Source organism: Cynocephalus volans, chromosome 12 (genome assembly GCF_027409185.1).
Source record: "Cynocephalus volans isolate mCynVol1 chromosome 12, mCynVol1.pri, whole genome shotgun sequence".
Taxonomy (NCBI): Eukaryota; Metazoa; Chordata; class Mammalia; order Dermoptera; family Cynocephalidae; genus Cynocephalus; species Cynocephalus volans.
The window spans coordinates 8,507,434-8,644,534 of NC_084471.1; the positions used below are offsets into that span (position 1 = coordinate 8,507,434).

General features: G+C 45.1%; 1 protein-coding gene across 1 annotated transcript; it reads left to right on the forward strand.

The window, feature by feature from the left end:
- The first annotated feature begins 20,963 nt into the window (after nt 1-20,963).
- Nucleotides 20,964-107,616, forward strand: TCF20 (transcription factor 20). Its single transcript, XM_063075674.1, has 6 exons — nt 20,964-21,265; nt 61,703-67,417; nt 92,012-92,105; nt 101,220-101,269; nt 102,328-102,454; nt 107,420-107,616. The coding sequence occupies exons 2-5, from the start codon at nt 61,739-61,741 to the stop codon at nt 102,409-102,411; spliced, it is 5,907 nt and encodes a 1,968-aa protein (XP_062931744.1). The 5' UTR covers nt 20,964-21,265; nt 61,703-61,738; the 3' UTR covers nt 102,412-102,454; nt 107,420-107,616.
- The last annotated feature ends 29,485 nt before the right edge of the window (nt 107,617-137,101 follow it).

The window sequence follows — 137,101 nt, forward strand, 5'->3', positions numbered from 1 at the left end:
AGGGGCACATCAGCTGTGTGTTGTGCCACCCATGGTCAGACCTGGGCATTTAGTAGGACTGTCCTGGGACTGAACCTGCACCGGGACAGGCCACAAGCATACATGCCCTGGAGGCACAGAAGGCTGGCCTGGAAAAAGGAGGCCTACGAGTGCACCCTTGGCCTCACCTCTCTCGTCACGGGGCCCTGTGTTTCACATGTGTGGATTTTTGCAGCTCAAACAGGCCTCCTTATCCTCCAGGTTCCTGCCAAAACACCCCCTCCTTTGGGAAGCCTTCTGGGATTTCCTCAGGCTGACTTACTGCTCACTCCTGTGGGGTCTCACAGCCCACCTTGGGTACAGTTGACACGCTGAATGTTACCTCCTTTAGGGCAGATTTGAGCTCTGGTTGGGTCCCTAGTCTCAGAGTATTTGCCAGGTCCCAACTGAGTCTCAGCTCTGCCTTGGATTTCTTGTCTGTAAAGTGAGTCCAAGCACAGAACCTATGCTTGGCAACAAGAGGTCAGGATGAGGGCTTAAATACTCCTTTTACTGTATTCTTGGCCCTTGTGTACATGTTGACCTGAGCACTGGAGTCCCCGGGGACCAGGACACTGAACACCCAGGCCCAGACCTGGAAGCTGTAAGGTGCTGCCTCCTGCTGTCTGTGGGACCTGGGTGAGCTCCCTCCTGGTGAAATGGGGACGTTGACCCCCACCCTGTAAGATTACGGGCAGAGAGCCAGCATGTAGGATAGGCCCATGAGTGTTCATTTGTCTATGCTTTGTTTCTAAGCCTCAGTTTTCTTATCTGAGAAATGTAAGGGACACCCCTTGGTTTTTTAATGCTCATGAGACTCATATGAGGAGTCGTGTAGGAGAGGCACCTGGTACTTGCCTGCGTCAGACAGCTCAGGCTCACAGGGGCAGGGGGACAACTAGTGTCCTCAGCCTGGATGGGTGCTTGCCACTGTCGGGGAGGACTGTGGAGCTGGGTGCCTGACTTATGTCCCTCATGTCTCTGGTTTAAACTTTGATTCTCTTAATCTGTGTTGGAAAAGAATTGGGTTGAGCCCCAAACCCTCATGCTGCAGCCTGCTTCCCCTTGCTTCTTTAGACTGGGCCCACCTCTGTGTGTGTTCTTACAGGCTCTACCTTCCTGGTTAGAGCTCTGGACTAGATTCAGGAGACCCCCTCTTCAGCACCCCATGGCCCCAGGGCCCCTGCCCCTCCTGGCCTGGGCCAACCCAGGCAGCTGGAGTTGGGCAGGCTCAGCAGACATGGATCCACACCAGCCTAGGGTCTCCCCTGTCATGCTAGCCCTGCCCTGCCCAGGCACCATCCCGCCCTCAGCCACACCCTTCCTGTTCTCATGTGATTCTCCACGTGGAGGCTGCCTTCACTGGGCGCACCACTCATGAACACTGCTCTTTTGGCAGGTGATATTCCCCAGGGGTGGCGCCAGCACAGGAACTCTGCTCCAGGGCTCAGGGTCCAGACCGTCTAGCTGCTTTGCTGAGGGGCAGCCTGGGGGCCTGGCCAGTAGGCTTGAGTGCAAGGCTTGGGACCCACAGTAGGCTTAGGACATTCATCTGTCCACTTTGTTTCAGATTCCAGTATGGAGGCCCCCCTTCTGGCTTCTCCTCAGTGACTGCGTCCTTCCAGAAGCCCTCCCTGACTCCCAGGGCTGTGGAGAGAGCTCCTCCCCGGGGGCTCGGGCTTGACTGTGGTCATTGGTTTACTGATTTTTCTTCCCACCAGACTGAGCTTCTTGAAGAATATTATGCATTTCTGGACCCCTGGGCCTGGCACACAGTAGGCCCTCGATAAATGTTTGTGCTTATTAGGATGTGGGAGTTGGGAGACCCTTAAAGGTCATTTCAGAGAAGAGGAGACAGAGTTCCAGAGAGGGGAGGGGTGGGGTGTCGCATGAGGCTGCCCAGTGGGGAGGAGAGGGCCCCAGGTTTACATTTTGGCATCGCGGGGACTGATCTGACTGGGCCCCCTACTTCACCACCCTGTGCCTCAGTTTCCTTATTTGTAAGTGGGCATGTTAAAGCTGCCTCCCATGGTTGTACTGACATTGAACCAAGGTAAGACAAAAGGGGGTGCTTTGCAAAGCCCCTTTAGATGTTCTAGGGGCCTTGACATGTCAGGTGGGCAGGAGGCCTGCCCCCAGGGACCCCATGTCCTCAGGGAGGCTGGCCTCTTCCTTAAATTGTCAGGCTTGCCAGGAGATCTCTCAAGACGGGCCAGCACCTCATCCCACCCTTGTCCCCAGGCCCATGGTGTTAGCCCAGCAAGCCAACAGCTGAAGGGGGCAGGCCCAGCAAGGTACACTTCAGCCAGAGCCAATGGGCTTGGCCCAGGTGTATGCTCCTCTCCTCAGGGACCCTCAGAAGCTAGATGCCTTCCCCTCCTGTCCTTCCCTGGGCTCCTGATATTACCAGCCACACTGTGGGGAGATGGTCCCCTCCTTGTGCAAAGCAAAGACTAGAAGCAGAAGCCTGCCCCACACACCCCCAGCCTGCCCCCTCCATGGCTGGTCACGACCCACAGTTGAGCCCAACCTTCCTTCACTGGGGTCCCCTCTGCCACCACATCTTTATATTTTGAGCAGATGAAAGATTTTTTATTCCTTTGTGTTTGTGTGTGTTTTGGCTGGGATTAGCTGGTCCCTGGCTGCCTGTTCCTCAAAGCACTGTTGCATTGAGAGGACATCAGAGGGTCTGTGCTGCGTGGCTTCTCAGGGGCCCTGAGCCTCCTGCAGGTCCTGGGGCAGGGGCCTCATAGTCAGGACTAGGAGGGGAGAGATGAGTGGTGGCAGACTACTGCAGGCACAAGCCCACCTCCTACCCCGCCTCTAAATGTTGGCCGGGTCTTGGGGCCACTGCTTCCTTCCTGGCTGGCCCAGCCCCCAAGGAGGGTTGGGGTCTGACCCTGCCTTCCGCAGAGGGTCCCTCCTGAGCAGCCCCCACTCCCCGAGCAGCAGCCAGCGGTGCAGGGGGCGCATGCGTACGGCGGGAGTGAGCCGGCTGTGGAGAATTAATATTCCTGGAACATCGCCCCGGCCGCCTGCACACGCCGAGGAGAATATTACGGCGATTAGCGGTGGGAGTTCGGCCTGCACGCAATATCTGGATGGAGAATTCAGTGTGATTAATCTGGCGCTAAGTAGCAGCCTCCGGGGTCCGCGGGGCTCTGGCATGTTTGGAATGGCAAAAAAGCTCGGGAGTGCCGCGATTCTTTGGGGGGGCTCTTTGGGGGTCTGCCAAGGTGGCAGCTGTGCCCGAGGCAGGCTGCAGGCTCCTGGAAGCCCTGGGTGGGCAGATCACCCTGTTCGCGGCCATCGGCAGCTGCCAGCGGATAGAAGTGTGTGCGGTTCAGAACCTCAGCCCACCTGACAACCACCCCCGGTCTTTCTCTGCCTTTAGCCTCCTACGTTCAGTGTCACAGACCCATGTTACAGTTGTAGCTTTGCTGCACACTTCAAACCACCTTTCTGGGTCTCAGTTTCCTCATCTGTAAAATGGGACCGACTATTCCTGCCCTGCCATCTCAGGGGAAAAGAATTATTATTTTTCCAGTTTTATGGAGAAGAAAAGAAGCTAGGAGCATTTTGCACAGCCAGGAGTGGCTCCATGTTATGCAGGTGTTGGGGATTATTGCTAATAATTCTACTAATAACCTGATTTCTGCAGCCACCAGTTTCTCTTGTTTTATTTCTGCTCTTTGGGCAACGGCAGATCTGGTGTTTGGGACCTCCCAAAGTGTGTTGGGGGGTGTGGTGTCAGGCAGAGAGCAGTGATTATCTTATAGGTTTGAATCTATGGTTCTGTCTGTAAAATGGGTATAAACATACTTCACCTCCCTGAAATGGGGGCCTAAGCCAGAAAGTTGATAGCTGTTTTAAGATCTGTCCTCCTGTGGCTGTTTTACAGTTTAACTGAGGGTACTGGTGGAGGTGAGATGAAGCTGGTGGAGGTGTGGTCAGGGGAACATCTGCCTGGCCTTCCTCCCCATCCTTGGCGCACAGTGTCTTCACTTTAAGGACCAGGAAATTGAGGACCAGAGAAGGAACAAGACCTGCCTAAGGCTGCACCAAAGTGACAGTGTTGAGGGAGGGTGGCGGTTTTTGGAACCACCCAGGCCTGGGCAAGTCTTCCTTTCTCTGAGCCTCAGTTTCCTCATCTGTGGAATGGGACAGTCATGCCTGCCTTTTGGGGTAGAAGACTGTAGTGGGCCTGGGACAGAGTAGGCGCTCTGCTCTGTTAGCAGGAGAAGGTCTGGATCTCCTGGAGCCCTAGAGGGCTTTCTGGTGACTGGTCTGCCTCCTCTTTGCCCAGGGGGCTGGACTTGCCAAAAGCTCTTATGGTGGCAGAACTCAACGATTACACTGTCTCATTCAATTGCTTCAAGCCCCATGGTCTGAACATTTCCAAGTCTGATTTGCACGGGGTGTTTTTTGTTGGGTTGTTTTTTTTGTTTTTTTTGTTTTTTTTTTTTTGCTAGTGAGGCCTCAGACCTCCATGCAACTCACCATTTTGTCCAGAAATGGATATTGGATCAATCATCGTCACTCCCCCTTTCCCATGCAAGCGATGTAATGGCCTTTGAAAGGGGGTTGTTTTGTGGTTTCCCAACAGTGGAGTGGTCTGTGGTCTTGAGCAGCTACATTTGAACCTGGCTTTTCAGGACTGATTTTAGTGAGCTCTGAAACAGCAGGGCACAGTGCAAGTCAGCAGGGATTGGGGGCTTGGGGCTCTATGGGGTTGACTGTGTTTTAACTGTGGATTCCTCAATGCCTGGCACTTGATGAAATAAGCACTGCTCGAATAAATGTGCAAATGCATGATGGGTTGGATGGGTAGTACATGCATGCATGATGGTGGCTGCATGGTATGATGAGAAGCAGTTTAGTGTGTTGGTTAAAAGTCCAGACTCTGGAGCTAGGCAGCCTGGAGTTGAGTCCGGCCCTGCTCTTTATTAGCTGTGTGACTTGGGGCAACTCAGCTCAGTTCTCTGGGCTTCAGTTTGCTTAGCTATAAAACGGTTAGATCAGATAATTCCAACATCCCTCCCGGGTTGGTTCTGCTCTCTGTTTTGTTTTGGCCTTTATCCTCAACAGTAATGTGCCCAGAACAGAGGCTTTGTGTACCCTGATCACTCCAGCTCAGCCACCATGCTCCCAAAACCTTATGCTTCCAAATGGAGGTGACTGGGCCCCTCCACCCAAGTGCCTTTGGGGGATAGGTGCCTCTATCCTGCTGTCCATTCTTGTACTCCTTCCTGTCTTCCCCTATACATCTTCGCCCTTGGCTTGTGATCCCACCTCACTATGTTGGTGAGAAATTACTGAATAATTGTGTATGTGTGGCCATAGTTCAAGAGGATGGAAGGGAACCCACATTAATTGGGTACCAACTAAGTGCCTGACCCTGTGCTAGTGGGCACATTTGTATTCCTTGTCTGAAATTACCCACTCAAAATCTCGATGGAGTATTTATTTCCCTGCTTCAAGAGGGGGAAACTGAGGCTCAGTAAGTTTATACTGGAGCCCAGTCTGTGTCCCTCTGAAACTTACTGCCTTCCCACAACCACGCCACATCTTTCTGAGACTTGCTCTGTCCTCTGGGACACCTCGCAGGCCCTGGTCAGAGAAAGTAATAATGATAGCAGCTAACTCAGACCTGGCTCCTGCTGAGAGTCCATGATGTTCTATGCATTTTTCATCTCTTATCTCATGTAATCTTACGACGACCTTATAAGGTAGGCTCTATTCTTATCCCCAATTTACAGGTGGAGGATATGTGGCTCAGAAAAGTTAAGCAACTTACCCAAGGTTACACAGGAAGGAAGTGGTAGAGCCAAGATTTAAAAGCAGGCAGCCTGATGTAGGTACCTGCAGAATTGAATTAAAATTCTCCAATCTGCCATTTCACCCTACCTTGTCTGGGTGCATATTTCTTGAGTATCCACTGTGTGCGGGTACCATGCCAAGGGTCAGAGAACAAGACAGACCCATATCCTTGGCCGATCTCAAAGCCCCATTGGGAGGGCAGGCAGATTAACGGGCAGGTACAGTTCTGTGGGGTCTGATGAGGGTCTGCACTGTGCTGAGATCATCCCAGGGGACACTTCTCAGAGGAAGTGATGTCTAAGTGGAGACCCCCATGTAATGAGGGAAGGGGTGGGAGTGGGGTGAGGAGACGGTGTTCCAGATAGAGGGAACAGCATACGCAAAAGGCCCAGAGGCAAGAGAGAGCACAGTCTTTTTACAGAATCGAATGAAGGTGTTTGTTCCAGGTTTCCTCGCTGGCATTTGCAGTTGCAAGTGCATTTTGTCTGAGTAGAGTCAATTTTTCTAGAAGGGTTTATCAAGTGCCTGGTGTAGATTCTGTACCACACTGGGTCTTAAGTACTTGCACAGTCCCAGACTTTGGTGGGGGAAGAAGGGCTGGTATAAAGTGTGGTGGTAGTCCCAAGGACCGAGGTGGGAACATTAACTCCAGGATTCGGGAAAAGCCAGATAGTGGCAGCAGCCTCATGTCCTCACCTGTACCCCTGACATCCTGGAGACGGGAAGCATGAAATGAGATAATTGGGGCCTGGCACTTAGTAGGCCCTCACCACATTTCAGGCACAGAAGCTCAGTTGCAGGTATGTGCTGCATTTGGGGCAGCCAGTGGTTAACAGTCCAGAAACCCCATGGCACCAGGGAAGAGGGGAAGGGTGCTGCCATGGAGTTGGCAGAGCAGGGCCTGGAGAGACCCTGGCCAGGGCTGGGGCCTCGGGCAGAGTGAGTTGTGTGGCCTCTCATCTGAGCACAGAGACTGGGGCACCTGGGATTTTCTAAGAGGAGGTGGGCATTGAGCAGCTGTGGAGTAGGAGGCTCAGGCCGAGGTCATTGCAGGGCCAAGGATCTGGCCATGGTCTAGAGTCCAGGCACTGGACCAGTGGGTCCCTGTTTTGTCCCAATACTTCCTGGGCCTTGGTTTCCCCATCTTGATGTGGGGCATTGGTGCTTACCTCTCAGGCACTGTCATGGGGTAAGAGGGGAGCATGAAGTGCCTGGTGCTGGGCCTGCAGAGTAGGCGCTCAGGCCTTTGGAACTAGTGCTGCTACTGTCCACCAAGGGGCAGAGCCAGGCCTCCTCTTGCTGCCACCTCCCTGAGATGGGACTTCGGGCAAGGGGTGGTTGGGACTGCTCTGCCCTGCCCTGTCCCTGCCAAAGCCCAGCTTTGTAGGGGGTGGCCTCAGCTGAGTTATCAGACCCAAGGCCTCACTCCAGTGGCCCGTGAAAGCTTTGAAAAACCCTGAGACTGCCTGGCTGGCCCTTCAGGCCCTGGTTCCCTTCCCTGGCTCTGACCAGCCCTTTCCCACCCCCTTTGTGACTCCTGGACTCAATCCAGCTCATCTTCCTGTTGTTCAGCCTCAGGAGGCGATTGCAACTTCTGAGCCTTGCCAGGTGTAAAGGAGCCCTCTCTGGTCTTCATGACCAACCCCTAAGGCACTGGTTGTGAGTCCCCAGCACACAGTAGGTGCTCTGTGAATGGTCACGCTTGCCTTTACCCCATGGTCTCCAAGAATAGCTGTGAGCTGTGATTCTCACCCATGGTGGGCATTTGCCCCTTTTAAGCCATTCACTCTGGGGCCAATTATAAATAGACACATAATCGCCCCATCTATAGAGATAAAACATATTCTTCAGAGATGAGCCGCCTGCCCCTCCCCTGCCCCCCCTCAAGGCTGGCACGCGCTCTCCACAGTTGAGGGCGACAGAGGGATCTGGTGCTCCCCTCCCTCCTCCATTCATCCATCCCTCCTCCCCGCTGCTCCTCCATCTTCACCCTGCAGAGGTGAGATCCAGCAGGGGCTGTGATGTCAGAGGCTCAGCTGATGTCACCGCCCCGGCCCTGTGACTTCACTTGCCGGCTCGGGCAGGAGGAGCCGCAACGAGGCTGAGAGACAAGAAACTGCCCCCCTTTCCTTTTTCTTCTCCTTTTTTCCCTTTCCCTTCCTCCCCAGCCTCAGCTCCAAGTTGTTTTCCTCCAGGCCAGTCTCCAGGCTGCCAGGGGGTCTGGGGCAAGTGCCAGGGAAGGATGCTGCTGCAAAGGTAACGGTGTGCGGGCGCCTCTCCCTCGGTCGTGAAAGTTTGCTGTGGCACGCGAGGTGTGCCCGCCGGGAGCTCCGCCGCACCGCGCTGCCCCGGCCGAGGCTCCCGGGGGGCGAGCAGGGGCCTCTCGGGCAGCCTTCACTGCCTTGTCCCCATCAAAGGCCGCAGCTGCTCGAGTGGCGGCTGCAGCTTTGAAACTGCCATAAAGAGCGATGGAGGGAGGGGAGCGCGGGGGACGTTCAGAGCAGTGCCCAGGAGGGTGGCCGGGGAGAGGAGGGGCGAGGGGGCTGCTTGGGGAGTGCGGCGGCAGCAGGGGCGTGAAGGGCAGGGCCCCGGGTCAGAGTCCCAGGGCAAGCGTCCATCCCTGTCCCTGTCCCCTCCGGTCCAGCTGCCATCCGTGGCAGGACCCCAGCATGGAGGGTGCAGAGGCGGCCAGGGCGGGGGCTCGCTCCCCCCGGCCCGTTATTTCCAGGCATATTTTTCCACCTCCAGCAGGCCATTTGTCAGCGGTGATGCGGGACAAAGGAGGGGGCAGTGGGTGGTCTGCTGTGAGTTGGGCGAGGGGCACGGAGCACGGGCCAAAGAGAAACGCCAACAATTAAGAGGCAGATCGAGGGCTTTGCTCATTCAGGCTGTCGAGGGAGCCGTCATTTTGTGTTAGTGTGTGTGTCTGAGGTGGGAGGAGGGAGAGAGGAGAGAATGACAGGAGAAGGATTATGACATTGTGTTGTCTCTGTTTGTGGTAAATGCAAATCTGGCATCAGCAATTTCCTGGGAAAAGCAGTAGCAAGTAACCCAGGCTAAGGCCTTGGCCCAAACCCGCTGAGGGAGCCTGTGCAGGGTGGTTTGGGGTTTTATTTGTTCCTCGCTTTCTTCTGTCTGGCGTGTGCTGCTTCCATTTATTTTACAGTGACGAGCAGGAGACAGACAGGCCGGCATGGCGGGAGGAGCTGGGCCCCCTCCTCCCTGGCATGCCAGCCCCTCCTCACCCTGCAGGAGGCCCAGGCAGCTTTCCTGCTCCCCAGCCACTGCCCCCCCCATCTGCCTCCCTCCCAGGTTCTCTGCCCCCAGCCAGAGTCACGGTTCCATCGTTCTCTTAGCCTGGGCAGCCTGAGGTCTCTGAAGGCTACTTCTGCCCACAGCTGCTTCCCAAGGGTGACCAGAGACGGAGAGCCTGGGACCAAGGCTGAGATGGGGTTTTGGGGACAGAAGGCCGGGGCTGGACACGCCCCCAGCTGCATTGCTGGCCTAGCCTGCCCGAGAGGTGGGCTAGGCCAACCTTGCCTTGCCCTGTGAGGGCAGGGAGCTTGAGCCTGCCCTGGGCAGGGAAGCAGCCACAGACCAAGGATCTGGGCTGCCACAGGGCTGAGGCCAGCTCAGTGACATGGACACAGGTGGTCAGTATGTCTGGAGCGGGCCTCCAGAGAACACACAGTGGGGACTGAGAGCTGAGCCAAGCCAGTGAAGGAACCCTGTACAGGTAGAGGGTTAGGGGAGGGCTGGGGCCCTCATTCTAGTCTCCCTGCCCCAGAAGCTGGTTCCTCACCTGGACCTCACACCTGCCCAAGTCCTCTGGATCCAGTTCTCCTCCTTCAGGAAGCCTGGGTGGGCTTGGGGCCTGTGCGTTTCTCAACCCCTCTCCCCTCCATGCCCCCTTACAGCCCTGACTACTCTGGTAGGTCTGTCTCCCTGTTGGGCCTTTGGGTGTAGAACCTTGTAGGACTTTCAAGGCATCCCCTCTGTATCCCTGGTCCCTGCCCAGAGCTGAGCCCAGAGGAGGTCAGTGCCTGGAGCTCAGGGGAGCAGACTCAAGCTTAGAGTTCCCCCAGGTAGTGAGAACACTAGGATCAAACAGCGCCCCCTTCCCATGCCCTAGATGGTGCCATGGGCTCAATTCCTTTGGGCAAACCCACTGAAGTTTCCCTATGGAACTTGGCATGTGGGGGGCAAGCTGCAGCCATTCCTGTGAGGGGAGACATCTGCTCTGAGCTGGGACACCAGGGGCTTTGTGTGAGGAACAGCTGCCCACTTTTATGGCCTTGGCCTTGGGGCTCTGGTGCCCCATGGAGCTCTGTATGCCATATGGAAAAGAGTAGATAGGCTCTCCCCAAGGCCAGGAGTTTGGGTCCATTCCAGGCCCCAGGCTTGAGACCCTCCTGGCCAGAAGTGCTGGGAGCAGCAGTCTGGGCAGCCACAGTGAGGGGCCAGCTGGTCCCTGTCAGCTCACTTCACCCAGCCCAGGTCCAGAGTGCCTGCTCACTTGAAGCTGGTGCCCTCCTGGCATAGAGATGGAGAAGCATGGCATGCCCCCTCCCTCCAGACACCCCCAATCTGATGGCCTCCAGGAGGTTTGGAGTCAGACAGTCCTGAGTTGTAGCTTCCCTGGCCACCCATGCTTTCCAGATGTGCTCTAGATGTGTGACCTTAGGCAAGTTACTTAGTCTGTCGGAGCTGCTGTTTTAAAAGTCAGGGACAAACCCCTTTCTGCAGGCTTGGTCTGGGGATTAAGGAGACTGCAGGTGCAACATGTGCACATATCAGGTGCTCAGTTCGTGGCAGCTGTGGCTATGAGACAGCTGGCTGTGCCAGCAACCTTGATGCAAGATGAATCAAATCCCCCTGGGTACCCCTGTGAATTCGAGAGAGGCTTCACAGAGGAAGTGGCATTTGAAGGCCCTGAAGAGTAGCTAGGAGTTTGCTGGGCTGAGGCAGAGGATGGTGTACTATCAGAGGGACGCGGGAGAGCAGAGCTTCCAGAGAGTAAGAGACAGGTCAACCCATGCAGCAGAAGCCCACGGAAGGGAAGAGGGGAGGCAGAGAGACAGCGGAACAGGGGGCCCTGTTTTCCTCGGCAGTGGGAGTCATTTCTGGAAGAAGGGAGAAGCTATCCTGATAACAAACTGGGCAGGTTCCACACAAACATCTCAGTCATCACAAACTCACCTCTGGATGTGTTTGTCTTAGCACTGAGACACATTCTCCAGGATTCTGCAAGCAGCCTTGTTCTAACTCCTCCGAAGCCAGGCCTCTCAGGCTGCCTTGTGGTGTTGGGATTCCCAGATGGCCCCATATTTGAATTTAAGGACCAGCCTGGGTTGTCATTTAATTTGGAGGCTCAGGACTCCTGGGGGGGACTAGCCCAGGCCACATTCTGAGCTTGAGCCAACATTGCTGGAGAAGTAGTTCGGATGCCTGATCAAGTCACTTGGGGAAGGTGCCTGGAGCAGCTTCTCCAGGCTGGGAACTAAAGTGACTGGAAGCTCCTGCAAAATGCTGGGGTGGCTAGTCCCCCAAACTCATCCCCAACCAAGCAGCACAAAGGGGGGTCAAGGGCTCAGGGCAACTGCCTGGGTTCAATCCTGGCTCTGCCATTTACCAGCTGTGTGGCCTCAGGCAAATCACCTGCCCACTCTGAGTCTTTGTGTCCTGGGGTAATAATAGTACTTATATCACAGGGCTGTGGTGAAAATTAAATGAGATAATCCTCACAAAGCAGTCAGTCCAGAGCCTGGCTCCTAGGGGACACTCTAATTGTTAGGTTTTAAAAAGCCCAGCAGAGTGAAGACTCTAGCACTTAGTATCTGTGGGCCAGTCACTCAATTCCTCTGTGCCTCAGTTTTCCTAGATGTAAAATGGGCATGATAGTTGTGCCTGGTAATAATAATAGCCAAGACTTATGAGTTAGGCAGGTTCTGTTCTAATTACCTAACTGTGTATTAGCTTATTTAATGCAGTCTCTCTCCACTCGGAGCTACATGGGGCAGGCTGGGGGATTTGGCATCCCAGAAATCAAAAGTGTGCAGGGAAGAGCCCCAGAGATTTTCTTCTAGACAAGGCTAAACCGGTGTCCCTTGTTAGTGTGGGCAACACGAGAGGGAACTGGATGGCTGGAGTATGAGGAATGAAGAGCTCACCCACCACTGCAAATGAGCCGCCGGGGAGGACCCCCTCACACATGGCACAGCCACGGACACACTGTGGGGCCTTGAGCAAGTCCTGGCCACCATCCTGACCTTGGTTTCCTTGTCTGTATGATGGGGACTTGGGTCTGCTCACCTCTCACATCTGCCGCTGCTCCAATGGGCTGTGATTCTGTTGCTTTGATTTCTTGGGTGGTTTCCACATAGGTTGTGATTTGGATGGTATCATCTGCCCATTGATTTTTCCAGAAAGGATGCCTTCTTCCCTCCCATTCTGCTGTTAGCCCACAGATGAGCAACCTCTGTGCCTAGCCTTTCTGTCCTCACCTGGGCTGGTGTTGGGGTCTGAGAGGGTCCAGCAAGGTAGCGGCTCCCAGGAGGCCCCGGAGGGCATGGGGCTGCCCAACACCATGCTATGTACACATGCGGGGGGTGCCTGGGGTCGGTGGATGGGGCTGGCTTCTTGAGGCTGACTGGCATGTCTCCCCCACCGCCCCACTGTCTGTGCTGGGTGACAGCGAGAACTTCCCTGAGCCTGTTTGCTTCAGGTGAATGACTCCAAGCCATGGGGCACCTGAGGCTGGAATAATGGAAATTGCATCCAGGCAAACGGTCACGGATTAAGCACCCATGTGGATGCAGCCCTCTGGCGAGCAATGTTGATGTCCCCTTATGCAGATGAAAAGACTGAAGCTGCAAGAGCTTGGGAGCTTGTTCAAGGTCACATCACCCTTCACCCTTCCCTCCTTTTTTATACCCCACCTACTACCAAAAAGCAGCTAAGGCAGATTATAATGCAGGGAACCCACAGGAGGCAGGACAGGCAAAGCGAGCCCGGAGACCACTGGGGGAGGAAGTTGGAAAGACACAAAACTTGTGATGAGGTAGTTGCCCTACAAGTTTGTCATTACTTGCCCACACACGGATATATTGATAATGGGAATAACAGTCATTACACACATCAGGTGTATGGGGACAGGGGGTGCCCCAACACAGTCAACCCTTGAGGCACATGCAGTCACTGCCTCCTCTGCTTAAGGTGTTTCTGCTCACCTTCACTCGGCCAGTGCATGGGGTTGCTTAAGGGCACTGCGTGGGTTCAAATTCTGGTTCTGCGGCTCACTAGCTGTGTGTGATCTCAGGCTCATTATTTATTGCTCTGAGCCTCAGTTTCCACACCCAAGTGGCAATAATTATTGTACTCGCCTCCTAGCATTGTTGCAAGGATGACGTGAGTTAATGTAGGTAATGCACTCAGCACCGTGCCCAGCACACATGACGGCTAAAGGAATGTACTCTATTGTTATTCTCTGGAATGAGCTCAGATTCCCCTCTTTCATAGCAGTTGCTGAGCACCTGCTGTATGCCAGCACCAAATCCAGGGAGCCTCCTCCTGTGCCCTGGGCTGAGCTGCCAGCCTAGGGCTTGTGGGCTGAGTGTGTGGATCTGATACATAGGGGGAACAGCCTCTGAGAATTGGTGTGTTGGCTCCCACTGCTGGCGTGACAGACATCCTGATGAAATATGTCACATTAAACCATTTTAAAAGAAATTTCTGGAAAGCTCTCTTAACCCTATGGGGCCATCCATAGCCCGAACTTTGGTCGGGTTCTAGTCTTGGTTTTGCCATGACTTGCCCGGGACCCTCCCTTCCCTGGGCCTCAGTTTCCTCATCTGTAAAATGGGGCAGTGACCTTACCCACCTCAGAGGTTTGACTCTATGAGATTTCTTGTGTGAATTATGCTTTGTAAACTCAAAAGCACCTTATAGCTGCTGAGATCTTTCAGTTCTGTTTCTGGTCATTGACATGACAGCCACTGTGCAGTGCCATGCTGTGTATGACTGTGGGTTCGGACATCATGAGGTGCCAACTGTGCTCTCTAGGGCTTCCTGAGTTGTGGCCTCACTAAAACCCTTGAGCTTTATAATTTCCAGAGAAGGTGGAAGGCCCCTCAGGCAGCCTTGCCTCTTCCGGGGGAAATGTTGGTAAGTGCCTTGACCTATTCATCGGTTCATTCCACAAATGTTTTTGGAGCAGCTCCATGTGCTGGGCATTGGGCTGATGGGGATGGGGCTGGAGGACCGAGGTCAGCCCTGCCCTTGAGAGCTCAGTCTGGGAGGAGGGATGTGAAAAGGCACACCAGATGACTGAGGTTCACAGGTGACTTGACGCAGAAGACTGAGATGACTGAGGTTCACAGGTGACTTGACGCCGGGCCTAAGCTTCTCAGAAGAGGCTCCACCACAGGGCACATGCGAGATTGCCTATAAAAGAATATTGGCTTGTGGCCTCTGCTCGGAATCTTTCAATGGCTTCTCCTTTTGCCACAGGATAAAGTCCCAAAGCCTTTTGTGGCCTGGACCATCTTGCTCTGGCTGCATCTCCAGCTTTCTCATTTTACTTAAAGTACACTGGCCTCCTTTCCCTTCCTGGAAATATACTTGCTCCCTCCTGCCTCCGGGCCTTTGCCCAGGCTGTGCCCTCTGCCTAGAGCTCTCTTCTAGCCTCATCACATGGGTACTTCCTATCTGTCCTTCAGGTCTCAGCTAAAATGTCCTGGATCCCCAAGACTCAGGGTCCCTATTATATACCCACTGTGTACCTGCAATGCTTTTCTTACTAATGTATATCATGGCTGTTTTCAAATTTTATTTTTGTGTGATGATTTGTTTTCTCTCTAATAGCCCATTGGGACCATAAGCTCCATGACAACAGGGACCACAGGGCTCAGTGCCTGGCATATGGTAAGGGCTCAGTCAGTGATTGTTGAATGAATGAATGCTAACTATTAAGGTTAAGGTTTGTTGAAGTAGTGGCATTTGAGTAAGACTTGAAAGAGGGTATAATTATCAGTCTGTAGGGAAGAGGGAAGGGTGGCAGACAGGCACAGGACAGGAACACAATTCATTCGGTTTGGCAAAGAGGTGGAATGAAACACGAGAGAAGGTTGGAAGAGTGCGCTGAGCCAGACGAGGGCTTTGCATTCCAGACGGATGGGAATCAACCTGAATTCTGAAGCCACTCAGAACCCATTGAAAACTTTTGAGCCAGAGGGAGTAAGGTCAAAACCGGCTTTGGATAACTGTAATGAGTCTGCTGCAGGGATGGGCGTGCCAGGAAAAGAGGCTGCAGTCAAGAAAACTGGTTGAGAGTTGGAGAATCCACAGGTTCCTGCTGCTTTCTGTCCGCCCTCTCCCCCTCCCTACCCCAGAGTCACACATGTGCTTTGGCAGTTATCCTGGAGAGCTCACAGGGAGGTGCCGGCAGTGATGAGGAACCTCACATGGCGTGGCTGCTTCCAGGAGACAATCGCCTTGGTGGCAGGGTAGCCATGCCTGACTCACGGCAGGGAGAGAGTGTGGGGAGCGTCAGTGTCCACATTTCTCAGCTTCACCATCCGGCTCCACATCCCTGCACCTGCATCCTGGTGCCTTCTCAGTGACCCAGGAATCTTGACACTGGGGGACCAGTCGAAGCAGAAAATGAGCAGAAATATTTCTGTTAAATGCCCTTCAAACAAGACCAACCTCTGTGCTTCACGGGGAGGCAGCAGATATGGTCGAGAGCCAGGATTCTCAAGAAAGACCCAAGGACAAATCCCAGATCCACCCCTTGGCAGCTGTGCACTTTCGGCATCCTCCTAGCAACTCTGGGCTTCAGTATCTTCAGCTGTGAGCTGGGGGCCACTCTGGTGTTGTGAAGGTTGAGGTTAAGTGACATACGGAGCCCCAAGCACAGGGAACACTGGAGGCTCAGGAAGCAGTGGTCTTTATGTTATCACGGCCACATTTTTCTCCACGGTTTGAATTCTTAGCAGGAAGCTTGGGTTTCAGGCTTAAAAATGAAGAGCGTGTCAACAAAACAGGATGGAACAAAGTCTTTTCCCAGCATGCCTCAGCATGTGGCACTGCCTTCCTGTGGAGCCCAGACAATGATGTGGCTAGAAGTCTTGAGCTTTCAAGCAGAAATAATCCCAATGGAAAGGAACCTCCCTATTGTTACCTCATGATAAAGTGATGCAGGGGCTCTGCAGCTCGACTTGTCCGAGTTCAAATTCCAGCTCTGCCCACTCCTAGCTACTCTGTGCCTCCGTTTTCTCAGCTGCAAAATGAAGTAAGAATAGTACCCACTTCATAGGGTCATCGTGGGGATTAAGCGAGTTAGTACAGGTAAAGTGCTTAGAACATGCCTTCGTCACTCCTGTTGTTGGATCATTTCATCTTCACCTTAACTCTGTACTGCTGAGTGACTGGGGGCTCTGGAGCCAGAGGCTGAGTTCAAATTCCAGCTCTGCTTCCTCTTCACTGTGTGGCTTGGGCAAGTCTCTTAACCTCTCTGTGCGCCCATTTCCTGCTCCATATGATGAAGATGATAATCTCTGCCTCACAATCTGAAGATGAAGTTGTGAGGAGTGAATGAAATCACCCAGGTAAGGGACCCGACTCTCTAGGGGCAGGCAGATCACTTGTGGCCCTCCCATCCCAATCTACAGATGAAGAAATTGAGACTCAGAGCTATTGGATGACTTGCTGAAGGACACACAGGCTGGCCCTCAACTCAATGACCTGTACTGGCACTGTCATGCCAGTGGCTGCCCATCAAGAGTCCAGCCATTAGGGGCAGTGAGTGTCAAGTGGGGTGGAAGGGTGATCTCTTGTGTGACCAGGCTGCAGGGGTTTCCAGTTTCTTGGCATCTCTTCAGGTGTTCTCTCCCTGCTCACCTGTGGGAAGATAAGTGAGCTATTGCACAGCAGCTGCTGCTTGTTAGGTGAGCCATGGTCTTCCAGGCATGGGGTCTGAGAGTCTGAGGTCCCCAGACTGCCCCATCTCCAGGGCGTTAACATATTACTACTGCTGCCCCTGCTGTCCTCCATCATCTCTTTCCCTACCTCCCTGCAGACTTTTGGAACCACCAACTGTCTGTGTCCACATCCATCTTTCCAGTGTTTACTGAGGGCTGGGAAGCCTGGTGGTTAGGAGCACAACCTCTGAAGACCTAGGCCTCTTCCAAGCTTGGAGACTTGGGATAAGTTACTTAAACTCTCTGCATCTCGGTGGCCGCATCTGTAAAATGGAGGTGAAACAGTACCAACCTCACCATGTTGTTGCAAACATTAAATGGGAGGATAAAGGGAAATCTGCACAGTGCCTGGTTCATAGTGAGCTTGGATTCCTCGGGGCTGTACTGTCATCATTAACGTCTTTTTTGTGGACATGGTGCCCTACTCTGCATAGGATGCCAGAGAGCCGCGTGACGCACAGGTGTCTCTGCCCTGCAAATGTTCATAGTCCAATGGGAGTGATGGATACATTCACAAACAGCCTGGTGTGACCAGTAGGAGCCCAGACGAGGGAGCAACAACTTCAGTTCTGGAGGGCAGAGTGGAGGGGCAAACCTGGTGAACAGAGGTCACTGAGAGACCCTGCAAAACAAATTCATGCCAAGTGTGTCACAGATACAAGGCCCTGCAGGATCTCACCCATGCCTACCTCTGCAGCCTCATCTCTTTCCCCTGCACTGGGCACAACCCTCCTGGGGTTCCCCATTAGGTGGCTTTTCCACACACACCTATGCCTTGGTATTCCCTGGCCCTCTGTTTGGATGCCCTTCCCCCCTTAGCCTTAGAGCCTCCCTGACCTTGCCCCCAAAAGACTTGTTCTGAGTCACCATGCTCCCTCCATCAGGGCTTATAGAGCCTTGCACACAGCAGGTGCTCTGTGTAGAATAAGGGCGTGCCCAGAAAGCATCACTACCCCTGCTGTTTGTGCACTGTCAGCATTCATGTGCTTTGCATGGGGAACGTGCCTTGCTTGGGACAGGCTCAGCAGGATGCTGTGGGGAGTTTCCCACTCCGTTAACCAGAAGATTTTGTAAGCTGTCTCCTGAAGCCCCAGCTTGTGAGCAGGAATTCCAGGCCTCCTCCTTGGTGGGCTAGAGTTAGCAGGTGGCTCCTCCTGAAAGGAAGGAGAGCTGGGGCCTGTTGAAGGATATCGGTGAGGGCTGTACATGTGCTCAAGAGATCCAGTGAGAGGAAGGCCATCCGCCTGCCACTGAAGGCACTGACACCCGGCTCACTTTGCACAAGTCACTGATCTGCCGAGCAGGGCCAGTCTCCTCAGTCAATCCATGCTGACAGATGGTAGCGGAATCAGTGACCTAGAGGCAGAAGGCTCCATTTGTAATCCCGGAGTGGCCCGGGTGCCTGGAGGAGGGCAGAGGAGTTTGTAATAAAAGGAGTGACACGGGGTTTTGAAAAGCCATCTATGAGCCAGAGGAGGGAAAGGATTAATTTTTCTTCTTGATACACACTGATTCAGTTCAATAAGTTTTTTTCAAGTGGACTGGGTTAGGGGAGAAGGTGAAAAAAAACTGGTCTACTGTCGTTTCCTTAAAGAGCCCAAAGTGTGGTAGGAAATACAGGATCCATACATTTGAGACAATGAGAGAATAGAAGACACTAATGTGATCAAAGAGGAAGGGGTTCCCAGTTATTGCATTATTGCCACTGTGGGATCTTAGGCAGTAACATAACCTCTCTGAGCCTCAATCATGCATGTGTCATATTAAGTACACATAATGAAACTGTAGCTAGTGTTAATATGTGCTTGGTACTGTACTGAATTCTTTATGCAGATCTCTTTGGATTCCCACAACAGCTTATGAATGAGGTAATGTCCCCGTTTTATAGCTAAAGAAACCAAGGTTTAGAGAGGTGAAGTGACTTGTCCAAGGCCACACGAGAGTAACCCAAATCTTTGTTGGCCATGATGTCCATGCATGTTCTTTCCCCGAATGTTACCAAAAGGGAAAGTGACAGGTGCTAGGGTTGAAGAGACCTGGCTGGCCTGGTCCTAGGACTAGCGAAATTTCCAGGTGGACGTCAGCTGGGCAATGTTCCAGCAGGGTCTGAAAGGGTGGGAAGGGGGCTGCAGTGTCTGTGTCGGATAGGAGGCAGGAGCAGACAAGAGCCTGGACTCATTATCTGTCTGCATTCTTTCCCTTTTGAACGAGGCTCTGCCACAGCTTGTCACCATCCTCCTCCACCCCCCGACCCCTCAATCTGAGATGCCAGTGAGCTAAGGAAGAGAAGGGAGGAACAATGGGGCAGGAGACTATAAGGAAAAGGGCTTCCCTTTTCTCCATGAATTCTCTCAAGACACTGAAGTTGCTCTCAACACCCAGTCTTCAGGAAGCACCCCTGCACTTTTGTCTAGAAAAAACAGGGGTCTGTACAGAGAGTCTCTCCCACCTTTCCCTCTGCAGCCCTGACCCAAGCAGAACTGGTCTTTTAAAAGTCTCGGTGCCTGAGAATTTGAAAATGAAACTCAGAGTTAGAAGAACAATGGGAACAGCCGGAGGGCAGGGCCTGGTGGCCTGTTCAGCTCTGCCCTGGAAGAGGCTGGCACCCTGCCTGGCATGCAGGAGGTGTTGGGGAATCAAGTCCCCAGTAATAGTCCTGACCCACATTGGAGCCAGGCCCCACTTTGGGAGACTGGACGAAGCCAGGAGAAATCATTGCTTTCTCCAACTACATCCTCCAGCCAGGGTGCCCAGACCACCTCAGGCCCTGCCTGGAATCCCTGGACCCTCTTTGGGTGGGCTGAGGCAAGGCAAAGCATTAATTCTCTGGCTAAGTGGGGTGGAAGGGTAAAGCCAGGCCTTGGGGAGCTGTGTACCTCAAATATACTGAAACCTGGGCCTCGTGCCACACCTGGTTCCTGTCAGCCTCCACCTGCTGCCCAAAGCACTTTTCTAATCTCAATTTACTTTCAAGTTGGGTTGCTTCAGGAGAAGCCACATATTCCCCTAACATCTGGGACAGACTGGGGCATTTTTAAGAATCAGCAATTTTAGCCAACATTAGGGACATCTCATCCAAACTCTTTCCCTTCCCATTGTACCAACGGGAAACTGAGGCCTAAAGCGGGAGAGAATTTGGTCAGGTCACTGGGTGAGTCAGAGGCAGGATCACAAACACAAACACATTCTACCGTCACTGGCCTTCTCTACTGATGGCAGCAGGTCGTACAGTGGCGGTTCTACAACTGAGATCGTAAGAAAAAAAAAGTCAAGTCCGTCCTTTGCTCTATAAACATATCAGGTTTGCAAAGGAAGGCTGGGAACGGGCTGAGGCCTTGACACCGCATATCTTACACCTTATTTCCAAATTAATTCTTGACCCCTGGTCCAGCCAGCCGGGCTTTGCAGCTTCCTAAATGCCACCGCAGGAGAAGGCAACCGGCATTTGTGAAGCGTCTATTTTACACGTGGGGTAAGTAGGCCTCCTTCCTCCTCCGTTTTACTGCGGAGAAAACTGAGGCTCAGAGAGCGCCTGAGTCGTCTGTCCGAGGACACCCGGCGGCAAGGGAACCAGGCCAGCGCGGCCTTGGCGGCCCCGGGACCAAAGGGCGCTTGGCGGGCAGGAGCCGTCCCCGTGCCCGGCGCGACTAAACAGGTTACCGGGCGGAGGCCGGGCCCTCGCCCGCGGGCTCCTTAGCCTGCCATAGGCGTGACTGTGGCGTTGGAGGCTCCAAGGAACTCCAGAAATCCCAGTGAGAGGTTCTGGGCCACCAACTCCCCACAAAGTTGGCTCGCGGCCACCTCCGAGACGGCCCGAGACGCGGGCCAAGATGGCACTGAGTGAGCGGCGTGCCGCGCTCCGCCGCCAAGGGGGAGGACAACCCGCGACCCTGGCGGCTAGACGAGGGGGTCTCCACGACCCCGGCCCGGCGAGCGCGGGACTCGACGCCGCCGCCGCCGCCGCCGCCGCCGCCGCACGCGGGTGGGCACGCGCGCGCCCGGCCCCGCCCCTCCGCCCCGCCCCCGGCGCGCGCTCCGCCCCCCCCCCCGCGCGCCGTCCCGCCCGCCCGCGCGCCGCGGCCGGGAGCCTCCCCATTGGCCGCGGGCCGTCACCTGACTCTCTGTTATTTCCTGTGTGTTGGGAGAATGGAGAGAAAAAACCCCGAGCCGAGCCGCTTTCGGCCCCTGCGAGGCGGCCGCGGCCTCCGCCGGGGGAGCCCGCCCTGAGGCGCGCCCGACCGGGGAGCGAGCGAGCGAGCGCGCGGGCCGGAGTGAGCCTCGAGGGGCCCGGCCCCGGCCCGCCCCGCCGCCGGCCCGGGCACCCGAGCTGGAGGCGGCGGAGGCACCCCCACCCCCACCCCGCGCAGCGCCGCCTGCCGCCGCCGCCGCCGCTCCCTCCTCTCCAGCCCCCGGCGGAGGCCGAGGGACGGGGCAGGGGGCTCCCGCAGGTAACCGCCGCCCGGCCTGGGGGGAAGGGGCCGAGCCGTGAGGGGCTGGGGCCGCGCCGGGGTGTCCAACCCGGGCAGCTGGGAGCAGAGGTCCCTGCCCGGTCCTACCTGGGAGTGCTGAACCTCCGGGATTCTGAGCCAGGGCTCGGGGTGCCCAGGGGAATGTCCCTGCTCGGCCCCACCCGGGGTGCGGGGGGGGGCTGGGCCTGGCCTAGGGGTGCTGAGGGCACGGGGCCCGGTCTGGCGTCACGGGGCTGAAGGGTCCGCGTCCGGCCTCGGGTCCGGCCGGACTTGGGCGCTGGTCTTAGTCTGAGGGTGCGGGGGAAAGGTACCTGCTCCTCACGGCCTCGGGTGCAAAGGCGGCGGGCGACGCCCGGAGGTCGCTGGGGTCAGCGCCGCCCGCCCCGCGGCTCCTGGCAGCCCGAGGGGACCGGCGGCACTCGCCTCTTCGCTGCAGGCTGGAGGCGAGGCCGGAGGAGCGGAGGGCCGGGCTTCGTCGGGCGGGGAGGAGCCGGGCGGGAGGGAGCCGCGCTGGGGCGCCCGGGCATCCGAGCGCGCCTCGGGCCGCGGGCGGGACGGGGGCCCGTTTACTGCCGTGTGAACACCTGAGGCCATGTGGACGCGGCTGTTGCTCGCCTGGGGGGGGTGGGGGAGGAGGGCAGGTACCCGCCGGCGGAGCGCGGGGAGCGGAGCGCAGGACACGCTTCCTGTGTGGGGCTTTCTCCCCTCCCCCGCCGCGGTGTGTGAGCAGCAGGGCGGGGTGTGTGGTCCGGGGGTCTCTGTGTGCGAGCGGGCGCTCCTTGGGGACCTGAGTCTCTAAGCGTCTCATCCCTTTTTTCGGGGGAGAGTGGTGGTTGAAGGAGAGTGGCCAGCACCAACCCTGGCTGCGGCGGCGGGTGAAATGTCCTGGGCGCGGGGATGGGAGTGGAATTGAGTTTGGGGAGGGGACGGTGCAGAGGAGCGGCCGCCCTCCTCGGCTTGTGGGTGGGGATTATTGTCTGTGTTTGTGGTTGTGGATGCTAGCTAGCACTGTGTGCCTGTCGGTACTCCACCCTTTAGTTTGCCCTTAGGGGACAGATGAAAATTAGGATTTCCCCCCCCTTTCCTTTTTGCTTTTTTCCCTTGAAGATGAGATGACTCTGGTAACTGCTGTGAAATGGATGGAATTTTCGAGTTATTATCTAACAGGCAGATCTTTGAATGATAATTGGACCCTTATGTTAACAGCCCCAGTAAAAGTGGAGAGTTTCATAAAACATCTTAATATGGGGTGGCAGCTTGGTGGATGGGGAAACTCTACTGAATTGTGACCTGCGAGACTAAGAATCTACTTCCAGCTTTGCCAGAAAATAAACTGTAGCCCTTGGCAAGTTACCCACCCTCTCAACACCCCGATTTCCTCATCTCTTAAATGAGGACTCCCTTCCAGATCAAACTACGGGGGCTTGGGGTTGTTTTATTTTTTGTCTCCCATCTTGTGCACTCGTTTTAGCCATAGGCAACTTTCCTGAGAAAGGCAGGCTGTACCTTACCTGGTTTTTATTTATTATGGGGGGGGGGGGGTGGCCAGCACGGGGATCCGAACCTGTTATAAGGCTGCTCTCTAACCAACTGAGCCAACCGGCCATTCTCTCCTTATCTGGCTTTTAAAAGCAGCCTTTTAGTTTCCAGCCTCTTCCTTTTCCAACAGAGCATAAAACTTGATCAGGGTACAGTCTTTTCTCAAATCCCAGGTGCTGTTGTGTGCTTTGGAAAAGAAGGTGAATTATATTATTCCAGCCTATCCTGAATGTGCCTTTTTTTTTTTTTTTTTTTTTGTCTTCATGGAAGAAGTTACCAGAAAAAAGATTTCAGAGAAACTTGGAAAATGTGTGATTGGGTCTGTGTATGTTGGTTGGCTGAAAGGTGTTCCAAGATCTTTCTATGCAGGGGATTCTGGAGGGATCTTCTTTAAAGTTGTTTCCAAAGGCATTTGACTAACCTGAAACCTCCAGCTTTAGTATTTTCAGAGTAGGGATGAAGTGGAATTTCATAATATCTCCTGTGAAATGGTATGCTAGTGGAATTAACTATCACCTCAGGGTGCAGTAATTATTTGCATCCCCGATTGATCCCTTAATGATAGCCAATGCTTCCTGTCAGATGCTGAAGAACCCCAATTAGTTTCACTGATTTTATGGTATATGAGGGCCTTAGACAATGCTTTTGACTGGTAAGTACTTCTACACCAACCTCTGAATTTGATCTTGTCTTAAATTTCTAGTACTATGATGCTTGACAGACGTGTACCTAATGTGGCATAATATGTCTTTCTTAGATCACTTTTTTCAGTCTGTACAAACGTTTTCAAAAAGGGTTTCAACATGGGTGGGGGGGTGTGTGCTTATAATGTTGACTTTGGTAGAAGTTTTAGAAGGTTTCTTGTGTGCTAACATCAGGCCTACCTATCATGTATATAGGTAGACACTTTTATATGGCTACATTGTTAATTATTTGGGGTTTCCCAAACTTAAGCTATTTATTCTAAGTTATGATTTGTATTATGACCATGTGTTCATTGTGGAATTTTAAAAACCTTACCCAAATTGTAAGCCTTTATCATACTCACGTGTATGTTACACTTGTCTTGTAACTTATGAGGAAAAAATTATAAAACTTTTATTCTACTGAGGTGTTTTGTGTGTATGCATGCAAGAGAAAGTTGCCAAGTTCGTAAGATGTCATGAGACATGTCTTTTAGCTTCTAATAGTATGCTTTTTTCTAGAAGTATACTTTTTTAACTCTATAAAATGAAATGGAATGTAGTTGAAATGATCACATCTATTTTGACCAAGAAATCTTCTTCTGGTGAGTTCAACCTTCTCTTCTTATGCATAGGAAAGGATGCTAACATCTGTATAAAAAACGAACAATCCTTTATGCTAGACTCCAAGGTATTTTAAATTATCTTAAAACATCCACCCAGCAGACCTGAGAGGTAGGTCATCTTTCCTTTTCCTGACAGGTGACAGAGCTAGTGAAAATCAGGGCTTGGATGTAACCTTCCTCCCCTTGGTTCAAAAGCCTGCATTAGGTTCCTTACGGTGCACTGCCTGCTCAAGGTACAAATCAGCTAGTGGTAGGTGTGGCCCTGGAATCTGTATCTTCCTGCTATGACCCTCTCTCTCTTTTTTTTAAAGCTGTGACAAACCCAAAGCCTGGACTCTGGCGAAATACTGAAAAGCGTGGTTTTCGTGACTGTGCTTGTGCTTTTGGGACCCCTGAGAGTTTTCTAAACTTTCACTTTACCTATACCTCGCCAGTTTTGCCAGTGGGCCTGAGATTTAATCTATAAAAGTTTCTCTTTGGTAGCCAATTCTGCCGTTCTATCTTGAACTGAAAACTTTCATATCAGCTCAAAGATTGATACAATACGTAGAGGGCTGTCCCTCTTTCTGTCTGTGTTACTAGTTTACAAATGCACAGGAATCATATTGTAGGTGGCTGCTCTCAGTTTGAGCAGGTGGGACTCAAAAGATATATTTAGGAAAGACTGTCCTTTCCCCAGTATTCCTTGAGCACTCTTCCTCATGGGGTCTTTGTATTCATAGCACCTTAGTGCTCATTAGATCTGTCTGGGGCTTCCAACTCTGCTGCCTTCATTTTCTTTCTGTGGAGATTAAAAAGTAACAAAATAAAACAATACAATCCTATGTATATTGGAGTGAAACAAAACATCAAAGTTATGCATTTGAAATATACTGAAATTAAGCCTTTCATAGTAGAGCATAACTTGGTCACATTGCTCTTAAACTGGATAGTTTTAGATTATTAGTTAGGTTGTTGAAATTTTTTTAATGCTCATGGTACCTGCAGTATAGTGAAAAGGTTCTCATGGCAACAAACACAATCAGTACTTTCTGCATTAGAGCTATGTTTGCTTTGTGGGTAATGCACACGACCCAGCAAGATAATGAACTATAACGTGAGTTGTTGGTAAATCTGTGGCTTGTTATCTGATGTCTCATTGTATGGAGTTAAGAAAGAGAAAACATTAGCTACTGGGGAAAATATCCTTATTGCAGTATGCACATGTAAGCTTTAATATAGGAAAGGGTAGAAGTTTGTTGGAACACTTGAATATCAGCCTAATTGGAAGATGGTTTGCACGTTTGAACATCACATCCCTGAATGTGGATAAGGTCCTTGTGTGTGTGTGTGCTAATTTTCATTAACAAGTATTTATAGGTGCTGTTCTAAGCAAGGGAGATGCACTGGTGGATGAGATAGAATAAAAGCCTGTTCTGGGGATGGACTGTAAACAGTAAATAAATAAGAATGTCAAGTAGTGTTAATACCTGTGAAGAGAATTAAGAAACAACACGATAGTGACTCAAGGAGTGCTACTTCAGAATGGTCACAAAGGTGTTCCCTGTTTTGAAGCCTTTTCTGCCATCAGGACGGTCAAACTTAATCTGTGGGATTAATGTTAGAAAATAACATTAAACAAAGTAAATAATTTGCTTCAGCCCTGAGCATCTTGCTAGTTTACAAGGATGGCAAGTGGGCTGGTTGAAGTCTTTCATCTGTTTATATCTTTATGCTTTGTGACTAGGAACCTGGCTCAAAAAAGCTTAAGGGAGATCATTAGTGGTACCTTGTAAAGGCTAAGATAAAGGAATGTTGTCTGCTTTTTAAAAAATTGTACTGATAAAAAATATAGATGTGTTATAATATTGGTGAGTGCTAGGCAGCGTAGGAAACATCATTTGGTTATGTTCATGTTTCTTCGTTGGGGAGTTGGATTAGAGTGTTAGCATACTTTGTTTAAGTTTCAAATGAAGCCAGCAAGTATTAGTGAATTCCGTATGTAGGGCATTTTGCTAGAGATTGCTTCAAATAGAGGATCCCAAGTGACTGAGTGGAACTTGGGTGTGTGTGGGGGGGGGAGGTGTTGAGGGAAGTAAAGATAGCTCTAAGTGGAGGGAAGAGTGCAGGTCAGACAGGCTTTTTTTTGGGGGGGGGGTGCTGGCCAGTACAGGGGATCCAAACTGGTGATCTGGGTGTTAGAAGGCTGCGCTCTAACCAACTGAGCTAATCGCCAGCCCCCAGACAGGCTTTGTTAACCATAGCCAAGGGGGTTCATCCTCTCAGTATTTCCCAGGCAGCTGGCATCCAGTGTGGATGGGTTCTCTAACCCTTTCCATACTCTCTGATCATAGAATTTTAGAGCTGGAAGAAACCTAAGAAATTGTCTAGTCTAACCCCTTGGCTTTACAACTCCAGAAAGATGCCGAGAGGATGGTGACTGCCCAAAGTTATGCAGCTTTATGCTGACAGAATCAAGGGTAGGACCTTGTTATTTACCAGCTATACCCCATGCTTTCACCAAAGGATTGACAGTTGACAGTGGCTTCTGAGTGGAGAAAGGAAGGAAGCTTCTGGGTGCCAAGGTACGTACTTAGGAAAATGCCCATATAGTTCCAGTCTTAAGAAATCAAGAGGGAGACAGCACATCAGTTTTGAAAGCAGAGTATGGACGAAGAAAATTGTACTACCGTTACTTTTCATGAAGATGTGTAGTGTTGGCTTCTTCTTAGGCTCACCCTACTGGCTTCTCTCATCCTGCTTATGTCTTGCTCCAGAATGGGTGACATAGACAAACTCTTCCTTTGCTGGTCAGCATTAGTTCTTCAGTTAGAGTCAGGACTTTTAGATGTAGGGGGAACTTCTGATATGTAATGAAAATTGGGTTCTAGAATTCAAAAGAGTTGAAGCCCCAGTAGTTCTAAGTTCGTTCACCTCCAGAACTCAGTTTCAGGGAAGCCCAGATTTCACTGCTATGTTTAGAAGTGCCCTAAGTATGAAGCATTACTTCAGGAGCCTGGAGAATGGTCACTGTGCTTGACAAGAGTACGGGATTCTTGAGAAGAGGAGCAAGGATACTTCCCTGGGTGTTTCCCTGACTTAGTGCTGTGGCAGGTCAGTTACCTGGGGACAGATACTGTATCCCTTTGGCAGCAATGTGAGAGGGTACTCTTGCTGTAGAAAGTCAATATGATGGACTTTATGGAGGCAACAGAGCACGTGAAGGATGTGTGACCTCATCCTGGCTCCATCACTTACTAGCAATGACTGTGGGCATTGTGCCTGAGCCATAGTTTCCTCATTTGTGAAATGAAGGTATACCTTCCTCTGGGCTGTTGGGAAAAGGAACTGAAATAGGAAAAGTATATGAGGGAGTGCACCACCTGTGGGGGGCACTCTGCAAATGGTAGCTGTCCATTAAACCAACATTCCATGTTGTGCTGTGAACCAAGACAATGGACTAGAGCAGGGCTGGTTCCTGCTGACCCTATTAATTGTATGTCCTCAGATGTCTGCTCAGTAGAGAAGGGCAGTTAAACAGGAGCATCAAAAGTGCTCTGATAGGGGGAGTACAAGGTGCTGTACCAGGTGTATAACCTGAACTGAAAATTTACTGCAAGTTTACTTCTCAAAGGAGGACCATGAGCTTCCTCATCAACCTGCTTGTCTTGGCTGTCTCTTCCCACCTCTGGCTCAGTCTTCCAATTGTGCTGGACCGTTGGCATTCCGGACCCTCTTTTCTAACTGTACTCTCTCCCTTGGTGATCTTGTGTATCTCTGGGCTTTCATGGTTGTCCATAAGCTGATGACCCCCACATTTATATCTTTAGCTAGATCTCTTCTTGTTCCTAGAACTCCTGCTTGACACAGCTGCTTGGATATCTCACTGATATCTTGAGCTTCATAAGTCCAAAACCGAACACTTGCTCCTCACAAACTCTTTCTCTTTCATTTGTCCCCTTCTCCATAAGTGGCTCTACCATCTACCCAGTTTCTCAAATCAAATTCTTCCTTTTCTCTCACTACTCTACATCTTATCCAAGTTACTGTCAGTGCTGTTTCCATAATATGACACTTCTTTCATCTCTGCTGCCACTACACTTCAAGCTGCCATCATCTCCTGCCTGGAATGGTATGATGGGCTCCCCATTTGTACTCTGGTCTGCTTCTATTCTACTTTGCCCAGAGCCACCAAAAGTCATCTGTCTCTCCCCTGCTTAAAATCTTTTAATGGTTTCCTTAGCACTTAGGAGAGAATCCAGACTCCTTCCCAGGGTTCACAAGGCCCTGAATAACCTGGCTCCTGCCTGCCTCTGACCGGTCTCTCCTGCTACTTTTGCTCACTGTCCTCCAGGCACATTCACTTCTTTCAGTTCCCCAAAGGTGGCAAGCTCTTTCCCACCTCAGGAACTTTTTTATATGCTACTTCCTCTATCTAGGATACTCTGGCCAGCCCCAGCCTTTTCTCATCCTTCAAAATTTTTATTGAATGACTAAGTAGCAGGAGATAAGCAGCAAAAAGGATGGGGTTGCAGAGGAAGGATATCCTTGGAGTAAATCTATAAAGGTCTGAAAAAAATGTAGAAAGAAATGTGTTTGAAGAGCTGAAAGAATGTGAGTTTGGTTGTGGTATAGGTGGAGTTATTCAAGCAAAACAGCTACGAGTCAGACAGCTGGAACTCTGATACACTGCTGATGGGAGTAGAAAATGATGCAACCACCTTGAAAGACTGGCAATTTCTTTAAAAGTTGAGCATGTATCTCCCCTATGACCCAGCAGTTTCATTTCTAGGTACTTATCCAAGAGAAGTGAAAATGTCCACAGATAAGCCTTCTATGTTCATAGCAGTTGTATTCCTAATTCCCCAAAACTAGAAACAGTCCAGATGTACATCAGCAGGAGAATGGATAAACAAACTGGTGTGTTCATGCAATGGAAGACCACTCAGCAGTAGAAAGGAACAAACTACTGATACATGTAATAGGGATTCGTCTCACAAATATTATGCTTAGTGAACAGCCACACACAAAAATAGTACATAATGGGTGATCCCATTTATAAGACATTCCAGAATAGGCAAAACTGACCTATATATGGTATTAGAAATCAGGTTAATGTTTTTTGGGTGGAAGGGGATTGACTGGGAGGGGACATGAGAGAACTTTTTTGAGTGATGGAAATGTTCTGAGTCTTAATAGGCATTCATCAAAACTGATTAAATCATATACTGTATGTAATTTTACTATATGTAAATCATACCTAAAAACAAGCTAGAAATTGTCCTAGATTCCTTTTTTCTTCTCATTCTCAACATTTAATCCCCTAGCAAGTTCTGTTCACCTTGTATCCAAAATATATCCTGAATTTGTTCCCTCCCATCTCAAGCACCATCCCCTCTTATTTGGACTACTGTATCATTAGCCTCCTGATTGGTTTTCCTACTCCTTCTTTTTGCCCTCTTCCCAAGCCATTTTTTCCACTTACCAGCTGAGGTGACCTTTTAGAAATTCAAATTGGATTATGTCGGTTGCCTTCCCAAAATGCTCTAGTAGTTTTCTGTTGCTTTCACTGTGGCCAACAAGGCTTCACCTGACCCATGCCTCCTCCTGAGCCCATTTGACCTGGTCTCTTCCTTATTTCCTAAGTTCCAGCCTCACTGGCCTTCCCTCTGTTTCTTGAACATCTCAAGCTCTTTTCTACTTTTATCTTTAGGACCTTTACAATTGGCGCCTCGCTTAGTCTGGAGCACTCCACCTCCCAAATCTTTGTGAGACTTGTTTCTGTTTGTCATTCAGGTTCAGTTGAAATGTAACCTTCTCTGAGAGGTCTTCTCTGACTTTTCCCATCTACTATGGATTGAATTGTGTCCCTCCAGAGTTTAATGTGTTGGAGGCTTGGTTCCCTCTGTGACAGTGTTAAGAGGGTGGGAAATCCTCCTGTGGAAGTTAGAGGGTGGGGCCTTGGAGAGGTGATTGGATTGTGAGGACTGCACCCTTGTGAATGGATTGGTCCATTCTTGGAATAATGGGAGTAGTTCTCGTGGCTTTAAAAAGAGTGAATGAGGAGGTTAGTCTCTCTCTGCTTTGCCATTTTGCTGTGTGAGACCCCTGCGTCACTTCACCAGCACCAGTGTCTTTACCAAACGTGTTCCCTGGACTTTGGACATCCCAGCCTCTGACACTATAAGCAATAAGTTTCATTTTCTTACATATTACTCAGTTTCGGGTATTTTGTTATAAGCAACAGAAACAGTAGTGTACCTTCACATCATAGCTTTTAGGACTTGTTTTGTTCATAGCTTTTATCACAGTATGAAATTATCTTGTCCTTTTATTTATTTGTTCACCTGTCTCCTCCCTCTAGGATTAAGCTTGTCTTAGTCACTGCTGTATACTTGATACCTGCAGCAGTATTTGACACACACTGGGCCAGATGTGTTACTAAGTGAAGTCATTGAGGATGAGCCTGTTGAAGGTAGACTTGGTGAGGGAGAAGGAGCCAAGGAGAGGCAAGACTTCTGGTCTGGGAAACCAGGTGATGGTGTCATTCACTGAAATAGAATACAATGGAGGAAGAGAAGATTGAGGTGGGATATAAAGTGATGGATTTAGTTTTGAACTAAAATTTGAGGTACTTGTAAGGCATCAAGTGTTTGAGCACAGATCTGACATTTAGGAGAGGGAACTGGACTGTAGATTAAGTCTTGGAGGTTAGCATATATGTAGTAATTGCAACCTAGGGATGCAATTGATGAAATTGCTCTCAGGGGTAAATAAGGAATGTGGGTATGTAGAGAAGGAGTTCCTTCCTTGTATCCTGCCTGAGTAATGGGCATCTCCTGCCAGTAAATAGGACTTATTGAAGCTCAGTCTCTAGAAGGTTTATCAGAACCCCCTAGGGAGTTATGTTATTCTAGCTAACAATGACAAGCGCTCAAGGGCCCAGGACAAAACTCTGAGGAATGTGAATATTTAGGGGAATAGGTAGAGTGGTGTCTAAAGAGCAGAAGAGATGCAACCAAACAGGTAGGAGGAAAAGTCAGAGAGCATGGCATGAGGAAAGTGAGCTTTTCACATCAGAGTCTGTAGTCAAGACTATTGAGAAATGTCGGCTAGGGAGTGGGGCAGCTTCTGGGGAGTAGTAGTAACAAAAGCCAGATTGTTGTATATTGATGAATGAGACGAAGAAGTGGAGACAGTAAGTTTGGAGTCAAACTTTCCTAAAATTCAGCTGTTAAAGGAAAATAAGAAATAGCCACAGGAAGAATCTGGGGTCAGGAAAAGACTTTTAAAAAAAAATACAGATGCTCCTCCACTTACGGTGTTCACGTCCCAATAAACCTATCATAAGTTGAAAATATCGTTGTCAAAAATGCAGTTAATACATCTAACCTGCTGACTGTCACTGCTTAGCCTAGCCTACTTTAAATGCGCTCAGAACACTTACATTAGCCTACAGTTGGGCAAAATAATCTAACACAAAGCATATTTTATAACAAAGTGTTGAATATCTCATGTAATTTATTGAATACTATCCTGAAAGTGAAAAACAGAATGATCATGTGGGTCCTCAAAGTATGTTTTCGACTGAATGCACTTCACTTTCTCACATCATAGAACCATTGTAAGTCAGGTCTGTCTGTGAGAAACTTGAGCATGTGTGAATCCTGATGAGAAGGAGCCAGCACAGAGGACAGAGAGTATAGAGGAGAGGGTATTGGATTGAGGACCTTCCTGGGGAACTCAGGACTCATTGTGATCCAGGGTGATTGGCTTTGGATAGTAGGAATTCTCCCCTCCCAGAGGAAAGCAGAAGTGTGCGGGTGGGAAGCAGGATGCACATGGGGGCTGGAAAGTCAAGAGTGCTTTTCTGTGTGTTTTGGGAAAGTCCTGCGGAGGGAGAAGCAGGCGGTGAAGAGTTGGAAGTTGAAGAAATCAGGAAAGATGTGAAGAAACTGCTCTGATGAGGGAGAGCGCTGACTAAGGAAATAAGAATCGCAGAGGAAAAGTAAGAAGTAGTTAGAATGAGCCTCCTACCTCCTGGGATTGTAGAGAAACTGGTCAGACCTTTACAGTTCTTTGTCTAGTTTTAGATTCTGGTGATTTGGGTTCAGTTTTTTGTGCCTTGTGTCTGACAATTCCACTCCTTCCCCATACACCTCTGCCATTTTCATTCATTATACCAGTGACTTGTAAATTATTCCAGAGGTTTCATGTTTTATTTAACAAACACAATGTAGAACTCACTGTGGTGTGTTTTTGTTTTGGGGCGGGGGGGGGGGGGGGGTTGGCTGCTGGCCAGCCTGGGGATCTGAACCCTGGATCTTGGTGTTATAAAGTTGTGCTCTAACCAGTTGAGCTAACTAACTAGCCAGCCGAGAACTCACTATGTAGGTAGGTGGCAGTGTACTAAGTGTTGCATCAAAACAGCATGATAAGGTGGGCGGCGCTCTTTTCTCCTTGGTGCTGGGCTGCCCCAGATCCTCAAGAGGCATCTCAGGGCCTGTGCGGCCTGGCTGGGGCTGAAGTGAGGGCCATCCTCTTCCCAACTCCAGCCAGGGTGACTCTTCTCATCTCTCTCTCTCATCTTTTGGGTATCTATGTAAGATTTTGCTCTAAAAAAAACTTGCAAAATATTTTCAAACACCACTTCTCTAGGCTCTAAGGTCCTTACATTTAGGGCTGTTTTGCTTTATTTTCTAGCTCTAGCATCTGTATCACTGCCTGTCAGTGTGTTGAGAGTGAATGTACCCGTTCTGCCTCTGATCCTTTGCTCTGGAATGCCCTACCCTCCTTCTCTGTCGTTATCCATGTATTATAGTTCATGTATGTTATATATTGTAGCTAATATAGAATGTGTCTGTTTCACCACAAGGTTGCATGTTCTTAGATGCCCACCAAGCGTTGTTAATCAGTATGTCTTTATGTTCCCCTCACAGAGTAGGTATTATAGTGATGTTAAATTCGGATTCATTGTAGAAAACTTGCAAAGCACTCCTGAGAGTGACTAAAATTGATAAAGAATCGAGGTGCAGGAGAATCCAGAGGAAATACACGCTAAATAATTGAATTAATTTAGCCTGGTAAAGTACTCTAAGCAGTGAGTTGATGGGGGTCTTGGTCTTAGCGTATGTTAAAGAATGATGGCCAACTAATTGTTCAGCTGTGGAACACAACAGAAGATGAGGTCAGATGGAATGTTAGTGGTTTAGATGAAGAAACTGGAGAACTCCCTACGCTGTGAGGAATGCTGGGAATTTTTCCTGGAGAGTTTTAGAACAATAGAACAGACTCATTTGTGTTCAGTAAGTCCTACTTGATGGCAGAAGTATGGAGAATATGTCCCCAAGATTCCAGCCAAATTACTCCTGTAAACTCAACATGTACTGTCAATGTAAATGAACCTACACAGATTTACAGGTATCTGTGCATTAGTGAACAGACAGACATAAATGAAAAAATTACACATTGGATTGAATTTAGTGCTATGGTTTTGGTTTTTTTTCCTAGTGGATATGTGAATTTAAACATAATGGGAGTAAGATTTTCATCTTTGAGTTGAAGAAGACTTTGTGGAAACGGATTTGAGTTGTAGCATACTCAGTAGAAGTTTGATTTGGAGTGAAGGACATTGCTGCCTGCATCATTTATTAAATGCCGAAGGGATACTTGTACTCCAGTGTTTATTGCAGCTCTATTAACAATAGCCAAGAGTTGGAACCAGCCCAGATGTCCATCATCAGATGAGTGGATAAGGAAACTGGTACATCTACACAATGGAATACTACTCTGCTATAAAAAAGAATGAAATACTACCATTCACAACAATATGGATGGACCTAGAGAAAATTATGTTAAGTGAAACAAGTCAGGTACAGAAAGAGAAATACCACATGTTCTCACTTATTTGTGGGAGCTATAAATAAATGAACAAACAAACAAATAAACAGACAAATAAAGGGTGGGGGGGGAGAAGACACAACAATCACAAAAATTCCTTGAACTTTTTAAGTCAAGTGAACAGGTATGATGTGGGGGGGCGGGTGGAGAGGAACGGGTGAAGGGGCATGAAAATCATCTACAGTGTATATTGAGAAGTAAAATAAAATTTAGAAAAAAATAAAATAAGTAAATAAATAGATAGATAGATAAATAAAAACTTCAACTTTGCTACTTTGGCTAGCACATGTGCTGAAAGTTTGCCTCAACTAGAGATAAGGGAAACAGGCCAAATGAAGCCTATGGGAAAGAAACATATATGAGAAAATAAAAGAAAATTTCTATTTCAGTTCAGCCAAGGTTGCTATGTAGATACCATGCTAAGCACAAGAAATACAAAAATAATAGAACATTTCCCTTTCCCTAGAGTTCAATGTCTGTGGGAGAGTCAGACATGGAAAATTAACATTTGTAAAATCTATAAAGGATCTATAAGGCTATAATAGTGGTGTAGCCATGTGCTAGGGAAGAAGCTATTACTCCTGATTAAGTATGGGAAGGGTATTGGAGAGGGCTGTAGAGGAGGGGCATTTGGGTAGACATTGAAGGATGGATGGGAGAGTGGAGGAGTGGGGAAGGAGCATGCCAAGGAGAGGTCCTTCAAGAAGCAAGGCTCAAAAGTATGTGGCATATTACCTAGCAAAGTGTGGGCTCTTAGGGGGGCCTGGAGATGACAGGGAGGGGAAAGTCAGAAGGAAGCATGGGCTGAGCAGTACGAGAGCAAGGTAGGGGAATATCTTGGTGATGGCCCTTGAACCTGGGGCTAGGGCATTTGACTGTCATAAATGGAACAAGGTTTTGTGAAGAAAGATGTGATATATAGTTGAGAGAATTGTTCTGACTGTGAGGAGGATGGGAGTGGGAAGGAGATGGGAGGGCTGGAATCAAATGATGAATTGACCGTCTTTGCCTCTTCCTGTTCTGGTTTTCCCATGACCAAAGCCCTAGTCTGCATATGAGGATCTGTAAATTGCAGCAACTGGTTTAAATAAAATGGATTTACGGGAAATTTTGGCATCAACCTACTTTGATTCCAAAAAAGATAGGCAAATATTTTTTATTTACCAAAAACTTCAATAATAATAAAAATAAATAATTATATTTATATAAATACTAAATTCTAAGGGCCCGATATTGTTCTAAACATTGAGCAAATATTAACTCACTTAATTCTTATAAAAATTAGGAGGTAGTGTTGTTATCTCCATTTTCCAATGAGAAAACTGAATCACAGAGAGAGGTTGCTGGTCATCCGACTAGAACCCTGGCTCTGGACTCTGTCTTTCACCTGTACCCAGCACAGATCTGTGTTTACTTTGAATGAGCTGGGAGATAACTTGCAGAATAAGTTTGTGGCCCCTTTGAAGGGGAAAAGTTTGGTGTGGGATTGTAGCAAGATTGGAGTGGAGCCCAGGAATTGTCATTCTGGGATCTGCCTGTGAGAACATTGTCTGTGTGAGGGCAAGGACTGTTCCCGACAGTATCGCTAGCATCTAGACCAGTGTTTGGTATGTAGTTAGTGCTCAGCAAATATTTTTTGACTGAATCAGTAAATGAAGAATTTTGTTGCCAGCTCTTGAAGGAATATGCCATGGAAGGTTCAGTTGCTTTTTTCCCCTCTGGTTTGCTGTTCAGGATCCTTTCTGAATTAATGAGTTCTGTGAGTTTATAACCTGCTTGTTTTTACTGAACTTATCTTGCTCAGCTTTCAAAGGAAGCCAGCTCAATGTACGTTTTTCTGGATTTTAAAAAATCAACTTATTTTCAAAATCAAAATACTAGGCTTTAATATTTCAGCAGAAATATTTTTATATAAATAAGATTTCTATATTTAGATGCTTTTGGTTTTTCATATGCCTAGATTTAAGATGTAAAGAAAATGTTATTAAAGAATTGGAATTGACTTCTAATTATAGAAATTGAGATAATATATTTATGTAGTCCTTTTTAGAGTTTAATAAACATTTCTCAACAGACCAAGCATTGTATCTATCTCTGTTTGGGTGGGGTGGGGGGGTGTTGGGGTTGTTTTTTTGTGTGTTTTTTTTTTTTTTTTTTTTTGCCAGTATTCTCAATATTTGATACTGGCCCATATTTATCTGCTGAAAAACCTTCCTTAGTGAGTGATTCATTAAGAAATTCTCTTCCAGGAGCCCAGTGATAATATAACTCAAGAAGTGTCTGCTGATGTAACGTCACAACATTGATCATGTAGAAGTCATATATCTAATTTCATTAGCAGATTAATAGATGTAGGTTCCTAAGAAAGAATGGAGTAATGTTTTCTTTTTTGCTTTAGCTCATTCTGAATTCAATCATTTGGGAATAGGAAAATGGGAAATTTCGTCTTTATGTCTGTACATGAATAAAGATTTAGTTTTCTAAGCCAATATCTTGTTTCTTTTGTTGACCTGAAACAAAAGCTTATTAGCCTTTTATTAAAACATATACCTCATAATATCTCATTGTTTGTTAAAGATTTTACATACTAAATTAAAAATTTGGAAAAATCCACTCTAACAGTATTTTATTCTAGACTTAAAAGTCATATGAAAGTAGTTATTTTTGTTGAAGTAGTTATGCATGGAAATAATTATATATTAAAGAAAAAATGTCAAGAATGCTAGCCTAGTATTTTAGTTAAAACAACTTTTAGAACTGTCTTTTGTGTAGATGAAGGTGATTCTTAATACTGTTTTACAAAATATTCCCCAGGTTTCTGTTTGCAGGTGGTCCATCTCCCAAAGACTTCTGTTTCAGATGGGTTATGCTAAATTATTATCTGGTGTTTAGATATTGCAGCAAAATAATTTCTATGTATATTAAACCACAGATGTAATAAGTCAGTGGCTAATATTTATAGATCCCTTACCAAGTGCCAGGCACAGTGCACAGTGTGTTTATTCATTATTTTATTTAATTTTCACAAAATGGCCCTATAAAATTAGCACTTTATCTGTAAAATGGGGATAAAGAAACAAATTTAAGAGAGATTCAGTAATTTGGAAGAGGTTACTCAGCCACTAAGTGATAGAGCCTGGGCCAGAACCCAGTTCTTTGTGGCTCCAAAACCTGTTTCCTCCTTTTAATGTAAAACGTGTGCTTTGTTACAGTGCACACTGATGGCTGCTCCCTTCTCCCTACACAGAAAGGCCTTCCCCACCCGCCCGAGCTCGGGCAGCCTCCACTTGCATGCTCACTCCTCCTGTTCCCCCTTCTCTCTTTTTCACAGCATTTATCTGACATTTTTGTCTTTTTTGTGTTCTACCACTAAAAGGTAAGCTCTATGGGATAGAAACTTTGCTGCCTTCATCCCTGTGGCCTAGAGTAGTGCCTGGCACACAGTAGGAGCATATTTATTGTAAAGAATAGGAACCATGAGGTTATATCAGTCTATAATATTTGCTTTTAATTACTTTTGTAGGACAAACTTTTAAGTTATTTTTTTTCTTTCTAGTCAGTGATTTAAGTGAGGGAATTGAAGAGAGGTGCCTTGAGGAGTTGCTGAGGAACCAGTTAAGTAGGAGACAAGGCTGTTGTGAAGTAGAGGTGAGAAGTAGTTTGGACAAACGTGGTGGTAGACCTGCCTAAGCTGCTGTTGCAGCCTCTTGAATAGTAACCCTTGATCCTCAGTTCCTGGTCCAGTCGCTTCCTAACTACTGCCAGGAAATTTTCTAAAACACAGCTTTTGTCATATCCGTCTCATTTGTGTGTTGAATTAAATACAGACACCTTGCCTTGGTATTCGGAGTTCCACAGTAGGACCCTGTCCTGCCTCTCCAGCCTTATCTCCCAGTTTCCCTACATGTATCCTACACTGCAGCTTGGTGTCCCCAGAGTTGTTCCCATTTCCATGCCTGGGTCCATGCCCTCTTTTCCCATTCTCCGTTTGTTGAGACCATTATCTTTCCAAGGCCTTTGTAAATGTTCTTTCTTCCATGAAACCTAACATTCCCTTAACTGGGTATTTCTTTCTTGGTATTTTGTAATTACCTTTAATCTTCACCTTTTATTAAACTTTTCTAAACATATTCTTGCCCTCCTTCCACAATCCTCTTTGAGGACAAGATTGTAGTTTTATCACTCTCTGTATCCTCTGCAATGCATTGAACACATGAGCAAACTGAATAGTGTTTGAAGTAGAGAAGAACAAATTGTAGAAAAAAACCCAAAATTGATAGTACAGTATTTAGTTTTGGCACAGAGAAAACTTATCCTTAGCCGAGGATTGTTTTAGTGGTTAGGAACCTTTTTGAAGAGAAGCTGGGGGCAAAAAAAATTTTTTTAGGTAAACAATGAAGGGACTGGCCAACACCAAGGTCAAGGGTTCAATCCCTGTACTGGCCAGCTGCCAAAAAAAAAAAAAAAAAACAGTATATTGGGTCTAGTAATTTTGAGTAGAAGACAAGAAACCAGATGGGGAAATGACTAGGTGAGGAGCACCATTTTTCAGAGTTCAATGATTAGTCCCTGTACTTGTCCCCAGGGTGGAGTACAGTATAGTGAGGAAAACTACTAGATCAGTTGACAATACATTGTAAAAATTTGGCCAGGGTGCAGACTGTCTTAGGGTCAAGACACGAATTGGCATGTCTCCCTTAAATGAGCACTGCAGAAGGTATCACAAGGATATTTTAGGGAGATCACAGTGAAAGGTTAGCTTTTAGTATTTGCACTCAGATCTTGAGGGAGAAGTAGGTCTGTGTTCAAAGGAACAATAGTGAATCTAGTGTTTGAAACCCATATAGCATCTTGTTCTACTTCCTTGGTTCATGTATTTGCACAGTGGAGATTGACAGTCATGGAATGAGCCAGGAGTAAAGGAGATGAGTAAAAGGGAAGAACAAGTGATGAAATTACTCACTCTTGGGTGTCCTGGGTTCTTTTAGATTAAGGTACCCTCCTTTGAGATTTTTTTTTCTTTTATTGATATGAAATTCACATAACAAAAACCATTTTAAACGCACAATTAAGTGGCATTTAGTATATTCACATGCTGTGCACTCACAACCTCTCTCTAGTTCCAAAACATTTTCATCACTCCAAAAATAAACCTGGTACCTGTCAAACAGGTACACCTCTATTGCCCCTTCTCCCAGTTCCTGGCAGCCACCAGTCTGCTTTCTGTCTCTTTTGGATATTTCATGTAAGTGGAATCATCCAGCATGTGACCTTTTGTATCTGGCTTCTTTCACTTAGCATAATGTCTTTGTGGTTTGTCCACATTGTAGCGTGCGTGAGTACTTCGTTCCTTCTTATGGTTGAATAATATTCCATATTGTGTACATACCACAATCTGTTTATCCATTCATCTGTTGATGGACACTTGGGTTGTTCCCACCCTTTGGCTGTTTTGAATAGTGCTGCTGTAAACATGGGTATACATGTATTTGTTTGAATACCTGTTGCTTATTATTTTGGGTATATTCCTAGGAGTGGAATTACTGGGTCATGGTACTTGTATATTCAGCTTTTTAGGAGCCACTCCAGGGGGTTTCACTTTGGCTGTACTGTTTTACATTCCCATCAGCAATATATGAGGGTTCCAATTTCATCACATCCTTGCCAACACTTGTACTCTTGTTTTCTTTATTATAGCCATCCTTGTGGGTATGAAGTTGTATCTCATTGTGGTTCTTTTTTTCTAATATGTTAACTTTCCCTCCCCCTCCAAATTAATAGACTTCATTTTTTAGAGCAGTTTTAGAAAATGGGGTTTAAGTACAGAGTTCCTAAATACCCCTCCCTAACCCCCAATCAGTTTCCCCTATTATTAACATCTCACATTAGTGTGGTGCATTGGCTACAGTTGATGAACCGATATCAGTACCTTGTTATTAACTAAAGGCCATAGTTCATATTTGAGTTCACTCTGTGTTGTGCATTCTGTGGGTCTGACAGATGCATAAAGTCATGTATCCACCATTACATTATCACTAGCCTCAAAGCCCCCTGTGCTCTCCACCCGTTCATCCGTCCCTCTCCCCACTTGGATCCTTGTCAACCACTGATCTTTTTACTGTCTCTACATTTTTGCCTTTTCTTGAATGTCACATAGTTGGAATCATATTGTATGTAGCCTTTTCAGACTGGCTTCTTTCACTTAGTAATACACATTTAAGGTTCCTCCATGTCTTTTTGTGGCTTTGATAGCTCATATCTTCTTATCACTGAATAATATTTTATTGTATGGATGTACCACAGTTTATCCATTTACTTATCGAAGGACATATGTGTTGCTTACAATTATAAAGAAAGTTGCTATAAACATTAATGTTCAGGTTTTTGTGTTTACATAAGTTTTCAACTCATTTGGGTAAATATGTAGAAGCGCAACTTCTGTATGGTGTGATAAGACTTAGCTTGTAAGAAACTGCCAAACTGTCTTGTAGAGAGACTATACATTAACTTCTCTTTTTAAAAAATTGTAGATATATGTATGTGTTTGTGTGTGTGTGTGTATGTGTGTGAGTGTGTGTGTGTGTATAACCATGTTAGCCATTTTTAAGTGTACAATTAAGGGGCATTGATTACATTCATAGTGTTCTGCAACCATCACCACTGTTTCTGAAATATTTTCATCACCCCAAGCAGACTCTGTACCTGTTAAGCAATAACTCGCCACTCCCTCCTCCCTGCTGGCTCTTGTAACCTCTAATCTACTTTGTCTTTATGAATTTGCCTAGATATTTAATATAAGTGGAATCAAACAATATTTGTCCTTTCATGTGTGGCTTATTTCATTTAGCATAATATTTTCAAGGTTCATCCATGTGTCAGAACTTCATTCCTTTTTCCATTGTATGTGTATACCAGATTTGTTTATCCATTCATCTGTTGATGGCACTTGGGTTGTTTCCACCTTTTGCCTATTTTGAATAGTACTGCAGTGAACATTGGCATACAGGTAATCTGTTTGAGTCATTGTTTTTAGTTCTTTGGGGTATATAACAAGGGTGGAATTGCTGGTCATATGGTAATTCTATGTGTAACTTTTTGAAGAACCGCAAGACTGTTTTCCAAAGTGGCTGCACTGTTTTACATTCCTACCAGCAATATAAGTGAATTCCAATTTCTCCACATCCTGGCCAACACTTGCAATTTTCCATTTTTTGATTATAGCTATCCTAGTGTGTGTGAAGTGATAATCTCATTGTGGTTTTGATTTGCATTTCTCTAGTGACAAATCATGTTGAATATCTTTTCATGTACTTGTTGGTCATTTTTATATCTTCCTCAGAAATGTCTGTTTAAGTCCTTTGCCTGTTTTTTAATTGGGTTTGTCTTATTGTTGAGTTATAAGAGTTCTTTATATATTTTGGATCCTAGACCCTTATCAGATATCAGATTTATATTGTCTGGGAATTTGGAGTTATTTTCTCCTAGTATCATTTGAACAAGTTATTTTATTTTATTAATTGGTGGCTGGCTGGTACGGAGATCCAAACCCTTAACCTTGGTGTTATAACACAGCACTCTAAACAACTGACCTAACCAGCCAGCCCCAAGTTAGTTTAGATATGAGTAAGTCTTATGCAGGTTTGCACAATAGTGGAATCTCAGAGCTAGAAGAAATTTTGAATGATTTTGAAATTTGTTAGGTACCCGTGCCTGTGTTTTTATTTAGTCTTTTATTTTTTTTTTATGATCTCTTTCAAAACTATACAGCTCAAAAGACTCATGATTTCTGGAAAAACCAAGTTTTGAGAGTCAGTCCCAGTGTACATAAAAATTTGTAACTTACACTATTCCTAAGACAGACATTTAGTGATATATATTGATCATGTCTCCTATGTTTTAAAGTCTGAAGGTCATATTCCAAACCCAGAATTCTAAGAATGCTTCCAAATGATGGACAGCCTATCTTGAAACTTCAGTAGAACTTTGCTGGAGAAAGAGTTCCTTTTATTTCATCAACACATTGCTTCTTTTCATGTCTACTTTGCACTTGGGAGCAGGGTTTTGTGTGTTAATGCTTACCTTTCAACCAGTTCCTCTCCCACTTGATTCTCTGTCTGGGGCTGTAGCGTGTTACAGAAACCTTGAGGAAAGAGCAACAACAGAAGCCACTTTCCTGTGTTTTACTTCCTTAGATAAGAGGGTTCATTTAGCAGTTTGAGAAGGCAGACATTATCAGGCTTTTCACAAGATTGATTTTGATATAGCTTGAGGATTCCATGTATTATATGCACTTGTTTCCTGATCATCTGCTATAGGTATTCTCTGCTCACCAGTCATTACTCGTTCCTCAGCTAGTTCCTGGTGGAATTCTCCTTCCTCCTGTGCCTACTCCTCCAAGAACCAGCTTCTCCTTGCTTGCTCAAGTAATATAGGAAAAGGTATTCATTAGAATTATTTTACGTCACCCTGAATAGAGCTAAGTAAGAATTGCCTATTTAGATTTGTCATTTATTAAAAATTTTTCATTATGTGGGGATGAGGGAATATGAAGAATAGGTCCCTTGAGTTCTCATGCCAAGGACTTGCAGTTGAGATTGTGGGGGGTGCTTAGCACAACGAAAGGGATGCAGATAGCTTCTAGGCCTGCACCATTGGATAACATTGTAGTATCTCTGTTGTTACTCCTACAGGTGTCTTTTAGTTTTATTGCTTTCTTTACATTTAACTCCTTTTCCTTTTAAATACTTCTCTCCAGTATTTTGTTCCTGCCATCTTCTTTTTCTTTTGGGGAGCTCACAGGAAGGGAGATCATTACAAGATAACATATCTCTTCTAAGTAAGTACTTGACTTTGTACAGATTTGTCTATATATACCCTATGTCTGGCCTCTGGTAGGATTGGAATAGGTGTTTGTTTAATTAACTGTGGCACTACACTTACAGAATAGGATCATGACTTAACTATTCTGTGCCTCTGTTTCCTTTTCTAGAAAATAGAATAATACTTGTACTTACCTCATTGGGTGATTGTGCTGATTAGTTAATAACCAAAGCTTTTAGAACGTTGCCTGACTTATAGTAATCACTATATAAATTTTAGCTATAATTCTGGCCACCTAGAAAATTTGAAAACAGCTGAGTTTTCATAAAATGTTTCTTTTGGCTCTTTTATTTTCAAACTTTAGGATTGCAGGTGTTATGCCTTCACATCAGCCACCTGTTCTCTGTGGGCTTATTTTAGAATGACTGAGGTTAGGGCGTTTGGTAGTTTCATGCCAGAGGTCAGGGAAGGAAGAGAAACTCTTGCACTTTAGAAGCCATCTGCCTTTGAGTGGGGCTCCAACAGTCGGGCCACTGTCCCTCAGTGGGGAGGGTGGGGGTTGGTTTTGTGGCTTGTGGCTCTGGCCATGTAGAGTAAGAATGTGCTTTAGGCCGGCCCGTGGCTCACTCGGTAGAGTGTGGTGCTGATAACACCAAGGCCACGGGTTCGGATCCTGTATAGGGATGGCCGGTTTGCTCACTGGCTGAGCGTGGTGCTGACAACACCAAGCCAAGGGTTGAGATCCCCTTACCGGTCATCTTTTTGAAAAAAAAAAAAAAGAATGTGCTTTGTTGGCATTCTTGATTGTGAATTAGAGGACTGATGAGGATTTAACCTTGCTCTGATTTTTTTATGAATGGACTATAGATCCCAGGGTGTGGGAGCTTTGCTAATTAGAGAATGACATAGAAATTGTCACAGAGTGGTCTTCCACCAATCAATAGTTATTTATTGTGTTTTTTAGAGTTTGTTTTATGTTTGTTTAATTGATAGCTAACCTCTTTTCCTTTTTTCCCCCCTTGTTTCTTGTCATTTGCATATTTTGTTTATTGGTTCAAATTTTTACCTGGGAGATGAGAAGAGGGTGGTAATATTAATAATGATCATTTTAATTTACGTGGTACTTGGCAGCTTACAAGTTTATTAGGAGACATTCCTGTGAGGTGGCAAGGAGGTAAGTTAACTCCATTTTTGCAAATGAGGAAAGTAGGACTTGTGAGTTAAACAACTTACCCATGTCACAGAACAAGTGGCAAAAGTAGTAAGTATTTAAAGTTAGGTTTCCTGATTCTAAATATACTACTTTTTCCAAAACGTCACTCAGAAGAATCAATAGAAAACAAGTTTAATAGGGAAAGCAATTGTACCTTGCTAAAATAAAATTTGTATTTTTGCACATTTTGCTTACCAAAATAAAATTCTATTTCCAGATGATTTTTTTAAACATGTTTTTCTTTATCTCTTTCTTTAAGACTCTAGGTAAGACAGCATTGCTCAGTGTTCTCCCTGTCCCTTCAGGAGAGAGACGCATGCACTGGTTGGTACCCAGTTTGCCTTGCTCTTATTAATACAATGTATTAAAGGAGACCCCATTTGAGGAGGGGAGGAGGACACTTTATGGTTACTGCTCCTCCAGTCTCTTTGGAAAGATAGCGAACAGTTGTCAGGAGTAGTTTTCTTTTGTCTTAGTGTCTATTATATTTCTATCTGGTACCCTCCTTGTTATGGTTTTGGCTCCCCCTGCCCTTTCTTTTAAGTGAAAAGAGAACCTAAAATAGTGTCTAGAGCTAAAGCCTTTCACAAAGGTCCTAATGCTACTGAAATGATTTGCCTTTTTGTTTTTTAAGATCTAACCCCAAGTTAATTTGCTAATTTTTTATGCTCTTGGATATTTAGAGATGACTATTTCTCTTTAGTTTGGAATTAGAGTTTTGATGTTTATAACATGTTTAAAATATTCCTTTGAACTATTTATAGATACAGATTGTTGAGTTTTATTTTGTTTTTTAAGTGGCAAACTGAGTCTTTAGAAGGTTGTTTAGCTTATAGAATTTTTTAAAAGAACTAGAACACATTGTTCCTCAGCATATTTTGGAGTGTGGTGAGTTTGAGGCAACAGTGGAAGTTATAGAACGTGTCGACTCACCTCCGCTCTTCCTAACTCCTGTGTTCGTTTCACAGGATTTAATCGTCCAGACAATTTGCCTCCCGTGCCTGCATCCCCAGCCATAGGGAGAAGACCCCATAAACTGTAAAAAGGTCCATTGGCTTTTATCTGGAATGGACTGTACCCATGGAACTCAGTTCTGCCTTTTGCTTCATTTGACAGGTTGACCTATGGTGTTGGTATCTCCAATAAAAGCAAGTCTGAATGCTTTGGTTGACTGCATTTCTCATTGGTTTGCCAAAGAAGGCCAAGGACACATTAAAATCTGTTTGTCCCATCCTATATGTCCTTTCTAAGGTTATTAGCCAGCACTTTTGTTTTACAGTATGTTATTTATTTGGACTCAACTTCTGCACATAAATTCAGATGTGGTCAGCTGATGTTAAAAGAGCCTTTTGAATTCAGACATGTCTGTTGCACTGGTTTTATGTCTCTGTTTTATGTATCTGTAAAGTAACTTAGTATTTTTACATTTCATTGTACTGAACTTATATGCTTTTTTTCAAGTGTCAGAGAGGCTTTGGAAAATAACTAATTTTCGAAACTCTTTAAAAATCTTTTTAGGGCCGAGCCGTGGCGCACTCGGTAGCGTGCTGCGCTAGCAGCGCGGCGACGCTCCCGCCGCGGGTTCGGATCCTATATAGGAATGGCCGGTGCACTCACTGGCTGAGTGCCCGTCACGAAAAAGACAAAAAAAAAAAAAAAAAAAAAAAAATCTTTTTAAAAACCCTTTTGATTCATATTATTTACATTTTTTTCTTTTTTATTGAAACAGTTGATTATACTATTTACATTTTTAACAGTAAGTTAAGTAGTTTTTATTTATCAAAAATAGTGATCTATTATATTCAGCCATTTTATAGAAGAGTTGAAAATCGACCTGCCATTCCCTATGCTTCAGTGAGAGGCGAGGTTCAAAGCAGAGGATGAGGGGGGGATTATAGAAAGCCTTACTATAAGTATTAATTTCCCTCACAGATTAAAACTTTGGTCTTTATCTGTTATTTTTTATTTTGTCAGAAGGAGAATTTATGTTGCTAACTTAATTCACCCAGCATTGAATGCTTGCTGTGTGCATGGCAGTAGGAGAACCAAGGTCCCCACGCTGTGGGGGAAACAGAGGGGTAAATAACTCTGATAATGCAACCATGATTTGTGCTCTAGGGAGGTGTTAGGAGAGAAGTGGGATTTGCGCTGGACTTTAAAGATGAATGGTATGTCAGCAAAGATAATATTATTTAGGCAGAAGGACCAGCTCTAACAAAGGAAAGCCTGTAAACAGTGCATGCTAGGTGCGCTGGGGAGTACACAGAACGTTACTAACAACAGTAGAGGTTAGAGGTACATTTTGTATTAGACCTGGGCTTCAGTCCGAGCCTGTTGTCTTCACTGTCTAGCTGTGTAACCTTGTGAGTTACTTAAACTTTCTGAGCCTTAGTATTCTTATCTGTAGAATGGCTAGTAACTATATCACAGAGTTAAGATTAAATGAGAATATAGTATATTGCCTGGCACGCAGTTTAAGCACTCAGTAAAAAGTAGCTGCAATTATTAAATTTCTTTTCTTTTTAATTCTATTTCTTGTTTTAAAATGAACGTGTTGGTTAAGCCAGTTTCTAGAAGGTGACTGTCCACCATAATCCCACCCCAAAGATATCTGTGTCAACAGTTTGATGACTATTGGTCTCCTTTTTTATTTCATCTCTGTGCATCTTTGTTTGTTTGTTTTTGTATGTTTTGATTGCCATTGCCCCAGTTTTAGGGTGTTTGGGAGGCAGGGACAGTGAAGGCTGTGTGGCATGCCTGGAAGACAAGACTGAGCAGTCTGCATGCTGTGCTAATCATTAAGAGCCAGTGAAGTTTTTACAATGGTGGAGAGGTGAATTGATCAGACCTGTTTCGGTAAGAATTCTGAAATGTAAGTTGGATTGGAGGGAAGTCTTGCAGCAGGGCAACAAGTATTTGGTTGGCTACATTAGAGGACCATTGTAGATGTCAGAATGTTCGTAACATGCCTTGAACAATGTATAGCCTAGTTGGGGAGATGAGGCATTCATATGAAGTAGGGAAGTAAGGGCAACTGCCACAGGGGACGAGGCACCCAGATAGTGGTGTGTGGACAAGAAATGCTGTAGCTGTTCAGGGAAGGCAAGATCACCGAGCTGAGCTTTTTCCTGGAGGCTTCAGGGAGGAGGCCAGATGGCCTTGAACATTGACTCAGATTTGGGAGGCGTTTTGGGGAGGGGCAAAACACAAGTCAAAAAGTAGGAGTGCAGGTGCCAAGTACATAGTCTGGATGGAGTGGTGGGTTTTGGTTGGCTACTGGTGAGCGATATAGTTGGAAAGGAAAATTGCCGGTGCCCTTACCAAACCTGTTGCATACTCTGTCTTGTGACCCTGATCTCACTAGACTGCAATTGTGTTTCTTCTCTTGCAGAGTGTGAGCATTTTCAAGACAGAGCAGAGCCTTAGTCATTTTTCCAGGCCTAGTAAAGGGCCCAGCACATAATAGATGCTGAAAAAAATCAAGTGACTGGATATTTGCTGTTTATGGAATTTGTAGACTGGATATCCTGCTCTCCCCTGAAAACCTGGGTCTAAAATAAAATCCTAATCTCACCTCTCTTCCTTCCCCCTTTCATTCTGTGCTCAGCTTAAACAGGTCACCCTCTCCTGTGCTCCCACAGTACTGTGTGCTTACCTCGCCATACCATACTTATTTGTGTGCAGCTCTCTTGTGGGCATACCGCAGGACCCTCACCAGCATATTGAGTGTCCAGCAGGTCACATTCACTTGGCTCTGGGGACCTCACGCTACCTTTTCTCTTTCCTCACTAACTGTTTTTCCCTTTACTCTCCTCTTCTGGCTTCAACTCTCTCCCAACCACTAAATGTTGGAATGATTCAGGTATCAATTCTACACTTAATCCCTAGACCAGCAGCTTTAGCCTTTTTTTGACCATACCAAATGCCAACTTGGTCCAAACGTACGACACCAGCTTATGCACGCACGCACACACTCACAACTGAAAAGTTTCACAAAACAGCTCTTATAGTTCATCTTACTGTGAACCATGAACTCTGTTATTTTCCATTCTGCTCTTTTTTTTTAAGTGCTGTTTACAACCCACTAAATTGATTTCACAACCTGCAGTTTGAAAAACTGCTGCGGGTGATCTCATCTACTCCTTTGCATTTAAATACTTTCTCTGTACTGATGACCTTCCCATCTTTATCTCCATCTCCACTTTTCTCCTGAGATTGAGTCATACCCGCTGTCTACCTGGTGTCTCCACTTGGATGTCTGGTAGGAATCTCAGAATTAACGTGTCTGGCAGAGCACTCTTGATTCCCTCAGCCTGTCCCCCTCCTGGCTTCATCCCTCTCCATAAATGGTGCCACGTTTGCAGTTGCTCTGTAAGGGATGGTGTGGAGTACAGGTTCCCGAGCCCATGCCTTGGCTTAGGTTTGGTGACTGTCTTTTAGACCTTGGACAGTTACTAAACCTCTCTCTGCCACACTGTCTTCATTTAATAAAGTAGACTTGTCAACTGTATCCACCTCATAGGATTATTGTGAAGACTGAATGAATTTTCACCTGTAAAGGACATAGAGCAGTGGCTGAGACATGATGCTCAACTAGTGTTGGCTGCTGTTGTTTGTCATTGTGTTGTGTCCCTCACATCCACTTCTGACCCATAAGCAATTTCCATTGGCTCTAACTTCAAAATGTGTGCTTTATTTGACCACATATCACCACCCACATCAACACCACATTCATCCATGCGACCAGCATCCCTTACCCAGCCTGCCAAAATAGCTTCTTCACCAACTCCCTGCTTCTGCTCTTGCCCCTCCCACGGTCTGTTTTCCACAAAACAGCCAGAGTAGCCCTTTGAGAACTGAAACCAGAGCATGTCACTGTAGCTCAAAACCCTCCAAAGGCTTCTAATAAAATCCAAGCTTCCCACATGGCCCTTACTTTGACAGGGCCCTTCCTTGACACTTCTCAAACAGTAACGAGTGTGTGCCTGACTGGTGAGCTCATTAGCATACGGCACCTGATTATGTAGGTCCACTGGGCCTGAGACCCTGCATTGCCATGAGCTCCCAGGTATCAGCAGTGCTTCCTGTCTGTGGGCCACACAAGAGCAAGGCTGGTGTACTCAGGGCCCTTTCTCTGGCTGCGTCTTTCTCCGTTCTCCCTGCACTTGGAACTTTGCTGTTCTTCTCATTGAGCTCATTACTGCCTCTGGCCTTTGCTCTTGCTTTTCCTCAGGTCTTCCGTGGTCTATTCCCTCAGCTCATTTGGGTCTCTGTTCCCATCTCCTCCTGGCTTCGACCATCCTGTCTAAATCCTACATTTCCTGCTCCCCCCCCAAAAAAATACCTTTCTCTATCCCCTTATGCTCCCTTATTTCTCTCTTCAAGCTTTTCTTAGTTCCTGGTGTATATTTATTTGTTAATTGTTTTGTCTTTATTCGAATGCTATTTTCATGGAGGGGGTTGGGGGTCAGATTTTGTACGTCTTGTTTACAGCAGTATCCCCAGAGCCTAGAATCAGTGCCTAGATGCCTAGAATGTAGTATTTGCTCAAATTTGTATTGAATAATGAATATGCATGTGTACAGATATCTTTCCTGTTAGACATGTCCTCTTTCGTTTAGGACAGAGACCTTCCTTATTCCTTTTTTCTTTCTTTCTTTCTTTCTTTTTTTCTTTTTAAACATTTCAGGTGTTTAGCCTCAATCCTCACTCTGGTCCTTTCCTACCCCTCCTCATAGCCTCATCGCTTCAGCCCTCACCGATTGTTAGCTGTTGTTCATCCAGGCTATTCTGCCAGGGGCTTTAAACCTTATTTAATTTTTCTTTAAAAATTTTATTACACAAGTAACACATGGCTATAGTCTCATTAAAAAAAAAAAAATGAAACAAGTAAAAAGTCATCCCTCCCCTAATAAAAGTTTTAGTATGTACCCTTTCCAACCATTTCTGGACTTATTGTTTTGAAATTTACTGGTAACAAAAGAAAATATGATGTTTGCTTCCAGAATGAGGAGTAGTCTCAGCAGAATAGTGCAATGTAGTATTCGCCTTACCAAGGTCAAACTACAAGGGTATTTCTGTTCTGTGGCCAAGGAAACTGAGTCTTAAAGAAGTGAACAATTTGCTGAAGATCTCACTATCAGTAAGCTGTAAGATCCAGTTCAGACTCTGAATGTGGCTGGGTTCAAAGTCCATGCACACCCTTTCCATGACTCCATGCTGCCAGGAGCTGTGGGGACTGAGACAGGAGTGACTAACTCACTGGAAGGAGGCTCCCAAAAGAAGGTGTGTTTGAGCAGGTCTTCATGGAAGAGTCTGGATTAATCATGTGGTGAAAGTGGGCAAGGTGGTAGCATTCCAGACACGGACACAGCCTGGGCAAGGGCCTGGAGGTCTGAAGCACATTTGGGGAATGGAGAGAAGTTTAGTGTCACTGGAGCAGGAGGTCTGAAGTGAGGTCATGAGAGTGGAGGGTGGAAATTCTGTTGATGTCAGAAGCTTAAGGGTCTTGAATTTTATGTCATGAACTCTGTGGTCTTTCTCAAACTGGTTAAGTGGGGAACCAGAATTCTGGTGGGTTTTTTGTTTTTGTTTTTGTTTTGTTTTTTTGGTAAAATATGTCAGACATACAGAAAACAGAGAAACTAATGGCACCTATCTACCCATCACCTAGATTTAACAAATGTCACTGTGGGAGCTTCCTGACTAACATCCTTACCCCACTCAGACCCACTCTTCCAAATACCGTGCCCTTTTCACTTACATTGTTACTGAGATTTATCCTTGTCCATAAACTCAGAGCTAGAGAGCTAGTTCAGAAAAATTCCATTGTTAATTCAATCTATTATAGTAAACACACACACACACACACACACACACACAAAACCTGGTCCAACAAAATCACAATTAGCTCCTCAGGCTGGTTATGCTCTGCTCAAGCATATCCTGGCTTTTTGGCACAATAAAGTATCACAGGCTTATACCATGCACTTTGCCTGCGCCTTGGAAAATCAGCCATTTTTCCAAGAAGCCCAGGTTCCGTTAGTAAGAAGTGAAATTTAGAAACCCAATAGTGAGTGTCACCTTGGTTCATAGGATTATGTAAGTGTTTTTGTGTTTTCTTCTAAAACTACTATGCTTTTTGGGGGTGATGTTTAGCTCTTTAATTCACCAGGAATTAATTTTCATGGATATCGTGAGGCGGGGTCTAACAATTATTTTTCTCCCAGAAAGGTAGTGTGTAATTGCAACACCCTTTAATTATTTTAATTAAATTTAGAAAAAGTTTTGAGATGTGGTAGGGCAAATATCTTCTGACTTCTCGTAGTTTTTCAAAATTCTTGACTAGTTTTAAATATTTTCATTAGATGAACTTTAGAATTAGTTTACCAAAACCTAATAGGAGTGTGCCACACAGAGGCAGTGGTGAGTCCCGTGGCCGAGGAGGTGATGGAGAGCGGGGGTGTGAGGGATGGAGTGAAGAGCTTGGGAGACTGGTTACGTTGAGCAAAATAAATAAATTGGTTAAGCAAGCATGTAAGTATATGTTGAGGATAATGGGAGCCAGGTTTCTTACTCTCTGAGGAGGGAATTACAAATACAGAAATATGGACGGCTGCAAAGAACCTTGAACTGTTGGGTTGGAGTTGGAGGTTTCTGTATGCAGTCATGGTTCTTTAACGTATATACACTTTATATGTAGAAATATAAAAGTGTGGGTGTTCCTGTATATGCGTAATATTTTCTAGCTAGAGGTAATGATAGCCCAGCAGCAATGAACAATCCTAGCACCCAGATCTTTGTTTCTAAATGTTATTCTTCTCTAAAAGGAATTCAGGTATCCTTGGAGAAGTGTCGGGGTAGGGGTTTGGGTGGGGAAAGTACGTGATGAATTCAAAGCATCTTGTGCCAGGAAGTAAGGGAGTACTCAAAAAATGGAATACATCGAATGGACACAAAAGAGGTTTCCACTGTCCAAATCTGGGACAATTACAGTGTCAAATAAATGAATTAATAAGTGGAGGAAAAGCTCTGCCTACTAACAAATGCAGAAGAAATGATGGATAAAGAGTATCACCATTTGGTAGCCGTGATAGAGATCATTGATTGATGTGGGAGTCATCAGTGGATGCTGACTGTGGGTGGATATTTGACAAAGAACAAGATGATCTGGGGTAATCTCAGAATTTGTCCAACAAAATACTCACCATTTACAAAGAGGAAAATGACAACATTATGGTGGAGAAACCTGGCAGCCATGGGCTTGACCAGATGAATATGGTTATCTCCAGGAGTGGGGTGGGTCTCCATCAGCCCCCTCTTGATGCAGTGCCCTGGGAAGAGCACAGCACCATGCGTCTGGTGTTGCTGCCAAGAAAGCATGGCCTGAGTCTGGTCACTAGGAAATACAGACCAGACTCAGGCTGAGGGTCATCTGACAGAATTAAAGGATCATGCTATGGCAGGGACATGAAAGTCAGGAAAAAGGACTGAGGAACTATCCCAGTTGACAGATGCTGGTGGGACATGGTTTCTGAATGGAATCCTGGGCCAGAAAGGAAAACATATTGTTGGGACAGTTGACAAAATTCAGATGATGTTTGTGGATTGGATTGGTAATATGTGGTATCAGTGTTGATTCCCTAATGTAGAGGCTTGTTTGCTGGTTATGTAGGAGAATGTCCTTGTTTTGGGAAATATTCTCTGGGGTATTTAGGGACAGTGGGGCTTCATATCTTCAGCCTGCTCACAAAGGGGTCAGAAAAAGACTGATGGTACTGAGTATATAGAGATAATGGAGCAAATGATATAAAAAAACATTAACAGTTGAGGAATCTTGTTGAAGGGTGTGAGTCCTCTGAACTGTTCTTGCGCTTTTCTGTACATTTGAAATTATTTCAAAATAAACTTTTTAAAGTACCTATTGAGATTTTGATTGGAACTCTTAAGGTTTTATAAACTAGGTTTATATTAATCTATCTAGGTTTTATAAAGTAATCTAGGTGTGACCTTTTTTATGATACTAGTCTTTTTCGTCTAGGTACACTGTGTGTTCTTCTGGTTTGTTTATTTTGTTTTGAGCTCTTCTCTTGGGTTCCTCAGTAAAGTTTATAATTTTTATTTTATGGCTTTTGCACACTTCTACTTCGGATTCGTCCTTAGTATCTTTTGAATTTTAATTCAGAATTATATTTGAATGAATTATAAAATGAAACATACTTTTTGCCTGTAAGTGGCAACACTGATTGCTTTCTGTAATCCTTTTGTCTGGGAAGGTTTAGAAATTATGTACTCATACAACCTTAAAATGATGAGAAAAAAAAAAATTCAGTGACATCTCAAAAGCCCTTAAGCTCAAGAGTTAGGAAAAAACCCACAGGGACCCCAGCTAACCCCTGAGAATACCACTGGCCTCACCTTCCTGCCTCCTTTCGGCGAACTGCTTGGCCATCCTGCTCACAGATGTGGTCATCTAAAGAGATCTTAGGGTGCCCTTGTGAATAAAAGACAGGTAGCCACTGAGTGGACATGTGGCCCAGGTTCCTTTGGTCTGTCCAGGAGCAGACTTATGGCACTTAAGTTCAGTGCTACAGAAGCATACAGTTGATAAGATGCTACAGCCTCTTGGCTATTTGAGATTATGTCTAAAAATAGGTGTGCCCACTGGGGGATGGAATTCAGCTGTTTTTAGGCATGATTCTGAAAAATCATTCCAAGCCAGTGATTCTGTGTGCACACTCGCTTGGGCACCACAGTGTCTAAAGGTGCCTGTGTGGTATTGGCTCCAGGTTTCCTGGAGCAGAGTTTTCTCTGGCAAGTTCTTTCCTCCCCTTCCTGCCTCTGGCCTCCCTTTCCTCCCCCTGGGCTGAGAAGCGCTCTACTGCCCATTGGAACAGACAGAGCAAAGACGTTGAAATAGTGTCAGGGGTCTATTTTTTAAATGAGGTTAATGAAACTTTTAGCGTGATTATTTTCCACACAAACATTAATGTAAATAGATATGAAAAGGGAGAAGATACATCCACAATCCTGCTACTGTGGGTCGTCACAAGGTTTTCATTTTTCAGTATTATTCCCTTTGGCCCTGAACTAAATGAATGCCTAATTTCCAGATATTTGTAATCATAGCACAGTTATGACTTTATATGCTGCTGTTTTTTGTCTGATGCTATGTCATAAGCATTTTCCATGGTGCTAGAATCTTTGCAATTATTTTAATGATTATTTACTATTTCTTTGAGTGGTTGTACCATAATTTGCTTAATCATCTTCAAATGATAAAGAGTTAGGTTGTTGCCAGTTTTTTTCTTCTAGATAACACTGGTGTGAATATTTGGTATTTTTTGTTTCGTCTGGTTGTTTGTTTTGAGATTTTATTACCAGTTTGCTTTTCCAAAGGGTGGTAATAATTTATGCTGCTTTTATTACTTTTCGTACCAGCTTTAGCCTGACCTCACCAGATGGGATATCATCTCATAAATTTTTTGGAAAATTTGATAGCAATAAATTTGTTCCCCCACTTTTGTTGTTGTGTTTCCTTTTTTTGCTGTTTTTTTTTTTTTTTTTCTTTCCCACTTTTTGCCTGCATGTATTTGGTCATGGTTGAAAGTGGATATTTTTTATAGCTTACATGGTTGATGTGCTATGGTTTTAACTCTCAGAGAGCAAACTTCTTATTTCAGCAATATTCTGGTGGATTTCTTTTCCTCTAGACAGTGAACTGATTTGCAAATTCTGACTGAGTTGTTCCTTAAGCTGCTTTCAGGCTCCTTGCTGTGCTCCCAAGGTGGAGCAGGCCAGCACCATGAGCATGTCATCTTATTCAGAAGAACTAATTGTACTGTCAGTCACTGAAAAATCTAGGCTCTGCCCATGTCCAAACAGGACATAGAACATGAAATATCAAATTAAGTCATCGGGCAGATCTATGTGTCTGCTATACTTGGGAGGATCCCATGTTTGCACACACATAAAACAAATGATACAGATATGAGGGTATTTCAGACAGTTTGTGGGAAAATAGAATTAAATGATAATACAAATTTTTCTATGAACTTTTTGAAGTACCCTCGTATATCCAGGTACAAGCAGTCAACTTAATCCTAGCAGATTTCAAGATTCCTTTCTAAAATGCTTCCCAATTTGTGAAAGTAGCAGCATTGTCTTGTTGCTGGCTGAAGGAAGTCTTCTGCCAGAAGTGCAGACTGGGTTCTGGGGTGGACATACCATATCTCATCTCTCTGTTTACTCCAAATGTTTTGGTTGTTTAATTTCTCTGAGCCTCAGTTTGAAAAAAGGCGTACTAACACATCTGAGATCATGGTGAGGATTAAATACATTAACATTTATGTAAAGTACCTGGTAGAGTGTGTGGCCTGTGTTAGGCATGTAGTAAATAAGGGATAGCCACAGTTATTATAGATCTGACCCAAGTGTTTGTCAGGATTTTCAAAAGATTTGGGTGTTCCTTTCTCAATTTGTGGTGCAGTGAAAGAAAGGATCATGGACTTTAGAATCAAAAGAGTTGGAGTTATAGAACATCAGCTCCAACTTGTCTTAGAAGAGTGACTTTTGGAAAATTACAGAATTTATCTGGGTTTTTTTCTCATGCATTAATTGAGTTATGTAAAACTATGTAGTACCTGACATGTAGAAGTTGCTTAATAAATGGTAATTATTATGATATCAGCAGAAGATATCTTAGGTACTGGCTAAAGGTAAATGCACTTTACTAAGTTTGTTTTTACTAAGGTAAAGCCAACAAATTCTCTGCTTTAAGAAAGACTTACTTATAGAGAAGATCACATTTCAGAAGCTCTAAGATTCTGAGAGCCATATGACCTGACATGACAGGAGGGAATTTATGGACTTAGGGATGCTTCAGAGAAAGTTTCAAGGACAAACCGACCAAAGTGAGAGTGGGGTGGGTGATGGCACAGAGGGGACTGAGCGAGCTTATTTGAGAGCGTGGAGAGGAGCAGAAATTGTGTTGAAGATACCAGAGGGTTTCAGGGTTTGTGGAGAGCACGACACTGTCAAAATGGTAGGTGAAGACAAGCTCTTCTCTTCTTTACTGACTTCTGGTGCTGAGAAAGAGAACTTTTGGAGTTGTTATTCTAACCCAAGAAAGGTCAAAGTGGCAGTGACGAGGATGGAGAGGTAAAGGGCAAATACAGGGAAGAGCAGTGTCGTGATTAGGTAACATCTTAAATACAAAGAGTTAAAGGGATGAGTGCGAGGTTATTCTGAAGCTTCTTGCTTAGGGTGATTGTGATTTTCCTTGAGGGTAGAAAGTTGGGTCAGTTGAGGAAAGAACAGCTTTATCTTTGTTGTTAAAATGCATTGGTGACTGCCTAAGAATAAATACTTTTTTTCATCTTTATAGAAATTATTCCAGCCATAAGTGACTCTGCCCAGAGTCCTTACATGCCAGAAGTGCCTGATCTGTCTTGCCACTACCAACTAAAGAGGGCTGGAGGTCTTGTCTTCTGTCTCTGCATGGTCGTTAAAACCTTTGCTGTATGGTTAATAAGTTCTGCAGACCCCATACCTCCCCAGCCCTGGCGTTCAGAGCCCAGTACCTGCTTGCTACTATTTTTAGTATCTCATCCAATATTGAACCTTGGGCATTTCTTGCTTTCTTGAAGCTTGGCTGTGCATTTTTTCTGACATGTCTAGGCATTTTGTTGAGGGAGGATTCCTGTCCCTGTTGTATGCCACACTGCATGAAATAGGAGTCTCTTACTCCCCAAGTGATGATAGTCCACTCTGAAATCCTAGGAATGAGAGAAGAGCTATTATCAGTCAGAATCCCGATAGAAAACAGATGGCATACTCAAACTGGGTAATGTGAGGAGTGTTTAATTTTATCACTCAGGAAAAGAAATGTATTCTGTTCCAGGTATGAAGGGTTTGAATATAGGAATTAAGAATTTACCCAACCTTGTAAAAACTGGGATTGGGAAGGTCAGGCAAACTATTCCTGATGATCTCAGACTGAAGCATCGCGGTGGGGGTTCTCGTACGTACCTCCAGGGAGTATTGACCTCTCCTTTTCTTCTACCTTCCAAATCTTTCTTGTGCATCTCTTTGCAAACTCTAACCCAAACCATGCGGGAAAAGTGTTCTGGAAAGGTAGCTCCCAGCTTCTGATCTGCAGAGTAGAATTTAGAAAGAGAGTGATCACAATGCTGAGTTGACAGCAATTAATGACAATAAAGAGATTATTTGCGAAGGGTGAGCAGGGTTTGGGGAAACCATTGGGAAAGTGGAGTCTTCTGGGCTGGCAATAGCAGGAAGTTGTTATTACCTCCTAGGCTGGAGGGCAAGAGGAGGAAGTGGTTCCTGGAGCCTGGAAAAAGTGGCTAAATATTTGGGTTGCCCACTGGGGCTGTAGCTATTGGTGAAGTCTCAGTCAGCCTTGGTAATCGCATAGTAGGAGCTAGGAGAGTGAATTTCTGTCTCACTGTCCTCTGCTGCCTCTTACCAGCCAAACTGGGCCAGAAGCCAGTGGGTGGAGGAGCCGTTTGATAGTCCTTCCAGTGCTCCTTCCAGGCATAGAGTAGGGTAGAGATGGGTGAGGAGTGAGCCTGGGAGCAAACAGAATATCCCCCCCACACAGGGGCCATAACAAGAAGCATATAGGTTAAGATCTTGAGGGTTGAATCATTTTTTGCAAGGAAGGGGAGTAAGCAGAAAATCAGCCATTACACCTGAAATGAGAGAAGATGCAGATAATTGGAAAGATGAGAGGAAATTGTCTTGAAGACAGTTTGGAGAACTTTGAAGAGAATGGACTGGGAGTGGGAAGATGATGGACATGTGGAGGAAGAAGGAGCTAATGTTGGTTTTCTATAAGAAAAAGGTCCCCAGCCCTTCGATAGGATGGAGAGTGCTGCTGCAGCCCCGAGGCAGTGGCTGTAGTGAGGTCGGCATGTGGACTCGGGAATGGACAGGCATGACGTTCTGGACTCTGCTTGTATACCTCCACAGCCCTTCTGAAAGCATGCAGAAAGTTAGGAATCTGCGAACAGCAGGAAGCGGGGTGGGGGGGGGGGAATGAGTTGGTAAACCTCTTTTTCAGAGTATGTATGCAATTCCTGTGGGTGACCTACTTCCATTTAAACAAGTGAGTTCAGGCATTTGTCATTTTTAATCACAATGCTTTAGAACTGATTACACTGATGCTTTTTTTTTTTTTTTTAAGTGGTGAATGGTATTGGAATGATCTCTATTATTACCTTATTTTATATGCTAATGGTAAAATTACAAACACTCCAGGTTTATATTTTCTATTGTTGGTATACTTGGTTTTCCTAATTGTTTTACTTGGAACTCCTAAAAAAGATGAACTTGCAACAGCACTCTAGTACTCAGATACTTCATGTATACTAAGGATTTGAAGGTATTTGGCTGTGGGTTTTGCTTTTTTTCTTTCCTCGTAGTCCATAAACTAGAACTGTAACAGCAGGGAGAAAGGCATCATATGGACAGGGAATCTCCTGGGAAGGGCCGAGAGCAGAACAGAGAAGGACTTGTTCTCCTACCTGTTTTCTCTGTCTAGAAACAGGGTTCTCTCAGGAACCGGACAGCTTGACGCACAATTTGGTGTTTAAAGTGCTCTTTAGCTCTTATTGGCTCCTATTTAGGAAAAATATGGAGCAAGTGGCAACATTATTTATACACTCAGATCATCAGAAGCCTGGTTTTATTTCCAGAAGAAGTAAACGGCATGTAAAGTATTTATTTATGGAGAGATAATCTCTCTTGAGGTAGCTTTTCATTAGTTTAAACTGCCAGATTTACTGCTTTTGTTCAATTTAGCCCCCATTCAGCCTTCTTTTATCTTCTATGGAAGGCCACTGGCACTTAGAACTATGAACACCACAAATAGGAAAAAACGTGTGTGGACAGAGTTGTTCTTGATAGTTCTGGAAAGGATGCAGGAGGTGGAAGTCGGTCCCTGTGAGAGGGCAGCAGAGAAGGGACATGCTTAAAAGTATGTTGGTGGCCACCCACTTTCAAGGCTGACCTCTGACAGGACAAATGGCATCTGTTACAGACCATGAGGAAGGTCCTCTGGGTAGTACAGTGTTAAGATCATGGCCTGTGGTGACTGCCACACTGGGTCCTCGCCCCGCTGCTTAAGAGCTTCGTGAACTCTGTGCTTCCGTTTCCTCATCTGTAAAATGAAGATATTAGTGTCGTGAGGATTAAATGAGTTAGTGCATGTCAAGTGCTAGAACGGTGTCAAGCTTATAATAAACATTTAAATAGCTATTATCTGTTGTCTAGCACTTTCATTGGAACAAAGAAACAGCAGTCTGTCTCAGAGGCGTTTTGAAGAGAATGAGGAGCAGTTTCCTTTAGATTATGACATTATTTGTATGTGAATGTTTAAAGGTAGTTTGGGGTCGTGTGACTATATAATCAAACTTAATATCAAAGAATTAGATCCTTATCTAGCTATTTCAGGCTTCAGATACTTCAGGAAGAAGTGGGTCAAGTTTCAGAGTTTGAGGATACTGACCATCTTCTGCTGTGATCATATCTACTTTCTGAAGTCTCTCCTCAGTTCTCATATGGACCCACGTTGGGTTTTTTTCCTCTTAGAATTGGACCCAGAGGGCTTTACAGGCAAAGTCTTCATTCAGCATCCTCCACCCCTGCTTTTAGATCAATCATATTCTGTTTTCTCTTCCTGCAGTTCTCCCATCTCACCCTCACAGCACCATCTCTGAATATATACATTCTAGTCTCATTCTCTAAGGCCTAGTTATTTTGTGTTTTTAATTGTTGGTGGCTGGTCAGTACAGGGATCTGAACACTTGATCTTGGTGTTATAACATTGCACTCTAAACAAAAAGGCCTAGTTCTATACCTTTCAATTGTTCACACAGAATGCCTATCTGTGTGCTCTTTGCTGTTGCCTATCTGTGTGCTCTTTCTTTGCTGTTTTAATGGTAGGAGGATTACAGCAAGGAACAGGAGGCCTCTGCCCTTTAAGGAGTTCACATTCTAGTGAGGGATGGACAGACAGTAAACCCAGTAGCATATATGCATCTGTAGGGAACGGGGGGGGGGGGGGGGGGGGGCGGGGGCGGGAGGCGGGGGAAGGCCAGGATGAGGGTGTGGAATTAACTATTTTTAATAGGATGGCCATGGAAGGCCTTACCAATCAGGTGACATTTACTCAGAGAATGGAAGGAGGTGAGATGGACAAGCTGTGTGACTGTGGGGGAAGAGCATGGCAGGTGAGCACTGAGAGCAGAGTTCCTGTGTAGAAATGTGGGTGGCCCTAAGGAGATAGTGGGGCTAGAGTATGTGTATGGTGGGGTAGTTCTGAGAACGGCTTCCCATGGAATGAAATGAGATGGGAGAGCTTGGCGGGCTTGGAGGTGATGAATCTGACTTTCCTGGGGGCAGCTCCATTTTCAGCTCCCCTTGAGAGGAACTAAGAAATGAGCTTCATAAACCATTGTAGGAAAGCTTTGCGTTAGTATCTTGACCTAGCCCATATGTGTTTCATACCTTCTTTTTTAAATAATTGATTTTAAAGCCATCCAGAGCAGTTTGGCCTTGTCCTATTCATCTCTGACTCTGAGAAAGAGATAGGCCCAGGCAAAAGGAAAAATAAAATCACCTCTTGTTTAATTGTTCAAGAGGTAATGCAGCAAAGGTAATGCAAAGTGGTAACCCAGTCAGAAGACTTTGGGAAGAGTCTGGATCCTAGGCTTGATGAATTGTTATTTTCCTCTCTATTTTTTGCTGTTCTCCCAAGTGACCGTTTCAATTCCTTCTTTAACAGTAATGGCCAGTGATAACTCTGTGAATAGTAGATTGCCAGGTAAAAAAAAACCACGTGGAGGTTGAAGGTTTAAAGGTTCTAGAACTTCTTATAAATCTCCAAAATGAATCTGGAAGAATAGTCATTGCTACTCTCTGGCTGAAGTCTATCTAGCCGTTTGTACCTGGGAATTGAGGGTGGGTGGTTGAGAAGGGGTGCTCTGGACATGATTATGTGTCAAGAAGAGGTTGGCCCTGAAGTTGGTGTGGATGACTACAGCATAAGGAATTCATAATGAAGGTTGAGTGTCCTGGGGTCACCAGTCATCACAGGTACTGTGATGCATTTGGACATAAGGAACTGGCATCTATTCTCAGACCAGTTCTTTTTCTCGGTGTTGGGGGACAGGAGTGGGGAGCCAGTGGAGTGACTGCCTCCCATTATTTAAGACTGTCAGTGCAGTGATCAGTCTAATACATAAAAACAAAGAAATTAAAGTGTTTTTTCACCCCTCCCCCACCGTAACTGGAAGACTCCTATAAAAATTGCTGTTTTTTATTGACAGCAATAACACAGTCCCATATTTTAACCCAGTTAAATTTGGGGGGCTTGTTTGTCTAATAGTAAAGTTTTTGCTATATTGAATTTGTATACACCCAGAATGTTTTCATCCTACGACAGTCTCCCGCCTCACTCTTTAGGCCATTTCTCTGAATATTTGCATTTTCAGAAATGGATACAAGAGTAGACAAAATTCAAACCAGTCAACTTCATCTGGGCATCTCAGTGATCTTATCCTCTCTGTCATCTGGACTTGATTTTATTTGTACTGTGTGTCTAATGTTTTTCTTTCTTTTCTTCTATTTCCAGGAGGGCTGTTGGCCTGCTGCTGTGCTGCTGAACAGTATGCAGTCCTTTCGGGAGCAAAGCAGTTACCACGGAAACCAGCAGAGCTACCCACAGGAAGTACACGGCTCGTCCCGGATAGAAGAGTTCAGCCCTCGTCAGGCCCAGATGTTCCAGAGTTTTGGAGGTGCAGGTGGCAGTAGTGGCAGCAGTGGCAGTGGCAGTGGTGGTGGACGACGAGGAACAGCAGCTACTGCTGCAGCGATGGCTAGTGAAACCTCTGGCCATCAGAGTTACCAGGGTTTCAGAAAAGAGGCTGGGGATTTTTACTACATGGCAGGCAACAAAGACCCTGTGGCGACAGGAACCCCACAGCCTCCTCAGCGAAGGCCTTCTGGGCCTGTGCAGAGCTATGGACCCCCCCAGGGGAGCAGCTTCGGTAATCAGTATGGGAATGAGGGTCATGTGGGCCAGTTTCAAGCACAGCACTCTGCCCTTAGTGGTGTGTCTCATTATCAGCAGGATTACACAGGGCCTTTCTCTCCAGGGAGTGCTCAGTACCAGCAGCAGGCTTCCAGTCAGCAGCAGCAGCAGCAAGTACAGCAGTTGAGACAACAGCTTTACCAGTCCCATCAGCCTCTACCACAAGCCACTGGCCAGCCAGCATCGGGCTCATCTCATCTACAGCCAATGCAGCGGCCCTCAACTCTGCCCTCCTCTGCTGCGGGTTACCAGTTAAGAGTAGGTCAGTTTGGCCAACACTACCAGTCTTCTGCTTCCTCCTCCTCCTCCTCCTCTTTCCCTTCACCACAACGTTTTAGTCAGTCTGGACAGAGCTACGATGGCAGTTACAGTGTGAACGCTGGATCCCAGTATGAAGGACATAATGTAGGTTCTAATACCCAGGCTTATGGAACACAATCAAATTATAGCTATCAGCCTCAATCTATGAAAAACTTTGAACAGGCAAAGATTCCACAAGGGTCCCAGCAGGGGCAGCAGCAGCAACAGCAGCAGCAGCAGCAGCAGCAGCAGCAGCAGCAGCAGCAACAACATCCCCCTCAGCATGTGATGCAGTATACCAATGCTGCCACCAAGCTGCCCCTGCAAGGCCAGGTTGGGCAGTACAACCAGCCCGAGGTTCCTGTGAGGTCTCCCATGCAGTTCCACCAGAATTTCAGCCCCATTTCTAACCCTTCTCCAGCTGCCTCTGTGGTTCAGTCTCCAAGCTGTAGCTCTACCCCATCTCCTCTCATGCAGAGTGGGGAGAATCTCCAGTGTGGACAAAGCAGTGTGCCCATGAGTTCCAGAAACAGAATTTTACAGTTAATGCCTCAACTGAGTCCAACCCCGTCAATGATGCCCAGTCCTAATTCTCATGCTGCAGGTTTCAAAGGGTTTGGACTAGAAGGAGTGCCAGAAAAGCGACTGACAGATCCTGGGTTGAGCAGTTTGAGTGCCCTGAGTACTCAAGTGGCCAACCTTCCTAATACCGTTCAGCACATGTTACTTTCTGATGCCCTGACACCTCAGAAGAAGACCTCCAAGAGGCCCTCCTCATCTTCTAAGAAAGCCGACAGCTGTACAAACTCTGAAGGCTCCTCACAGCCTGAAGAACAGCTGAAGTCCCCTATGGCAGAGTCACTGGATGGAGGCTGCTCTAGCAGTTCAGAGGATCAAGGCGAGAGAGTGAGGCAACTAAGTGGCCAGAGCACCAGCTCCGACACCACCTCCAAGGGTGGCACCTCAGAGAAGGCTGGCTCCTCACCAGCACAAGGTGCTCAGAACGAACCCGCCAGACTCAGTGCCAGTCCTGCAGCAGGAGAGGAGGCCATCTCACCAGGCACTAAGGACACACCATTGGCATCCGAGGGGAACGCAAAAGTCAATGAGAAAACAGTTGGGGTGATTGTCTCCCGGGAAGCCATGACAAGTCGGGTAGAAAAGCCTGGTGGACAAGATAAAGGCTCCCAAGAGGATGATCCTGCAGCCTCTCAAAGGCCACCTAGCAATGGTGGGGCAAAGGAAACCAGTCACGCATCCCTTCCACAGCCAGAGCCTCTTGGAGTAGGGAGCAAAGGAAACAAGAACGGAGATAACAACTCCAACCACAGTGGAGAGGGAAACAGCCAGAGTGGCCACTCTGCAGCAGGCTCTGGCTTTACAGGCAGAACTGAACCTAGCAAGTCTCCTGGAAGCCTGCGCTATAGTTACAAAGATAGTTTTGGGTCGGCTGTGCCACGAAATGTCGGTGGCTTTCCTCAGTATCCTACAGGGCAAGAAAAGGGGGATTTCACTGGCCATGGGGAACGAAAGGGTAGAAACGAGAAGTTCCCCAGCCTCCTGCAGGAAGTACTTCAGGGTTATCACCACCACCCTGACCGGAGATATTCAAGGAGTACTCAGGAGCATCAAGGGATGGCTGGTGGCCTAGAAGGAACTACAAGACCCAATGTCTTAGTTAGTCAAACCAATGAATTAGCTAGTAGGGGCCTTCTGAACAAAAGCATTGGGTCCCTATTAGAAAACCCCCATTGGGGCCCCTGGGAAAGGAAATCAAGCAGCACAGCTTCTGAAATGAAACAGATCAATTTGGCGGACTATCCAATTCCCAGAAAGTTTGAAATAGAGCCTCAGTCATCAGCCCATGAGCCTGGGGGTTCCCTCTCTGAAAGAAGGTCAGTGATCTGTGATATTTCTCCACTAAGACAGATTGTCAGGGACCCGGGGGCTCACTCACTGGGACACATGGGTGCTGACACCAGAATTGGGAGGAATGAACGTCTCAATCCAAGTTTAAGTCAGTCAGTCATTCTTCCAGGTGGATTAGTGTCCATGGAAGCAAAGCTGAAATCCCAGAGTGGGCAGATAAAAGAGGAAGACTTTGAACAATCCAAATCCCAGGCTAGTTTCAACAATAAGAAATCTGGAGACCACTGTCATCCTACTAGCATCAAACATGAGTCTTACCGTGGCAATTCCAGCCCTGGAGCAGCCATCCACGATTCCCTTGCAGACTACAGCTCACAGGACAGCAGACCCACACCCATGCGGCGTGTCCCTGGCAGAGTTGGTGGTCGGGAGGGCATGAGGGGTCGATCTCCTTCTCAGTATCATGACTTTGCAGAAAAATTGAAGATGTCTCCTGGGAGAAGCAGAGGCCCAGGGGGAGACCCACATCACATGAACCCACATATGACCTTTTCAGAGAGGGCTAACAGGAGTTCTTTACACGCCCCATTTTCTCCCAACTCAGAAAGCCTGGCCTCTGCTTATCACACAAACACTCGGGCTCATGCTTATGGGGATCCTAACGCAGGGTTGAATTCTCAGCTCCATTATAAGAGACAGATGTACCAACAGCAACAAGAGGAGTATAAAGACTGGAGCAGCAGTTCTGCTCAGGGAGTAATTGCCGCAGCACAGCACAGGCAGGAGGGGCCACGGAAGAGCCCAAGGCAGCAGCAGTTTCTGGACAGAGTTCGGAGCCCTCTGAAAAATGACAAAGATGGTATGATGTATGGCCCACCCGTAGGGACTTACCATGACCCCAGCACTCAGGAAGCTGGGCGCTGCCTCATGTCTAGTGATGGTCTGCCTAACAAAGGCATGGAATTGAAGCATGGCTCCCAGAAGTTACAAGAATCTTGTTGGGATCTTTCCCGGCAAACTTCTCCAGCCAAAAGCAGTGGTCCTCCAGGAATGTCCAATCAAAAAAGGTATGGACCACCCCATGAGGCTGATGGACATGGACTAGCAGAGTCCACACAGTCATCCAAACCTGGTAACGTTATGCTAAGGCTTCCAGGTCAAGAAGACCATTCTTCTCAAAACCCCTTAATCATGAGGAGGCGTGTCCGTTCTTTTATATCCCCCATTCCCAGTAAGAGACAGTCACAAGATGTAAAGAACAGTAATACTGAAGATAAAGGGCGCCTCCTTCACCCATCAAAAGAAGGCGCTGATAAAGCATTCAATTCTTATGCCCACCTTTCTCATAGTCAGGATATCAAGTCTATCCCCAAGAGAGATTCTGCCAAGGACCTTCAAAGTCCAGATAATAGAAACTGCCCTGCTGTTACCCTCACAAGCCCTGGTAAGACCAAGATACTGCCCCCACGGAAAGGACGGGGCTTAAAATTGGAAGCTATAGTTCAGAAGATCACATCCCCAAATATTAGGAGGAGTGCATCCTCGAATAGTGCAGAGGCAGGGGGAGACACAGTGACGCTGGATGACATACTGTCTTTGAAGAGTGGGCCTCCTGAAGGTGGGAGTGTCGCTGTTCAGGATGCCGAGATGGAGAAGAGAAAAGGTGAGGTGGTATCTGACCTAGTCATTCCGACAAACCAGGAGTTGAACATTGAAAAGTCTCTTCCAAGGTCTTCAGAAGAGTGGCGTGGCAGTGGGGACGACAAAGTCAAGACAGAGACACTTCCAGAAGTGGTTACTACTGGAAAGGAACCCCCTGGTGCCATGACACCTGCAACCTCACAGAAGCCTGGCAGTAACCAAGGGAGACCAGATGGTCCCCTGGGTGGGACAGCACCTTTAATCTTTCCTGACTCAAAGAATGTACCTCCAGTGGGCATATTGGCCCCTGAGGCAAACCCCAAGGCTGAAGAGAAAGAGAACGAAACAGTTACAATTTCACCCAAACAAGAGGGTTTCCCTCCGAAGGGATATTTCCCATCGGGAAAGAAGAAGGGAAGACCCATTGGTAGCGTGAATAAGCAAAAGAAACAACAGCAGCCACCGCCTCCGCCCCCTCCACCCCCTCAGATACCAGAAGGTTCTGCAGATGGAGAGCCAAAGCCGAAAAAGCAGAGGCAAAGGAGGGAGAGAAGGAAGACTGGGACCCAGCCAAGGAAGCGAAAAACGAAACAAGCAGTTCCCATCGTAGAACCTCAAGAACCTGAGATCAAACTGAAGTATGCCACCCAGCCACTGGATAAAACTGATGCCAAGAACAAGTCTTTTTTCCCTTATATCCATGTAGTAAATAAGTGTGAGCTTGGAGCCGTTTGTACAATCATCAATGCTGAAGAAGAAGAGCAGACCAAATTGGTGAGGGGTCGGAAGGGTCAGAGAGCACTGACCCCTCCACCCAGCAGCACTGAAAGCAAGGCGCTCCCAGCTTCATCCTTCATGCTGCAGGGACCTGTTGTGACAGAGTCTTCTGTTATGGGGCACCTGGTTTGTTGTCTGTGTGGCAAGTGGGCCAGTTACCGGAACATGGGTGACCTCTTTGGACCCTTTTATCCCCAAGATTATGCAGCCACTCTCCCGAAGAATCCGCCTCCTAAGAGGGCCACAGAAATGCAGAGCAAAGTCAAGGTACGGCACAAAAGCGCTTCTAACGGCTCCAAGACGGACACTGAGGAGGAAGAAGAGCAGCAGCAGCAGAAGGAGCAGAGGAGCCTGGCTGCGCACCCCAGGTTCAAGCGGCGCCACCGCTCCGAGGACTGTGGTGGAGGCCCTCGGTCCCTGTCCAGGGGGCTCCCTTGTAAAAAAGCAGCCACTGAGGGCAGCAGTGAAAAGACTATTTTGGACTCAAAGCCCTCCGTGCCCACCACTTCAGAAGGTGGCCCTGAGCCGGAGTTACAAATCCCTGAACTACCTCTTGACAGCAATGAATTTTGGGTCCATGAGGGTTGTATTCTCTGGGCCAATGGAATCTACCTGGTCTGTGGCAGGCTCTACGGCCTGCAGGAAGCGCTGGAAATAGCCAGAGAGATGGTGAGTATGAGGAATCCCGTACCGGCTCGGGATTTTTGTTACTTCATTTGGTTACGTTTCTTCTACCTTATTTCTTATTCTTACATATCACATAATTATTCCTCCGAATTAAAGCCTTCAGGCCCAAATGATGGACAGAAAATGAAGTAGGTAATATGGCAGATTTGTTTAACTTTTATCTTCATCAGTTACACATGTCCATAGGTTACAAAGTGATGCCACTTCTGTAAAGCTTTTTGAAAAACGGGTCCCTCCCACTCTCTCTGTCCTCGAACCTGATTCCTGCTTCCAAGAGCTATTCACTTTCAACAGTTTCAGTTTTCAAAAGTTCCTTTCACGGCCAGTTTCTTTTGTTTCTAAATAATGGATTTTTACTGCTATTTATTTTATTGATTTTTTAAAGTCATTTTTTATTTTCTGACATCTATAATACCGTGAAATACACTGTGATTATATTTCCTTCTAAAATGTTTTGTTTCTCTGGGATGCTGTTTTCATGTCTATTTGTGTTTTCATTTGCTTTTTACTTTCCTGGGCAACGTCTTTGTAATCCACCCTTCCAGTTAGGTGTTTATTATTCTTCAGATCTGTTTCATAACTGTAACCCTGGGGCACTTCATCAGCCTCACCACTTCTCTCCTCTGTTGAATGCTGTTTCCTGAATCCCAAGTCTTCCCTTTCTTAAAATGGGCCTTCATTTAAGGGAGTGCATTATCCTTCATAGTTTCCTGAGAAAGGGTGCATGGGGGTAAGTATATTGAGATCTTCTATATCTGAACATGTCTTCATTCTGCTCTCATGCTTAATTGATAATTGGCTGGATGTGGAATTCTAGATTTGAAATAATTCTCTGCATTATCTGGAAGTCATTGCTCCTGACTTGTCCTTTAGCTTCCAGTGTGCATTTGAGAGGACAGGACCTGTTCTGATTTTCAGTCCATCTGTGTTCTGGGTTTTTTTTTTTTTTTCTTCTGGAAGGTTTGAGGATCTTCTCATTTTCCCTAGGGTTCTGAGATTTCAAAATGATAGACCTTGAGTAGGTCCCTTTTCATTTTTTTGTGCTGGCTTCTCTGTGAGAACTTTCCAGCTGTACACTCACGTCTTGCAAGAATTTCGTCATGTGTTAGTTCTTTGATAATTTCTTTCCCTGTGTTTTCTCTGCATTTCTCTTTCTGTAATCACTGTTAATAAGGTATTGTACTCCTGGATTAATGCTCTGGATTTTTCTCTTTTCTCCTCTGTTCTGTGTTCTCTTTCCTTGTCTCTTTGTTCCAAATTCTCCATGCTTTCTTCAACTTTATCATCTAACCTTTAGCTTTTCTTCTTCTTTTTCTTTTTTTTTTTTAAAGATGACCAGTAAGGGGATCCGAACTCATGGCCTTGGTGTTATCAGCACCACACTCGCCCATGTGAGCCACGGGCCAGCCCTTAGCTTTTATTTTTCTGATATTTGGAAGTACATTTTCTTCTCTGAATGTACTCATTTTTAGAAAATTGGAGCCTGGTTTACAGTTGCTCTTAACTTTTTGAGCACATTATAGGGTGTTTTTTTGTAATTATCTTAAGTCCTTTTGACTGTTTCCTATTTCCTCTTTCTTGTTAGGGGTTCTTCAAACGCCTGGTTATCTCTGGCCATTTATTTATATTTTTAGGAGAGAAAGGTATACTAAAAAATGATTTGAAGCTCGGTGTTACAGTGTGGGCAAGGCTTGTTGGCCTGTGGTCTGAGTTCGGTTTTCCCAGAGAAAAATCTTGAGATTTCCTGTCTGGGGGTATGAGCTTGGCTGCTAGCATCCTAAAAGCTGACTGGAGAAGGGGATGGTAGGCTTGTGTGGATGGGGATGTGGTCTTATCATTCAGTGTGCAGACTTTAATATCCCCCCACCTGTTTGCAGCACACCCCATGCCTCTCTGGTGGGGACAGTTACCTGGTTAAATTGGGTTGAGTTAGGAATCTAACTCCTCTTATGAACTTTGAGCTCCGTTTTCCAGCCTTATCTTGCACACCCCCATCCCCTTCTGAGGCACCCGGTCTTCCCCGGTACTCTGCCACGTGACTGGCTTGCTAGGGACTCCTGCACTGCTGTCATCACTCTCCGCTTCCTCCCAGTCCGCTGAGTCACTTACTCGGTTTATCCTGTCTCCAGCATCCAGAATTCAGACACCTCTTGTATGTTATTTGTCTCCTCTCCCGTTCTCCATGTCCTCAGGAGTTTGTGTTGCAAGTTTCTCTCCTTTTTATGTGGGAAGAGAACATGTATAAATGTATGTTCAGTCTGCCGTATTTAATCAGATGATTATCTTTAAAACTTAACCATACTTGACAAATATATAAATGACTTTTAATCACAGTTTATAAGGATCTTATCAGTCAGGATCATAGTATTCTTGGACACCTCATATTAGCCTCTCTCTCCCCCATACCTCTTCCCTTAAAATACTTTATTTTATCATTATATTATCCCCAGAATTTGTAACAGTATCTGGCAAAAAGGAAGTACTCATAGACAACAGTCAAAAATATATATAATGTGATACACACACACACACAAAAGGGCACTTTAGAAAGTTCGTGGAAAAATAGAATTGAAAGATAATACAAATCTTTTCACAAACTTTTTGAAGTACCCTCTTATTTGGAATTACAACATTCTAATTCAGTTACACAGGGAACTTGTCCTTTACTCTTAACACCCCCCCCCCCGACACACACACACAGTCTTTTTCTCCCTTCTTCCCTCTTTCCATTGTCAACATCACTGTGAAACCTCAAATTTGAAATACAAGTAGATTTACTTCCCCTTAGAAGTTTAGATACAGTGACATTTTAAATGCAAAGGTCCTGAAGGGATATGACATTTTAGACCCTAAAGTACAAACTTCTTTAAATAGTCAAATTTGAGCACTCATAATAATCCGTGAATCATCATCTTGCCCAAGTTGATGGCCTGCTTGCCAACTTTCCTCTGGAAGTTATAATTGTTTATTTGTTGCTTTTTGGTGTGTGTGTGACCATCTGCCAGTGTTTTCTTTTTTTCGGCATTTAATATTATTAACATCTCTCTGTGCAATGTGTGAACTTTTGAGCATTCTATACCCCATACAGTCCTGAGTCATTTAAGGATGAGCACTTCCTTAGAAATGCCTCATTAGGTGATTTCATCAGTGTGCGAACATCAGGGAGTATATTTAGACAAATCTAGATGGTATAGCGCACTACACACCTAATATGGTACAGCCTATTGCTCCTAAATGAGCAATGCTACAATGTTACGATGACCATGACTGTCCCTACGGGACGGAAATTTTTCAGCTCCATTATAATTTGATGGGAGCAATGTCATATATGCCGTCTGTTGTTGGCTGAAATGTCATTATGCGGCACGTGACTGTAATTGGTAACCAGTAATCAGGCTAAATCCTGTCCAGCAAATCCCTAGATCCTGTGTCTCGATCCAAGTTTAGTTTATAGGAAGTAAAAAAGCACCCTAAAATAATGCAGCCACCCTAAATCACAGTTCTGTCTCTGAAAGGTTGGTGAACAGTGGGCCTTTTAAAATGTCTAATCAGGAGTCCATGTTTTCAGAAAGTGACTATTTAGTCTACTACTTGTCAGGTTCGATCCCAAAATAAAATCTGGACTGTTATAACTGGAACAGATACACCAAATATGATAAAAGAGTCTCTTTCTTAAACCTACCCCCCACAGCTTTCCAATGACTGACTGGTTAAAATAACATGAGGTGAGCACGTTAGGTAACGAATACTGAAAGTATTTTTTGTTTTTTAAAATACAAGTTGCAGTCTTAACTGTCTCAATAGTGCTTCTAATTAATAATATTCTCTAAGGGATAAGAAGTTGGGATGTTTCATTTAAAGGCAAAAGGTATAAAAACAGGTAGTTTTGACCCTACACTGCTCTATATAGAGGCTCTAAACTTAGATTTTTGGCCTTTGCCACTGCTCCGTCAGGGGCTGTAGATTTCACCATCTCCTTTAATAACAAGTTTCAGAACAGTAACAGTTGACCAGTCTTAAGTAAATCTCATACTGCAGCTTTCAGCTTACTTCTTTATATTGTACTCACTGTGCCAGTGCCCTTAAATTTATTTTTTTCTTCTCTTCATCCATAGATATTGGGAAATGCTCTTAAATGTTTTAACTTTCTCTTTCCTCTGTTCTATTTTATTTATTTTACATCCCTCTTTAAGAATAGAATACTAGCATTATATTTTGAATTTAATTTTTCAGAATACTTGCACATCTCTTATTCTCACGAGATCCTGCTGAGATAGGACGGGAGAAGAAGATATTCCATTACCCTCAGAATAAAAGGCAACGTTAGTGACACATGCACAGTTAATACAGCCCAGTGATGTGTTGGTTTTAAAAGTGGTTTAAAAAGTTGTGCTGGACTGGCTGGTTAGCTCACTTGGGAGAGCATGGTGCTGGTAATATCAAGGTCGGGGGTTTGGATTCCGCATACCAGCCAGCCTCCAAAAAAGAAATTAAGTTATGTGTTTTAGCTCTTTAAGCTGTTGTTCCACTATGACTATAAGATCCTTTTCTGTTTTATTTATTGGAGCTTTTATTCTCCTTTTCTTAATGTACTCAAGAATAAATTAAAATTACACTAACTTGGCTTCTTTTATTTAATTTGATAGATGGCATTTCAAATTGTCAAGGTCACTTTGAGTCTAGTTTTATCTTACTTGGGTTTTAGTAGTTGCATTCAATTTTGGCCTTGCTTAATGAGCATGCTCTCAATCCTATCATGTAAGATAAGGCCACATATATTTCATTAGAAATCCATTTTGGCCTATATATTTATCAGGTGTTTTGACAAGCGTGATATTATAACAAAATAATATGAAGTCCTCAAGAGACAGAAGCTCCTCTCCCAGTAAGTGTCACACTACTATAAAAAGTGCTGAAAATCAGAACATTCCTGTATTTAAAAATGGCTTTCACTCCCCTTCCTTTTCTGAATGTGAGACTTGTAGTTCATTCATTTCTGCTTAGTTTCTTTGCTTCTGTCCAACTTTGATCTCTGTTTATTTGCCTTGGTGTAATTGTGTGGGCAAATCTACAATGACCTCTGCCATGAATGGTGTTACAGAGGTAATGCCTATATACAGGCATACGAATAACTTGATATATACAAGTCATGTTTGAGACACTGAGGTATGTGAAGGCCTGCAGGGTTGTGGCAGAAGAGGAGGATCTGGTGACCATGAATCCCTTGAGGCTGCACATCCCAGCTTTGCCCTGCAGTTGGGAGAGCAGCCTTCATTTCCCTTCTCCCATTCACCACCCGCGTGGACAGTAACCTCCCAAATATGTTCTTGCTAGCCCCCTTGGGGAATTTTTAATCTCTTTTTTTTCTTTTTTCACCCCACACTGTATATTAAAGAACTGGCTTTAGGTTGACATTTTTTTTAAAATTTTTGAATCAATATATTAAAGATTGTATTTAAGGTTTATTTTTAATATTAGTTTAAATAATGAATAATCGTTTATTTCCTCCCATCTACCAGGCAAACGTCCTCCTTAATTTACTTTAAATTGTGACAAAAGGGCCGGCCCGTGGCTCACTTGGGAGAGTGTGGTGCTGATAACACCAAGGCCACGGGTTCAGATCCCTATATAGAGATGGCTGGTTCACTCACTTGGGAAAGCGTGGTACTGAGAACACAAAGTCAAGGGTTAAGATCCCCTTACCAGTCATCTTTTTCAGAAAAAAAATAATAAAGTTGGTAGCGCTCAAAGCCTGGCAAGACTGCTGCCACCAGCCCTGGTCCTGGTCCTGCCAAAGCCTCCCTTCAACTCCTATTCTCTGCTCTTAACTCCAGTGCCCCCAACACATACCCCCACCCCCAGAGATTGTTCCTCCTCTGCACTCCTCTCCCCAGCCCTCTCTCACATCCCCTCAATCCCTGTGTGTCCCATTCATTCATCCAATCACTTGCTCTTTGTTATCTCATCTCATACTTTGGTCACAGCCTGTCTGTGCCACATTTTCTGAGGGCAGGCACCAAGGCCTGTTCATCTTTCTGTTCCCGTGACTTTCAGCATATAGTAGAAAGTTGTGTAATTCTCATTACCTATTTTTCTTAACACTGTGTGGTATCTCTTTTTATATCACTACATGATGACATTAATACTGAACTTCCAGAGAAAGAGGTTTTTTTTTAAGATTTTGTTTTTCAAAATTCTAGGGAATCTCAAGTGAAATTTTCAGTTTTGAATTTTTTTTTTAAATTTTATTTATTGAATCAAAATTGATTATACATATTTTTGGGGTTGAACATTGAGATATGTTGATTAAATCAATATTACTAGCATATATATTGTTACAAATCGTAATTATTCTTTATGCCCCTTGTCCAGCCTCTCCCCTTCCCCCATTCCCTCCCTCCTCTCCCCTCTTTACCCTAGATTTCTTCTCTCCTTCTGAAAGAACAATGGTTACTCTGTTAACTTGTTGCCTAGATGATCTGTCCAATGCTGAGAAATGTGATAGGGTCCCCCAATATTATCATAGAGCAGATGCTTCTTCTGTCACTCTGAAATGGGTTTTGTGGAAAGAGACATCCTCTTCTTTTCTTTGTCTCTGCTGGTGACTCTTCTTGTGTGAATGCACTCCGGTGGTTGGTGGACCATCTGCGTGGTGGCTGTGGCGTCTAGCCGCTTTTGTAGCAGTCATGGTTGTTGTGGTGGCTGTGGTGGGTCACCCATGTAGAGATGCTGTTTTTGACATGCTCCTTGGCACTGGCGGTATGGCTGGTTGTGGGGTGTGTTTGGTCCCCTTCTCCATGTCCTGGGTCCCTGGGCGGGCCCCAAGGTACTGGCGCAGTGTGCCTGGTTGTGGGAGGAGGGCCCAGTGCCCTTCTCCATGCCTCAGGTCCCCGGGCAGGCCCTGAGGCACTGGTGCATTGTGCCTGGTTGTGGGTGTGAGGACCATTCCTCTTCTCCTTGCCCTGGGTCCCTGGGTTGGCTCCGAGTTGCTGGCATGTTGTGCCTGGTTGTGGGGGAGAGGTCCAGTCCCCTTCTCCTTGCCCCGGGTCCCCAGGTCCCCGGGTGGGCTCCGATATATTACCTTACAGAATAAATCATGACAAATTAAAGGACTCTAATTTTCCTACAGTCTATTTCTCGAGTTTTTTTTTAAGAGGAAGGAGGATGATGGGGGGGAGCATTACACCTGATTTTAAAGTAAAACTTATGAGGAATAGACTATTCTTTGAAAATGCTAAAGTACCATAAACAAGAATGTTGATAAACAAGTGACTGTAAACAAGTCACTGTATATTAGGCCAAATAATTCATCTCTGAGATGTACAAGCAGTTATTGCTAATCTGTTAAAGAGCTAACATGATCAGATAGCATGTAAAAGTAGGTTTTCATTTTAATTCAACAAATATCTGAGTCCCTACTAGAAAACCAGTAGAAACCTGAAGTTAGAGTGCTGTGAGGCCACTTCCCGGGTGAGTCAGCCTAAGCCTCAGGTCCCCTCGCTGGTAGGTAGTTAGAGAAGCACTGTGTCAAGGCTCCTAAACTTTGTGCAGGAAGGTTTGTGTCATTCATGCAGAAAGCAGCACCTTGCCCCACACAGGTCCTACATGAGGGCTTTGAATTTTTTTAGGAGATATAACAACCTCCTTTATCCAGTACTATTAGAAAAATGGAGGTTCCTCCTCATTTCAATCCAGTGCCAATTTTGCTGGACTCTGAAGCCCTGTGACTGCAGACCAATTTCTTCCCATCTTCCCATTTACTGTAAAGAAGTATGATAAGGGAAAATCAAGTCATTTTAATGGTTGCCCTCAAAGGTTCTCACCTTTCTGGCTCTTGCCATTCTGCTCAACAGCTGTGTAGTGGGTGAGAGTCCCAGAGTCACACTGTTTCGTATAAATTCCGGAGCTTGCCATTTCCTAGAGTCACTTGCTCAAGTCACTTACCCTCTCTGTGCTTCACTTTCTTCATCTACAAAATATGAAAACTGATAGTACCTACTGTAAAGAGGGTTATTGAAACATTAAATGAGTTGCTCTTTGGAAAATACTTAGAGAAATGTTTGGTACATTTCAACATTTGAGATGGTTTTAAAGTAAATACATACTGTGTGCTGGTGTCTGCCCTGGAACAGTGGGTGTCCTCATATGTTGTCTTAGTAAAGATGGTTCCTGTCATTAAGCTCACTCAATAAGCTGTAGCTTGTGTTATTGTTCCATCCTAGCACAGTTAGTGGGTCTTCCCAGTAGCTTCCAGAACTTATTCTCTTTAATGGGAAAGTTGTCCTGCATATGAAATAAACATCTTCTCATTTTTACTCTTGTTAGAAACTCAAGATTGCGGGGGAGGAGTAGGGTGTGGGGTATGTCATCTGCAGTATTAATTTATGTCTTATGAAATAGCATCAGCCAACATAGACACTCTCAGGAATTATATTCCTCAAAGGAGAGGAGGCAAAGGAAGGGCATATTAAGTAAAAGCATTAATATTCTTGTGAGTTGGTAAATTTTTATAGTGATTACCTAAGGCGAAAGAGTCTACCAGGTAGTAAAATTATTTTTTAGGTAAACTTTTGACACATCAGCACCATGTGGGAGACAAAATAATTAACAATTCTGAGTTTGTGTTGTATACCTTAGAATGACTCAGAGCAAATACTTAACCTACCACACTCCACTGCCTTTCCAAAACAGAGTTAATATATGAGAATATGTGAACTCCAGAGGGCTCTACTGTAATTGAACGATTTAACATTAAATTTTGGGGCAATGTGAAACCACTAGTGATTTCTAAGCTTGTAAATCACATGGTTTAAGCATGTGTAACACATGAGGTTTAAACACATAAAGGGAACTCAGGAAAGAGGAAGAGATGGAAAGTAAGCAGATCAGTTAAGAGGCTGTGGGATTAATATGTGCAAGAGCTGATAACAGCTGAATGCATGGTGGAAAAGGGAATCAGAAGGAGTGGAACATTTTGGGATTCAAAGTTGATAGAATTTAAACACTGATTAGTTGTGGCAGATAAAGTGAGGAAGTCAAGGATAAAGCTAAATATTTTCCCAAGATATTGACAGCATGGTGGAAAACCAAGATTGTGTTTAATTACACTGAGAAAGAGCAGATAGGAAACATTACTTTGTGAACCCTAGAAAACCTCTCCGTTTTGTAAACAGTAGCACCCCATTTTCTCAGAGCTCCAGAATGGAGTTTAAGGCCTTTGTGCGTTGAATTAAGGCTGGACAAAGTGCATGCACTTTGCTCTCTAGTCAAATGGGCTCTGAAGTGGAGACTTTCTGTGGATGGACACTTATTCTGAGGTCCTAGGCCGTTTCACTCACAGCAAGCGGCAGGAAACATGAGAAAAGGCAGAAGAGAAGACAGGACAGAATGGCCACGGTGTCTAGATGAGGTATGTGGCATGGTCGATGGTAGTCTAGTTCACAGTCATATTCCTGGGTTATGAAAAAGATGAAATATCTTTTCTAAAGGAATTACATATTATTTACGTAAAGATAAATAACCATATTTATATTGTAAAGCTAATGGGACTGTTAGTAAAAGACAGTCACGATCCTGATAACCCAACACATTTGCCTCTTCTAGATTTTGTCCACGTGCTTTATCTTACTAGACATAATAATAGTGTAATAATTACTGCTAGCATGTATTGAGTACTTTATAAGCACTGTACATTAATTATGTTTAAACCTCAAAACAACCCTCTGAGGTGGGTCTTATTACATTCTTGATGAAGAGACTGAGGTCCAGAGAGGAACTTGTCTAAGATTCAAAACCAGCAAGTCTTCATCATTACACTGTGGATACAATTCTGTATGTTGCTTTTTTCATTTAATTTTGTAATTTTAATTTTCATGTTACTCTGTAATTTTTTTTGTTTTAATTTAATGTGGTTGTAATGTAGTTTATCCAAGTATTCCTGCACTTTTGGCCATTGAAGTTGTTTCCAGTTAATTTACTACTTTTTGTGCAACATTAAACATTTTTATTTGTGAAGCTTTATTTGGGGAAAAACTTCTGGCTGTGCAGCTGCTAGGTCAAAAAATGTAAACGTTGTTAATGTTTTTGATAGGCATTCTCTTGTGTTTTAACCAAGAAAGGGTCATACTGAGGTATGATCATCGTCAAGGATGTGTCTTTATATAAACTACCGTTGTATCAATGTTGCCTCCTGGCAGGGCAAGGCTTTTTAGCAGTGCCGCAGAAACGCTTTCTTGTTAAAGTAAAGCACAGCATCTTCTAGTAATGGAGTCTCGCTGGCTGCTGACCCAGCATTCTGTTCTTCCAGACCCACGTAGTCCTATTCCTCCTTTAGAAAAAAAAAGAATTCTATTTAAGGTGAATATGACAATATGATCTTGTTGCTTGGTTTTAGAAGATTCCATGTTCAGGACCTTCCAAATTAGCTGTAGAGAACCCCAGGAAATGGTTCAGCCACACACCCATCATGGACTTTCAAGGGGCTCTGAGACTGCCAGCAAACACCAGTTGTTGACTTTAGCTTCTTAATTTGACTTGGGAATTCTGAAATCCCTTAATCATCATTATATTTTCAGACAGTTTCAATAATTTGGCTAATCCAATCCTCTGTTGCTGCTTTCTGATCTCACTCATGAAAGAAAACCCACGTGATGGAACCACCCTTCTCCATAACCACTGTGCTCTAACCACACTGCCCAGAGGTCAGGGCCAGAAGGACAGCCCAGAGGCTCTGGGATTTACCAGCAACCTTCTTTGACGACACTAGAGGAGATTGTTGGCAAGGAGTAATGATTAGAGAAACTTGTAGAACTCTTTTTATTCTTCATCCAAATGTTCGTAAGAATTGGCTTCTTGGAAAACTGTAATGGCACTTAGTCCTTCAGCCCAGTTTTTTAACCTGTAAAATGGGGATAATAACTGGACTGCCTTCTCAAGTTATTGGATAAATAAGATCTATCCTAATAGTCAATAGACATTTAAAATTCGGAGGTGGAGAAGTAGTAAAATTATTCCAGATTTCTAATCTTGGTCTTATTACTTCCAAGTCTTCGTTTCCTCATCTTTTGTGAGCATTGGCCTCTTGCTGAGTATCTTCCTTCTCAGGGAACACTTTTCTAGAACGGACGTGAAGAAGAAACTGTCCATACTGCTGAAGATGAATTGAACCTATAGTTTTTAAACCTTGGGGATAAGAGGCCCTGGGGCACCCACATGCAGCCTCTCCTAGGGTGGTGCCCTCAGTCCACATTCTTAACACACACCTCAGGTGATGTTGGTGCAGGTGACATAGAGTTATACTTTGAGAAACACTAAAATCAACTCTGAAAACTCATGGTTCATAAGCTAGTCACAGATCTCGGTGCCAAAGTTTCCATTCTAGATTTGGGCCAACTTTTTCCTTCCAGTACAAGGTTTCCAGGGAGAAAAGGCCTGGGTCAAGCATGACCTATGGGAGCGACCTGAAAAGTGCTATAAGGGTGTGTCTCATGTTATCACTTCATTAAGTGGTGTGGGGACCAGTGATCCTAGGGTAGCTGCCTTCGCAGTTGCTTAAATACCAAGACATCCTAGTTTTTTAAAGTTTTTTTCTGCTGGAACTCTGCCCCTGTATAAAGTGCTTCTGCTGTCTGCCCCTTTTCAGGTTGCCGCTGCCCTTGAAACACTTGCCACTTCCAGGAATAGGATAGCCTTGCCCTGTAAATGCTCCGTTCAGTTTGAGACGGAAAGATGAGAGGGTTGGTGAGGTAGAAGTAGATATGGGCAAGAAAGGGGGATTTAAATATATTTGCAAGTAGGAAGAAAAATAAGTAGGCAGTAAAAATAAGGAAAAAGACCTCCAGAGCCTAGTGTTTGGAACAGCTTTGGAGGTTTCGGTTCCACTCTGATCTTTACAGATTTGAAATCTTGTTAAAGGAGTCCTATTGTGGCAACAGGTTTGTCATTTCTGCTACTGAAATCATAAACATTTCAGTATGGATGCCTCGTAGCTTCCAGTAATTGGAAACACAGACCCAACTCCTGGGTGGGATGAGCCATGGAGAGAGCAGGCTTACACCGAGTACCCTGGAGGGTACTTTCTTTAAAAAGATGCCTTTTTATATTCAGAAAGCACAAAATGTAATCATTTCTCTTTATAGGCCAATATACTGTTTAAACAAAGGGTAAAATGAAAATAAGCTAGTACGTGCATGGTCTTGTGCAACTAAGATTTCAGTGTTTTAAACTCTGGCTAGATGCATTTCTCTCTCTATGCTTAGAGAAAAAGCTGCTCTGTTCTTCATTATAGGGCTGCTGTAGGGCTCCTACTCCTGCTAGGTGCAGCCTTTTCTCAGGTTCCCAGCTTCTTTTCAGAGGGAAGAATGCTAATTACTGGCTTAAACCTGGTCCCAGCACTCTGAGCCCCTCCTTTCTAACTTCTTAAAGGGCTCAAGCCCCCTTTCTTCTTAACATGGAAAGACTTCCTTAGACAAAATGTATAATGTTTTCAACAAAGTTGCACAGTTTCCTTCTTGGCCTGTAAAAGAAATCCTCTGATTAGAATTATTTTAATGGAGTATATGTACCTGTGGGTAAGATAAAATGCAAATTGTGTTTCAGAAAAAAATCAAGTTTGGTTATCCCAAAGAATTATCATTAGTGAAACCTATGCTGACTTTTTTGATAAGAGTTATGACAATATGTATTAACATTTTAACAAACAATATGTATACATTTTGTGCAAGAGAAAAATGATTAAACCAAGCCTTCTTTAATAATCTAGAATGGGGACAAAGACTGGTTTTAAATTAAATTGTGGCAAGTGGATGCATTTTATTTGAGACATTGTTTTATATTGCCTCCCTAAATTTATTATTGCTGAACCTGAAAACTGTAAACCCAGGAGAATTAGTTAGGGAATGATGGAATTTTTAAAAAATTGTCTTTAGTATGTAAATTTTATTTTTTTAATTGAAACATGATTGATTATACATATTCATGGGGTACAGAGTTGACTGTCAATACTCGTATACAATATGTGATGATCAGTTCAGTAAAATTAGCATATTCATCATTACAAAACATAATCATTCTTTGTGTCCATTAACCAATTTCTCACTAACTCCCCTCCCCCTCCCATTTTCCCACCTCTAATAACTATAGTTGTCTTCTTCTGCAAGTTCAGTATATTATTGCTCTTTCTTTTCTTTCTCTCTGTCTTTCTCGCTTTCTTTTTGAGCTCCCACTTATGAGTGAAGACATGCAGTATTTCTTTTCCTGTGCCTGGCTTATTTCACTTAACATAATTTTCTCCAAGCTCATCCGTGTTGCTGTGAATGACAGAATTTCATTCCTTTTTATGGCTGAGTAGTATTCCATTGTGTGTATGTACAACATTTTCCTTATCCAGTCATCTGCTGATGGACATTTAGGTTGGTTCCATATCTTGGCTATTGTCAATAGGGCTGTGATAAATATGGGAGTGCAGGTGTCCTTTCAACATGATGATTTCCATTCCTTTGGATGTATACCCAGTAGTGGGATTGCTGGGTCCTATGGCAGTTCTATCTGTAGTTGTTTAAGAAACCTCCGTACTATTTTCCATAGAGGCTGCACCAATTTACAGTCCCACCAACAGTGTAGAAGGGGTCCCCTTTCTCCAGATCCCTGCCAGCATTTGTCATTCTCCAGCTTTTTGATAATAAACAGTCTGACTGGGGTAAGATGATATCTCAGTGTGGTTTTGATTTGCATTTCCCTGATGATTAGTGATAGGGAGCACTTTTTCATGTAACTCTTGGCCATTTGTATGTCTTCCTTTGAAAAATGTCTATTCAGCTCCTTTGCCCGTTTTTAAATCAGATTATTTGGTTTTTTACTCTTAAGTTGTTTGAGTTCTTTTTGTATTTTGGATATTAGTCCCTTGTTGGATGTGTATATTGCAAATATTAAATATGTGGATGTTGCAAATATTTTCTCCCATTTTGTAGGTTGTCTTTTTTCATTGTTGATTGTTTCCTTTGCTGTTCAGAAGCTTTTTCGTTTTGTATAACCCCATTTATTTATTTTTTCTTTTGTTGCCTATCCTTTTGTATTCTTATTCAGAAAGTCTTTGCCCAGTCCTACATCCTGAAGTGTTTCCACTGTGTTTTCTCCTAGGAATTTTATATTTCAGGTCTTATATTTTAAGTCTTTAATGCATCTTGTGTTGATTTTGGTATACGAGGTTTCATTTTTCTACGTATGGATATCCAGTTTTCCCAGCATCCTTTATTGAAGAGGCTGTCCTTTCCCTAGTATATGTTGTTCGTGCCTTTGTTGAAGATCAGTTGGCTTTAAGTACATGGATTGATCTATGAGTTCTCTGTCCTGTTCCATTGGTCCGTGTGTCTGTTTTTATGCCAGTACCATGCTGTTTTGGTCACTGTAGCTTTATAGTGTTAAGAATGATAGAACAGTTGAAACCCACAGTGAGTGGCCAGTATCTCTGCCTACCACATACACAGTTGAAATTCATTCCAAGTGTGGTAATTATGAACTCTTTGTGGACACCTTGGTAGAAATTATTACCAGTACTTGCCACACTCGCACATGTTCATAGAACGTTATCATCAGTGAAGTGTGCGCACTAAAATGAATAACTGATGGTGGGGAATAAGTGGTTAAATACTGTGCCTGACCTGTGAAACATACTCTAAGTAGAGTAGAATAATGGTTACCAGAGACCAGGAAGGCAGGTAGGGTGGGAGTGGTGGGCTAATGGGTACAAAACTATGCTATTTACCCCAAGTGAATCATTGTACAGTATATGCAGATATTGAAACAACCCTCTGTACCCTACAAATATGTACAAGTAAATGTTAAAAAAATATTAATAGTACTGTAAATAGACAAAGGTAAATGTTCACAAGGAGTTTGTATAAGCAGCAACATTCTGGAGTTTAGCTTAATCACTAGTATTAGATTGTTTTAAAAGCTAGCCCCTCCTGGATGTCGGTGCTTTATGTGGTCTCCAATGTCCCATGGCACTTCAGATAAGCTCAGAGGGCCTTGCGATTACAAGGGCCATCCATCCACATGGGAATGCAGAATAACAGAAATTGACTAAGGATCGCTACTGGTACTTTTTTTTCCCCTTGTTGTTGTACAGGAGGTCTTAGGAATGAACTAACTCTCCTTTTTAAAATATTCTTTTTCTTCATTGTTAAGCATACTCAGATTTTTTTCTCCCCTCATCAGTGTCCTTAAATAACAAAAGTTTCCTCCCCTCTTTTTCTTCCCCACCTGGGTATTATCCCCATTTTACCATTTAGAACATCAAGACTTAAAGAAATTAACTTACCCGACCTCCTGTAGCTAGTGAGAGACAGGGCCTGGTATCAGTTCTTTCCCTCGTGGAGCAACTCTGTAGCTCTTCCACATCCACAGTGCTGCAGTGAACAGCCAGTTCCAGCGAAGGACTCCAGGAGCCTCCTCTCCACTCCAGTTTTCTCTTTGTTTTTCTCATTTTATGTCTTCATCCTTTTTTAGACTGCCTATACTTGAGGTAGAAACCAAGGAAGAAGTCCCACTGAATATAAGGAAGACGCATACAGTAGATGTCAGTTAAACTAACTGGAACACTTCTTTAACTGGGTTGTTTTGGTTTTTTTCCTGCACCCTACTTTAGGAGAAACAAAATGATATGGACAAAAGCTTGCTAGCAAAGATTTATTTTTAAAAGCAAGTTTTAGTTTATCTCCTGGGATCACTTTAATAAAGCTTAGTCTCTTCCTAGTGTCTTACCAGAATATTCTTAATATAGAATCATAACTCTGAGGCAATGGAAGATATTCAGTTTAATTCAAAATACTGAGCTTATTTACTGTAGCAAGGTGATAGACTGTGTTCCTTAAAGGATTTCTACCATTACCTTCAGTTACCCAGAAAATGTCATTTGAAAGTAAAACCCATTCCTGACCATTCCAGTTGAGATTTTCCTTTAAGTCCAAAACATTCTGTTCTGTAAATGCAATGTTTCCAAGAGAAAGTCACATTGGAGTAAGTGCCACACGTGTGCTCAACTCATCAGAATCCTGTTGCACTGGGCCAACCCCGTGGCTCACTCGGGAGAGTGCGGCGCTGGTAGCGCCAGAGGCTGCAGGTTTGGATCCTATATAGGGATGGCCAGTGCGCTGGCTGGTTGAGCGTGGCGCTGAGGTTTGCGATCCCCTTACCGGTCAGGGGAGGAAAAAAAAGAATTATTTTGCACTGATGCCCGCAGGGCTCCCCTTCAGCTGTGCCTATTTACACCACCAAACACCTGGGCTCACTGCAACCCACCTCCCGGACCCCAGGACTGTCGGTCATCATCAGCTTCTGCCGGTTTTATCTTCAGAGTGTCTAAATACAGGCTTCTGTGTGCATTTCTGCCACCAATCATCCCATCCTCCCTAACCCAGCAACACTATTGTTGGCTCCACATTCCTGCTCATCAGCTAACCACCCCTTCTGCATCAAGCTGCATTGTGTCAGTCCCCTACACCTTTACATGTTCATCTGCCCTGGACGCCATGCCTTCCCCCAGTAGCTCTTACTCATTCTTCCCGACTCAGCTCAAGCAACACTCCCTCAAGAATGCTTTCCTGACCTCTTTAACTAGGTTGGGGACATTACCTCTAAGCTCTAAAGTACTACTTATGTCACATTTAGGTTTTGCTTTGTCCCCAGTCCACTCTGTGGGCTCCCTGAGGGCAGACACTTGGTGAACTTTGGCTTCGTATTTCAGCCCCTGCACGTAGGTGTGCAAGAAAAATTTTTGAATGAGTATAAAGAAAAGATTATTGCACTTCTGAGATTTATACCATCAACTCATAAGGAAAGACCACTGAGAATAGAAGGCCCTTGGTTCGTACTGTCTCTCACAACCTTTAGAGAAACGCACACGTTAGAGGGAAAGACAAAGAGTGGAGAAAACTGAGCTGAATGACCAGACTGGTCAAGTTCTTACGAACCTTCCCATGTTCAATCCAGGTTTCCACTTTGTACGTTGCAGTTTTATACTGTGGACTCAGAATTGACATGTTAATAAAGCAAATTAAAAGTCCCAAAGAATAGCTCATTAGGAAGTCAAAAATGCTTTCTTTATATTTCATAGAATAGCTTGCATTTCATGATTCTGTAAAGCACCACCAGCCTGGGTTTTTTTACCTTTGTTTGCCAGTGCTTACCTTTACATCTGATGGAGGTACAACAGATGGTCCTCAGTGCAACAAAAGGGTGTATGTGTTAGAATCATTATTTGCTTGCTGTATGATAAAATGAACAAACCCATTGTATGAAAATATGTGTATTCTAAATATATTCTTCATCTGTTCAAGGTTATGGCTAAATTCTGATGTCCACTGTTTGGCAGATGAAGTGTAGAAGGACAAGGAAGGACATCGCTAACAAAGGGGGAAAGCCCTTTAATCCCAAGCCTTCTAGCCTGATTCAAAGCATCATAACTTCACTGTAAACTGCAGACAGGCTGATCCCACCTGTGGGTACAAAGACACTAGGAAGGAATTTAAGAGAACAGGCTTTCCTTGTGGATCAGAACAGAGGCCAGGGATATAACTGGGAGACTCTGCTGGAGCAGCTGCACTCAGATTTTGACCTTGGCCATGCTTCCTGTGCATTTTTCACCACTTCCAGGGCCAGCCACCACCCAAACCCCCCTCACTTAGCCAGAGACATTTATTATAGGTTTATAATGTGGCTTGAAAGGCTTTCCCAAAGAAAGCCTTCTCAGGGTCAGCAGCAGAGCCACTTATTGATTGGGATTTTATGGGAGAGGAATGAGGGTCTAAGTAGACGATTTTATTCCAGGTTATTTTTATATCTGAAAGATGATCAGATTAAAGAAAGTTTGTGCAAGTGTATTTTCATCTGCTCATTTGGATAGGAAGCAGATGACTGTGTCCCAGGAGGCAAAGAAGAAGAGCTGTTAGGCTCTAGGTGTGTTGTGAGGAGCAGTACCATCTGCTGGGCCTCAGACCTGTGCGGCAGTAGGGGGCCCAGAAGCAGCTGCCGCAGATTACTCTAACACGAGTGTACAGGGACGGGCTGGGAACACGCGGCAGGTGGCTGGTGCTCACCGCTGCTCTCCATGTGACACACGGGGCAGTGTCTGTGGAGTGTAGTAGGTGAGCCTACGAGCACTTCTCATTCTAGTTGTGCTCAGTGTGTCTTTTTTTGGTAGTTTTCAATGCTTCTGAATTCCTGCTAGTATTTAATTTGCATGTGGTTTTGTGTAATTTTAGTCTCCATTTAATTTAACACCTTTCCTTCCAATGCAAAATGCTTCAGAAAACTTTAAAAACAGTTCCCATTCATCCGCGTTGGTGAAGGATAGAAGAATTGAGAAGGGAAGTGCAGGAAAAGTAAATTGTAGCTAAGAGGTGAAGTACTCAGAGGTTTAGCCAAGAGCCGACCATCCACACACACCTTTGCAAGTGAAATACTATTGAAACATACACGTAGCAACTAGACATACAAAGAGACTGTGACAGCAGGAGTCCTGGCCCATCCAGGATCAGGAGAAAAAATAGTTCCCTCAAAAAACTTTTAACTTAGTTTGTCTTAATTTAAAAGACTCTACTTGGTATGTGCTATAAGTCCTAGCAATTATATAACTTTCTATTTTATAAAACACTTTCACAGTACTTACTGGTCATCTCCCCCCCACCCCCCCCAAAATATTCACTTGTTTCACACAATAACTATATGAGGAAGGCAAAGCAAATATCATTATCCCCATTTTACAGATGATAAAATCGATGTGGTGACTTTTGTCTTTCACACATGTGCTGACACTCTTGACCTCTTTTTCTGCTAGCCCTGTGCTGCTGTGCACCTGGATGATATTCACATTAGATCAACCACATTTATTCTAAAAAGCCAGGCAGACCTGGAACCAGTCTCTTAAGCACACACACTTAGTCTTTTTTTTTTTTTTTTTTTTTTTTTTTTGTCGTTTTTTCGTGACCGGCACTCAGCCAGTGAGTGCACCGGTCAGTCCTATATAGGATCCGAACCCGCGGCGGGAGCGTCGCCGCACTCCCAGCGCAGCACTCTACCAAGTGCGCCACGGGCTCGGCCCCACACACTTAGTCTTTATGCAGTAAATGCTGCTAACATAGTTGGCTGGCTGATGTTTTTTATACTGGTATCATCATAATTTATTAGGTTGTGTCTCATGGATTGTTTCTGAAATTGGCACTTTTGGTAGAACATCTGTTGGATGTAGGTGTAACTTTTCAGTCTGTGCACTATATCTCTAGTAGCAATGAGTAAGTGGACGTAAGAAGAACCAGCATCTCTGGCTCTCCAAGGTGGACTGTGATGTGGGTCCCAGAGGCTGGCGTCAGAGCCCTCTCCCGAGTCTTTGTGAGAATGACAAGCAGCAAAATGCTCCAGCCAGGCTCATGAGCTTTCACGAGGAAACACAGGAGCTTGTCAGGCTCTAAGGAAGTAAGGACCTAACATGTAGGGTTATATATGTATTGCCTTGGCCAACACCTTGATGTGATCTTGAAAGAAAATTGATAGGATGCAGAGCTGAATGAAAGAAAGATGCTCCCAGGCCTTAAAGGGTCACTACTTGTATGTAGACCACACCACTGCCACATAGCTGGAGTAGGTAGCTGGGACAGCAGAGCCTTCTGTCCTAGATAGAGGAGGCATAATTAAAAGGGATAAAAAACATTGCTGTTGGCCAAAAATTAATACATACCTTGTTCCACATTCTCTAAGCTCTAATAACATCAGCGTTTTTAATCATATTGAAGAGTAGCCTCGTTAGTTTTCCCCAAGCTCTCAAATTTGTCAGACATTGCATTCATTCCATCAGCCCACATCTATGGCGCCTGCAGTGTGTCTGGCCCTGGGGATGCAGGAATGAGCCTCACAGTTTTAGGGCAGGTGGACAAACACAGGTAAGTAGCTACTGTCAGCATGAGCAAAAAAGTATGTGCAGTGCTGGATAAAAGCCATCTGGGAACAGTAGTGATACAACGTGTGATGTCCAAGTCTGCAGAGTTCACACAGAACCGGTTGTCATCGACGAACTAATAATACTGTGACCCAAATGCTTTGACGCACTGAGGCTGCTCCAAGATGCTCATTAAACAGAGTGATTATTCAGGTCGCTGTTACATCTCATAGGAAAGAGCATTTCTGTGAATGAAGAGGCATGCAGAATTATCCCTTGGAGGTTCACTCAGATAAGCATCAAACAGATCTTAGTTGATTCTGCCCCTGTAGATTGCCACTTCAGGTCAGAGAGCCCTGCCTCTGACACAGGGACAAGGGCTGGTGAAGAGACAGGGTGTCTGGCTACTCTGTTTAAATATGCCCAAAACTAATAATATGTTTTATAATTTGTTTTCCGAGTTTACAATATCAAGAAATGTAAGGTCCTTGTGAGTCGTTTAAAAATAGCTTTTATTCCCTTCCATAACGAATGAAAATTTCATTACTAAAAGATCATTATGTCATCAGAAGTTTGGGCTATCACTTGTTTGAAAAACGTATCTTGGTTTAGAAACCATGCTGGAAGCCCCCATTGTGTCTCATTTTGCGTGGGGAGCAGTATCGTATGGTCTTGACTGTCCTGGGAGTGAATATCATTAACTTGTAACAGTGTAGTCAAAAACAAAGGACATTTAGCTATGTAGTGACTATGCTATTTGCAGAATGGGAGAATAATAGTGCAAATAGTTTCTTCAGTTAAAAAGTAAAGAATAAAAATCTAATTGGAAGTGTTACTAACCTAGGTATTGATTTGTGGGATAGAAGGGGAGAATAGATATGGAAGATATTATAGAGATGAGTTTTTATATTCTTTGACATCTGGCACATAAGAAGTACTTTTCAAATGTTGAATATTGAGTGAATGAAGGGACTAGAAGACAGAATACCATAGAATAAAGGATATTGAACTTGGGATTCGGAAGGAAAAAAAGCTGAAGTTCTAAGTTCTGTTACTTCCTAGCTATGTAATCTTCAGCAGGTCACTTTGCTTTAGCCTCTATTTCTTCAACTAGAAAAAAGGACATCAAAGACAGACCCGTTGTCCCTTCCTCAGTGATCTCGTGGTACCAAAATCTGACTAATGAGAAGTCAATGCAATTAAAAATAAATGAATATTTTTTTTTAATGAGTGGAATTGTAGGTGTTTCCATGCAGGAGAAATTTGTTATGTTGAAGAACATAAAAAGAAAATGAACAGTTGCTTCTCATAAGATGCTGCAGAATCCCCATGTGTTAATTTTCTATCGTTGCTATAACACATTAGCAGAGACTTGTCATCTTATACTTCTGTAGGTTAGAAGTCCAACATAGGTGTCACACTGGGCTAGAATGAAGATGTCAACCAGGTTGTGTTCCTTTCTGCAGGCTCTAAGCAAGAATCTGTTCCCTTGCCTTTTCCAGCTTGTGCAGCCACGCACATTCTTTGGCTCTTGGCCCCTTCTTCTGTCTTCAGGCCCTGCTTCCATCATCACATCTTACTAAAGCCTGTGACTCTGATCCCTCTGGGAGAGCTTCTTCGCTTTTGTGGACCAGTGTGGTTGGATTGGGCCCACCTGGATAATCTAGCAAACTCGCCCCTTTCTTGATTTAATCACAATTGCTAAAGTTCCGTTTGCCGTGTAAGGTTACAGATTCTGGGGATTCAGGTGGACCTCTGGGGGGCTGTAACTCTGTCTACCACACCCCGTAATCTGTAGGGGACAGAAGTATGGTGGGGAAAGCACCAAATGACTCTCCAGAAACTTGGAATCCTAGCTCAGCCAGTCATTGTATCTCTCTGGATCTCTGTTTTCTGTATCTAATAAGCTGGGGAGTTGAACTAGACCAGTGGTCCTCAAACTACATTATGCACCAGCATCACCTGGAGGACTCGTTACAGTATAGCTTAAGGTAGGACCTGAGAGTTTGCATTTCTGACAGGTTCGCAGGTGATGCAGATGCTGCTGGTCTAGGGACCACACTTTAACTGTCTTTAAGGCCTTTTCTCTAAGGCCCAAATATACCCTGCAGGGTCTTTCCGCCTTTTATGCAGTGTAGTGAATTAATTGTGCTTTTTAATTGAAAGAAGCAAGCATTATTTTATTGATATAACTCCTGGTGAGTGGTGAGTTCACTTTCTTCACAAGAATGATGGGACATGTGGTCTGTGGGCTGGTTCAGAGCAGACAGCTTTGAGAAGCCCTGCAGGGGACAGAGAGGCAGGTGTTAAGGAAGGAAGGAAAAAGACATGGTTCAGATCCAAGTTCCATGTCTTCTCTTTCCTCATCTGTGACCTGGGGTGCTGGCAAGGCCTGCTCTGTGGGTTACTTTTCATGAGGTGGTCTGTGTAGAGTGTCTAGGCTGTGTGTAGCACATGGCCATCTTGGGTCGCATTTACTGAGCACTTTTGATCCAGCCACTATCCTAAACCTGGGTTGACACATCTAACCCTCACAACACCTCTACAGAGTGAACGCTGTTGTTAGTCCCGTATTCACGGGGTGAGGAAATAAAGGTTCGGAATTTGGCCAAGAAGGCATAGCTAGAAAGTGGTCAAGTCACTTACCAGGCAGTTACTTAGGTTCCAGAGCCCATACTACTTACCCCTTCTACAGCAGTGCCTCCAATAGTAGGTCCCTTCCTGTGTCAGTTCAGATATTTTGACTGTAAGTTACAGGATTAAACTAAAAAGTTAGAGTTTTGCTATTGTTTTTTAAACAAGTCTGGAGATAGGGCAGTTCTGGGGTTGGTTAATTTAGTGCCCGGCAGCGTCTTGATGGGTCCAGGTCTCTCCTTCTAATCACGCTGCTGTCCTCAGCAGGTTGGCTTTGTTTTCTGGGCTGTCCCCTTGTTATGATAAGATGGCTGCCATAGATCCCACCGTCCTGTCCTTGCAGAGCTTTAGTGAGAAGATGGCCTGTTCCTCTCTTGCACACTCCAGAAATACCCGACACACCCATTCCTAAATGGCCACCACTAACTGAGATTGACCCCTAGGGCGGGGAGGGCCTGAAGCACAAGCCCTCTGGATAGCTGAGTGTTAACGGCTCCATTATCGAGAAAAAGGCAGCAGGCATGTCTGCAGGGTGGCTACACTTCCTTCCTTCAGGTTGATGGCAAGTCCTTTTTTTCCTGCTGATGTTCTTTGGCACTGACAAAAGTAGATAATGTCTAGGCTACCAGGAAGGCTGTTAACTGTCCTTGGTTTACTCCAGACCAAGTGATCTTTTCTTTCTTGGCAAAAGTATGAGGGCACATGGCAAACATTTACTGATTTATTGGCACCCAGAAGGGTCTCAGTCTTCTCAGAGGTTGACGAAGCTCTTGAAGGACTCGTCGTACAGTCCCCTTCCAGCCCCATTTGTCTCTGGAGGTCACCAGGGGTGGCCACCTGAATCTCAGCTCCGACCCAGAACAAGTCACTTCCTTCTGGTGCCTCAGGCATCTTCTCATCTGTAGAGTGGGGACGTTAGGAGAACCTACCAGGTAGGGTAGCTCGGAGGACTGAGTGAGTTAATCTTTGTGGGTTGCTACAGCTGTCCTGACACATGGTAAGCACCCAGGCTTCACTGTTGCTGGCATTAGTGTAATTTACTATCAGCATTGGCATTGGGGGGCTTGGGCCAGCTCAAGTATAGGGAACACTTTTGTTTTATTCTTCCTAGAAGCAGGAATATGTTTTTGTCTTGTGGTTTGCCTTATCTGGGTGGCCCTCAGTCACCCAAAGAGTCTGCATTGTTCCTCAGTAGGGCCACATGTGGTTGAAGTCTACAAATATGGTTATTGACAGAACACATATTTCTTATGTCGACAGGATGAGCGCTCACAGCAGCCACATCACAGGGATGACAGAGATATGCCCCACTTAAGAAAACCTGACTATATAAGGAGGAGCATCTCAATTACAGAATAATGTCTCACTTGGCCAGAAATTCTAGTGCATCTAAAATATGATCTATGTATAAAAATACCACTTGCATGCAGGAGCCCATATTTTCTGAAAAGGGAAATATATACTTGTATTGGGCATTTGGGGTAAGTAGATCAAAAATAAGAATAAAATTTTCTTACAAATATAAGAACTAGAAACCAAATTCCACTTTTGATTCTAAAAGTTTTATATATAACTCTATTACTGTAGCCTGTCCCCCTACCCCAAATTTCCACAGCAGAAGTAAACAGGCAAGATCTTCAGGCGGCTCACGATAGCAGCAAGGAAATGCCTGGCAGAGAGTGTGGGTGGGTGGACAATAGGACACCAGAGATGGAGCGGGGGCCCCACCCTCTGGAGTGTCCACCACAGTGCAGGATTGCTTATCTCGCCTCACTATGTTGTTCTGTTTGATTTGAGAACATTTGTGAGGCCAGGCCTAGAACATTATTGCTGGATCTCTACCCATGGTGTGGTCAGTAAGGGATGGTTAGAAATATACCGGCCCATCCTGCCACCACAGACTCCTCCAACCACAGAAACGTGCTAAGGTCTAACCAGTGGAGTCCAGGGAAGGCTTGGAGGAGAGGGTGAATCTGACATTCTGACATGCCTGACTTTTTCCTTCTTTTCAGAAATGTTCCCACTGCCAGGAGGCAGGCGCCACCTTGGGCTGCTACAACAAAGGCTGCTCCTTCCGATACCATTACCCATGTGCCATTGACGCAGGTAAGATGGGACCACAGACCCTTGTCCAAAAGGTTAGGACATACAATTTGATTCTCTCCCTACTTCCCTTCTTTATAGTTCTTTTTGTCTCTTCTGACCCTGTTCTATTTGTAAACTGTAAAGAAATGCCAAGAGGTCACTAAAAGGTAGGGAAGGGGTAATATTTTTTTAATAACAGTTTTATTTAAGTATACAATTCAATGGTTTTTAGTATATATTTATACAGTTGTACAGCCATCACCACAATAGATTTTAGAACATTTTCATCACCTCTTAAAAAAACTCCTACCCATTAGCAGTCACTTACCTCCTTACACCTCTCCCTCGCCCCTGGCAACCACTAATCTACTTTCTGTCTGTGTGGATTTGCCTACTCTGGGAATTTCGTATAAATGCAATCATGCAATATGTGACCTTTTGTGACAGGTTTCTTTCACTTAGCATAATGTTTTTAGGGTTCATCTATGTTGTAGCGTGTATTGCCACTTCATTTTCATTGCTAAAAAGTATTTTATTGTAAAGGATATACCATGTTTTATTTATCTGTTCATCAGTTGCTGGGCATTTGGGTTGTTTCCACCTTTTGACCATTATGATAATACTGCTATAGATACTTATATTCATATACAAGTATAAATACTTATATTCACATACAAGTCTTTGTGTGGACACGTTTTCAGTTCTCTTGGGTATATACCTAGGAGTGGAATATACCTAGGAGTAGGTCATATAGTAACTCTGTTCAATCATTTGAGGAACTGCAAGGCTGTTTTCCAAAGTGAGTATACTATTTTACATTCCCACCAGCAATGTATGAGGGTTCTAATTTCTCCACCTCCTCCCTAACACTTATTATCTTTTTATTTATTTATTTTTTTATTATAGACATCCCAGTGGGTGTGAAATGGTATCTCATTGTGGTTTTGATTTGTATTTCCCTAATGACATGTTGTTGAGCGACTTTTCATGTGCTTATTGGCCATTTGTATATCTTTGGAGAAATGTCTATTCAGATCCTTTGCCCCATGTTAAATTGGGTTGTCTTTTTATTGTTGAGTTTTAAGAATTCTTTGTAATTCTGGATATATGGTTTGCAGACACTTTTTGCCGTCTGAGTTATCTTTTTCTCTTTCTTGATAATGTCCTTCAAAGCACAAGAGCTTTTACTTTTAATGAAGTCCAGTTTATCTGGTTTTTGTTGTTGTCATTTGTGCTTTGGGTTTCATTTTAAATAAATCATTGCTTAATCCAAATTCACTAAGATTTACACAGGTGTTTTTTTCATAAGAGTTTTATAGTTTTAACTCTTACATTTATGTCTTTGACCCATTTTGAGTTAATTTTTGAGTATGGTATGAAGTAGGGATCCAAATTCATTCTTTTGCATGTGGATATCCAGTTGTCCTAGCACCATTTGTAGAAGTAACTGTTCCTTACTCATTGAACGATCTTGATACTTTTGTCAAAAATCAGTTGACCATGGATGTAGGGGCTTCTTTCTGGGCTTTCTCAAGTACTATACTGTCTTGATTACTGTAGATTTGTAATAGGTTTAGAAATTGGAAAGTGAATTCTCCAATTTTCTTTTTCTCAAAATTGTTTTGACTATTCTGGGTCCCTTGCTATGCCATATGAATTTTAAGATTAGCTTATCCATTTCTGTAAAAAGTGCTGTTGAAATTTTGATAGGGATTTCATTGAATCTGTAGGTGAATTTAGGGAGTTGTTATCTTAACAATATTGTTAATGGTGTCTTCCAAACCATGATCGTGGTGTCTTCCAAACCATGATCATGCGATGACTTTCCATTTAGGTCTTTAACTTCATTTAACAGTGTTTTGTAGTTTTCAGAGTATAGGTTTTATACCTCTTTTGTTAAATTTATCCCTAAATATTATTTTTAGTGCTATTGTAAATGGAATTATTTTCTTAATTTTTGGATTGCGAGTATATAGAAATACAGTTGATTTTTGTATATTGATCTTATATCCTGCAACTTTGCTCAGCTTGTGGATTAGTTCTCATAGTTTTATAGTGAATTTCTATATACGAGATCATGTCAACTGCAAATATAGTTTTACTTCTTCCTTTCCAATTGATATGTTTTATCTATCTTTCTTGCCTAATTGCCCTGTCTAAAACCTCCAGCAAAATGTTGGATAGAAGTGTCGAGGGCTGACATCCTTGTCTTATTCCTTATCAGTTAAATATGATGTTAGCTGTGGGCTTTTCATAGATTTTCTTGATACAGCTGAGGGAGTTCCCTTCTAGTCCTAGTTTGTTGAACGTTTTTGTCATGAAGGGTTGTGTGGGAAATGGGACTACTCAACACAGAACTATACATTTCTGTGACCCAGTTGTGTGGGTTTTTTAACCTACACACCAAGGAGTTCTTCGGTGGAGACCAACTGGTGTTCTGCAGTTTAATTCGATTCTGATACTAACTAGAGTTAGTACAGACCCCACAAGTTGAGGGCTCAGTCCCACAAGACTGCCTCCCCCATCTTAGACAGCAGTCTCAAGCCCCAGGTTGTGATCTCTGCTTCTGAATGACCAGCTAGAAATTGGGGTTCCCATGAACACCTCCTCAGGTTAGATTAATGTGCTAGAGCAGCTCACAGAACTCAGGGAAACACTTTACTTATGTTTACCCATTTATTATAAAGGATACAGATGCACAGCCAGATGGAAGAGATGCATAGGACCAGGTATGTGGGAAGGCATGCAGAGCTTCCATGCCCTCTCTGGGCACAACCCTCCAGGTACTTCCACGTGTTCAGCAGTCTGCAAGCTCTTCAAACCCCCAAAGTTCAGGGATTTTTATGGAGGTTTCAACACATAGGCATGTTCAGTTATCGGCTCATCCTCCAGCACCTCTCCCCTTCCTGGAGGATCGGGAGTTGGAGCTGAAAGTTCCAAGCTTCTAATCATGACTTGGTCTTTCTGGCGACCAGCCCCAACCAGGAGCCCACCTCTAATGAGTTGCTCCATTAGAACAAAAGACGCTCCTATCACCCAGTAAATTCCAAGGGATTAGGAGCTCTGTGTCAGGAACCAGGGTCAAAGACCAAATATTAAAACAGAAGATGCTCCTAGCACCCCTAGTGCTCAGAAATTACAAGGATTTCAGGAACTCTGTGCCAGGAACCAGTGATGAAGACCAAAATATATATTTCTTATAAATCACAGTATCACAAGGGGTGTTGCAATCCATCTGTTAAGATGGTGAGGGCAATGTTTTGCAGTGTGATAACTGTTGAAAGAAGGGAAACCTTCTGTCTGAGAAATACCATCCAGCCAGCGATGGGGAAGACTTGAGTTCTGACTCGGAGCTGTGACAACCCGGGAAAATCTCCTGTTTCTGTGGACTTTGGTCTCTTCTGTGGATGTTTTCCCCAGTGACTTTTAGAGCATTAGATGTGTCTAAGACCTTCATCCAGCCGACCCTCATAATGCCGGCAGTCAGGTTGGAGGGAGAGAAACACGGAGAGAGAAATGAGCACACAGCAAGCAATGTGGTGCTGCTCATCTCTGGGCACTCGCTGGGTTCTGAGGAGGGAAACAGGGCTGTCACAGAGGTCACCACACTGTCTGTAGGAGCTGGGATTTGGTTTGGATTTGGCAGGGAAGGGGAGAGGGCGTGGCTGACCAGTTGATGGAAACAGGCCCAGAGGCATAAAGTCTGTGGTGCAGGAGCCTGCAGGCGGGGACAGGACCTCAAGAGTTCCTCTCACCCCTTCCCTCCTGTCAGAGCTGCTTCAGCTCCCTTGACTTTTGCTTAAGCACGTCCCCGCTCCTTTCCCTCTTCCCTCTCCTTTTCTCTCCAAGTTTCTGTAGGAGGAGCAGCTAAAAAGAACAAGAAAGGTGCAGAGGATAATAATGGTGGGGCCAACGTTAGATTCCGAGTGAGTGTGTGTGTGAGAGAGAAAGAGACGCGCGCGCGCGTGTGTGTGTGTGTGTGTGTGTGTGTGTGTGTGTGTGTGCGTGCGCGCGCAGCCGTTACATACTCGTCTCTCAAGAGCTAACCAGTGCCCTTTCTCATTTTCATTATATTGCCCCTAGTTACATCAGATTTTTTTTTTTTTCTTTTTCTAGTTGAAGCATCATAGTTTTTACATGAGAATTTTTAGCCTTTATGACACCAAGGTCTCAGGTTCAGATCCCCAAACCAACCAACCACTAAAAATAAAAATAAAAATAAATAAATGAAGATTTCTAAGTATGAAGTTTCTGATGGTTGTTTGTTAGTTTTATATAGGGACTACTGTACAAATTGGCTCTCCGAGTTGGTGGCTGGGTAAGTAAGTGGTCTCCCACACTGAGTGTCTGTTCAGAAACATTGGGGTGAGCAGGTGGGCAAGGAACCAAGTCTCACCTGAGCACAGTCCCGGGTATACACCAGGACACCAGACATTTCAGAGACAAGGCTCACAGTAGTAAGGGCCACCTTGGAGGCTTCTAGCAAGTGGCCTGCCTCCTGGTACAGTTTCTCAAGGGATTAAGCAGCACCACTCAGTGGAACTTTCTGCAGTGATGGAAGTGCTCTGGATCTGCACTCTCCAGGACAGTAGCCACAAGCCATGTGTGACCATTGAACACTTGAGATGTGGCTAGTGGGACTGAGGAAATGAATTTTTTTAATTTAAACTTAAGTTTAAGTGGCCACGTGTGGTTAGTGGCTGAACAGCACAGTCTTACAGCCACCTTGGGCAAGCTGGGCATATGTTTGGGATTCTTTAGAAAGAGCCATAGGGCTGTGGGAGCCTCCTCTGCTCTAACAGAGCCTACCCAGACCACAACCCCACCCCACCCACAGAGAAGCGGGGCCTCCTTTAATAGCTGAGGGATAAGAAAAAGATATCTGTCACTCTGTCTGTTCGAACCTGTCTTGGTAGTCTGTCCAGTTAAGCTGATAACATCTCTGTTTAACAGAAGGTCATGGCCATGTGTCCAGCGAGAGGGAGGCTCTGGGTCAGGAGCGGTGAGGGTGGGGTTCTTGGTCTTCTGACCTAACTGCCCCAGCTCCAGCACCCTCAGCCCCTTCTTGTGGAGAGCTGGCACCAAAGACGCAGCTTCACAAGATTGTCATGTCTTGGGCATTTTGGTCTTTTTGATGACCTAAGTCACAGTGACCGAGAGGCCTGCACTGCTCTGTGGGGATGGATGCTTGTACTTACTCCACACATTCTTCTCGGGAATTTTCTTCTATTTATGACGTATCTTGGTATCCAGGAAAGGTGTTCATTGATTGACTTTCTTTCTAATCATAATAGAAATAAGTCTCTGGGTTTAAGAGTCACTAATCTCTCTGCAGAGTAAGGAGCCAGTTTAACATTTTCATCTCTGCCTTACTGTCAACTGCCCAAACCTTTAAGGAGCTGTTGATGTCTCGGAAAACTTTTATTACTGGGATGTCTCCATGGGAATGGAATCTCTGCTTCATGAGGATCGGGGGCTGCTGCAGCTGCCCCCACCTGATCTGGATCCTGCATCTCTGACATCATGGTTGGCTGTTTGTGCTGCTTATTATGTCACAAGCACAGGATCTGGCTAGAGCCACGTGGGGGATGCAGTGATAACATGAGCTCTGGTTAAAAAAAGAAATTAATGTATTTAATCCAATGAGCCACAACAATTAAGACAGAAGGAAAAAAAGGCTATGGCAGCTCATTAATAGTTCCACTGTGCATAAAGAATCTTGCCTGGAGGGGATTTTTTACTCTCATGAGGAAACACAACTGGGGATTTTACTTTCTGTAGCCACCCTTGTGGCAGCATTTTAAAGCAGCTCTCTTTGCTGCAGACTTTGATCTTGCTGTAATGGGGTGAGAGCCCCGGATGGGTCATTATGAAACACTGGTAGTCTGGCTCCTCCCTGGAGGGGTGGCTCTCTGCATCACAGAAACCGTCCCAGTGCCAGGCTCCTGCTCCTCAGCAAGGCAGGGTGGCACTGGCAGGCCCCTGTGTCCCAGCCCTGCACTGTACCAGTAAAAGGAACAACAAGGATGAGATAGATTGCAGATGAGTTGGAGACAGTGTCTGGTGCCCACAGATCCAAAGGACATAAGACCCCTCTCTTGTTTCCCCCACCTCCCTCCTTGAGTTCACCATCCTCAGGCTGGGGGGCATCTGGATGTGTATGAGGATCTGAAGCTCCTACAGCTTGTTATGAGGAGCTTAGCAAATCTGATCTGCCTTTGAGCTTAAAGGGAGAAACGAAAGTGGCCTTCTCTTCTGGGGGTTGATGTTTGGGTCTGGAAACCATCTTGTTGACTAGGGTAACTTGTGAGTCTTTCTGAGCTTGTGTGATGACCCACTTTGACATCACCATGTGGAAGTGCTGACCGGGCCCTCTGGACAGGGCAAGGGTAGTGCTGGGGCCTTAAGGAAAACGAATTGGGAGACTATGGCTGGCTGCCTGCTTAGACGCCTGGCATCTTTTCAGTCCTCGGAAGAGATTTACTACACTTCCTACCACTCTTCACTTTTCCCCCAGCAGAAACTGGTTGGAGAAGAGGCTCTGCATGCCCTTCCAGGTTTCTGAGCTCTCTAGCTGTGGTTCTCACCCCTGCCGGGAACATGAACTGCAGTTCCTGATGGCCTGTGGGTGTGTACGAGGACAGAAAAGAGCATTTGTCTGCACAGTGTTCCTGCATGGGCAGCCTTGCCAAAGGTGCACACTGTCCCAGCAGATTCCTTCCGGAGACTTCCATTTGCAGAAGTACCTGGCACTAGTTCCAAGTTGCCTTTAGCATGTACTCACATAGTTTTACTTCTTCTTTGCTTTTAACCGAGAGGGAATGTGTTTTCTAATTTTAGACATATTTTTCTAATGGTCCGTCATAGCTGATAACTGTTACGTGGCTTTCAGGAGAACTGAGCCACCCGTGCCTTTCTCATGGCACCCTTTGCCACTAACGTGGTCCCTGTCCTCATTTGTATAAACCCTTGTGGCATCAGGGTGACTGAGGCCCACATGTACTCTTCCGTTTCCTTTTGGCCCAAACTAGAGATTCCGCCACAGAGTGCTGCCAGAGCCCAGGTAAGGAGAAAGTGCTTCCCTTGAGCTCAAGTTGTCTGTCTCCTGCTGTTCGTAAACTCTCTGGCAGATTGGAGCAGCAGGAGTCTTGGTCACGCTATGTACTTGTGGGTTTTAAATTAACACATTTCATTTACTGCCGTGCTGGTTGCTTGCTGGGGGAGGGGCCTGGAGGTTACTGGTGACTGGCTGAGTGCTTGGGCCCTGGGAACAGAGAGGGCCGCCGGCCCACTCTTAGATAGATATTCAAGGACTCTGAAGGCAGGTAGTGATGTTACAGGGTAAGCCAAATTATGAAAGGGTCTTTTTTGATTACTTTAGTATACTGAGGACCTGAAAAGTTTTCATTTGTGTGTCCTCTTCCTTCTTACTATTGCACTTGAAATCTGTGGGTACACAGGCTGCTAATCTGGATCTCAGTTTAAACCTGAGTTAAATCGTAAACTTAACAAGGGTAAATACCATGGCTGCCTCCCACTGTGGTGCCTGGGAGTTCTCTGAGAATGTGCGATCAATATTTATTAACATTCTGCCACCACATCTTGCGCCAGTGACCTGGCTGTCAGTCTCCGGGAGCTGTGGTGTGCAGAGTGAACTCATTAATTAGGTTTCCTCACCCTGCTCCCTGCAGTACCCTTGTGCCACAGAGCTTGGCTCACCTGGAGGCAGATGCATTCTTGCTGTCATCGAGGACGCTGTCACCATGTTAGAAATTGGAATGAATCATTTTTCCTCCAAAGATTAAAAGCGCCCTTGTGGGATTTTACTTTCCTCTGAAGCGTTTAATGTGGACTATGTGATTCATGTCGGGCTCTCAGGCCTGGTCCCCTACCTCAGACACCTGGGCGGTGTCTGCACAGAGGAGAAAAGGTGCCTCTAGATATAAAGTGTTCTAATAAGAAAGCTTTGGCTTGAGCCTGGGAAATGTGGTTAGCCTCGAATCAAGGATTTTTTAAATAGCAGCTATTGGAATTATTTATCTGATTATTAGAGTAATATGATATCATCATGGAAATACAGAAAAAACAAAATTAAAATTACCTGTAATCTTACCACCCAAAGAGAACACTGATATATTTTGGTAGATTTCTTTTCATTCTTCTTTTTAATTGTGTTTTTTAGATTCCACATATGAATGTAATTATGGGGTATTTGTCTTTCTGTGCCTGACTTACTTCCTTTACCATGATGGTTTACAGTTCCATGTTGCTGCATCTGATAGGATGTCATTTCTTTTTATGGCTGAATAGTATACCTTTTTTTCCCCCACAACATGCTTTACTGTGACTATTTTCTTTCTTTTTTATCTATCTATTTATTTTATTTTATTATTATTTTTTTTTTTTTGTCTTTTCGTGACGGGCACTCAGCCAGTGAGCGCACCGGCCATCCCTATATAGGATCCGAACCCGCGGCGGGAGCGCTGCTGCACTCCCAGCGCCGCACCCGCCCGAGTGCGCCACGGGGCGGCCCTATTTATTTATTTTTAATTGAAGCGTAATTGATTGTACGTATCTGTGGGGTACAGCTTTGAATATCAATACCTGTGTGCAATACATGATCCTCAAATCAGGATAATGACTACACTTATCGTTACACAACGCAGTCGTTTTCTGTTGCCTCTGACCAGTTTCTCACAAACCCCTCCTCCCCCTCCCCCGCCTCCAGTGGCCTCAGTTCCGTTCTCTCCTTTTGAAGGTTCGACAGATTATTGTGACTGTTGTATCTTTCTTTCTTCAGTTTTGTTTGTTTGTTTGTTTATACATATAAAACATTTTAACGAAATTAGAACATTTGTACATTTGTATGTCCTAGTTTTTCAAGCAGTTTGTGTCATGAGTGTTTCCCCGTACCATTAACTATTTTAAAATGCTAATTTTTTTAAGTGAATGGTATTCCATCGTGTTAACTGCCATAGTTTATTGGGGCTGTATCTAATATTTTCCTATTAGAAATCAAAGTCTGAGGACCTCTTCACTCCAGCCTGAACCCTGTCAGTCCCAGCCAGCTCAGCCATGCTCCCGTCCAGCTGTGCCGGCGCAGCAGCCCCCTGACTGTCCCCTTCTGTCTTTCAGATTGTTTGCTACATGAGGAGAACTTCTCAGTGAGGTGCCCCAAGCACAAGGTGAGTCAGAGACCTGACAGCTGTTCTCCCAGCAGGTCTGGGGGTCAGGGGTGGCTCCTCCTGAAAGACCCAAAGACCAGACATCGGAGGACCTAACCCCTCACCCATCCCACCTGTGCCTTGGGCTGACCCACTCTTGACCGTGGTAGGTGGGAGGCCCAAGGCATGGGGCCAGCACCCCGATGGTGTGAGGTTTTGAAGGGAGGGGTGTTTATTCGTTAAGAGAAATTAGATCAAATTTGATAAAACTACTGATTTCTGCTTTAGTTTAATAGAACCCCAGTTCACAGATTGGCATTTGGTAATTTGATAAGATTGGTTGTAGGCCTTGGTACGTGAGCAAACGCATTTTTCCAGACTTAAAGAAAGAGTTGACTCCAGGCTTTGGGGCAACTCTAGTCTCTTCCAGGGTGCAGTTCCCCAGAAGCGACCTGTCTGTGCCCCACGTCCTGGTCTATTTAAGAGGTGGTCTCTTGGTCACCTCTTTTAGGAAAGGGTGGAAGGTGAGAGGGTGAACGGCTGGGTTCTGAGATACCGTCTGTGTGGGGTGGTAGGGAAGGACGTGGAAAAGGAGCCCCCAGAAAAGGCTTGGGATGGAGACAGCTGCCACCTGATGTTTCCTGCAGTGGCCGCACTGGCTCCTCTGACTGAGGTCACACTGACACCTGGTGGTCACTGGCTGCTCACAGGCTTCAGGCTCCAAGAAGGGCCAGAAAGTGCTAGAAAGAGGTCATCCAGAGAGGTGTGCCCTCAAAATGCTCCTGAAAGATGCTTACTTATGCTTTTCTTTAAAAATTATTTCCAGAGGTGGATTATAGGATCTTATAGTATTCTCTTTATTTTTACTTAGTTTACGTGTTTTTAGAATGCTGCTTTGTTAATGGTCACATATTTGCCTCTGAAAACCCTGTCTGATTGTGTCCTGTTTGTCATTCAGTGCTGACTCTGCTTTTTCTTTCCTTTTCCATGTGCTGTTCTGTCCTCACCTCTGCCCTCCCTGGCTCCCCCCTTCCTTCCATCCCTTCTGTCTCATCTCCTCGTGGCTGTGCTGGCGGCAGCCTCCCGTTCCGTGCCCTCTCCCCCCGTTGCAGAACAAGACCGCGAAAGGCAGCCTCAGCACAGAGCAGTCGGAGCGGGGGTGAGGGGGGCAGTGTGCCCGTGGGAGTGGAAAGGACGCAAGCACAGGTGAGTTGGGCGGCGCTGCCCCTGCCGGCTCCCGGTGAGCGTCGCAGCTCAGCCCCCGCCCGCCCCAGGCTGCATGTGGTCCGCAGCACCAGGGCCTAGCCGTTTTCTTTTCATTTGCCGCTTAGCTCTGCAGAGTGTCTGTGGGAATGGCAGGGGCTTCAAAACGGCCCGCTGCCAAGTGGGGTGCAGGGCGGTTGTTGCTGATGTCAGCCCTTCGGGGCAGAGCTGCCAGTGGACCTCGGAGTGGTGTTCGTGAAGGCAGATCGTGACCCGCTTCCAACGTGGACCCTCTGGGGCAGGGCGCTTCCGCCCGCTGCCCCTGCTCTCCCCTGACTCAGAAAGCCTCCCAGCCAGGGGTCTGTTGTTTTTATAACTACATTTCTGCAAAGCTGATAATTTGTTTTCCTTTGAAAAACAAAATTCTCCAAGTTTTGTTATTTGAAACCTTTTTTTTTTCCCCAGTACTAAGAAGGATTCCTTTTCACAGAAGTACAACGGAAAGGAAAATCCTCTCAAAGATTTAGTAGACTTTAGCATCTGATTTTACTCCCTCGAAGCTCAAGAGATTGTGAGTGTGGGTAGGGCGGTGGTCAGGGCCATCGCAGCGTGTGTCTGTGACAGCAGGAGTGCAGCACTTAGGACTCAAGCAGCCACAGGTCCCCACTGCTCGGGACCCTCTGCTCTGACCCTCCCTGCCCGGCCCTGTCACTGAGGGTTGGGGAAAACAGGTTGTAAAGAGAAGAAAAACCTAGATGTAACTTGTGGCACTTGCTGCTACATGGCAGGGACTAGATTCCTCAGAAATATCTGTTGAGGGATCGTCTCTCTCTCAGTGGAGGTCTCTGTGTTGACTCCGGGAGTCAGACCACACAGCCGCGCCAGACCTGTCCCTTTCAGGCAGCCCCCACAGCCCTGTCGCTTCTCTGCGGAGTGCACCCTCACCCCTGTTGCCTCTGGGGGGTTCTGCCTCTCTCTGAAACACCCAACAGTAATTTTAGGGGAAAATGGAGTTTGTCTAAGAAGGGAGCCACCCTCCTCCTCTGAGAAGGCCGCCCAGCCGCCCGCTGGGGGACAGGGGCTCTGCGGGCCGCTTTCTCTCCCTCTTCCAGGGGGTAGGGCCAGCAGAGGGCGAGGCTCGGAACAGCCATTTCACGTGTTCCTGCAGCACAGGAACCAGATGAGCACGCGGGGCCCTGCGCCCGAGGTCGTCAGCGCCGGCAGGCAGCTGCTGGGCTGCTGGGGCCTGAGAGCTGCACTGCCTGCCCTCCCCGCCCTCCACCAGACCTCAGGGCAGGGCAGCGGTTTGGGTGGTTTTCAAAGAAGTATTTCTGGGGCCTTCTGTTCCTGGACTGAGTGTGTCACTGTGCCTGGCCCAGACATTTAGAGCCGGGTTCTGTAGAGGGCCATGATGAATATTCCTGAAGCGGTCCTGGAAGACCTGGCTAAGGGAAGAGCTATTTGTTATTCAGTGCTTTTTGTTTTTGTCCTGGAATTCCAGCTTGTATTTGAGAAAAAGAGAAAGTCTGGGCCCTGGGCCTGGCAGGAAGGTCTCTCGGGGTCTTTCTTCATCTTCTCCCGCCTCTCTACTCAGTCTTAGTCCCTCCCAGCTGACAGGCCTTTGACTCAAGCAGAACAACAAGCTTCGTCATTCCTGCCTCCCTAGGTTGAAGCACAGAGTGATTAAGAGGCCTGGCCCATCATACAGGGTGGTCACAAGTCCACTGAGGGTAGACCGTCCGCCCCCTGGAGGGAAAGGAGGGACAGACTGCATCCAGTCTTGTCTGTCTGAAGTGTTCTCTTCACATGCAGCTCCCATGAGGCGGGTTCCTTTTCCTGCTTTCTCAGTGCAACTGAGTTACATTGAGGGCCATCACCAGCCTTCAGGCCCAGGACATGTCTTAGGACTGCACAGAAGCCCCAGTGATCTGCTATGGTAACACCCCTGCCATAAAGGAGTGCTCATCTTGGGATCCACACTGGGAACAGAGAGCCACCATGATGGAGCATTCTGCCAAGGCAGGGAAGGGACAGTGGAGGTGCTTGTGTGCCATGCCTCCTGGCACCCCTCTCCCTCACACAGAGAATAAAGTGCAGACTCCTAACCACGCCTCCACAGGCTTGTGGCAGTCTCTGGCAAGGCGCTCCAGGCCTCCTTCAGCCCCTCTGAGCTCCAGCACACAGTTCCCTGCACTTTGCCTCCCATCTTGATGTGGCAGGCTCCGCCTCCTCTTCCTGCTCTCAGCTGTACTGTCCCTCCCACAGAAGCTTCCCTTCCTCAACCTCTGTTGAAGTCGCCCTCTCCCCACTCTGCAGCCTTCCTAGTATCACCACCATTTCGGGTCATTTGTTTACTTGTTTCTTACCCGTCTCTCTGCCAGACAAGACAGTAAGATCTGTGAGGGCAGGGACTGCATCTCTGCACTGACAGCCTTGCCCAAAGCGGGGCACCTGCTGCTGGTCTGTGTTAAGGGATGAATGCACCCGGAGAAGCAGGGACTCTGACCCCCTCTATGCCCTAAATCGATTTAGAATTAGATCTCCCTCTCCAGGTGGAACTGCAGGTCTGTTTTAGAGATGAGGAAATGGGCCCTGGGTGAGTGGCAGCCAGGCTGGGTGGTCTTGAGACAAGGGATCACTCCTGCAGTTGGGAAAGGCAGGCTTGGAATCTGGAATGGAAGGAGACAAGGGACAGCATTTGTCAGGGTTCAGGCCACAGCAAAGCCAAAGAACAGGAGGGCAACGGCGTATGGGAAGGCTTTGGCCCAAGACAAAACCCTATACACTGGCAGCCGAGCATCGAGGTGCCTCTTTAAAGGGAATGTTGACAGTGTTCAGTGCAGGAGGGGCAGACAGCTCACTCAGCTAAGGCTGGTGGCAGCTGGCCCCACGGCTGCTCCCAGGCCCATTGCCTGGGACATAGCTGTCCCCTTTCAGCCACGTCCTATGCAGTCGGACACGGAGTCCCTGGGGCCCGGTCAGGAGAGCTTTGCTGGGTGTGAGTCCCAACCCCACTTCTAAACAGCCATGTGGTTTTGAGCCACATGTGTCACCTCGCTGAGCTTCAACTTCCTCATCTTGAAGATGGGTCAGATGTCTCAGTGTTCCTATGAAATACTGTCTGTAAAGCTTCTAACAGTGCCTGACACAAAATGAGAGCTTAAAGAATTTTCTTCCTATTCTCCTTACTGAAGTAACAGATTTTCAAAAGTAACTCTTGAGAAGTCACATTACATTCAGGATACCGTTTGTTTGGGCCGGTCTAATTGTTGGGGCCCGGGAAAGCTGCCTTTTGGGAAGGTGGGAAGCTAGAGGCCTAGACAGGAGGGGCTGAGGGGCTGAGGGGCTGCCACTACCTGGACCACCAGCACCGACCAGCCAGGCAGACCTTGGGTGCCAAGATGTGCTTCCTTCTGAGGTGGGAGGCTGCCATTCAGAGTCAGGATCAAGGTCAGGGTGCAGGCCCAAGGCTGCCGGGTGCTGGGGGGAGGGTCCGCCCTGTGCTCCTTCCGTGAGCAGAGCCTTGCAGGTGTGTGTGAGCATCTGACCTCGGTCCACACAGGCATCCCACATCCCAGCAACATGATGCCCTTCTGATCGTTCCTCGAGGTGCCCATTAGCTCAGCCCTTGCCATCACATCTACGGAGAGCTTGTGGTTCCTGAGGGTGGCATCCATGAAGGCACAGGACCAGTGCTGCTTCTCTCCTTTTCCTGGCGGCCTCAGCCTCAGGAAAACAGTGAGGCAGTGGAGACTCCGGGCTGGCAGGGAGGGGGCCTCTTGCAGGGGAGGAAGCATGGACCATGAGGACCAGGTGGCCTCGGGCCCAGAGCCGCCTTCAGAACTGAGGCCGCTGTGCTGTCACTATGGACATTCTGAGAGTGGCAGGATGGCTCAGCCACTGCCACATCCCTTGGACCTGGCAGCAGGAGTCCTAGGGTTTGTTTTTACCTGAGCATGGTGACGTCATACTGCTAACTCCGCAAAGAGTCTCCTGCTAGGGGTGTTTCCTGCCAGGCTTCAGGAACCTCCTTTGGCAAGGGCAGGGGATGCACATGTGCTTGTGAGCAGCGCATTCCTGGCTCCCACACGCACACCGGCCTTTTAACTGCTCCATGTGCTAGTAAGCTTTATGGAGGCAGAAAAGGGGCAGTGACACCTGGATTTCCCTGCGGTTTATGTGCTGGTGGAGGACACCAGAGAGGGTGTAAGGGAGAAGCGAGGGAAGCCCCCAGTGACATGATTTCCATGAGTACTGTGACAGGCTGAAAGCGTCGAGGGGAGGCTGCCATTGCTCATGGCTGCCAGCATGATTTTTCTGGACTGAATTCCTTGGAAACTTCTGTTTCTCTCTGAGACCTTTGCCTGTAGGATGGCCCATGAAGCCTTCTGCAGAGGGCCTTTGCACAACCCATCTACCCTGCACGGGCCATCAGAACTCCTTTCCCCAGCCTGGGCTGGAAGAGAAGCCCAAGTGGCAGGGTGGGCCTGGGGGCCTCAAGCAAGAGTAGAAAACTGGCTGTATCAACCAGAGGGAGCTGTGAAATGGACTTGAGAAGCTGGACTTCAAGAGGGTCCTTCCACAGATTGGCTGGTGTCCTCAGCCACCTCTGTGAGGACCAAGGCAGCCCACTCGAGCAGGGCCCACCTTAGAAGTTGGGGAATCTGTCCTAGTCTCAGTTCCTTCCATGCACTGGGGAGACCAACATGCCGTGGGAGCCCTCAGAGTCCAGCCCCAGCACCGCTGGCCAGGTCACTGCTGCCTTTAACCACGTTCCAGGTCCAAAGCCCCACGGTGGTGCTGGCATTGGTCTTAGAAGTGTCCCATGTCAGCAGCACACCTACAGAGGGGTCTGAGCACAGGGTCCCTGCCAAAAGCCCTATCCCAGGGTCACCACAGAGCAGGGACTGTGGGCAGCAGGACCATGTGGAGGTCGCTGGCCCTCAGCGTCTGCTCCTTGTCTTCCAGGTGAGACTGTGGAGATGAGGTGGTGGGCACTCACGATGGAATGGAAATGGCCCTACTGCGCAGCCCCGCCCCGCCCCGCCGTGCCCGCCACGCCAGCGCCTTCTTCCCAAGTCCTCACATCACACTCAAACGGCAACACCGCAGCAGAGAGAGCCCCAAGACGTTGGAATGGCTGTTTCCATGGACACAATCTCCATAGTGACAATGTGGGGGGAGGGGGGGTGGGAAAGGGTGGGGGAATTAAAGGGAGGGATAAATATATATATATAAATCTATTTTTAGTCTGGAAAGACTTTGTTTAAATGAAAGGTGCGCTATCCCTTTTGATTCTATTTTAAAATTATCTAGTTAAAGTAACTCCAAATTTGTTCCAATGACAGTGAAATTTAAATGTGAAATTGAACTGAACAAACTCTCATCTCATAAAGGACAGGGTGTGTGTGGCTTTGATCGTTAGCTTGTCCCACACCAATTCAAGGAACACTAGACCCAGGATTGAAAAAGCAGACAAACCACACCAAAACCATCCTTTTGTCATTAATATGTCTCAAAGTGGGGAGGTTTCGGGGGGAGGGCAGTGGGACGGTCCATGTTTTCAAGAGTGGGGAAGTGATGTTTAAACACAAAAATAAATTTTTTCATTTCCAGAAACACTATTTATTTATTTTTTTTAATTTTTCTTTTTGGAGTGTGAAATTGGCGGATACGTGAGGTCATAGCTGTGTCCTGGGCTGCTGTGGCTAGTGAGAACTTTGAGGGCCAGCCATATGTGCACAGCAGCCTCGCAGCAGAAGGCAAAATCAACAGGTGACCTGCGCCTGGGACCCTCTGTCCTCAGCACATTCCAGGCAGCTGTGCCCTGCCCCGCGGGTACACAAAGGAGGGAAGCCCAGGCCCAACTGATGGAACAGGCAGCCGGAGCCGGAGCCGTAGGCAGTGGGGGGAGGGACTGTCAGGGCGTGACAGTGCTGGCAAAGCCAACCAGAACACCCACTTAACCCTTTTTTCTTTTCGCTTTCATTTTTATAAAGGAAAAGGGGGTCTGTTGGATAAGCAGCCCCATGCTATGTGATTTCTTTATGTTGTTTTGTTTTGTAAATTGTATAATTTTTAAATATATGAGTTTTAAAAAAAGAAGCAAAAAGTACAAAAAAATCTTGTTAAGGCCTTAAGAAGGGGTTAGTGCATCTTTCAGGGGTCATTCTGCCATGGGGATAAAATAGCTGTTTCACAAACAGTTTTATTTAAAAAAACAAAAAACAAAAAAAATCAAAAAATCAAAAAAATAATAAACTTCATTTTAACCTTGTTTCCTTTTTTGTTTAATATAGAGTGAATGCGTCTCTTCCTTTGCCTATTCCAGTCCCCAAAAGGTGACTTTGGTTCTGCTCCAGAGAGGGCTGCCATAGGGCTGGGTCCATCTGATCCAGCCTCAAAGGCCTGGTGTCCTTGCAACACAGCCTGGAACCACACAAAACCCAGGCTCTTCTGCCACTCAGCAGGCGGGTGGGACTCAGCCAGTGCATGGGAATGGCCAGATTTACTTACAAATCACACATATTTCCAATCAACGTTAAAGGTAAATGTTATTAAAAATGCAACATTAATGGACTTTTTTTTAGAGAACAGAAATACCGGAAGGAGTGTTGTGAAGTATAAAAAAGCAGTTATGAATGAGTTCTTGTGCACTCATCAGTTTGGGGCTGCAGAAATGGCAGATTGATTTGGTTTTAATGGCTATGGCAGGCAGCGCGGTCCCTTTCTCATTTCACTCTGCCAGGGTGGAGTGGGTGTGTGCTGTGTCAGCTGCGGCCACGCCCAGGCAGCTCAACAGGACCCACATACGAGTGACAACAGCTTTTGAGGCTGGGTGGCTTCCCATTCTGGTCTTGACTTGGCATTAACACAGTTAAATTGACAGATTTCAGGTGTGAAGGACCAAACCACAAAACTTGAAAAAACGTGTCTTGAGGGAAACATTTTCCCGACAGTAGATGTTTCTTCATCACTTTGCTTTTCAGTGTTTGGTCCCCTTTTGATTTGATACTTCGGTGGGGCACTTATGATTGTTCTAGGTCTTCCCTTAAACCGGCTCCAGCAATGACCTTTGACTGGGGAGTGGCTGCTTTGCACACTTTCTCCGGACTCCACCTTCCTGGCTTCTGCACTAAGCCTCAACTGCTCAGGTGCCTTTTAGCTCCCTCAGCTTTCAAGTTCAAAGAGTTTGTTTTAACAGATTATCTTTTTAGAACAGTTCGAAGTTCAAGCAGCATTGAGAAGAAGGTACAGAGAGTTCCCATACGCCTCCCGCCCCCGCACATTCACAGCCACCCCCACCGTCGTCATCCCCACCAGGGTGGTACATTTGTTACACCTGACACCATAATCACCCCATAGTTTACATGAGGTTCACTCTTGGTGTTGGGCGCTCTGTGGCTTTAGACAAATGTGTAATGACGTGTCCACCATTACAGTATCATGGAGTAGTTTCCCTGCCATAGAAATCCTCTGTGCTCTGCCTGTTCATCTTCCTCCCCCAAACTGCTGGGAACCACTGATGTTTTTACTGTCTCCATAGTTTTGCCTTTTCCAGAATGTCATAGAGTTGGAATCATACAGTATGTAGCTTTTCAGACTGGCTTCTGTCACTTAGTAATATGCATTTAAGTTTCCCCCATGTCTTTTCATGACTTGATAGCTCATCTCTTTCTAGTGCTGAGTAATATTCCATTGTCTGTGCCACAGTTTATTTTTCCACTCACCCACTGAAGGGCATCTTCATCTTGGTTGCTTCCAAGGCTTGGCAATCGTGAACAAAGCTGCTATGAACATCCTTGTGTAGGTTTGTGTAGACATAAGCTTTCAACTCTTTTGGGTAAATACCAGGAAACATGATTCCTGCATCATATGGTGAGAGTATGTTTAGTTAGTGAGAAACTGCCAAACTGTCTTCCAAAGTGGCTGTACCGTTTGCGTTCCCAGCAGCAGTGAACGTGAATTCCGGTTGCTCCATAAAGCTCCGTAAAGCCACCTGCCTTAGAGGGCTGTGGGGAGGGGTACTGAGTGGGAGCACACAGAGTCTGATCATCACTACCTGGCATGTAAGTGCCCAATCTGGAAGCCACAGTTGCACAATGATTGGAAAAGGCCAAAGGTATTGCAGGTTTTCCTCGCAGCCCCCTGGCAGCAAGAGGGCACTGCCCAAGTTACAGGCATGCCTGTCACTGCCCTTCACACCCCCATTAGGATGACCACTTGGGGAGGGCCAACACATCAAAAAGTGAAGGGTATATAAAGGCAATTTATCAAGGGCCACCATGTGACAAACACCTGGACCACCCTGCCAGCCCTGCTAACACCACCTTGATTCTCTGACAGCCCTGGGTAGAAAGCTGCTGCCAACTGGGGCAGGAACATTCATTCAGCTGTTGCCAGATGGGAAGCCACAGGCGGGATCTGAGAAGTCCCCAGTGTGTATGTGGGTCTTGTCCTTCTGGTCAGCTGAGTGGAACGGGGAGAGGGGTCAGGGTCCTGAGCACCGTATGGTCAAGAAATCTATGTTGAGAGAGGTGCGGTGACCTGGTTCCAATCTTCTGCTGCTCTGGGTCCTTGGGCCTTACTCTTCACCTCTATGAACTTCAGTCTCCTCACCTGTGAAATGGATGCTAACTGGGGCCCACTGACAATTTCGGTGGCTCTCAAGGACGAAGCTCGGTGGTCGTATCCAAAGTGAATTCCTGGACCACAGAGGATGTGGTGTGACCCCCCTGGTGGCAAGAGCAGATCTCAGCTTGCTACTGGTGGCCCCAGAGTTACCCAAGGTCTGGCGGTGAGACTGGGACCCGCAGTGTGGCGGGGACCCGGGCTTGATGGACGTCGTGACCCTCTCCCGCAGCAGCGGCGCCGCTTCAGGGACGTGTTCAGCCTGCAGCTGGCCAGGACGCCGGTGGTCGTGTGAGGCGCTGGTGAACTGCCGCCGTGTCAACTGGCAGCCCGTGCACGTCTACCAGCACCTGGGCCTCGGGCCGCGCTCCCCCAAGGCAAGCAGCGACGGGGACTGCAACCAGGAGGGAACTATACAGGCAGGGACCAGAGACAGGACAGGGCTTATCGGAAGCGGAGACGTGGGCTTGGGGCGCAAGAAAAAGCCAGTGATCGCCAGGTGGACGAATGGGAAAAGGTGCCTGACGAATCGGGGATGGGAGGCAGTCTGTGGGCGGGGCAGAGGGCGGGGCCCCAGCCGAGGGGGCGGGGCGTGCGGACACGGGCTGGGGGAGGGGAACCACGCAGTGAGTCTGATACAGCCCAAGGCCCCGCCCTAGGTCGCACTGTTGGCATAACCTGGTGTGGCACTAAGGGCTCAGGTTTACAAAGACATTCACCCAGCAGGAGGTTCCCAGGCCTTAGGGATGGCTCCCAGCACCTGTCAAGAGTTAGTCATTTGTTTTGGAATGTGCAAGAATTGAATTCCCCAAGCCTGCTGGGTTAACCTTTTACTGTGCAGGCCACCCACCTTGCTCTTACCCCAAATAACCATATTTGTTTGTGCATCTATGTTTTGGGGGTTTTTTGTTGTCTTTTGGGTGATTTTTGTTTGTTTCTTTTGGCGGAGGGCCGCTGGGGGGATCTGACCACTGATGTCTGACGTTATAACCCGAAGCTCTAACCAACTGAGCTAACTGGCCAGTTCTGTTATTTTTCTTATTGAGGTAAGATACACAGCATAAAGTTTGCTGTTTTAACCATTTTTAAGTGTACAGTTCAGTGGTATTGAGCACATCGATAATGCTGTGGAACCATCACCACCGTCCATCCACAGAACTCCTTTCAACTGACAATACCAAAATTATACCAGTTAGACAATAATTCCCCATTCCCACCACCCCCCAGTGCCTGGCAGCCACCATGCTACTTGATGGATTTTGGACATGACTGGTGCCATTGTGCACACAGTAAGCACAAAATAGCCCACGGCCTAGTCTTCCACTCCAGCACCAAGCCCCTCCCCACTTCCCTTTAGGAGAAGCCTCCTGACTTAAACAGACACGCCTTTTGCTTCCACAAAGACTCAGTTCTCCACCCGGATCCACATTAGCACAATGCCCCTCCTTGATGGTATCAGTCCATATAAGCTCTCTCAACCCCCACATCTAGTGCTGTCTTCCATTTTGAAGGCAGCCCCGGGCTGCCTGCCCCTTTGAGCACAACTTGGCAGATTCTTTTCCTTTAAGAAAGCTTGAACAGTACCTGGCGTTTTGGCTCACTTTCTTTCATTATGGTGCCAAAACCTGGGAAGTGTCCTGGCTGGACCGTCGGACGATCCCCTCTCTCTTGGGTTGATTGGCCGCCTCCTGGCCGCCCTTCCTGGACCTGCTGAACCGGGTACACCTGAGACTCTCTCCTTTTGCCATTTAAGACCAACACATCCAACACCAGCCTCAATTCAGGATGAGTCAGTGGGTCTGTCCTGCCTCTACAAGTTCCCCCAACTACTCTCTACGACTCTGGTCTCTACGAAGTCCATGCGCCTGGCTGAGGGAACTTTTCTCATGCCCCCCAGCTATTGAAGTATGCTTCATTAGCTGGTTTTGGCTTTCCTCTCAAAAAGAAGATGGGCACCAAAGAGGATGCTCTTTGTTGGCATGCTTCTTCTACCAGGACTGCCCACACCCTTTCTCACTCTCTAAATGGGATCCTCACGATTCCAAACCTCCATGCTCTATGCCATTGGGCTGTCTCCTGGCCAATTTCTTGGCCTCCAGGGAGACATTAAAATTGAAACGCCTCGTTACAATGGATCCCAATGGCCACAAGATGGCACTCTCAATTTAGATACTCACTGAAGCAGCAAGCCGGAGAGATTCCTTTATGTTCAGGCCTTCTCCTATCTCTGAACGTGTTCTTCTCTCTGTCAAAACTGTCCTGTGTCTCAAATTCTCCTAGCTCATGCTTTACCTCCCCTTCTGGACTCTGATCAATCCTCTGATCTGTCAGACTACTCTGCTACCCATACAGGCCACCTCAACTACCTCTGTACGCTTCAAATCCTTCACCAGCCCCCCTACATTTCCCTCTCTTCCTTCTACCTGGTCTCTAGATGATCATCCTCAGCCACTCAACCCCTCTCCTTATCCCCCTTCATCAGGTAACAACCCTGCCTCAGCTCCAGCTTTTTGTAACCCTTCCATGAAGTGGCTGGGCTGGAAGGAATTGTCTGAGTCCATGTACAGGGAGCAGGTCTGGATGGCGGCTCAGGTACATGATCAAAATAATAGGTGGCCTGTGGGAGCCATTGCTGTTCCTTGCATGGACCCAAATTGGAACTACCAGGCTGGCCACGGGGGTCAGGATCTTCAGGATAACATGATCACACACCTACTTCATGGCCTCCAAAAGGCTACTCACAAGTCAGCCAATTATGACAAGCTTAGAGAAATCACACAGGGATCCACTGAAAATCCCAGTGAGTTCCTAACCCACCTCCCTGAGGCTTTACATGAATATACACATATAGATCCAAACTCCCTTGCAGGCATGGCCCTCTTACACTCTCATTTCATTACCCAATCAGCCTCTGATATTTGAAAAAAAACTATAAAGGAGATCAGGCCAAGTACCAGCTCCTGGCTAATGCCATCCGAGGCTCACATACTTCAAAGCCAGCTGCCTCAAGAGGCAAGCCACTCGAGAACTGCTTCAAATGCAGTCAAGTGGGCCACTCGGCATGGGCCTGTCGTAATGCCAGGCCTCCTTCTGGGCCCTGTCCTCACTGCAAACAGCCAAATCACTGGGGGATTGACTGTTCCACTTGCCAAAGAGGGACTGGCCCTGTCTCCAACCCACAGCCTTTGGCTTCATGGTCATCCCTACTGGAGCTTCTAGGCTTTGCCCTGGAGGAGGATTGATGATGCCCAGGGCCTGAGGCCCCCATGGAGATCACCACACGTGAGCCCAGGATAACTCGCCTCATAGCAGGTAAGCCAATCTCTTCTGTCATCGATACAGGGGCCACTTACTTTACCCTTCCTGAATATTCAGGACCAACAACCCTGCCCTCTATCACAATAGTAGGGGTCATGGGATCAGAATACCACCCACAAATCACTCAACCCCTTTCCTGCACCCTACATCACACCCAATTCACACACAAATTCTTAATAATGCCTCAATGCCCAGCCCCCTTACTGGGATGGGACATTCTTTTCAAATTCAAAGCTACTCTTACTCTAAGCACTTTAACTCCAGCTACAATACTCCTGTTTCAGGCTGCCCCAGACCTGACCCCTGAAGCTTCCATCTTCCCCTCCCCCTCGGACAAGGTTAATCCCTAGTATGGGAAGCTTCTTCTCCCTCCATTGCTACGCACCAGTCCCCTATCCTTGTTAAGTTGCTGAACTCCTCCTTGTTCCCTAATGTCCCACAGCACCCCATCGCTAACAAACCCCTAATAGGCTTAAAACCTGTCATACACAAACTCCTTTCTTCTCATCTCTCGGGGCTCACCCACTCGCCTTTCAATACACCCATCCTTCCGGTTATAAAGCCTAAGGGCTCATACCATTTGGTACAGGACTGATCCTGACACATGCTGTTCCCAACAACTCAACTGGACAATACTACCTCAGGGGTTTTGGGATAGCCCCCACTTTCTGACCAGGCCTTAACTCAAGACTTATCTGAACTTCCCCCCCCAATCTCTAGCACTTTAACACAATATGTGGATGGCCTCCTCCTTTGTAGCCCCTCCTATGAGGACTCACAGGCCCACACTGTTGCTCTCCTTAATTTCCTGGCCTCCAGGGGATATCGAGGCCCAAATTTCTTCTCCTTCAGTTCAAGACTCTAATTTCTGAACTCCCTACTCCCACCAAAAGGGTGAAATCTTATCTTTCTTGGGGCTTGCAGGATATCTTTGCCTATGGATTCCTAACTTTGGCGTGCTAGCAAAGCCACTTTATGGGGCAGCCAAAGGGGATCCTGCCCATTCCTTTAGATCCCACAAAGCCCATTCCTTCTCCCTTCCAGCAATTAAAAGCTGCTGTCCTCACAGCCCCAGCTCTATCCCTCCCAAACCTATCTCATCCTTTTATCCTATATGTCACCAAAACCCAAGGATTGGCAGTCAGCGTTTTGGGACAAGAGGCAGGAGATATTTTCTCCCTGGTTGCATACTTCTCTGAACAACTAAATGTCACATCTCGAGAATGGGCCCCTGTTTATGGGCCTTGGTGGCAGCCACCCTTTTAGCACAAGAAAGCTCTAAACTAACTTTGGGACAACAAACAGTCAAGACCTTCTCAGCCATAAGGCCATGTCAATTCTCTCACCTTCCCGCATACAACTTATCCACCTTACCTTCATTGAAAATTCCCTGTTCTCCTTTAAACCTTGCTCTCCCTTAAATCCAGCCACTCTCATCCCAAAACACTCATGACCCTTAGAACATAACTGCATGGAAGCTTCTTATACTTAAAAGGCAGGAATGATGGATTTTGGACATGACTGGTGCCATTGTGCACACAATAAGCACAAAATAGCCCACGGCCTCGTCTTCCACTCCAGCATCAAGCCCCTCCCCACTTCCCTTTAGGAGAAGCCTTGTGACTTAAACAGAAACACCTTCTGCTTCCACAAGGACGCAGTTCTCCACCCCGATCCACGCTAGCATAATGTCCCTCCTTGATGGTACCAGTCCATATAAGCTCTCCCACCCCCCACATCTAGTGCTGTCTTCCATTTTGAAGGCAGCCCCAGGCTGCCTGCCAGTTTGAGCACAGCTTGGCAGATTCTTTTCCTTTAATAAAGCTTGAACAGTACTCAGCATCTCGGCTCATTTTCTTTCACTATTTTTTGCTTCTATTAATTTGACTACTATAGGTAAGTCATATAAGTGGAATTAGACACATTCTCTTTTTGTGACTGGCTTATTTCACTTTGCATGTCCTCAAGGTTCATCCACGTCATAGCAGGTGTCAGTACTTCCTTTTAAAACAGAATAATATTGCATTTTATGGATATATACCATGTTTTCCTCATTCATCTGTCAGTGGACACCTGGGTTGCTTCCACCTTTCAGCTGTTGTGAGTAATGCTGCTGTGATCATCTGTGTATGGATGTCTCTTTGAGACCCTCCTTTAAATTCTTGTGGATATTTACTTGGAAGTGGAATTGTTGGATTATACAGTGCAGTGGATTGAATTATGTCCCCCCCAACTCCCTGAAGCTTGAATTGTGTCCCCCATGTTTTATGTATTAGAAACGTAGCCCCCACTGTGACTGTTAAGAGGGTGGGAAATCCTATTATGGTAATTGTAAGGTGGGGCCTTGAAGAGGTGATTGGATTAAAAATGGTGGTCAGGGGTGTGGTTCTGAGGGCTTTAAAAGAAGAGGAAGAGTCTCTCTCTCTCTCCCTCTCTCCCTCTCTCCCTCTCTCCCTCTCTCCCTCTCTCCCTCTCTCCCTCACTCCCTCTCCCTCTCCCTCTCCCTCTCCCTCTCCCTCTCCCTCTCCCTCTCCCTCTCCCTCTCCCTCTCTCCCTCCCTCTCCCTCTCCCTCTCCCTCTCCCCCTCCCCCTCCCCCCCTCCCCCTCCCCTCCCCTCCCCTCCCCTCCCCCTCCCCCTCCCCCTCCCTCTCCCTCTCTCCCTCCCTCTCCCTCTCCCTCTCCCTCTCCCTCTCCCTCTCCCCTCTCCCTCTCCCCTCTCTCTGCTTCCACCATCTTGCAATGTGAGACCCTTGGGTCACTGTCACCACCACCAGATGGATTTTAGACGTCCCAATTCTGTTTAATTTTTTTTTGAGGAACCACCATAATGTTTTCTGCAGTGGCTCTACCATTTTATATCCCACCAGGAGTGTACAAGGCTTCCACATTCTCCACATCCTCACTAACACTTATTTTCTGTTGTTTTTTTTTTATAGTAACCATCCTAATAGATGTGAAGTAGTATCCCACAGTGGGGTTTTTTTTGTTGTTGTGGTTTTGGTTTTGCTTTGTTTTCTGACCAGTAAGGGGATCACAACCCTTGGCAGGGTGCTGTCTGCACCACGCTCAGCCAGTGAGTGCACCGGCCATCCCAGTATAGGATCTGAACCTGTGGCCTCAGCGCTACCAGCACCGCACTCTCCCGAGTGAGCCACGGAGCCGGCGCCCACGGTGGTTTTGACTTGTGTTTCCCTAATGATGAGTGGTGATGAGCACCTTTTCATGTGATTGTTGGCTATTTGTATGTCTTCTTTGGTGAGATGTCTATTTATGTCCTTTGCCCATTTTTTGAATTGTTGTTCTCTATATATTCTAGATATTAATCTTTTATCAGGTATATGATTTGCAAATATTTTCAGGAATCAGGAGTAATGTCCCCCCTTTTATATATTAAATATGTGTTAAATAAACGTATTAATTTAAGTCATCTTTCTTTCGGCAATGTTTAACAGTTTTCATTGTACCAATTTTTCACTTCCCTGGATTAGTTTATTTCTAAATTTTTTTTTTTGATGTTTTCTTAACTGGTGTTGTTTTTCTAATTTCATGTTCAGATTATTAGTGTACAGAAGTACTACTGATTTTTACATGTTGATTCTGTATCCTGCAACTTTGCTGAATTTGTTTATAAGTTCTAACAGTTTTTTTGTGAAACCTTTACATTTTGCTCCCTGTAAGAGTGTGTCATCTACAAACAGATTGTTTTACTTTTTTCTTTCCAGTTGGTATGCTTTTATTTCTTTTTCCTGCCTAATTGCTCTAACCCCCACTACTGTGCTAGTACCAGTAGACATCCTTGTTTGTTCCCGATCTTAGCAGGAAAGCTTTCAGTTTATTACAGTTATTACCATTGTATGATGTTTGCTGTGAGATTTTCAGATGTGGCTTTTATTACATTGAGGTACTTTCCTTCCATCCCAGTTTGTTGAATATTTTTATCATGAAAGGGTGTCAAATTTTGTCAAGTGCTTTTTCCACATTAATTGAGATGATCGTATCATTCTGTTAATGTGGTCTATTACACTGACCAATTTTCATATGTTGAACCATCATGGTATTCCGGGGGAGGAAATCCCGGTTCTTCGTGGTATGTAATCCTTTTAATATACTGCTGAATTAGGTTTGCTAGTATTTTGTTGAAGTTTTTGCATCAATATTCATAAAGGATATTGGTCTGTAGTTTTCTTTTCTTGTTGTTCTTTGGCTTTAGGACCAGGGAAATGTTGGCCTTATAAAATGAGTAAGGAAGTGTTTCCTCTTCGATTTTTTTGGAAAAGTTTGAGTAGGATTGCTGTTATTTCTTCTTTGAATGATTGTCAGAATTCACCAGTGAAACCATCTGGTCCAGGACTTTTCTTCATGGGGAGATTTATGATTACTGATTCAATCTCTTTACTAGTTATAGATCTATTCAGATTTTTTATTTCTTCATGATTCAGTCTTTGTAGGTTTCCTGTTTCTAGGAATTTGTCCATTTCATCTGGGTTATCGAATTTGTTGTCATATCATTGTTCACAGAACTTTCTTAAAATCCTTTATAGTTCTGTAGAATCAGGAGTAATGTCCCCACTTTTATTTCAGATTTTTAGTAATTTGAGTCATCTTTATTTTTTCTCAGTCTGTTCTAGCTAATGGTTTTTCAGTTTTGTTGATCTTTTCAAAGAACAAGTTTTGGTTTCATTGATTTTTTTCTATTGCTTTTCTGTTTTCTACTTAATTTACTTCTGCTCTAACCTTAGTTATTTTCTTCCTTCTGCTAGCTTAGGGTTTAGTTTTTAATGTAGGTATTTGTAGTTATAAATCTCCTTTTGAACACTACTTTTGCTGGATTTGATATTTTTGCTGTGTTGTGTTGTCATTTTCATTCACCTCAAGTGATTTTCTAATTTCCTTTCTTCTTTGACCCGCTGGTTGTTTAAGAATGTGGTGTTTAATTTCTACACATTTGTGAATTTTCCAGGCTTCCTTTTGTTATTGGTTTCTAGGTTCATTCCATTGTGATCAGAAAAGATGTGTTATATAATTTCAATTTTTGAAAATGTAGTAAGATTGGTTTTTGCCTAACATATGGTATAACCTGGAGAATGTTCCAGATGCACTTGAGAAGAACGTATATTCTGCTGTTACTGGGTGTTCTGTATATGTGTGTTAAGGCCAATTGATCTCTACTGTTGCTCAACCCCTCCATTTCCTTACTGATATTCTGTCTGGTTGTTCTTTCCAATGTACAAAGTGGGATATTGACATGCCCAACAATTATTGTAGGACCATTTATTTCTTCCTTTAGATCTGTCAAGTTTTGCTTTATGTATTTTGGGGCTCTGTTCTTATTTGCAGATATGTTTATAATTTTTATATCTTCTTGCTGGATTGAACTGTTCATCCATACATAACGTCCTTTTTCTCTTGTAACCTCTTTTGGTTTAAAGTCTATCCATTTGTCAGCTCTCTTTGGTTTCTATTTGCATAGTGTATCTTTTCCCTTCTTTTTAATTTCAACCTCTTTGTGTCTTTATATCTTTTTTTTCCTTTCTTTCTTTTTGGCAGATGGTCAGTATGGGGATCCAAACCTATGACCTTCGTGAAAGAAAGTGATCCAAGATGCCAGGTATCATTCAAGCTTTATTAAAGGAAAAGAATCTAGCAGGCTGTGCTCAAATTGGGGAACATCCTGGGGCTGCCCTGAAAATGGGGGACAGCACCAGGTGTGGGGGTGGTAGAGCTTATATAGTGCACCAAGGGCTGGCTGATACCACCAAGGAGGGTCATTATGCTAATGTGGATCAGGGTGGAGAATTGTGTCCTTGTGGAAGCAAAAGGGGTTTCAGTTTAAGTCAGGAGGCTTCTCGTAAAGGGAAGGGGGGAGGGGAGGAGGTGGATGGCACCATTTTGTACTGGGGCTTGTCTAAAATGGTGCTGGTTATGTTGCAGATCTATTACTTAGTATTATAAGGCTGTACCCCAAACAACTGAGATAACCACCCAGCCTGTGTCCTTATATCTAAACTGAGTCTTCTTTAGTCAACATATAGATATATCATTTTTTTTATTCAATCTGCCAATCTCTGCCTTAAATTGGAGAGTGTAACCCAGGTATATTTAATTACTGATAGAAAAATTTTGTTGCCATCATTGAACTGTTTTCTGCATATCTTATATTTTTTAGTGTACCACTTTCATTCTCCTCTTCTTTCATTTTTCTTTTCTTTTTTTTCTTTGGTTATTTTCCCAGTGGTTATCTGAGGGATTAAAATTAACATCTTGGGTTGGCCTGTGACTCACTTGGGAGAGTGTGGTGCTGATAACACCAAGGCCACAGGTTCAGATCCTTATATAGGGATGGCCGGTTGGCTCACTTGGGAGAGCGTGGTGCTGACAACACCAAGTCAAGGGTTAAGGTCCCTTACTGGTCATCTCTTTAAAAAAATTAACATCTTATGGGGCTGGCTGTTTAGCTCAGTTAGAGCAAGGTGCTGATAACACCAAGGTCAAGGGTCCAGATCCCCATACAGGCCAGCTGCCCAAAAAATAAATAAATAAAATAAAATAAACTTTTAAAACTTATAACAACCTAGTTTTAATAATTACATTTTAGTTCCTATAGTATACACTCTGTTTATATACATCTCCATCCCCCATTATATTATTACAATTATTATGACTATATATAATAATAGGCACACGATGTGTAAATAATAGTAACATAGATTTATAATTACTGGGTGGTTTAAATTATAAAGGAAAAAAAGAATTACAAACCAAAAGTGCAATAATGCTGACTTTTATATTCACATATGTAGTTATCTTTTTCAGTGTTGTTTATTTCTTCTATGTCTAGCATAATTTCATTTCAGAAATTATCATTTCTTGTAAGGCAGGTCTACTCATAATGATCTCAGATTTTGTTGATCTGGAAATGTCTTAAATTTCTCCTTCATTTCTGATGTATAGTTTTGCTAGATATAGAATTTTTTTATTGACAGTTTTTTGCTTTTGGCCTCCATGATCTCTGATGAGAAATTGACCCGTTAATCTTATTTAGGATTCCTTGTATGTGATGAGTTACTTCTCTTTACTACTTTTTAAATCTTTCTTTGGCTTTATGTTTTGAGTATTTGACTACAATGTGCCTCTGTGGGGACTTCTTTGAGTTGATCCTGCTTGGAGATCATTGAGCTTCTTGGATGTGTGTATTCATTTTTTTTTTCTTAAATCAGATTTGCAAAAATTTTGACCATTATTTCTTCATATGTTTTTTTCTTTCCCTTCTCTCTTCCTTTCTCTGAGATGCCTGTGATGCATATGTTGGTATGTTTGATGCCCCCTCTGGCTCTGTTCATTTTTCCTCATTCTTTTTTTCATTTTACTCCTCAGACTAGGTAATTTCAATGTCTTATCATAAAATTCACTGATCCATTCTTTTGCCTACTCAGACATGCTTATTATGGACCGAATTTACCCCACCCCGACCTACACACACACACAAGTTCACATGTTAAAGCCCAAACTTTCAATGTGACTCTATTTGGAGATAAGACCTTTATGGATATAATTAATGTTATGTGAGGACATAAGGGAGAGACATTGATCCAATAGGATTAATGTCCTTATAAGAAGACACACCAAAGTGTTCTCTCTCTTCCCCCACAACCCTCCCTCTCCTCTCCCCCACTCTTGCCATGTGAGGACACAAATAAGAAGGTAGCTGATTGCAAGCCAGGAAGGGAGCCCTCACCAATTATTAACCCTGCTGATCCTTGATCTGGGACTTCTAGTCTCTAGAACTGTGAGAAAATAAATTTCTGTTATTTAAATCACCAGTCTATGGTATTTTGTATTACATCCCAAGCAGACTAATATACTGCTGTTGAACTCATCTCATCAATTTTTTATTTCAGGTGTTGTACTTTTCGGCTCCAGAATTTGTGTTTGATACCTTTTTATAATCTCCATCTCTTTCTGGATATTCCCATTTTGTTCATACATGGTTTTCCTGCTTTCCTTTAGTTCTTTCTCCATGGTTTCCTTTACTACATTGAGCTTATTTAACAAAGTTAGTTGAATGTTCTTAACTAGTAATTCCAGTGTCAGGGCTTCCTCGGGGTGGTTTCTGTCAAATTCTTTTTTCTCCTGTGAATGGGCCATACTTTGTTTTTTGTATTTTGTAATTTTTTTTGTGGGGGGGACTGGTCATTCTGGGTATTATATTGTGACAACTCTGGAAACAGAATCCTCACACTTATCAGGAATTGCTTTATTTCTTTAGGGCTAGAGCTATTCATTTGTGATATTTTTCTTTCTTTTTGTTTTTTGGGGTTTTTTTGTTTGTTTTCATTTGTTACCTTTCTAAACTATTTTTTCAAAGTGCCGGAGACCAGCTCCAGTCGAGTTGGGGGTCCTTGAAAAAGGGATGAGGAGACAGCGAAAATAACACACACAGGCAGAGACCTCGGTTCCTTTGAAGCATGTTCTCACCCTGCGGGCTGTCAGCGCTGTCGCAGCCAGAGCAGCTAAAGCAGCTGAAGCAGCCTTCAGACTGAAAACAGCATTTTTATTTGTTACACGACACGGGGGGGTTAACGTGGGCATTTTAACTACATAAACCTTTAGAATTATTAAACCAATAGTTAAACGGAAACTTTTCTTAAAATAACGTCAGTTCTCATAAAATTAATAATCCACAAGGTTAAATAAAACTCGGTGGTCAGCCAATTCTTTCTGGTGATTATATCTGTTGTGGTCGATTAGTCTGTGACTCGCTGTTCTTGACGTTTTTCACCGTTGTGTTTCTCTTCTTGCCCTCGTATTAACCTTAAACTTATTACTACCAGCAAGCATAAATTAGTTAAACAAACCTTATATATATTTTTAACTTTTAAGTACTATTAAAGAAAATTCTAACAATTATATTTAAAACTTATAAATCTAACAATTAAACTTATAATCAATTAAAAATTTAATGATTCTCATATTTCTATAGGCATGAGCCTATTGTTCATTTGGAAAAAGAATAAAGGATATTTGAACAGCTTTATCATGCGTGTACTTAATATAACGGCTGTGTGGCCCAATGTAAAGTGTCAAAGTGCACAGCACCATCCCTCACAAATCCAGGTGCATTCAAAATTCCATCTATAATCTTTATTTTTAGGAGGAAAAGTTGTGCATATGTTTTTGTCCCAATATCTTACTAAGATGTTTTTATTTAACTTAGGACACCAATAAGTAACAGGGTTTCTACGCATTCTTTCTCATAAACTTAATTCTTCCTATAATATCTTTTTTCATTAATTCCAACCATTCTCTTACCATTAATATAATCCCCTGTAAATGACGTTTGCCAACTTAAGTCATATTTACGCCGTCCCCTAGGAGGGTACCAAATTTTTCCTTTTCCCATTTTATAACCCATATAAACATTTACCCAGATGGTGGGAAGAGGATGGGGATTTCTATTGTTTATTAATTTCTTTGGTAAAAATAATTGCTCATGGCTATTCATAAGGTGTTTTGAAAACATCCGTTGGTGTAATAAATTGACTCAAAAGGGACACTTTGGAATTGTTCAGTCTTCCCGGATCTTTTGTGGGATAATCTAATTTTATGACAACAACTGTTTGTGTGTCATTTTTTGCATTTTTTGAAAACTCAGAAAACTGCCACACTGACCAAAACATCAACGGAGAAAGCAAAGGCAGCACCACTATGCCGAGGCCGAGATCTTTACAGTGAAAGCAAGTGCTGGTAGCCGTGGCCCTGCCAGCAGCTCTCCTTCCGGGGCCTTGCCAGCTCGGAAAGGGCAGCCCAAGCTATTCTTTTCAAGACCGCACCATGGCGTGGACCATGCCATCTCCCCCTTTTTTGTTTTGAAGTTTTAGCGTGAGCAGCTCTTGTTGAGTCACCCTTATTGCAGATCCGAGATATCTGATGAGGACTGGAAAACAAACAATAATAATTATTATTATAACTACAAACCTGCCAACTGAATGTATCAAAGACCAAAAGGAAGTGCTCTTAAAAGCAGAATGAAGGGACTGGAATATACCGTTAGCCACATCTTCAGGGACTATAGATTGAAAATGAGCATGAGAAAGGTCGGATATTTTTTGGTGTAAACTTGTTAAATCAACTCCTAAAGTTGAATGATTCCAAATTCCTTTTATATGCATCTGGATTTGTTGCCAAGAAGCATGAGACTCATTATAAGGAAGGGGAGTCACACAAATCCATTTATAACTATGATGACAAGCAGTTGCAAGTTGAACTTTAATATTTTGTATTTCTTGTCCCAAAAAGAAAATGGCTTCTTCTAATACATTAATTCTATCAACTAATTGTCTGTCTATTTTTTCTTGTTGAAAAAGAGCTGTAGAAACATTTAAAGATAAACTATTAACATGTTCAGCCGTATGAGCTTGTTGCACCAAAGCAGCAGTTGAAGCGGCAAGAGATCCTATAATAGCGATTAAAGCAGAAATACCTAAAATTAAAGCTGCAATGAAACGTTTAGGACGTGACAAAGCATATTCCAACTTTTGTAAAGCGGCCAACCCTGGATCAGCATACCAGGATTGTGAAATATTAACAGGAAGTAAAACATAAGGAAGTCGCCATAACAAAAAATAATGTTGTTGAGGGAAAAAGGGATCTAAACAATTAGTAATGGAACAATTAACACAATCAACATGGGTTATATCTTCTGAATAAGTTACGTTTAATTGGTTTGAATTATTATAAACCAAAATAGCATAAGGAGCACGTACACAAGCTTGTATATAATAAGTTCTATTATTTTGTGGTCTACGAAATTTAGTTATATTTGAAACAGCAAATAAACAGTATCATTGCGTTTGTGGAGTTGCTCCGGTGTTATTATTTATCCAAATAGGTGTAGCCCATCCAGGAGTCTACCAATAATGAATAGGATCTGGCTTGGGCAAAATATTATCGTTCCAGTTGAATTTTGCAGTATTATTATTTAAATAATTTCTATAATCATAACCAGAGCTAGCAATAGACCAATCACATACCTTTTGAGTATAATTGTCATAATAAAATACAACAGCTTTATTTTTAAAACCACAATTAAACCAATTAGGGAAACCAGATCGAGAAGAAACTCCATCCCATACTTGAGCTTCTTCCTATAAACATGTTGGAATAGAAGAAGGCAAAAAAAAAAAAAAAAAAAAAAAAAATTGATGGCATAGTGCTTAAATAAGAATCATTAAAATTTGCTAAAAAAACGAAAGATAAAGTCCAAGGACCTCGACTAATGGTTGGCTGCCAGCACCAGATCGAGAATCTGTAATTCGAGGAGAATCGGTTAACAATGTTCTATGACCTGTAGAAACACAATGTTTAATAGGAGGAACATTAGGAGAAGAGAAACATAAAGGCATTTTCTCAGTGGAAGCTGAAAAATTATAAAGTTATGAAAAGCAAGGCTTTCCATTAGTATTAGGATCTCCACCTAAAAGGCATGAATGATTAGTGGTTACTTTTACTTCTTTTTGATCCCATGAAGCTAAATGAAACAAAGGAAAATTAGGAACCATAACATCTTTAGTATTGACAATGCTTTTCCATATAGTCAAATTTATTAAATAAGCCAATTAGTTTTTTTTTTTTTTTTTTTTTTTTTCTTTTTCGTGACCGGCACTCAGCCAGTGAGTGCACCGGCCATTCCGCGGCTGCTGGGAGCGTCGCCGCGCTCCCAGCGCCGCACCCTCCCGAGTGCGCCACAGGCTCAGCCCAGCCAATTAGTTTTGATACATCTTTTATACATCCTTTGAGAAACTCCAGGGCCCTTGGAATCTCCCAAAGTTATTTTAAAGTTTCAGAATTTAATGTTGGAAAGCTGTGTTAAATAACAAAAAGCTTAAAACATTTAATTGAATAAAATCAAATTACTACAAAAAATAAAACCAAACTGATAAAGGGTTTTAAAGGCAAAGAGCAGAAGAACTTATCATGAAATAATTTTTTTTAAACCAATTATCTGAAGGACAAAACAAACAAACAAAAAACCTATTACAACTTTGCATCAAGAACAGTTAAGTGAAAAAACCTTTAGTAGTCCTGTTTGATTAATAAACCCAAACAACAATGTGTGTTGAAAAGAACATCTTCATACATTTAGGTTAATAAATAAGCGTCCAATTATCAGAGCAAATAAAACAAAATCCAATTTTAGTTTTAACTAAATTAACCAAATACATATTTATGGTTTCCCAGCCAAAAACTTGGTGTATTAAATCTATACTCTAATTAATGTTAACATAGGCCCATGCGATATTTGGCATAGGTTTCTTTTCACTAACCATTTTAGGTCCTAGGTTTCCACATGGCATTTAAAGCCAAGTGGAATCCAGAAAGGCAGAGGGAAGTATTCACTTTTTATGTCTAAAAGATATTGTTTCTCCCAGCATGGCCAGGAGGCAAAGCTGAGATAACAAGGTGACATATTGACCTAAAAATAAATTTAGGTAAAAGGTTTGAATCAAATTTTGAAAATATATTTATCAAAACTTTAAAAATTTTAAGTCACGTGAACTTGAAAAATATGCTTATTATTTAATGAGCACGCATTAATTATAAGCCAATTAGGTGCCTTATACATAAAACAATTACATAAACAGACATGAACATACAAACATAACATACAGCTTACACATGCATATATGCAGACATAAACAACAAGAACAAACAAAGATCTTATAAGCTTTGTTTAAAATGTAAGAAAAGCTCACTAGTAAAAAGGGCAGTCAAATTTAAATTGTGTTTTTTCCAAAAGAGTTATTGATGAGGCTTCACCTTGCCTAAAAGAAAGCAAAATAACAAGTTTACATTATAAAGCAAAATATGCAAACTTTTTCAAGAAAATGTAAAGATGATTTTCTTTCTTTAAAAAGATAGCATAGAATTCTACCATAAAATTTTATGAAGAAATATGCAGATGAAACTAGAAAAGAATTAGAAGTCTGTTTAAGATACCAAGTGGATGCGAGAATGTTTGAAACCACTTAATTGAAACCATTTGACTCTCGAGGTTTTTAGGAGAAAAGCAGTAGAACCAAAAGGGGTCTGGTTGGCGCCATGACTGCTTTTCCTCACAAAACCCCGGAGCTTTTAAAAAAAAAAAGAGTACCACATGTAGATAAAAAAAAAGAACCGCTGCTTTTAAGAGAGGAGAGAAGCATCGTGCAGATAAGAAAGAAAAACACGATCAAACTTGAATTTTCTCTGGAGCCAACTTAAAGCCAAAAAAAAAAAAAAATTGCAAATCAAAAATCAATTAAGTAATGGCATCCTGTAAATAAGCCCTGTCCTTGTAAAACAAAAGAATATAATCTATATAATGAATTAAATAAATTGAAGGAAAACTTTTATGAAATTGTTGGAAAGCCAAATCTACAAATTTCTGACAAAATATAGGGCTATAATCTGTAACTGCATGTTTTAACTCTTTAAATAACTTGTAGGGTAATGGCTCCCTTCTAGGCTCATTCCCCTCATAAGACACAGGAGAATAAGAGAAATCGCCCTCCTTTTGAGCCTGCTTCATTGCTCCTTTAAAGCCTGTAACACGTTTTTTATGACCTTTGTTTAAGTTTTTGACTTACAGCCAGTACAAGATAATAATCATCATCGTGATAATGAGCAGCAGCCTCTTCAAGATCCTCTTGATCTGAAGGGCTAAGCTGATTGTCTGGTGACTCATTTTTAGAGTCGGAAAGGTTATGTTCTACCAAATTTACCCGTGAACGGGGAGCAGTGGGGAGTGTGGTTTCTTTTTTTTTTTTTTTTAAAGATGACCGGTAAGGGGATCTCAACCCTTGGCTTGGTGTTGTCAGCACCACACTCAGCCAGTGAGCAAACCAGCCATCCCTATATAGGATCCGAACCCGTGGCCTTGGTGTTATCAGCACCACACTCTACTGAGTGAGCCATGGGCCGGCCTTGGGAGTGTGGTTTCTTTAACACTACACTTAGAACCAGCTCGTGAGCTTGGTTTTGGCACTAAAGGCACAAACTCTTCAGGAGACAGTTGTTCAAAAGTTGAATACAAGGGTGGTGTATGCTCTGTCTCTAAAGTCTCAGTTGTAAAAAGAGCATGTTTAATTCTTCCCCACCAAGAGAAAGCAAAGATTGGCATATTTTTTCCTCCATTATGTCTATACCAATCATTTTTTTTCCTACTCTTTCCCACACCTCTAAATCTAAACTTCCTTCATCAGGAAACCATGGACTAACCTCTTGTACAAACATCAAAAACTCAGCCAACTGTGGCTTGCTAGCTTTAATCCCTTTCTGTTTTAAAGTGTACTTAAGAATGTCAATATACAGGCTCCTATTAGACGGGGAATTTCCCGTGGTTCTTCCTCCGCCTAGGCTCTAAACTTCTCAAAAAGTTCTGACTATTCATCCCCACTCTTAACCCGTCACTCTTGACGAGGGGGTCTGCAGCACCCTAGGACGAAGGCCGACCTCCCCCGAAGGCAACAACCTTTATGCTTACCCTAATTCGGGCCCCACGTCGGGCGCCAATTGCTGGAGACCAGCTCCAGTCAAGTTGAGGGTTCTTGAAAAAGGGATGAGGAGACAGCAAAAATAACAAACACAGGCAGAGACCTTGGTTCCTTTGAAGCACGTTCTCACCCTGTGGGCTGTCAGCGCTGTTGCAGCCAGAGCAACTAAAGCAGCTGAAGCAGCCTTTAGACTGAAAACAGCATTTTTATTTGTTACACAACACGGGGAGGTTAATGTGGGCATTTTAATTACATAGACCTTTAAAATTATTAAACCAATAGTTAAACGGAAACTTTTCTTAAAATTATTGTTTTCATTTGTTACCTTTCTAAACTATTTTTTCAAAGGGTATATTTCTTTTTGTGTGAGGTCACTGAATTTTCTGTTCCATTTTCCCTGAGGTCAGTCAGTGCCCTGACAAACATTTCCTTAAAATATTTTTACCTAGGGTCAAGATGGCAGAATAGATGGTCCCTAGCATCACTCGCTCCCTCAAATCAACAAATTTACAACTATAAAAATGTAACATCAGCCAAGCTGGGGCCACTGGAGCTCAGGTGAAGAGAAGGAGAGAACTACAGAACTCATGAAGGCAGGAGAAACCATGGAGAGAGAAAGAAAAAACTGCTCTCAGTATTTCAGGCTGCAGCTGTTTTAATGCTGGAGCACATGGAGCAGGAGCCTGCAGAAGCCGCAACTGTCCTCTTTAGATGGAGTTACTTGGAGGCGGAAAGGGAAAAGAGGACTTTGGTGGCCCCCAGGACAGCAAGACCACTAACAGGGTTCCCGTGGATCCATGCAGGAGCAAGGAGCCAGAACAGCTGAAAAAGGGGAGCCACTCAGAAGCCAGTGAGTCATAGCAAGGGACTGGCGCAGGGCCCGTTCCATGGGAAATGTTTGGAGCACAGGCAGTGGGGGAGACGCCCAACTGGGAAAACACTGGGACACAGCAAGGACAGCTGATCCGTCCCCCAATCACTGCAGGACCACTCAGAGGAGACTGGTTGGGAATGCAGAATTGCATGGGGTGCAGTTCGATGTAAAAAAACAGGCCCAGATCAGAGTTTCTACACAACCCAGTTGCACCAAGTATCTGGAGAGCCGGAAGTACATATAAGGTCAACCATTAAACCCTGAGCTGCACAAAAAGTCTTCCCTAGGGAAACAGCAGCAAAGCCGCGATTTACCTCAACCACACAGCTCAAGTACTGGTTCTCACAGGAAGTTCCCCCATTTTAGAAGCAAGCAAAGGACAAAAACTTAGTTCCAGCCCAGGCACACCATGAATGCCTTGGGGCCCACCAGGGGACGTGAGGCATGGAGCCAGGGGCAGGACCCCTGCCCACAACCACACACACCGCCACCCAGGAACCTGAGGATTGGAGCCAAGGACGGGACCCTACTCCCACATACAGGCACACCACCAATGCCTAGGGGTCTGCCCAGGGACCCAGAGCTAGCAGCCAGGGACCAGACCCCCTTCCCACAACCAGGCATGCTGTGTCAGTGCCTCGGGGACCACCCAGGGACCCAAGGCATGGAGAATGGTACCAGACCCCCCCCACAACCAGGCTCACAACGCCAGGGCCTTGGGGCCCGCCAGGGGACCCGGGGCATGGAGATGGGGACCGGTCCCCACTCCCACAACCAGGCACACCATGCCAGTGCCCTGGGGCCCACACAGGTAGCTGGGGTATGGATCCAGGGACCGGACACCCCTCCCACAACTAGGCACCCCGTTCCAGCACCTTGGGGCCTGCCCTGGCACCTGGGGCATGGAGAAGGGAACCGGTCTCCCCTACCACAATGAGGCACCCTGTGCCAGCACCTTTCAGCTTGCCCTGGCACCTGGGGCATGGAGAAGGGGACAGGTTCCCCCCTGCCACAACCAGGCACACCATGCCAGCACTTTGGGGCCCATGCTGGGACCCAGAGCATGGAGAGGGGGACTGGACCCCCCTCCCACCACCAGGCACCCCATGCCAGCACGCAGGGCCCACACAGATACCCGGGGTATGAAAGCAGGGACCAGACCCCCCTCCCACAACTAGGCACCCCATGCCAGCACCTTGGGGCCTGCCCTGGCACCTGGGTCATGGAGAAGGGGACCGGTCCCCCCTCCCACAACCAGACACACTGCACCACTGCCTCAGGGCCCCACCTAGGGACCTAGGGCAAGGAGCTGGGCACTGGACCCCTCTCCCACAACCAGGCATGCTGTGCCAGCACCTCAGGACCCACTCGGGGACCTGGGGCATGGAACTGGGGATCGGATACTCTCTACAACCAGGCACACTGCCAGAACCATGGAGCAGGCCAAAAACACCTCCTCCATGTGGGTGGCCCACCACAGCCACTATGATAACCATGGCTGCCATGAGAGCGGCTAGATGCCACAACCACCACGCAGATGGTCCACCAGCCATTGTAGTGAGATGACACGAGAGTCACCAGCAGTGATAAAGGAGGAGGATGTGTGTCTCCACAGAGCCCATTTCATTGTGACGGAAGAAACATCTGCTCTATGATAGTATTGGGGACCTGAACACGCCTCTCAGCATTGGACAGATCATTTAGGCAGCAAATCAACAAAGTAACCATTATTCTTTCAGAGGGAAAGAAGAAATCTAGGGTGATTGGGGGGGGTGAAAGGGGGATGGGGAGGGATTGGACAGGGGCATAAGCAATAATTACAATTTGTAACAATATATATGCTAGTAATATTGATTTGATCAACATATCTCAATGTTGAACCCCAAAAATATGTATAATCAATTTTGATTCAATAAAAATTTTAAATTAAAAAAAAATATTTTCACCTAAAAGGTGGGGGGGAGGTAGTTATTGTCTCTGAAGCTCTTTATTGATACTGCTGAAAGAAACTGCTGCAGCCTGGAGGGCCCAAACCAAGGCAAATATCTGCAGGAATTCCTCAGTGATTTGCCAGGCCTGCCAAAACACACAACCTCAAATTTGTGGAGGGCAAGTTCTCTGCCACCCGCCCTAGTACCAGCAGGCTCATCCAGGAATGCGGGTCATTCTTTCCACAGGAACAGGAAATCATAAGTGTTTCGCACATGCCATGCTCTGACCAAAGAGCTTTAGCCTCTCCCTTTATTAGCACTCCCATGGTTGCTGTCATGTCTGATCAAGATGTAGAGTTCTGAAGTAGTCAATTCTGGTTATTTTTTCTGGTGGAGGGCCCCATTCCTTGAGTTTCCTGCTCACCATCCAGTGAGATGTCACTTTCCTTGGGAGGTATTTGACTGCAGATTCAATCTTCTTATTTGTTACATATCTGTACAATTTGTTGGCATATAGTTGTTCCATGTTATTCTCTTATAAACCTTTCCTTTCTGCAAAGTTGACAGTAAAGTCTCTCTTATTTTTCTGATTTAATAACTTGAGTCCTCTCTCATTGTCATCTTTGTTTATGCCTTTTTAAATATTTTCATTGTAAGGTAAATAGAGATGACTTGTTTGGGGCCATTTAACGTTGGGGAACCAGCAGGGCTCGCATCAGTCCAGAAGCCTCTGAGAGTGCTACGCTGAGACCTTTAATTCAGCCCCATCAGTGTCTTCATTTGTCCAGTTTCTTAATAAGCATGTAAAGAGATCTGCCCTACTGAGACAGGTCCTTGACTACCCTCTTTGTCTTTCTCCCATTCTCTTGTGAATTCTTCTAATTTTCTTAGAAGCTGTGAGACCCATAAGAGGAAGCTGGGACACAAATTTGCTAATCCTTCTCCAACCATTCCTAGATTTTATGGCACTAATTGTACATGGGAGTCCATGCACAAGGGGACTCCTTAATCACAGCATCAACCATAATCTGGGTAAAGAGCTCACTAAATGGACAAATATCCTGATAATCATAAAGCCAGTGCAGCACGTCATGCATGTGCGGAATATCAGCCACTCCATCTGGGGAGTTCCACCTGGCATTTAAAGGAGGGGAAGAACAACACCCTTTATCAAGTTAGAGGAACTTTACAGCAACTTTTGTCCAAGCTAGCTGTCCCCTCAGAAATAATGTGCTGTGGGGCCGGCCCCATGGCTCACTTGGGAGAGTGTGGCACTGGGAGTGCAGCGGCGCTCCCGCTGTGGGTTCGGATCCTATATAGGGATGGCCAGTGTGCTCACTGGTTGAGCATGGTGCAGGCGACACCAGGCCAAGTGTTGCGATCCCCTTACCGGTCACAAAAAAGGGGGAAAAAAAAAAAAAGAAATAACGTGCTGTGTGTATGTATCATGAATAGCCCTCTGTGATTGTTCAGTGGTGAGATATGGGTCCTGCATCAACCCACACAGGCTCACCCATTCTGCAGCATTCAAAACCGAGGATATTGCACCTAATGTGGTCACTCTCATGATGCCTTTTAGTAAGGGTTCGTCAGGAAGCTGATGATACTGACCCCCAATGGGAGACTACTCTTTCACACTTGAACTTGTGGTTTTAGTAGTTTTTTGGTTTGGCCCTACCCACACTCAGACTACATTCTTGGTGACCAGAGGTTATAGGGTTCTGTCTGCTATCCCAGCATAATTTTTCCCTTTGGAAGCAACTCTGGCACAAGTAGCCATAACTCAAAACGTTGAAATCTGAGCTTGATGCAGTGTCAAGGTCTAGCCTGACACTGTCCCTTATTTTCATTGTAGCTCATTACACATAACAGTTTGTCTTCTATTACCTCACATATCCAATGTGCCAACCCCTTGGGAGTTGGTTCTATAGTTTCTAAGTTCCATAGGGAACCATTACCTCTCATAATTGATTGCAGTACAGATGCTACGTCATACTATGACTGATGCAGTAAACATTCAGGATTGAAAGTTTTGTCAGTCCCCAACCCCATCCTTCCTTTTCCTAATCTAGGCTTTCACCACATTTCAGAGAGTCACGGTCATTCTACTGAATCATACTTCTAAAGCCAACTGTGTCAGGGATCCCCAAGACCATCCTATGTTCAGTGATGTGCTAGAAGGACTCAGAGAATTTAGAACTGCAGTTATACTCACAATTATGGTGTGTTACAGCGAAAGGATATAGATTAAAGTCAGCAAAGGTAAAAGGACAGAGTCCAGGAAAGACAGAGCACAGGATTCCAGTTGTGCTCTTCCAGTGGAGTCATACATTCAGTACTTAATCCTTCCGACAACGTGTGATATGCATACACAGTGTTGCCAGTAGGGAATGTCCACCAAGCCCTGATGTGGTCTGCAGGGATTTTGTTGGGGGTTAGTCGTGTAGACATGGACCACTTCTGTGGCTAACATTAGATAGGTCCATATATTTCTTTGCAAGATACAGACACTACCCAATCAAACATGCTAAATACACCTATTAATGCACGGGAGTTCATTTAACATAGATTCTCACGTTACAAGCTTCACGCCACCCACCACACATGAGAGGCCACCAGCTCAGGCAGCATCCATAACTCCTCTCACCTCACTTCATATGCAACACCCCAAATAGGCAGAGAAATCAGAGAGGGCCAGGAAGTGATGGGCCTGGGTGAAGAGTCAGGGCTCAGGCATCAGACACCAAAGCCATCTTGGGCTTGGGAGGGTCATTTCAGAGACAGGTATGCTGAAGTTCAGAAGAAGACGGCCACCCCAGGGCCTCTTTTGCAAGAGGACACCCTACAGCATCTCTGATGTGTTCCCGCCAGGGTTTTCATTAATGCCCTCATGACTGGGAGCTCCCCAGATCTCAGCATTACAGGGACCTTGGTCTGTCCCCGGCACTGAGCCAAAGGCTGCCCAGGCCCACCCTCAGCCTCTCCAGAGTATCCACCTTGGTGGCCGAGCGTGGTGGCAGGAAGTAGTGTTCCTGTATCTGTGGGTGACAGACTGTCGATGAGACCAGACTGGGTTTGAGAAGATGTGGGGCCCCTTAAAGGAGGCAGCCGGGTCTGTGGAAACAGCGACTCGCAGATTGATTGGATAGTTGTCATTCATGGTGCTGAGTCCTGGGAGTGTCCGAGGCTGGGAACCAGCCCAGCCAGACCTTCCTCAGGAGGAGCTCCAACCCCCAGGCCCTTGCTCCTTGTTCTGCACCTCAGAGGCCTCTAAAATGCACAAACAGGTGGGCCCTGTGGGTTTCTTGCTGCGAGGAAACTTCTCTCAAGACCTGGGGGGAACAGGTCAGCTGTGAAAAAAGGCAGGACACAGCCAGTGAAGGTGAGTGGCCTGGAGTTCCTGCTCACCCGGGGAGGCTCACACAAAGGTCAAGGTTTCTGGCTCCCAGGGCTTCTTCCCCACTGTCAAGAGGAGTGAAACTCCATTATTTGATGATTGACTGCTGACAGCATCACGCCTACTTCTTCCCTTGCCCCCCGTATCTGGACAAGCTGAGACTAACGCTCTCGTGCTCTCTCTCATGGCCCCAACTGGAGACTCAAACTGCCAAGCCCCTGCCCAGGTAAGCAAGCCATTACCCTGACCTATTCCCACCAAACACATAAATGGCAGCCATTCTCTTTCCTTGCTCTCTCACGCTTTGGACCTGCTGAGACCTCGGCCCTGCCATCTCCTGAGTCCCCAGGGATGCAAGGAAGAAACTTTTCATGCCACCCAGGTGTGTGTACAGTGTCATGAGTCCTGACACCCACACCACAGATCCACTGGGTGTCTCTCCCGCTTATGCAGGGTGGCATAACAAGAACCGGAAGATGTCCAGAGGTATAAAGAACACAGAAGCCTCAGTTTTAGGAATTCAAGTAGCAGCAGACTGCTCAACAGCACCCTTGAAGCTAGAAGACAATGAGAAATGTCTTCAAAATTTGGCAGGAATATTATTTCCAATGTACAATTCTATACCCAGCCAAACTGTCAGTGACCTAGGAGTAAGGCCACTTGGAGATATCTTAGGTCTCATAAATGCCCCTTAGATGAGCAGCGAAATTATGAAAACAGCAGGAATCAGAAAAAGTACCACTCCATAAGAGCCCTGAGGAAACAGGCAAAAATCATCAGACTCAACTTTTTCAGAAGTCTGCAAATTAACTAAAAGCTCCCATCTGCCCAGGAGCATTTCTTCAAGAAAAATGACTAAACCTTGGGAAACAACAAACTTTGTGATATCTTCACCCCTGTCTCTAGCTCAGCAACAGCCTTGACAAAGAGCAACCTGAATGCCTAGTGAAGCCTGGCAGCAAGCCGAGGAAGCACACGTGGCTGGAGCGTTTTCAAAGACTCATTCACAAAGAATTGTCAGTATTTTATCTGTCTGGGAGCTCCCAGGCAGGCCCCACCTGCAGGAATGTCTATATTGGTCCTGTGAGCTCCCCTTGTGTGAACAGCATCTTCCTCAGGAGAGTTCTTTGAACGTAATCAGAGCCACTGTTGAAAACCCAAGCTGCCTGAGGCAAGGGCAAATAATACACAAAACAGAAAGCTTAAAACGAGAAGCTGGGGCATGAGGGGTCCATAGGGGCTTGGAAAGGCTCTGGTCCATCCCTGGGGACCCAGGAGGTGTAGACTGCCTGGCTGAGTGTTGAAGGGATGCCCCACCGGACACAGAGAGCCCCTCGGCAAAGACTAGGAGATTTATTGCTTCCAGGCATCTAAGGAAACCCCCGACCGGTCATTAGCTGACCATGGAGCTAACTCAGTAGACTTCAGCGGCCACCCATAACAAGGAATAGAGACTTCACAGAATTAGTTCAGAACATCACTAAGGAAGAAACAGCTACAGCCACAAGCAACGACAATAACAAACCCGGGGCCAAGAAGAGAATCTGATTTCCGGAGTTGCCACGTTATACTATTTGAAATGTCCAGTATTTTTTAAAAATTACAGGACACACAAAGGAACAAGAAAGTATGGCCCTACTAAGGAAAAGAAGCAATCAGTGGAAACTATCCCTGATATTTAAGTGCTAGACAAAGACTTGAAACCAGTTCATTGAAATATGTTCAGAGAGCTAGAAGAAAGCATGTCTAAAGAACTAAAGGAAGTGTGAGAACAACGTCTCATCAATTGGGGAATTATCATTAAGGAAACAAGTTATGAAAAGGGTTGACAAAGCACAAGAACTGAAATGAAAATTCACTTGAGGGGCTCAAGAGCAGATGTGAGCAGGCAGAAGAAAGAATCAGTGACCACGAAGATCAACTGGGGAACAGAAACAGGGATAACAGAGCTTCAGAAACCTGTGAGAC

Excerpts from the sequence above, each read along its gene's own strand:
- TCF20 (XM_063075674.1), top strand. The coding sequence starts at position 61,739 with ATGCAGTCCTTTCGGGAGCAAAGCAGTTACCACGGAAACCAGCAGAGC. Across the intron at positions 67,418-92,011 it reads TGGAAATAGCCAGAGAGATG|AAATGTTCCCACTGCCAGGA; the intron begins GTGAGTATGAGG and ends CCTTCTTTTCAG. Across the intron at positions 101,270-102,327 it reads TGAGGTGCCCCAAGCACAAG|CCTCCCGTTCCGTGCCCTCT; the intron begins GTGAGTCAGAGA and ends TGCTGGCGGCAG.